The sequence below is a fragment of the Papio anubis genome, unplaced genomic scaffold (assembly GCF_008728515.1).
Source record: "Papio anubis isolate 15944 unplaced genomic scaffold, Panubis1.0 scaffold113, whole genome shotgun sequence".
NCBI classification, from domain to species: domain Eukaryota; kingdom Metazoa; phylum Chordata; class Mammalia; order Primates; family Cercopithecidae; genus Papio; species Papio anubis.
Window position 1 is genome coordinate 39,613 of NW_022160429.1, and position 144,179 is coordinate 183,791.

Below are 144,179 nucleotides of genomic sequence, written 5' to 3' on the forward strand. Positions count from 1 at the left end.
TTCATTTATTAAAAAGTTACACAAGCAAAGATTATTCTGATTGGGCTGAGTTATAGTTTTGTAGACTCTATGCAAAATTTTGCCACCTTATAGTATTTGACAGAGATAAGTTTGAAATTGCTTGATTAATAAATGCAAACAAAAATGTATGCGGGCAACTCTTAAAACATTTCAAATTTTACTGTACCGGTACGTTTTAAAGATTAAAGTCATGTGGACTGAAAGGTCCTACAGCTTTTACTTTTCCCTTGAAAATATTTGATTTAAGCACTTATTTTTCTTAGGGCAGTTAATTAGGGCTTTTCAAATAGACATTGCACACCTAACACATATATAGCCACACAGACAATCAGAAGAAAATCTAGTAGTTATAAGATTTTTTTTCCAGTTTTCCAATTGGATTATTGGTCTTTGGGTGAGGCCCTTTAAGAACAGGGCTAGGAAAATAATTTCCAGGGCCTAATAAACAAGTATAGCTGGGAGACAAAGACAAATTTTGAGAGGTACTTATTTACCTCTAATTCCAAGGATTCCATAAGGAAAACAAAGGTTTTTCCCAAAATGAGATTTGGGGCAACTTTTGTTTTCCCAAGGAATCCCAGGCCACCAGAAGTCATTTTAGGGCCTTTCATACCTGCACCAAGAGTGGCAAGAAAGAATGAAAAGTAATTCAGTTGACTGGGAAGAAACGTTTTCCAGGAAAACAAGATTTATGAAGAGAAAAACATAAAGGCATTTGAATATACTCATAGCTTGGACATCCATTTTAATTAAGCTGAGTGCTCTTTTTCATCAGGGGTGAGGGACAAGGTTAGAATTATATAGATAATATGCCAAGTTAAATTAAAGGATTGGGTTATGTGCAGGAATTCCCTGTGATAATGAGAGGATTTTCAGAGAAAGATCCAAGGTGCTGTTTAATCTATGACAAATCAGACATGGAGAAAGGGACATGAACACAAGCAATACCTTTAACCTCAGCCACTTCCCAGAGTGGGAGAAAGGCAGAGGTGGTTTGACTGGTTGGAGTAGGTTTTGAATGAGTAACAGGTGGAGAAAGAGGAGGAGTGGAGTTTGAGGCTGAGGGTTCAGACAGGCAAGAAGAGGATGCAGAGGAATGAGGATAGAGAGGGCATCCATCTGTAGGGTCAAAAGGGGTTTCAGAGGAAGGGGTTTAGAAGGAAGGAATTTCAGAGGAAGGAGAAACCTGGGGAAGGTTTTTATTAAGAAGAATTTCATGAGGGGTGCAAGCTTGACACAGAGAGGGTCAGGATCTAAGGTAGAAGAAAGCCTGAATATTCAGGCAAGAACCTCTTGCCATTTGCCGTTCCTGGTTATAAAGTTGTCAAGGTCCCTGAGAATTTGAAAATCAAAGGTGCCATTTTCTGGCCGTTAGCTGTCATTGTCTAATTTGTATGGGGCCTGGCCACGTTGCAATAAAAAGCCAAACACTTTGGCTTTATGCTTCCCATAAACCAAGTTTGGCAAGGCTGTGAAGGAGACAGCCCAGTGAAGAGGACATAGGAATGTTGGATTGTTGGGCACTCATGTAGACTGGTAAAAAGAAGCCTAGGGTGTCTGTTTTTGTTCTAGGTGTCCCCAGACAAAAGACAGACCCAGAATCCTCTTTCTAAAGAGGACAATTAAGCTGAGAAGAAACTGGGTGTCCCCAAGATTTCTTCTAGCCTAGTCCCACTGGTCCTCTGAGGATGGGGATGGCATTCCTGACTTTCCTGGGTACCATGAGAAAGCCAGGGGAAGGCAGATCTTACCAGTTGGCTGGATTAGTGTCCAATATTGGATGTTCCAGTTGGAATTGGCAAAGAGCCTCTTGAACTGGAGCCATGTGAGGAAGAGAGAGAGAGAGAGAGAGAAAGAGAGGAAGAGAGGGAGAGAGAGGGAGAGGAAAGGGAGGAGGAGGGAGGAGAAAGGAGGAGGAGGGGACAAGGGCTAGAGAGCAAAAAATACCCATTGTGGATGGTCAGAAGTGGATTCCTGAGACCTGAGAGTTTTAAGAGCCCACTGGAGAGTAGCCCCAGCTCAAGCCTCACAGTTCCCTTCAGGTTAGTTGTCCTGCTCATGTAAATCACTTGAAAAGTGAAGTAAAAGGCAAGACGGGCTGGTTGGCCAGAGACTCTCAGGATCCAGCAGGATGAGCTGCCACTGCCCACTGCTTCCTGGGTTGCAAGAGAGCCTCTACCCACAACACTCGTCCTGGGTTTTGGCACCAAATGTAAGAGTTAAAGAGGAAAGAAACATGATTAGTGGCTTAACAGTCAAAGACAGGGTTATTTTGGAGAATCAACCTGAGAGGGGCTTCGGGTCAATTTCGGTCAGGACGACTCTCTCTTACAGACTAAGAGATTTAACAGTTTTAGGGTGAGAGAGCTTATCACAGACTTGGAATGTTTCTGTATGGAGGAGAAGTTTATTGTGGGGTTGGAATGTCTCTGGTCAGAGGTAAGGTTATCTTGGGGCTGACATCTCTCTGGGTGTAGGGGAGGTTGTCTCAGGCCAGGCATGTCTCTGGTCAGGGAGGTTTTATTTTCATGTTGGAATGTTTCTGGTCGGAGATGTTATTTGTGATTTATGGTCTTGCTGGCATTAGCCATTAGGCTGATGCCCTTTGGGGCAGTTTTTGATTAAGGGGAACTTTAAAATGCCAGTGCTTGTCCAAGATGATGATACTCCTACCCTGTCAACTACTCTCTTGTGATTACCATTTACATGGGATATCTTTTTCATTCCTTCACTTTCAGCCTATGTGTGTTCTTAAATCTAAAGTAAGTACCTTGTACATAGAACATATTTGGGTCTTTTTTTTATCCTTTCACTGAAACACATGGTTTTCACTGGGAGGTTTACTCGATTTGCATTTAAAGTAATTGTTGACAGGGAAAGATTTATTATTGCCATGTTAGTTGTTTTATGTTAGCCTTGTAATAATTTTGTCTGTCTTTTCCTCTCTTGCTGTCCTCCTTTGTGTTTTATTGTTTTTTGCATATCAATATACCTTGATTTTTAAATTTCTGTCTTTTGTGTAACTTTTTGGGGTTACCTTGGAGTCTACACAAAATATCTTGTAGTTATAACAGTCTGTTTTAAGCTGATAAGAACTTCAGTTTAATCACATACAAAAACTTTACCCTTTATCATCTGTCCCTACACACTTTAAGTTATTTTTGTGAAAATTGGTATCTATTTTATGTTTTAAAACATATTTTAGCTTGTTATTTTTAATACTTTTGTCTTTTAACTTTTAACTACAATTAAAAGTGACTTACTCACTAGCATTATAGTAATACAGTATCATGTGTGAATCACCACACTGTCTTCCACAATGGTTGAACTAGTTTACAGTCCCACCAACAGTGTAAAAGTGTTCCTATCTCTCCACATCCTCTCCAGCACCTGTTGTTTCCTGACTTTTTAATAATCACCATTCTAACTGGTGTGAGATGGTATCTCATTGTGGTTTTGATTTGCGTTTATTTCTCTGATGACCAGTGATGATGAGCATTTTTTCATGTGTCTGTTGGCTGCATAAATGTCTTCTTTTGAGAAGTGTGTGTTCATATCTTTTGCCCACTTTTTGATGGGGTTGTTTGTTTTTTTCTTGTAAATTTGTTTGAGTTCTTTGTAGGTTCTGGATATTAGCCCTTTGTCAGATGAGTAGATTGCAAAATTTTTCTCCCATTCTGTAGGTTGCCTGTTCACTCTGATGGTAGTTTCTTTTGCTGTGCAGAAGCTCTTTAGTTTAATGAGATCCCATTTGTCAATTTTGGCTTTTGTTGCCATTGCTTTTGGTGTTTTAGACATGAAGTCCTTTGCCCGTGCCTATGTCCTGAATGGTATTACCTAGGTTTTCTTCTTGGGTTTTTATGGTTTTAGGTCTAACATTTAAGTCTCTAATCCATCTTGAATTAATTTTTGTATAAGGTGTAAGGAAGATATGTACTGGATCATTTTCAGCCACACATGAACATTGTGTAATGGATTATATTATTTCACAATCTTTCTTATAGTTTAAATAAGATGTAAGTTAATTCCACTTACACAAAATAGTCTAGAGGTGATGGGCAGCTCTGAAAATTAGGTAATCTGAGGAAACAATGTGCCCACTTATCATCCTCAATCCATGACTTCTGGTTCTGGGTCCAAAGTGGCTGCTCTGTTTTCAAGACAGAAGCAAGAATAGGATGGGTAGGAAGAGAAGCGGGAGAAGTGGGTATGCAGTTCTGGGCAAGAGGCTTTATCTTTAAAGAGAGGATCTGAAAGTTGAGCATATCTCCTCTGCTAACATCTTGGTGTTATTCTACTCTGTTGGTCAAAACTAATTGTAAGGAAAGTGAGGAAATGAGGTTTGTGGTGATATAGGAGTTAAGAAGAAATTACTTATGTGGATAGTGAGGTTACGGGGGTTCTCAGTAAGGTTTTCTATTTAATGAAAAGCAGTCCCCAAGTCATTTCCTTTTCTAACAAAGAGCGGCCTGTAAAATTGAGCTACAGACATAGACAAGCAAGCTGGAATCTTGGACAGGTGAATGCTGGCAGCTATGCCAATAGGCTACCTGTGACTGGGCATGATCAAAATGGTGGCTTTGTCTTCCATTCTTTTTGCCAGCTACGTGTACAGTAAGGAGGAGACAAAATGGCACTGGCCAAGTAGAAAGGCTATGTGCATAATAAGATTAAGGTGGAGCGACCAGCCTTCCCCACACACTATGTAAGCATCACATCTGGTCGAACCAATCTTTGGGCCCTGTGTAAATCAGACACTGCCTCCTCAAGCCTGCCTATAAAATCTGCTGCTGTCCACCACTCTTCCTTTTTTGGACACCTGTCTCTTGCAACAGAGACAGGCGTCTGTTCTTCTGCCTATTGAACTTTCCCCTTTTTAACACACCCACATGTGTTTGTGTCCTTAATCCTTTTGGTGGGAGAGGACGAACCCGGGTATTTACCGCAGACAATGATGCTGCTTCAGTGGCTTAGTGGTCATGCACTAAAATTCAAAAGGTTCTGATACTGAAAAGAAAAATGGGGTAGAATATATACTGGAGGATAGTTAGCAGTTTCTAGCATCTTGCCTTGATCCATATCTCCCCTGAGCTACAATCCCAATTTTCTGTTCCCTTTTAGAGCAAATCTCTACAAAGGTATTGTCTATACCCACTGTCTCTCATTCTTTGTTTTCTTGGTAAAATAACTAGAAATTAATTGAATAATTCTAAAAGATATTCTGGTATCTAATGGAATAAAGAATAATAAAATATATAAAGACTTGATAAATCTATGGAACTATGATAATGCTTTAATCTGAGTATTCTAATCTATAAGCTTGAAATAAATCATTCAGAGTGTATGTATATAAAACAGAAATTTTCATTCAGCTTTATATAATTAAAAAATAAAATTTAAATCAAATAAGTTTCATTGTGGCTGTTACCACAAATAGAATAATTATATGATATTTTTAAGTTTAATTTTAAAATAGAAAAATGTTAATATATTAAAAAAATATGGAAAAGTATATGATATCTGTGCCTTCCTACACTGACCCAATTTTCACTCCTTCCCTCTACTCCAAACCATCAGTAACTTCTTGCATACTTTAAGAGTTTCTTTCTAGATATAAATTTATACAATATGTATATATATGTGTGTATATATATTTATTTTTATTTTTCAATACAAAGGCCAGCATACAATATACATTATTAGACACGTTTTATTTTTAGTTAACTATATATGGAAGAATTTTTAGCCCATAGTTTTCTCATTCTATTTCTGTTTTCTTTTTTTGCAGTTGCATATTATTTTATTGCTTTGATAAACCATAATTTAGCTAGTCCTTGACCAACTATAACAAACAATCCTAAAATGAACAATTTTGTTCATATGGCATTTCATTTGTATGCAAGAATGTCTATGGAAAAACTTTGCATAAGTGGAATTTCTGAATTAATGAGTATGTGCATTTTTTTGAATTTTGATTGACATAGACATATTACTCTCCATAGAAGCAGTACACATCTACCTTCCTCAGAACTAGCAGTGTATGAATGCTGAGCTTACCAATAGCATTGCCTTCAAGGTGTCACCAGATTTTTGGATTTCTGACAATCAAATATGTGAAAAATAACGTCACAATTTGACCTTAATTAGTGTATCTCTTTTGACAAATAAAGGTGAGCATGGCTTCATAACTTAAGGGCCATTTATATGTTCCCTTCTTTGACTCTTTATGAGCTGCTTGTTCACATCTTTTACTAAATTTCTAGATTCTCTCTCTCTTTTATAGGCATTCCAGTGATGTGATTTGTAAATGCAGGTATTTTGTTTCCAAGTTTGTTGTTCGTTTTTGAAATTGTGTATGGTGGGTTTTTTTGATTGTTTTTTTGTTGTTTTTTTTTTTACTCCACTAAAGATTTTGCTTTAAATATATTGACTATATCAGTCTTTTATTTGCTGCCTTCTGGATTTTGAATTTTGGTTCAAAAGGTCTTTCCCACTCCAAATTTATAAATCTTATATTTTCTACTTTTATAGCTTCCTTTTTAACACTTAAGTATTTAGTAAATTTTGAATCTTCCTGTAGGGCATGAGGAGTGTATCACACTTTATTGTTATATACATGAATACTTATCTGTACCAACATATTCTTTTCTTTTTGCTTTTTTTGAAGGTCCATACCCTACTAATTGTTTTGGGATGTTAATTTTATCATATGCAAAATTATCATATTTATTTACAAATGTTTTTGGCAGGACAACAAATGTGACCTCAGGATAAGATAAAGTCAAAATTTTGATTGCAACATCCTGCATTAAGATTCAGAACTATGTAAGGTATGTTTAGCAGGTTTTCTCAGGTTAAAAAAAAAAATGACTTCTAAGAAATTTAAGGGTGTGTCTTTTAGACCATATTTGCTAGACAACAGAAATCTTAATAATCCTATTCACAACAGCCTCACACATGGCCTAAGCTAGAGAATGGTCTTTGTTGGAGAGATTTGTAGGTATTGCTTTTGTCTTAGGGAATAAATCTCACTGAGGTTCATAGGAAACTCATGAACTTTTAAGAGAATTGTATTAGTAGAAATATTGCCAGATTGGACTTCAAACGATAGAGACAATTCAAAATGAAAAGAGATTTTAGAGCCCTCAAACTTTATAGACAGGCAAAAGGCCGAGAACCCTTCTCAACTAACACATGTCCATTCTTGTGAAAAAGAAAGGATTGATTAGCATGTACAAGAAACCCAGACCAGCAGAGAACTACTCTGAGGAAGCAGGACTGAGCCCTGGTAAGAGAACTGGTGACATGTGCCTGGCTATGTTTCAGAATGGCTACGGACCAGTAACTCATATGTGCCTCCTGTTCTCTACCCTTTTAAGCAGGAATGTCTGTTACAGTTATCCTGTGACGACTCCTAGCTGTGTGGTGGCAGATGACTTGTGTTTTTATTCTACAGGTCTTCAGATTGAGAGAAACTGTGCATTAGAAACTGCACTCAAGGAAGATGAACTCTAGGGACCTCAAATATACTTGGACATAATTTAGATGATAAGATCCTAGATTTCAAGCTTGAGAATGGTGCAGTATTGTAATGAGACATCAAATATTGGAAGGGACTATGCATGAGTGTATTTTGCACACAGGAGAGATGCAAATCACTGGGGCCCCAGAGGAAGATTATGGTATCTAGTTGCTGAAAATTGTTCCCCCACTGAACCGTGCCTCATAGTATTCATGCCCTTGTGTAGTCTCCTCTCCTTAAATTTGGGCTTGCCCTGTGAATTGCACTAGATAAAAGGTATATGATAGAAGTGATAATGCATGACTTTCAAAGTTAGGCTAAGAGGTCTTTTAATTTCTTCCTTGGTCCCCTGCAATGCCTGTATTTCAGACACACCCTCTTGGAGTCCTGTCACCATTTTGTGAGAATCTGAATCACAAGGAGAGGCCACTTGTAGGCACCTTTGTTGACATCCCCAGGTGTTGGCTAGCATTGACTGCATGTTGTATGAGGAGCTGTCTTGGACACTAGTCAAGTCGAATCTGCAAAGGACTGTAGCCCTAGTCAACATCTGACTGCAACCGTGTGAGAGACCCATGGCAAGCACTTCCCTGAATTTTAAGTTTTACTTTAAACAACTTCAGTTTTTTTTTCTTTCTTTCTTTCTTTTTTTTTTTTCCTTTTTAGAGACAGGGTCTTGCTCTGTCACCCAGGCTAAAGGGCAGTGGTGTAATTGTAGCTCACTATAACCTCAAACTCCTGGGCTCAAGCTATCTTCCTGCCTCAGCTTTCTGCATAGCTGGGATTATAGGCATGAGCCACCACCTGTGACCCAATCCAGGTATTTTGACATTTAATGTTTTAATTATTTTTCAGTCTAAATAGTTTTATGACTTTCATTATTATTCACTTTTAATTTTAAAGTTTATATGACAAAGAGTTTCAAACAAAACAAAATTAGACAAGACAGTATTATGAATCCAGACATACAATACTATAATACTAAAATATATCCACAATGCACATCCCCAATATCCATTAACCCATGTACAATTTTACCCTTCCCACATCCCATCCATATTACCATCTACATTCTACCACTATACCTCTCCTACCATCATTTGGAAGCAATATCCTTAAGTATTTGATTATATGTTTCTAGAAGATAAGGATTTTTTTTCAAACAAAAGCATAATATTATTGTTGTATATAAACATTTAGTAAAAATATTTCATATCATAAGTATTCAAATATTTAGCGGCCACAAATTTCTAATTGCTGATTAAATGTCATAATTTTTTTATGTTGTTTGAATCAAGATCTAATTTAGGTTCATACTTTGTGATTGATTAATATGTCTTTTAAATCTCTTTTTAACTTATAAGTTCTTTCTCTTTCTGAAATAATGTATTTGTGGGAGAATTTGCAATGTTTTCCTTCATGTACAAATTTTGCAGATTACATACCCATTATATAATTTAACATGTTCCTTTGAACTCTGTGTTTTCTGAAAATTAATAGATATATCTAGGTTTAAGCAGAATTAGCTTTGATTTTTTTTTTTTTTGGCATTTTTGTAACCTCACAGGTAGTATTTTATTCATTTATCAAGATCCCCTGAGTATCTATTTCACTTTTTGTAATGTTGGAAACTGTTGGTGTGCAAGCCTTAGATCCATTATTTCATTATGAGCTGCAAAATGGTGATCTTGGAGTTCAGCTTCTATGTGGGATATAAAAAGCTGCAATAAAATGTTGCTTTCACTGTAACAAGGAGAAATAAAATGGGATAATATTTCAAAACTATAACCTTTCTTGTACTCATCAGTGATCTGAGGTTGCAAGGTAACCAAGTGGAATGGATTGATTGATTCTGAAAATGTTCTATAGGATTTGACCATAAATAAAAATTGATCAAGCTTTGCCATTAACATTTGTGCATTTTATGGTATATAAATTATATCTTAATAAAAGAGAATTCCATAGCAAATCTTTTTATATGTAACTAGTTTATATAATAAAATATATATACATTTTTAATAAGAATATGAGACCTAGAAATAAACTAAATAAATATATATCCTATATATGTATATGTATCCTATACAGAAAAAACTTTAAAATACTGAAACAGACATAAGGAGAGTTGAAAAATGACAATTAAAAATAAATAAATACAACTTGTTCTTGGATAAGAGAACTCAACCTCGAAAAGCTGACCATGTTCCCTATGTGAATGCACACATTTGATGAGATTCCAACTTTTTTAAAAAAAATAACAAAGTTGATTCTAAATTTCATATGAGAAAATAAAGGTGTAGTTGAGAAAAATAAGAGCAATGATGAACTATCCCTATGAGATATTAAAATATACAATTATGACAATTAAAATAACATGATATATGAATACACAGAGAGAGCAAAGAAACAGACTAGAAATTCATTAAATACCCCACAAAATGTGTGGGAATTTAGTATAGGATAAAGGCATCCTTTCAAATTAGTGTGCTATGGGGGAACTATTTAATAAAAGCTTGTGAGATTAAGTTGTATTTATGTTTCACTCCTGTGTGGAATTTCATGCTTTTTCTTAATTATCTACTGTTGTCCCTGTAAGACAATTATGTATTTCTTCACATTGTCATGTGGCTTGTGTGCCTGCCTGTGAGAAAAGTCACAGCACTCCACCATCAATCTTATAATTAAAGCATTAAAGCCAGGCTTGGTCATGTGACTTGCTTTAGTCAATAGAATGTAAGTGAAATTGACATACAACTCATTTGAGCAGAAGCATTGAGTCATTGCTTGATTCAGTTATTTCTCTTTTCCCTTTTCCAGGAGGATGGCACATTCTCATAAATAATACTTTGAGCTAGAGTTGAAACTGACTCAATAATCCCATAGACTTTTATTTTGGATAAACATAGAAATTGACCTTTCCGGTCTTAAAACTTGAAACTTACATTTGTTTTATCTGACTTCCTTCCTCAGGAAAGGAACTTTAGGCCTCTCAAAAGAAAGTATAAAAGAACTGAAACTCACCAGATCACCACATCCAGACAATGAGACATTGGATACCTCATTCATCATAATTGCTTCCTTGTCCCTCCCTAGTTCCCATTTTCTTACAAGTTGTTACATTTGTTCCCTGCTATATAAACCCCTGGTTTTAGTTGGTCAGGAAGATGGATTTGGTACTGAACTCCCATCTCCTCAGCTGCAGGACCCAATTAAAGCCTTGTTTCTTGGCAATACTTGTCTCAGTGATTGACTTTCTGTGTAGCAAGCAGCAGGACCTAGACCCGGACCCCTGGTATTTCAGTAATAGAATCTGTTGTTATTTTCATTTCTCAATGAGAAAGCTGAGGCAGTGAGGTTAAACAACTGCCCTACAAAGGACATGAACTCAAAAGAAGACATTCATGTGGCCAACAAACATAAGAAAAAAAGTTCAACATCACTAATCATTAGAGAAATGCAAATCAAAATGACAATGAGATACCATCTCATGCCAGTCAAAATGGTGATTATTAAAAAGTCAAGAAACAACACATGCTGGTGAAGTTGCAGAGAAAAAGGATTGCTTGTACTCTGTTGGTGGGAGTGTAAATTAGTTCAACCATTGTGGAATACAATGTGTGGCAGTTTCTCAAAGATCTAGAGGTGGAAATACCATTTGACCCAGCAATCCCAGTACTGGGTATATACACAAAAGGATATAAATCATTCTACTATAAAGACATAAACATACATGCACATGTATGTTCATTGCAGCACTCTTCACAATAGCAAAGACATGGAATCAACCCAAATGCCCATCAATGATAGACTATATAAAGAAAACATGGTACATATACACCATGGGATATTATGCAGCAATAAAAAGGAATGAAATCATGTCCTTTGCAGGGACATGGATGGAATTGGAAGCCATTATCCTCAGCAGACTAACGCAGGAACAGAAAACCAGAAGTCGCATGCTGTCACTTATAAGTGGGAGCTGAACAATGAGAACACAGGGACACATGATGGGGAACAACACACATTGCCGCCTGTAAGGGAGAGTTTGGGGAGGGAGAGCATCAGGAAGAATAGCAAATGGATGTCAGGCTTAATACCTAGGTGATGGGTTGATCTGTGCAGCAAACCATTATGGCACATGTTTACCTATGTAACAAACTTGCACATTCTGCACATGTACCTCGGAATTGAAAATAAAAGTTGAAGAAAAAAAAGAAAGAAAGCCTCACCGGGGGAAGGGATAGTGGAAAATAAATAAATAAATAAATAACTGCCCTAGTGACTTCGTTGGTGAGGCAGGGATGGAATCAAGATTCAAACCTAGGCAGTTTGGCTCTAGTGTCTAAAATTTAACCACTGTACAATACTGCCTCTTTCCAACATATTCTCCATTTACTCCAATCATTTTTGCCTCCGGTCAAATCAATTTTTGATGCTTTTGCTTAGGATATTCTTTCTCAAGAAATATTTATGCCTTCCTAATTATTAATCAGTACTACATACTTTTGCCTGTAGCTTCTAAGTAAAAGCTTCCTAGAACATTTTTTTTCTAATGTCTCTTAGAACTTGATTTAAAATTATCCTTGACTTGACTTTATATCCACATTTGGAATACAAGCAAATATGTTACACAACTGTAATCTTAATAGTATTTGAAATAATATAACTCATCATGTGAACATGCTATTAATGTCTGAAGAATGAATGATGCACCAAATGATAGTTTGACCAGAAATACATATTTATTCAGCAAACCTTTTTAGTGTCTATTTTATAGAGACAAATAGCGCCATTCCTTCTAAGTAAATGTATAGGACAGAGAATCCAGCAAAATATACAGCCTGTATGGTCCTCAAACATTTCCAAGCTCTGTATCTATGGAGAAAAGAAAAACGTAAGAAGGTTGTAGGGTTTCCTGAGGAGCATTCAGTTGAGTGTGGGCAACAGAGTGAGTTTACGCAGGGTCAACAAAGTTTGTGAAAGGCCAGATGGTAATTATTTTAGGTTTATATGTCATGTGGTCTGTCATGACTAATCAGCACACAAAGGCAGCCATAGACAATATTAATAATAAGTGTGGCTATGTGCCAGTAAAGCTTCATTTACAAAATTAAGTGTAAGGCTAGATTTGGTTTGAGGGGTGTGATTAGTTGACCATTGTGTTGAAGGAAGCCCAGTTAGCTGTGAAGTGAAATGTTGCTTTTAGAGATAGCTGTCCTACAAATAAACAAAGCTTATTGACTTTTCTGGGAGTGAATATCTGAAATTGGAAAGTCCACTACAGCATAGGCTTGCTACGCCGCAGTTTCGTCTCGGTGTGAGGACATGCCATGTGGATTGTCTCAGATGTAGGAAAAGCACTGTAGAGAATTTAAAATGTAGGGGCTCTTGGAGAGTGGGTTAATGCCATCTAGTACTGGTCATAAGCTGTGACGTCTTACCTGTGCTGCAGGGGGCGATATACTCAGCAACCACTGACTCATCTGAAAGATACATTGGGTGAAGGAAGAAACAAAAGATCTATGAACTAGGGACCGTGGTAAATCTGTCTAGTCACTTTACTACTGGAGAAAAGCATGCCCTATCAGAATTGTCAAAACTTCACGTAAATAGACCAGAATTAAACAGGATCATTAGCATATTTATATTTTCTTTCCCTGAGACCAGAGATGCAGATTGAAGCCTGTTCAGACGGCATATGTTCAAATTTTAAATTCTTGGGAAGATGATCATAATTGCATTAATCTGTAGTTCTCTCTTCCATGACCTCTCTGCTTCTATTCACTTTGTTCAGCTTGCTCCCTTAATTCCTTTTCTAAGATTATTGTTCCAGCTTGAAACACTCCTCCTACTTTTATAGACCCCCAAAATTGCATTCATCCTCTAGGATCCAAATCAGATCTTTCTTCCTGTTTGTTCTTCCTGAACACCAGCCTTCTGTGCTGTTTTTGCCTCTCAAACTTATTGCTTAGCTCACTAACACTCATTTGTCATGAATAGTCTTTCCTTGTTATATAATCTTTTCATCTGTATTATGTTACCTATGTCTCTAAACTACTTGAAGGCAATGACTATATATTATCATTCTTTTTAAATTCTTCAGTTTCTGACTCAAAAAACACTAATTGATAAATTTGTTCAGTAAATGTTTTTTGTTTTGTTTTGTTTTTTCTTTTTTTTTTTGAGACGGAGTCTCGCACTGTCACCCAGGCTGGAGTGCAATGGCGCGATCTCGGCTCACTGCAACCTCTGTCTCCCGGGCTTACACAATTCTCCTGCCTCAGCCTCCAAAGTAGCTGGGATTACAGGTGCACACCACCACACCAGACTAATTTTTTGTATTTTTAGTAGAGATGGGGTTTCACTATGTTGGCCAGACTGTAGTAAGTCATTTTCATAGTATACATCTTGGAGGAGAGAAACAAAAGATTAATGTTGACTAACTGGGCTAAGAACAGGATCAACTGTCACAACAGGATCCATTTCTTGGCTCTGGTTAAGATTAATTGTTTCATTTTTCTCTCACTCACCTGTCTCATAGTAATCGTAGACTTTAACAATTGCTGGCTTCAAGTCTCTTACTGGGATGTCTTGCAGAACCATGAAGGAAAAACTTAGTGTCTGATTTGTCACCTAAAAGGAAAAGTGGGAGTAATCAATAACCTAGAAAGCCTCCTTTCTCTCATGAGCAAAACATATTCTTATTGTTCTTTGACTCTTTTTTACCAGTGTCTTTAGGTGAGCAGACATTTGTGGATGTCAAGATGGGTTTTACAATGCATCCTGGGGAACTCTATTTACAGTCAACAAATTTTCACAGATTTTCTTCTAAACAATTGAGACAGCCCTATTATTTTGTAGTCCCTTGGTATGAGATTAAATCTTTGGGCCCATGTGAATGTGTTCTAAGCTGGAGAAACATGGTTTCATACAACCTGTAATTAAAACCACAAAGTATTCTTTCTGTTTGGATACATAAAACATTTTCTTTGTTTTATGGTCTTATTTGAAAATATTCATAAAATCCACATTTTATTTTATGGTGACATTTTAGAATGTTAATATTATCACTAGTCAACCACTGGGATCATATTTATTCATTTTGTGGAGGTGGTCTTTAACATAACAGGCATGCATGATAAACCTTTAGTCCTAATGATTTATCACTTCAAATTTAATATTTATTCATATTGTTGGGGAGTGGGGTCTTTAAAACAAAAGGAATACATGGTACGCCTTTTGTTCTATTGATTTTATACTTTAAATTTCATGGAAATATTCATATTCCAATTTTAACATAATTGAAAATAGAACAGAACACTACATGGAGTTCAAAGGAGATTTCCCCTCTTACTCTTCTCGGAATAGAGAAACTTTCTGGAAGGTCATTGCTAATGATTGTTTTCCTTATATTACTGACTATTTACTATTCTAGGAGAGAGACTCACTTAGAAAGATGACCTATATGTAGTCTCAGCCAGGATGTCAGAGCCCTCACCTGTTCCACATAAATGAGGACATGGTTGTTGCTCACTTCTGTCCGGCTCACGGAACTAGATCTTTCAAGCTGGAGAGAATTGGAAAACTCAGAAAGTTAGAGAACAGATGTGAGAATTCTGTGAAATCTAGAGCAGATTGTAATAAGGGACAAATGGTCGTTCTCTGAAGAGAAGAAAGCTAATTGTTTTCAGGTCAAGAGTTCCACTATTCTTCAATATCCAAGTAACACATTAGATCCTCTGGCATCTTTGATAAGTTTAGTTCACGTTGGTTTTTTCCCTTCCCCAACTTTTAGTGCATGTCAGTCAGTTTGGGATTTAAACCGTATCCTATCTTTCTTGGGTGGTTTTATTGTTTTGTGCTCATGTGCTTTAAATTCCTAACTAACCTATGAGTGGCCTAAGGGTGGGGACTCCTTGTGCATTTCTCTGGTATCATATATGTCCCTTAGCTTAGGGCCAAATAAATAGTTCATTTACTTCCTGGGTTTGGGGAAAATATTTTTTTTCGAGGCAGGATGATGTTGACATGGTTTTGATATTGGTGTGGTCTTAGTTTGGAGATACAGAACATACTTTTGTGTGAGGTCTATTAGGATTAAAATACACCTACCATTTTTACTGTTGGTTTCAGGGGAATAAAACCAGATACCATCTTTACATCAACAATCACCATATTGGAAGCAGGACGGTTTCCTGTGTAACTGTAGTGTCAAGGAAAAAAGAAGTTAGGGTTTTATATGTAAAAGAAAGCCAAATTTCTGCTTCCAAGAGTCACCTTAAGCCTGTCTGTCTTCAATACGTTGTCCCAGCACTATTCTACAAAGGTCAGTGTTCCCTGGACATGTGCAACATTGACATTGGACACATGAATATACATCAGATCTGCCACTTGCTAAAATTACAGATGTTTAAGCATCACCCCAAAACTATCAAATCGAAATCTTTGGTAGTGAATCTTGCTAACTGGCATTTTTAACATGTCTATGGTTTTTGCACACCTCATGTATATGGTTCATTCGTGATTTAGTATATATTACTTTTATATTTTTAGTAGAGAAAGGATCACATCATAATGATAAAAGGTTAAATTCATTTATAGATATATCAATTCTAAATTATATTAATCTAATAACATAGCTTCCTAATGCACTATTAATTTCTGGTAATTCCACGTTACTTTGGGGCCAAAGATCAGGTGATGAGGTCAGAATGTCTTACTTGATGGTCAGTGAGATCTGGAAGCTGGTGTGGGCTTTGTGTCCATCACAAGTTTGGGGCACAGTCTGCACTTTTAAAGCAAACGGGGAGTCCTCTTTCTCTGGAAGAATATTGTATTTCATGGATGTCTGTGAAACAGCAAAGACACTATCAGTTTCTCTCTATTTCTGGGACCCTTCACTTCCTCATTATTTAATGTCTCCGGAGGTGCCCTTTACTTTCTCAGGAAGGAAGGAACAGAATTTCCATTTCAATTGGCAAGTTTAAAGTGGACTCTCACCCATATAACCTTGGAGCCTCACCTGAAGATACACACATCTTTCTCCAGTTACTGTTATAACATATTCTCCAGGGAGCTCTGGCAATGAGATCTGCTGCAATAACAGGAGGTTGCTGTTGTCTACTTGGAAATTTGTGGAAAAGGTCCGTGAATCCTGAATGGTGACTCGTGCAGTTTTCTCAGTTCTGGTGAAAGTGGCTGCTCCATACCTGGACAGGGCATGGAGAGCCACCACTGTGTCCTGGAAGAGATGAGAGGACAACCGCCCCAAAGAGTAAATTTTTGGTGTCTGGGATTTTCCTCCAAAGTCTGTGTTAACCTGCCACGAGGGAAGCTGACTTTTTACCCCTAAAGTAGATCTTCACTAACTGCCTTTCCTTTTTCTCTGCCTTTCAGGCATTATCAAAATCATGCTGCAGTTTCTCCAAATGAAATAAAAGGCTAATAGTGTTTATTAATTTCACAATTTGTTTTCATTGATAGTCCTTTTGGATATGTCCTTCAAAGAATAGGTCTAAAACTAAGAAGTTAAGACAAAAATAGTGACCATTTTTAAGTAGATGATTGATGACCAGTTAGATGGAAGAGGGATACTGTACATAAAAATGGTACGAGACAAGTTGCACTTTCTTGAGTTTCTTTTTACCTTCATCTAGTTTGTTTTTATTTCCCCTACCTAATCTCTCTGAAAAACAAAAGTTTCACTATGTAGATCCTAACTGTTGAAGACAGGTAAGAGGGAAAAGCCAGACACTCTGGATGTTTAATACAATCATTTATACTCTCAATAAAATATTTTTAGAATTATGCTAGAAAAATAAATTTTCAAGAGCTTCAGCTTAAAAAAGATCAACTTAAAGAGAAAGTAAGAAGAGCACTCTCAGGTAAAGTAGAAAGGAGTGAAGAGGCTGAGTTCCTTGGAGTCGTTGAAATGGAACTTCTCATTCTGAAAAGATCAAAGTGGATTCTACTTAGTCATTGTGCTTTTAATTACACAATTTTTGGGAGATACATCTTAGAGGATTTCTTGTTAGATTCTGAAGATGTCTGGAACGTTGATTCCCAACTGGAGGCAATTTTTTCTTGTTTCAACTGGAAGTGGGGTGCTACTGGCATCTAATGGGAGAGGCCAGGGATGCTGTTGAACATTTTATAAGGCTTACAATGATGCTGTGGCTCCAAATGTCAATAGTGTTGATGCTGAAAAACTCTGGTCTAGAATGTGTCCAATGACCATAGCACGGCTTCAGAGGGTAAAGAATCTCCTTGTAAGTCTCCACGTTGCTAATATATTAACATAGGGCTTAGTGAAAATTGTTGTGGAGGATGTCCTAAGTCTTTCCTTTAAATTCCCATGGTCCTCAAATATTCCTAGATACTTATTCTATGATTTAATAATTGCCTTCTCTTTTCTATTAACTGCTCTACTTTTAAGCCTCCCAATTGCCAAGTGAACTTGGAGCAGAAGAGTCTTTGGGGACCACTGACCTGGGTGGAGGAGAAACCGCCCTGAGAGTTCTGCTGCTTCATGATCCACTTCACAATGTTAGTTGCAGAGGTCAGGTCCCCTGAGGTGGGGGCTGGCTGGGCCGTGAGATAAGCGAGGAGCACATAGGATGTCATTTCCACCTCAGCGGAGGGAGCCTGGGGTTGGTAAAAATGCCCCACTGGTGCCTTGGGTTTCTGAGGTCTCTCCCAATGGACGAGGTTGTCTTAAGGGTAAGAAAAAGGAGATAATTGCAACTCATAAATAAGTAATTATAACTGGTAAATAAGAGAATGCACATTCATAATACATGGAGCTGAAAATAATACAGGAGAAGCAAGTTCTCTGTCATAAACTCCTAAAACTCACTATCTCACACTTTTATGCTGAACTTCGTCCTGTGGGATGACGGTAGGGTAGGTTGATGGAGGAGGAAGCATAGAGCATACTCACCAATCTCTCAAATGTTATTTTAGTTGGACTGATGGAAGGGAAAAGTGGTAGACAGAGTTCTTTCATTGTTTGTGATATTTCCTGAGAATTGCAGTATAGACTAGAATATGAAACCTAAAATGACTTTTGTGATGCTTTCTCTGGCAAATAGAGATAAAAATACTTTGAAAATGTTATTGAGTTTTCTTTCTTTTTGTTGTATCTCTTTTCTTTCTTTTTTTTTCTCCTCAACCACATCGGTCCCTTTTGGTTCTTTTGGTAACCTCTTCCAGAGTTAACTGCTTCCATTGTAGGTGATGAAATGTATAAGGCCCCACTTCAAATGTTGGCACTGCTATAAGCATGTTCTTTCCCGTTAATTCAACTCAGAATTAAAACTTTTGATTCTTGTTGTTTTTGTACTCCAGCCTCAGATATAGTTTCCACTGTAGAAGTTATCTCATGGCAGCCGTATTCTTTCTAATAGTGGTCTACAACCAGACTCTAGTTTCTCCAAGAACACTACAAGACAGATTGAGTTTAAATATGTACTAAACTATATAACACTCTTTCAAACGAGTTTGAATGCATTTTATTTTTAGACAATCTTTATGACATTTTTTCCTTAAAAACAATGCCTCTGCTTCAAATAAATCATGGTCAAAACAAATGAAAATCTCAAGATGACATCAGTTCCACTTGTCTAAGTCCTGGTGTTGTGTGGATGACAAGCAGAAGCCAGTTATGATGACAGGTGATACATCCAAAGTAACTGCCAAATTTGTTAACATTTTTCCATTTCTAAACCATTGAAAATCATCTATGGAGTCACACCACCCTCACGGTAGTCCAGCAGACGCACCATGCTATATGAGTTACTGTTTTCACTAACAAAGAACTGGTAGATTTTATTGCTTCTTGACCTTTTGGCTAAAATCAAGTGAAGAATTGGTAGTTTTTGAGATTAGCAAGAGTGTGCTTGATTTGTTCTGTAGCTCCTGTCATAAAAGGTTTAACTCCTTCTGGTCTCTGTTCTTTAAGTTTGTCTTTGATTTTATGTCACTTTGATGTTCTTCTTGTCGGCTTCTTTTGTGAAGTTGGTTCCTGCATGTGATTGTTCTTGACAATATCAACACCGGTGATTACTCTGCTTCCAGTACCTTCGCCTTGGGAAACCTCAGTGAAGGCATTTCCACCAATAAGCGAGTCATCAATGTCACCCTCTGTCCTACTGACCATCTTCCCCTCCACCTCCAGGCACAGTCCTTCCTCCATCTCTGGATCTTGTAAATGTCAGAGAACATGTCAGCGTGGCTGATGAGATCCTGGTAGATAATTACGATGGTAGCTGAAAGGAGACTACAGCAGCCCTAGCTTAGCAGGAGCCCGGAGCATGAAGTGAGCGAGCATGGTGCAGCCAGGACGGCGTTGGGTGGGGGGTTTAGGGGGTATGCAAGAGCTGTTGTACTTCTTTTCATTCAAGTAAGTAGGCAGAAATCATGAGAAAATGAATATATTTGTCTATTATATTGGTTTTAGCAAGTAGAAATAAAATTCCACATTTTATCAGCAGCATTACATCTATTATGTTCCGTTCTGTATAACATATGCAATCCCAGAGAAGATAGTTTTATAAGAGGTGCTCTGATCTCACAAGGCATGACTTGGCTAAAGAATTACGGATGAAACTTGTGGATTTCAGCAGGAATATATTTCTCCTCTTTTTGTAGAAGCAGTGTAAATGGAAATGGAAATTTGGTACCATTTGCTGTTTGCTTTCACCTTTTTTTGCACACTTAAAAAAAACTTTTATTATTTATTTATTTATTTATTTTAAAATTTAATTTAATTTAATTTTAAGTTCTGTGGTACATGTGCAGGATGTGCATGTTTGTTACATAGGTGTGCCATGGTGGTTTGCTGCACCTCTCAACCATCACCTAGTTATTAGGTCCTGCATGCATTAGTTATTTATCCTCTCTGTTCTCCCTCTCTGCACCTCCCAGACAGGCCCCAGTGTGTGTTGTCCCCCTCCCTGTGTCTATGTGTTCTCATTGTTCAACTCCCACTTATAAGAGCTCTCACCTTCTTTCACAGCTTCCTTATCAAGTGAGTTCAGTATTTCTCTACTCCGATCTTGGTTTCCCACTAGGGAAAAAGCATAAGCCAGCAATGCCTTGGTGTAGACATGGCTCCCATGGGTCCCCTCCTTTGCTACATTCCAGGCTGACTCCAGGCAGAACAGGGCATTGCGAACAATAGAGTGCTGTAAAGGCAAAAAGGTGGTTGTGTCAAACTAGGGTGAATAGAGGGTCTGCAAGTCGAGAGCTGGATATTGACAGTCAGATGTTATTAATGGATTTCAGACAGATAGGCAGACAGCTAGATATTCATCAAATTTAAATAGAAAAATATTTCGATCTCTTCACTTTATAGTTCAATTCTAAGGAATAAGACTAGAGAACCTGTTTTTAGGATTGGCTTTGATACATAGTCTAAGGGCATTACTGGACAAGTGTAAATCCCTCTGAATGCATCAACCAAAGAGCTTATCCGTCTGAGAAATGCCTCATCATTGAACCAAAAGAGACTTGAGACTCAGCCCTTAGCAGGGTGGCATTCCAGACAGCAGGTCTACAGTTTTCATGGCAGGGAATCAGATTAAGCTGGTACCTACAGTGACTGGGAGAGGAATTTCCAGAAGGGCAATAGTAACATAGGTGGAGAGGGTCACTTCATCTTCTACACCTCCCTGTAAATACAACATTGATTTGATTAATTCCAATGCCAAGTGTTAGTATATTCTCTTCTGTTGGATGGAAACCCTCCTCAGTATCTGTTTCTATCAGGTAAGGTAACACCACCATTCAAAGTATACCATTTTTATCTTTCTCTCTCTCTCTCTCTCTCTCTCGACAGGGTCTTGCTCTGTAGCTCAGGCTGGAGTGCAGTGGCACTATCACACCTCATGGCAGCCTCAAGCTCTTAGGCTCAAGCAATTCTCCTGCCTCAGCTTCTCAAGTAGCTGCAACTACAGGCACAGGCCACCATGCCTGGCTAATTTTGTAAAATGTGTTTTTGTAGATACTGGATCTTGCTGTGTTGCCCAGGCTAGTCTTGAATTCCTGGGCTCAAGTGATCCACCTGCCTTGGCCTGAAAGTGCTGTGATTCTAGGTGTGATCCACTGCATGTGGCCCAGTTTCTTCCTTCTCTGTAGAAGGTTTAATACTCTTTCCCTGATGCCTTCCCACATTATCCAGGACTTCATCTTTGCAATTTCCTCGTGCCTCCTTCCTCCCCTCACCCCTGGGGGATGTTATATTGATGTGTCATAGGGTCAGAAGTTCATGGAACAGTTCACCTTTATGGCATTGTTGAGCAGTGACCCAGAGCTCCTGAAACAGCCATTGTCCTTCTGCATCTGGGAGAGCCACGTGAGAGACTGGGTAATGTGTGCTTCATCAATGAAGATGTAGGATCGAGCCTGGGCAAAAGTCTTCAGTACAAAAGCCGTGAGCCTAGCGGGAGGAAAAATGCAGTGCTGAGGCTGTTTTCATTGAGCGCTTTACTGCTCTGTTTTGTACACATAGGTTCCCCCATCACAGTGCACCCCCAAGAAAGTCAATCAGCTATTACTGAGAGTTTGGAGACTTTTTCTTTTAACTTGGAAATTTCTTTTTTTCTTTTTCTTTTCTTTCTTTCTTTTTTTTTTTTTTTTTGCTGCCACATGTTGTTCAATCCATTACCAACTGGTCCTTGCTTCCTAAAGCATTTCCAGGCCACTTTAGAGATTCAAGCTCCTTCTAGTTTTCTTGGTTGATTAACTAAGTAAGGCATTTGCTTTTACACTGTGGGCTTTATGCATTTATTTCCTTTCATAGATTTCTTAGCTTACTTTCTGTAATTTTAACTCTAACCAACTAACTTCTAATGTTCTGCTTCAGTAACTATTTCCCTCCATCATCCTGCCTCTCCACCTTTTTTTCCTGTGTTTGCCTGTGTGGCAAAACTACAGAGAGAGAGAGAAAGGATATCATCTAGTAGAAGGTAGTAAGGTATGACGGTAGTAAGGTGTGCTCCGTCATACCTTACTACCATGTTGTGGTCTTTCCTAGAATTTTTCTAACACCTCTTAGTGCTGAGCAACAATTTAAGGGGGCAAGTTACAGACTTATAATGTTCTCTTAGCAACATGAGAAGGAAGAGGGTCTGGGTATTTTGGATTAAAAAAGTCAACCTAAAAGTGTTCTCAATTTTGCCACTTATTAGATGTTTGCTCCTGACACATTTGTTTATTCACACTGAATATTAATTTTCTCCTCTGTAAAATGAAGCTAATAACTCTCACTTTGCAGAGTAGCTATAATAATTAAATACGGTAGCATTATGGTTTAGAAATGGTTTCTCCACTAAAAGTCATGTTAAAACTTAATCCCCAATGTGGTAGTATTGAGAGGTGGAGCCTTTAAGAGGTGATTGGATCATGAAGGTTCTGCTGTAATGAATGGAATGAATGCATTCCTAGATTAAAGGGCTATCATGAGAGTTGGACTGGTGGCTTCATAAGAAGAGGAGGAGATGCTAGCCCAGTCTCTACAAAGTAAAACAAAGAAAGTAAAAGAAGAGAAGGAGAGACCTGACTGAGCACATCCAATCCTCTTGTCATATGATGCCTTGCATCACCGTGGGACTCTTCAGAGTCCACACCAGCAAGAAGACTCTCAACTAGACGTGGCCCCTAGACTTCAGACTTATCAGCCTTCACAGCTGTAAGAAATACATTTCTTTTTCTACATAAATTTCCTAATTTCAGGTAGTCTGCTATAAGCAACAGAAAATGGACGAAGACAGGGAATCTATGTGCATGTTTTGAACTCATAGTTGAAACTCAGAATATATTTTCCTTCTTACCAAGTGTTGCCCTGGTTCCTGCCATATTTTTCCCCAAAGGTGCTGTAGGAGCCGTCTTGGTGTTTGTAGTTCAGCTGTCTCTGGTAACCTGAAATGGAAGGCTACAGATGGTTCATGAAGCATTAAAGAAAGGCAGGCCATCCATATGTGCAGGCTGATGCATCCAGGAGCCATGGACATTTTATGACCTCCTGTGATCTGCCATAGTTTTGTGAATGTTATGGATACATCAAAACACAACATCCTGTTAGAGTGTGGGAAGATTGCTGTTTTCATAAAAATGGTCATCGTGGGTTAATATTTGATGATATAACTGAAGCCTCATTGGGAAAAGTTTCATTAGAGTAACAAAGTACATTTTTCTCTGTCTCACGTACCACTGATGAGATAGCCAATGGCCTTGGCCTTGATCTCCTGCGTCAGCTGCTGGGTTTCATTCAGATAGTTCAAGACATAGATGTTAGGAGCAAAGAGAACCATGTTCTGTTCTCCACAGCCATAGGGCATCTGGAGGAGATTTTGTATATTTTGCATAGCAGAACCTAGTATGTCACCTGGGGAATGTGAAAGATTAGATGTCAGAATAATTTCAGTTCTTAAGCAGCCAACATTATTCACAAAAATGGCTTTTAAGTTCAGAGTCTATCATTTAGGTAAGAGATAAGTTATACACACAGAGTGTGATTTCCAGGATCCTAAGAGTCTATCATTTAGGTAAGAGATAAGTTATACACACAGAGTGTGATTTCCAGGATCCTAACAAGAATAGCAGCTATCAAGAACTTGATAATTCAAATACAAATACACAGATAAGATGTACAGTGGCAACTCTTTTGGCCCAGGTTTACTAAATGGAAGGTGACTCACCCAGAACTGAGAAAGAAGCTCTGGCAGATTCTTTGACCACATTTGATGGGAGCTTCAAGGACAGCTGCTCAGACACATCAGCACCTTTAGAAACAGACAGCCCATGTTAAAGGAGGACATCTACGATTATATTACAATTTAGTGATTATAATGTAGTGAGAGCTTCAGAGCCACACTGCCTGGATATGGTACTGGCCCCGCTTTGTGACCTTGGGTAAATTGTGATGATTTGAGGAAAAAATACATGTAAAACATTCAGAACAGGATCTGCAACATATTGAATTTCAATGATGTGAGTAATTATTATTATTGTGGTTATTATTAGAGTGAGTAGTAATGTTGTTATATCTCCTTGAGGAACTCTGGGTTCTAGGAATAAGAATTTGATTTAATGATGAGATTACCTTTAACAGTCTAATTGCTTTTGGCACTGTGTGACTTCCAGAGTCCTTCCTTTCCTCACTTAACTATGTTTTGCATTGCTGTGCTCAGTAGCTTTCTAAAAGAAGTCTAAGACTTCGTGGGGGAGCTATCACTCCTTTCGTTGCAATATTAAGACTTATACTCATAATAATACAAGTTATTTTACTGCCTCCCTTACTCTATATAATATTTGAATGGATTCCCATGTTTATAAATAGATAACATGAATATACTTTAAATTAGCCCTTCTCAAATGACAAATACAGTGTTGTACACACTCTGGACATAGAACTAATAATGTGGCAGTGCTGTATAAAAGCTAGAAGTAGTTCTCAATGATATGATGAAGTTAAATGTAAATTATTTTCTGACACGGAAAACACACATTTGTAGTGAGATGGGTAGAAAATGCTGTATGTTTTGTCAGCAGCTGTTTTAGAGACTATCTCTTGGGATTCAAACGTATCATGACCCTGCTCTGTTTAGTTTTTGTTGTTGTTGTTGTTCGTTTGTTTGTTTGTTTGTTTGTTTGAGACAGAGTTTCACTCCGTCACCCAGGTTGGAGTGCAGTGGTGCGATCTCGGCTCACTACAACCTCTGCCTCCCAGGTTCAAGCTATTCTCGTGCCTTAGCCCCCCCACGTAGCTGGGACTACAGGCGCCCGCCACCAGGCCTGGCTAATTTTTGTACTCTTAGTAGAGACAGGGTTTCACCATGTTGGCCAGGCTGGTCTCAAACCCCTGACCTCAAGTGATCCTCCCGCCTCACCTCCCAAAGTGCTAGGATTGCAGATGTGAGCCACCACGCCCGGCCAACCCTGCTCTCTTTCTACCTCGTCCTGGACACTCTAGGCTTCTGCAGCTGGGCTTGTCAGTGAGCAGCCACTGAGCTATCCAGGTAAAATAACTACGTGTAAACCAAGAAAGCCCAGGTATTAGTCCTGTCTGTACCACCTGAGTCACATTAACTTGCTCTCTTGGGCTCAATGTCTTCGTCTGTAAAACGTACATAAAGAAATATTTAGTATTATGCTGCCTTTAATGGAAGACGCTGAAAACTGGGAGATAATATGTATGAATATGCATTGAGGTTTATACCCCTCTGTGGCTTTGATCCCACTGTGATTATGAGGATGGACTCTTACCTGAGGCACAGGTCATGGAATTGAAAGTCTTTTCTTGCTCAATACCTTCAGCCTTGGATGAAAAGAAAGAAAAGGAGAAAAGAGAGAAACATCCCGGTGACAAGAGAACAACCATAGATTCCTTTTTTTGATGGGTAGGGTTTACATGAATGATGTTTACCATTCTACTCTTTTTTCCCCCAACTTTTATTATTAAGTTCAAGGGGACATGTGCAGGATGTGCAGGTTTGTTACATAAGTAAACGTGTGCCACGGTGGTTTGTTGCACAGATCATCTCCTCACCTAGGTATTAAGCCCAGCATCCACTAGCTATTCTTCCTGATGCTCTCCCTCCTCTCACTCCCACCCTCAGACAGGCCCCATGATGCGTTGCTTCCCTCCATGTGTCCATGTGTTTGGATCATTCAGCTCCCACTTATAAGTGAGAACATAACATCCTACTTGTCGTTAAATTATTACAAATCCATAAAACAGTGAAGAACAAAGGAAGGTGGTAGAAAGAAAATGGGAAGAGATAATAAGGGCAGTGAATCAAAGGTAATGGGCATGAGAGATATGTGAATCTTAGGAAAGAGGTGGAGATCAAGAAATTGCACTCAAATAGTTTGTGAAAAAAGATTTACAATAGCTGGCAATGTCTGCTGCAATGCTTTTAGGATAGGAAATTCCATTAGTCTTACAGGATGTATTATGTGAGCATGATATTAATGGTTCTTTGTTGTCTCAAGAGTGACTGCCCAGTGTTGCATTCTTACAGTTGTTAGGGACTCCCAAAAATATGTTACCTCCACCAACAGGGTTTTGATGACTGTGTCTTTTCTTTTAATCTCAGGGACCTCAGCAACCTCATTTCCACAGAGTTCTAGGGACTGCATTGCCTCTGCACTCACTGAGAAGTTCACATTCCCTAAAACAAGGAATATTGAAAACATGAGTATCCATTTTGATAGTCCAATCACCTTTAAGGACTACACCTTAAACTTACAATTGGCCAGAATAGAAAATAAGGGGGAAAAAAAATTCCACAAGGTTAATGTACACTGAGTAGCCAATGTCCAAGAGTAGTGATTATGGGGACTAGCTTGGGTGAGAAGAGTGGGAGGAGGTCATTGTGGACAGAAATAGGAAAAAATATTAACTTTATAGAATTATATCTATGGCAAATAAACAGAGAATATGATGACAAAAGTGCTCAGACAGCCACCATCCTTGTTGATTGATAGGCCCTTTTGGGTACTGTCACTTACCCAGAGTTTTAGGAGTCACTGTCCAAGACAAGGTTTGCCGCTCATTTCCACAGATACAATAGGATTCTTCTCCCTTTGTGTTTTGGGAAGCTAGGAAGGCTGGAGAGGCTTTCAGCTGCACACTGACCTATCAGTCCATGTGAGGCAGAGACAGAAATGATGAGAATATGGAAAGACGTGAACACGTAGAATTGGGGCCAAGGGTGAGATGCTGCAGTAAATTGGGATTTGTAAGAAAAATGGATGTCATATAGATTCATCCATGCTTTAAGAAGCCTGGAAATGGCAATGATACAAATCAAGGCTGGTTATGTATTAGGAGGATCTGGCATTTGCGTTAGGGTAGATTGCAGACATGCAGACTTGGCAGTAGCAGATGAAAGGGAAAAGCAGTGATTGTATATTGCCCTAGGGAGTACTATCTGCTGCTATGTAGATTTTCTGACTGTTTCTTCCTCCCTCTCTTCTCCTATTTCTTACAACATATATTACATGTCTACTCCATACAAGACATAAAACACGGGGAATGGTATATGAGAGGCTCCCGATCTTGAGGATATTGTGTTACAAGAAAGATGATCTATATACAACCACTATTACATAATTTACAGAGATACGTGCTATAAGATAAATTAAAATTATATATTGTGGAGATTTCAAGATGAGGGGTTGGAGGATGACACTCGTGGAATTGAGAAAGCTGAGTTATGTGTCAGCTTCAAGAATGTTCCTGGCATAAAATCTAACTTGTAGCAAAGAATTCTGCACGCGCTAAGAAATAAAAAAGCAAGGTGTGGCTTAGAGAGCCATGGTTTAAACACCCGTAGCACACATAGCATTGTATTATCTCTCTGATCATGTCCTGCTTTGCATAGCACTAATTATTCACAGTGCTAACACACAATTCCTTGAATTATCCTTAGTCTCAGGAACAGAATCAGGAGCTGACTGATCAAAGGAATCTTTTGTTCTACCCACCTTTCCTGTTCACCCTCATTTTCCTTACCCGGATGCATTTGGGAAGGTAGTTTAGGACCGTGGCCTTGAGTGTGAAGACCTCTCCACGGATCACAGAGTAGGGCATTGTGAGCTCCACAAAGAAGGGCTGGAAGGCTCGGAGAGAGGCAGTGGAAGAGATACCAAGTCCAGCGTCTTCAGACAGGCAGAAGGCTCCTGCCTTCCACTCGGTGATGGTGTCAGGCACTGTTACTCCTACCTCAGCCACACCTGATGAGCTGGAGAGGAGGACAAGTGAAGAATACAAATAATGAATGTGAGCCACCTTTCCTCAAGTGAGAATCGATATGCATAAAGCTAATGTCAGGAACTGAACCAACTTAAGGGTATATGGGTGTGTGCATGCGTGTGAACACTAGATTATGTCCTGGGATCTGAGCTGGGAAAACAAAAGCCACTAAATGGTACCTCTCCCTCTTATCAACAAATGATCACATCCCACATGTCTGTACTTGGAATAAAAATATTTGAATTGTGATTCATTTTGGTCCTTAACTTCCCTTGCTAATGTGTAATCCCATAAATAAGCATTTTTAAGAATCATGACCAATGAGACCACTGGATTAATGTAGCCTGATTTGTTTATGTGCCTGCTCCAGCCCTGATATTTACAGAAGGCTCCCTGAATGACATTAAGCAGTACATATAGAACTGAATATTATAGTTCTCATGTCTACTATTTGACAGTATCAGGAATAATTATTTTAGAATTGCTCAGCACTGAGACGATTATATTAATAAGCCTATACAATTGCAGCATTTTACTTAGGTCTGTCCTAAAAAGAGGTTAAGATAATTATTCAGAACCTTTCAGAAAGATTATCTTAGAATTGAAAATGTTGGAGGAACCACATTCCCTCCCCTTCAGCAAATGGAGGAAAGTAAAGTTACTTACTCCACTGCCACCAACTCCCAGATCCAAGTCTCAGGAAAATAGCTTCGCACCGTTTCAGGGACTGGCCCTGAACTTTGTTCATTATTTAAAGGCATTATATTATAGGCGCTCATTTGAGGAGGATATGGCCTCCCTGCTACTCCTAGACCTACTAAAGTAGAGAAAATTGTCTAGTTAGGGAAAAACATTCATTAATATCATGGTGCACACGTGAGACATCAGAGAACAAATTTTCAGTTTTCCTGCTCAGACTGTCCTAAAAGTCTTACAGAAGTTGTAGAACTTGGGAACTACTTTGTGATCCCTCACTCTCTGAAAAGAGAGGAGTCTTTGTCAAAGATGGAAATTCCATGTATCCTAGACATAGCATAATTTGATGTGAGTGGAAGCTGGAAAAACAAGATCATTTGGAGACAGTTCTATGGGTTTTGTGGGGAAGGAACAGTTTTGAAGTTGAGACAGTATTGCTTCATTCTTAGAGAATCTCAGCAGGAATTGTAAAATGCTCTTTAGGCATTGTCAGTGGTTGCTATACTGAAAATGGAATTACCAGTGGAGTGAACAGAATTTAATGACTTAAATTCTGTGTACTGTATGGAAGTTTGCAAAACTGTTGTTCTCTGGGGAATAAGATTAGAGCATTAGATTTTATTCCACTTATTTTTTGACATCTGAAATAAACAATTTGGATGTCAAAAACAGATATTTCCATTTGGAATGGCTGTGTAGTTGAGACAAAGAAATCATTTACCAATGTGAGAGGGCAGAGAGCTAGACATGTAGGCAATTTTGTCCATGTTGTGCCTGAAATCATGCTTACTAATTGAATTTGAGTTAAGATCTCTCTCCCATGTATCCCATCTGATATTTCAGAAATACCTTGTGAAAGAATACTTATAAGGAAAAATGTATTTCTAGCAATTTCACCCTAATAGTTTTCTACACTGAAAAAAGCATCAGTAGTAATTTCTTTAGTGAATATCATACACCTTCTTGCCCCATGTCCTTCCAAGTGGTAATGATTTCTGACTCTGATTTTTCACTGATGTTCTGTCCTCTCTGTCTTCACTCTTATCTTAAATATTGAAATATCTAAAAGGATGATACATCTAAATGAACTATTTTCCATTTCCTGTTGGATATGTCAAGGGCCCTCAAACTCCTCCAGTTATTGCAGTTAACAAACCATGGCATTATGTGTTATTTCAACTCCATTCAGAGGACGATGGCTATATCCTTCCTACTCTTACTGTCAACTTGACTTTCCATGTATCCTGTCTTAGTCTCTGTATCAAAGTTTTATTCTTCTGCATGCCACAACTAATAATCTCTACAGTAAATGCCTTTGAATCAGTTTCCCAGGACAAAAATCTTATTTTTTTTTCTTGCTTCTTTTCCCCATTTGACTTTATGAAAATTTGTTGAACTCTGGACTAAGCCACTCATACTCTGTTTTGTTGCTGATCTCAAAATACTTTCAATGAAATTTTCTGTTCATGGCTTAAAAAGGGCTGCTCAACCCAGCTTTGTAATACTTTTTGACTTTTAATACCTTCAAGCAAACAACAACAAAAATAAAAAAAAACCCTGAACATTTTCTTTTAATTTAGAATCTAGTGTGATTGAGACACATGTTAGATCATGTCACCCCTCTTCTGAAAAGCTTCTTATTTCACTCATAGTATAAAAGTCAAGTCCTTACTATGACCTACGAGGCCCACACAATGTGGCCTCAAGTATTGCTCTGATCTCTCTCTCCAACTGCTCACACTTTATTCATTCTGTTCCAACCACACTGGTTTCCTTTCTCTGCTTAGAGCATTTCAGGCATACTCTCACCTTAAAGCCTTTGAGAGATAGACTAGTGAGGAGGTTATGAACATGAGGTCTGGAATCAAACTCCCTGACTTGAATCTACCACATGCTACATTTTATTGGCTATGAGATCTTAGTGGCTGAGTTATTTAACCTTTCTGGGCCTCAGTTTTTCCGTGTGAAAAATGGTGTTAAAAATACCTACCTTATAAGGCTACTGCAGGAATTAAGGAAATCTATCTAAACTCATCTATCTATAACTATCCATTGATCTATCGAATCTACCAATCTATCAATCATCTATCTCCCTATTAGCTATCTCCCGGAGCATAGAAAGCACTGCATAAGTATTTTCTATTGATATTTTTTCCTAGGACTATGACACTCATCTTCCAGAGAGTCACATGGCTTGTTGTCTTCCTTGAAGTTTTTGCTCAAATTTCACTTTCTTGGTAAGATCTTTACTGACCACCCCCCTATTTAAATCTTCAACTTCCTTCAGTCTCAACATCCCTTCCCTACTTGAATTTTTCCATATAGTATTTATGAACTTATAGTGAGCCATATAATTTACTTGCTTATTTTGTTTATATTCTCTCTGAGCCCATTAGAACACAACCTTCATATAGTTGAATAGTTTTGTTCTTAATGTTTATTATATAACCACAAACTATGTCAGTAACTATTGAACACACGAGTTAAAATTTGTAACTTCTTAATTTTTGTAGTTTCAGGTACTAGCCATGTCTGTCATTGTCTAGCATAATTTTAGTTCCTTGTTTAGTTTAATTATTATGTTTCACTCTTCCTCTCTTTTAGGTCCTACCAACGCTATTGAATTGATCGTCTTCATATGTACTGTTCTATAGCATTAAACAGTTTCAGGGCACATGATGACTTCCCAAATTGTCATGGAAATGGCTTCATGTTGTTGAACTTATTATCCAGAAATTTCACAAGATATTTCAGTTTTCTTAGTTCTTTTATTTCCTCATATACCTGACTCATTTATAGCTACTAATTTCAATCCCTGTTGTGTATTCACCACACATTTTAGAAGCTCTTTTTTATCCTGAGTGTTATTATATACCCCCAATTCCAGTTTTAATAAATTCAAGAACATTTCCTTCCCCCTAAACCTCCATAGTTTAAACTTGAAGTTTGTTCTATGTAAATATCATGGCTATTTTCTTTTCCCTTATTCTCTATTCTCATTGTTTATGTAACATCTTAGTTACATGACAAAATCGTATTTACCATTTTTGAGAAATTGTTTGAAATTTGTGCTATCATTGAAGGTATACTTAGAGATAAACAGTCCACGGCCCTTGAAAAGGTGCCATTTTCTTAATAATAAAGCTCATTTAAATATGGATATTAATCTTAAATGCCAAGCAACATGGAAAATGCTATTTAAACAATTGAAGTTCTTAATTTGTGTTGGTACATTATATTTAGTTATCTTATTGGGAATTTTGCAAGGTCTTAAAGAACCATTAGTCAAATTCCTTCAATTTATTAACGAAGGATTTGAGGCTTAAAGAGGAGATGTGACACACCCACTTCACATATAGGACTTCTAATTTCCAATCCGAGCATATAAATATTTGTTAGCAGATGGACGTCAGGAATATTTTGGAGAAAAGGGGAGTTGGATTCATGAGAGAGGGATGAGAAATGGCTGGATAGTGTTCAAGTGTAAGTAGATCTGGTGATGAGACAGATGTTTTAATAAGTTGAAGGGTCTTGAAAAAGGCTGCTCTATTTGAGTAGTGGGTTTGGCCATGGATTATGAGATATTTCTGTGATGTTCACGTTGTTTCTTGTCACCAGTGAAGCCCTTTGTCCTTCTTTATGCTTTTCAAAATACAGCATCCCTATGAATGTCTTTCCTGTTTCCATAATCAGAATTATTCTCTCCTTCCGTTGTCAGCATTTTCCCTCTCTTATGGTACATCAGAATCTTGTATTTTATCTGATTTTTTGCCCTGAAGTATCTGATGTATCTAAAAAATAATCCCTGATCAATTCTGGCTATCACCAGCTAAGTCACCTCAGCAAGAAACAATTAATTTGAATCTTGGTTTCTTTGTGTGTATAAAATGGAAATAGGGCTACATTATTTCATTTTAGCATTTTTGGCATAGTAATATTGTTGGACATGAAATAAAATTAAAAGCAAATTTTACCTCCATAGTATCCTTGACCTATTACTCCTGCAGACATGGGGGGGATGACTGAACACGACTTTGGTTTTCGGATTTTTGAGTTAGTGAACACCTTCAATCCCATCCCCTGGAAAAAAATAATAATTCAATCAACTTGTAAGCTTGATTAGAATATATAAAACATACTATCCTTAGAGACTGCCCTACGTAATTCCAGTAACCTTATATTAATTCTATGGCAAAACACTTGACAGTAAATATAGAGTAGTTAAATTACAAAACTTACGGGTTATTAAGATTTTATTCTTTATTTATTATTTTTTAGTTTGCAAGAAAACCCTAAATATAACTAAAAAGTATCTGGATGAATAGGCAGAGGTTAGATCTAGCCCTGACTCACAAACTGAGCTTCTATGTGATCCTGACAGAGACTTTAACCTTTTTATTGGCTTCATTTTTCTCTGCTGAAAAATGGAGAGGCAAGTCTACATAATTACTAAGATTATGAATAGATACAGAGTTTTATTAACATTCAAAAAATCACAAGCCAGCATGTTAATAAGTAGTGAGAATTTTACCTTGAGAAAGCTGTAAATATCTGCTTCATCATTACTTGATAAGGGAACATAGAAGGCTCCATTACGAATGAAGAAAGGATGGGGACAGTGTCCTTGTTCTTCCTCCTGATGGTCCACATTGTCAGGAAAATTGGTGAGATCCTTCACAGTTAGCAGATTATATACCTGTAGCAGTGGAGAGATCAAAGGCAGAACTGTTACTTACTTTTCTTTTGAAATAGAATGAACTGAGAGAAATAAAATAATTATCACCAATCTTTTCTTGAGTGTGTTCATGTAGTTGGTACCTTAGAGATAAGTTGAAGATTTTCCTTATATTTAACAGTGTTGTTTTGTTATAAAGAAATAAAACCTACTTGGGAAAATGCTTCCAAAGATTAATAAAACCTTAAGTTATGAAGGATTAATTAAAACTTCATTGTAGAGTCTACAGGTAAAAATAGACTAAATATAGGAAGAAGACCTAACTTGCATCTGTGTTTAATTAATACTTAATGCCCTGAGGAATTTAGCTACAAATTATTATTGCCACCTGTTAAACATTTACGTCTACTCGGGCTTATTCTCAGATAGAAAATCATATAGATGGCCAATTAGAAGCAGCTGTGGTCTGCAGCACTTACGGAGTGGAATGAAAAAGGGATATTAAATTCAGCACCTTCAACTGAAATACCCAGGTTCTCACATTGAGACCGACTAGGCAAGCAACTTGAGCCACAGAGAACAATGAAAAGCAGCAGGGGTGAAGGTGGGGGAGGGCAACGGAAGGAGTGATTGTGCAACCTCGCCTGGGAAATCACACTTCTCCCATGGATCTTTGCAACCCGTGGATCAGGAGATACCCTTGTGAACCCATGCCATCAGGGCCTTGGGTCTGATACACAAATCTATGTGGAGTCTTGGCAGAGCAGCCACTTAGGCACACAGAGACCCAGGAGTTTTAAGTACTCCGGCCCTGGGATCCCTGGAAAGGCAGGAAATCTGTTTGTACATGTCCCTAGGAAGGGGGCTGAATTCAGAAAGCCAAAGAGCATCATCCTGTGGACCCCACTTCCACAGCACCTCACAGGTTAAGACTCACTGTCTTGGAATCCCAGCCAGCCAATGGCAGTGGGTTGGAGTCCACCTGAGATGGACCTGAGTTCCTGGGGGAGAGGTGGCTGCCATCTCTGTGGTTCTGAGGACTCAGCCACTCCAGCCTGCAGGCTTGGGGAATACAGATGGTCTGGATGAGGAAGGGTCCCCCACGATGCAGCACAGCTACCTTGCCAGATTGTGATCAGACTGCTTCTTTAAGTAGGACCCTGATCCATTCCTCCTCACCGAGTGGGACCTTTCTGTGGGGGCTTCAGGTACTCCAGGCAGGGTTCTAAAGACAGAGCTTTGATCTCTCCCGGGGACCGAGCTCCTGGGGGGCAGGGGTGTCTGCCATCTCTGCAGTTCGGTTGACTCTGCCACTTCAACCTGCTGGCTTTGGAGAATACAGGTGATCCAGACAAGGAAGGATCCCACCCAATGCAGCCCACCTGCTCTACCAAAAAGCAGCCAGTCTGCTTCTTTGAGCAGGTCCCTGATCCCATTCCTCTTGACTGGGTGAGACCTCCCAATAAGGGTCTCCAGTCACCCCCAACAGTTGCATGTGGGCTGGCAACAGGTTAGTACCCCCCAGGATGGAGCTTCTAGAGGAAGGCACAGGCTGCCATCTTTGCTGTTTTGTGGCCTTCGCTGGTGATACCTCCAGGTATGGGAGAAACCAAAGCAACTGGGGTCTGGAGTGGACCCCCAGCAAACCTCAGCAGCCCCATGATAGAGTGGCTTGACTGTTAAAAGAAAAACAAGCAGAAAACAACAGCATCAACAAAAAAGACCCAACAAAAATCTAATTCAAAAGGCAGCAACCTCAAGGATTAAAGGTAGATAAGCTCACAAAAATGAGAAAGGATTAATTCAAAAACAATGAAAACTCCAAATGCCAGAGTACCTCTTCTCTTCCAAATGACTGTGACACCTCACCAGCAAGGGCACAGAACTGGGCTGAGGCTAAGATGGTTGAATTGACAGAAGTAGGCCTCAGAAAGTGGATAATAATAAACTTTGCTGAGCTGTAACCCAATGAAAAGAAGCTAAGAATCCTGATAAAACAATACAGGAGCTGGTAGCCAGAACAGCCAGTTTAGAGAGGAACATAACCTACTGATGGAGCTGAAAACCACATCACAAGGCAACTTCAGAATGCAAGTGCAAGTATCCTTAGCAGGATAGACCAAGAGGAGGAAAGAATATCAGAGCCTGAAGATTATCTATCTGAAATAAGACAGGCAGACTAGAGTAGAGAAGAAAGAATGAAAAGAAATGAACGAAACCTCTGAGAAATATGGGATTATGTAAAAAGACCAAAGCCTACGACTAATTGGGATCCTTGAAAGAGACAGGAGAATGGAACCAAGTTGGAAAACATAATTCAGGATATCATCCAGGAGAACCTTTCCCAACCTCGCAAGATAGGCCAACATTCAAATTCAGGAAATGTAGAGAAGGCCAGTAAGATACTCCACAAGAAGATCAACCCAAAGACACAAAATCATCAGATTCTCCAATGTCAAAATGAAAGAAAACATGTTAAGGGCAGCTAGAGAGAAAGGCCAGGTCACCTACAAAAGGAAACATATACTAACAGTGGACCTCTCCACCAAAACCATGCAAGCCAGAAGAAATTGGGGGCCAGTATTCAGCATTCTAAAAGAAAATAATTTCCAACCCAGAATTTTATACCTGGCCAAACTAAGCTTCATAAGCAAAGGAGAAATAAGATTCTTTTCAAACAAGTGAATGGTTAGGAAATTTATCACCACAATGCCTGCCTTGCAAGAGCTCCTGAAGAAAGCACTACATTGGGAAAAGAAAGACCATTACCAGCCACTACAAAAACACACTGAAGTACACAGGCCAGAACACGGTGAAGCAACCACATAAACAAGTCTGGAAAAAAGCATCATGTTGACAGGATCTAATTCACACATAAAAATACTAACCTCAAATGTAAGTGGGCTAATGCCCCAGTTAAAAGACACAGAATGGCAAGCTGAATAAAGAGCCAAGACCCATCATCAGTATGCTGTCTTCAAGAGATTCATCTCACATGCAAGGAGAGACACAAGCTCAAAATAAAGGGATGGAGGAAAATTTACCAAGCAAATGGAAAACAGAAAAAAGCAATCCTAGTTTCTGACAAAACAGACTTTAAACCAACAAAGATCAAACAAACAAACAAACAAAGAAGGGTATTATATAATGGTAAAGGGTTCAATTCAACAAGAAGACCTAACTATCCTAAATATATATGCACCCAATATAGAAGCACCCAGATTCATAAAGTTCTTATACACCTACAAAGAGACTTAGACTCCCACACAATGATAGCGAGAGACTTTAACACACCACTGACAATATTAGATGGATGATTAAGACAGAAAATTAACAAAGATATTTAGGACCTGAACTCAGCTCTGGATCAAGTGGACCTGATAGAGATCTACAGAACTCTCCACCAAAATTCAACAGCATATAAATTCTTCTCATTGCCACATGGCATTTACTCTAAAATTGATCACATAATTGGAAGTAAAACACTCCTCAGCAAATGCACAAGAACTGAAATCATAACAGTCTTTCAGACAACAGTGCAATCAAATTAGAACTCAAGATTGAGAAATTCACTCAAAACCACACAACTACATGGAAATTGAATAAACTGCTCCTGAATGACTCTTGGGTAAACGATGAAATTAAGGCAGAAATCAAGAAGTTATTTGAAACTAATGAGAACAAAGAGACAATGTACTGCAATCCCTGGGATGCAGCTAAAACAATGTTAAGTGGGAAATTTATAGCAGTAAATGTCTGCATCCAAAAGCTAGAAAGATCTCGAGTCAACAACCTAACATCTCAACTAAAAGGACTGTAGAACCAAGAGCATACAAACCCCAAAGCTAGCAGAAGACAAGAAATAGCAAAGATCAGAGCTGAGCTAAAGGAGATAGAGACATGAAAAACCCTCTTAAAAAAACAATGAATCCAGGAGCTGGTTTTTTGAAAAAAAGTTAATAAAATAGACTGACAGCTAGACTAACAGAGAAGAAAAAAAGAGAAGAATCAAGTAGACACAATCAGAAATGATAAGGGGATATCACTGCTGACCTCACAGAAATGCAAACGACCATTAGCGAATACTATAAACACCTCTGTGTACATAAACTAGAAAATCTAGAAGAAATGGATAAATTACTGGACACATACACCCTCTGGAGACTGAACCAGGAAGAAATTAAATATTTGAATAGACCAATAATGAGTTCTGAAATTGAGGCAGTAATAAACAATCTAACAACCAAAAAAAGCCCAGGACCAGATGGATTCACAGCTGAATTCTACCACAGGCACAAAGAAGAGCTGGTACAATTTCTACTAAAACTATTCCTAAAATTGAAAAGGAAGGACTCCTCCCTAACTCATTCTATGAGGCCACCATCATTTTGATACCAAAACCTGGCAGAGTTACAACAGAAAAATAAAGCTTCAGGCCAATATCTCTGATGAACTTCGATGCAAAAATCCTCAACAAAATACTTGCAGACCAAATCCAGCAGCACATCAAAAAGCTTATTCACCACAACCAAGTAGGCGTCATCCCTGGGATGCAAGCTTGGCTCAACATACACAAATCAATAAATGCGATTCATTACATAAACAGAACTAAAGACAAAAACCACCTGATTATCTCAATAGATGCAGAAAGGACCTTTGATAAAATCAACATCCCTTTATGTTAAAAACTCTCAATAAACTAGGTATTGAAGGAACATACTTCATAAGAGACATACATGACAAACACACACCCAATATCATACTGAATGGGCAAAATCTGGGAGCATTCCCCTTGAAAACTGGCACAAGACAGGGATGCCCTCTGTCACCACTCCCATTCAACATAATGTTGGAATTTCTGGCCAGGGCAATCAGGCAAGAGAAATAAATAAAGTGTATTTGAATAGCAAGAGAGAAAGTCAAGTTATCTTTATTTGCAGATGACGTGATTTTATATCTAGAAAACCCCATTATCTCAGCCCAAAAGATTCTTAAGCTGATAAGCAACTTCAGCAAAGTCTCAAGATACAAAATCCATGTGCAAAAATCACAAGCATTTCTATACACCAACAACAGGCAAGCAGAGATCCAAATCATGAATGAACTCCCATTCACAATTGCTACAGAAAGAATAAAATACCTAGGAATACAGCTAACAAGGGAAGTGAAGGACCTCTTCAAGAGCTACAAGCCACTGCTCAGGGATATCAGAGAGGACACAGAAAATGGAGAAACATTCCATCTTCATGCATAGGAAGAATCAATGTAATGACAATGGCTCTACTGCCCAAAGTATCTTATAGATTCAATGTTATTCCCATTAAACTACCATTGACATTCTTCACAGAATTAGAAAAATCTATTTTAAAATTCATATGGAAGCAAAAAAGAGCCTGAATTGCCAAGACAATTCTAAGCAAGAAGAGCAAAACTGGAGGCATCATGTTACCTGACTTCAAACTTTACTACAAGGTTACAGTAACCAAAACAGCATGGTACTGGTATAAGAACAGACACATAGACCAATGGCACAGAATAGAGAACTCCGAAATAAAACCGCAAACCTACAACCATCTGATCTTTGACAAACTTGACAAAAACAAGCAATGGGGAAAGTCCTCCCTATTTAATAAATGGTGCTGGGAATGCTGGCTAGTTATATGCAGAAAATTGAAACTGGACCCCTTCCTTACACCATATACAAAAATTAACTCAAGATGAATTAAATACTTAAATGTGAAACCCAAAACTATAAAGACCCTTGAAGAAAATCTAGGCAATACCATTCAGGAGATAGGCACAGACAAAGATTTCACTATGAAAATGCCAAAAGCAACTTCAACAAAAGCAAAAACTGACAAATGGGATATAATTAAATTAAAGAGCTTCTGCACAGCAAAAGGAACTATCATTAGAGTGAACACACAACTTAAAGAATGGGAGAAAATTTTCCCAATCTACCCACCTGAGAAAGGCCTAATATCCAGAGTCTACAAGTAACTTAAACAAACTTACAAGAAATAAAAACCCATTAAAAAGTGGGCAAAGGACATGAACAGACAGTTCTCAAAAGAAAACACACATGCAGCCAACAAACATATGAAAAAAGCTCAACACCTCTAATCATTAGAGAAATGCAAATCAAAACCACAATGAGATACCATCTCACACCAGTCAGAATGGCTGCTATTTAACAAGTCAAAAACAACAGTGAGGTTGCAGAGAAAAAGGAATGCTTTTTTACTGTCGGTGGGAGTGTGAATTAGTTCAACCATTGTGGAAGAAAGTGTGGTGATTTCTCAAAGACCCAGAGGCAAAAATACCATTTGACTCAGCAATCCCATTACTGGGTGTATACCCAAAGGAATATAAATTATTCTGTTATAAAGATAAACGCATGCATATGTTCACTGCAGCACTATTCACAATAGCAAAGACATGGAATCAGTCTAAATGCCCATCAATGATAGACTGGACAAAGAAAATGTGGTACATACACACAATGGAATACTATGCAGCCATAAAAAGGATGAGTTCATGTCCTTTGCAGGGACATGGATAGACCTGAAAACCATTATCCTCAGCAAGCTAACACAGGAACAGAAAACTAAACACTACATGTTCTCACTTATCAGTGGGAGCTGAATGATGAGAACACATGGGGGAGAACAACACTCACTGGGGCCTATTAGAGGGTAGGGTGTGGGGAGGGAGAGTATCAAGAAGAATAGCTAATAGATGCTGGGCTTAATATCTAGGTGATGGGTTGATCTGTGCAGCAAATCACCATGGCACATGTTTACCTATGTGACAACCCTTCACATCCTGCACTTGTACCTCTGAAGTTAAAATAAAAGTTGAAGAAATAAATAAATAAAACACAGTGCATATTCAAAATAAAAATAGAAGAACCACATAGGCACATGAGTGAACTTGTATCATTATATTGGATAGACCAATGTCTATGCAGGGTACTTTTTATGGAAAATGGATGACTCAACAGAATCAAGAACCCACAGGGCAGGGCCAGAGGCCTGAATATTTATCCCTGGACTGATGTAAGATTGAATCTTAATCAGAGAACTTCCATTTGCCTGGCTTAATCTGGAGTAATTATGGACCAGTAACCCCTGAGTGCCTCTTGTTTCCTCCTTTTTGAACAGGAGTGTCAATAGTGACTATTCTATGCCAGTTCCTCCATTGTATGTTGAGTGTGTGGGGCCAAATAACTTGAGTACACTTTGGTTCAATGTCTTTGTATCTAGAGGTATTGGACCTGAGGAATCACACCTGAGAGGCATTATCTGTACTTGGACCTGATTTAAATGATATTTAGCCTTTGAGCTGTTCCTATTTTACGATGAGAATTTTAGGGACCTCAGAGAGAGGATCGAGTATATTTTACATGTGAGAGCGCATGTATTTCTGGGGATCAGAGGTCAGGCTGTGGAGATAGCTTCCAGAATTGCCCACAACAGTCTCTGCCTCCTGGTATTCACGCCCTAACATTGTTTGTCCCACAATGAACAGGGTTGACCTCTATAGCCAATGGGATATTGTGGAAATGAGGGGACATGACTTTCAGGCCTAGGTCATAAAAGATATTGCAACTTTAGCACTCTTTGGAACACATTAGCTCTCTTGGATCACATGCTCTGGAGAACTGTTGCCACATTATGGGGACACCAGCAGCCCTAGGACCTCTGTGTGGTGAGGAACCGAGGCCTCCTGCTGATAGCGTTCGAGAAACCTGTCTTGGAAGCAGATCTTCCAACCTCTGTCAGGCTGTCAGGTGACTGCAGCTTTGGCCACCATGTTAATCACAATCACGACAGGTCACAAGCTAGACCCACCTGGCTAAGCTGCTCTGAATTCCTGACTCACAGAAACCACATGTGATAATAAATGTTTATTGTTTTAAGCCACTAGGTTTTGAAGAAAATTGTTATGCAGCAGTAGGTAGCTAACACAAACACCCTTTCTACTTCTTTATGTATTTAACTTTGTTTTTGAGTAGAATTAAGTAGGTACATAAATGAACATGTATTATTTATATTAGGTGAACTAATGATTTCTATTATTATTCAAAGCAACTGAGCTTAAAGGTTTCTATAATTTATCATCTGAAATCTTCAGTTACGTTCATAATTCCTTCTCACTTCCACAACACTCCAAGTTTACCAAATCTTACTGAAGTGACTGTTAAATGTATATGACTAAACAGAATAAGACAGACATAAACTTTTCAGAGGTAGACTAAATTCCTGTACTACCTGCTGAAATTAATAGCTTAGAATAGACTGCCATAAATACAGAGTGTAAAAATAATAGGCATATTTCCAAAGAAAGCACTCAGAGAGATAGTTTTCTTGTATCAGGTTAACTTCTTGATGTTGTTTCCTCTAACTAAAATACAGAAATATAGTCATTGTCTCTTGCATAATAATTATTATGCTATGAGGAGATATATCAAATATATATCAAATACAAATCAAGATCAAGAAAAATTTTGATTACAGCAATCTCCCCGATCTGCGGTTTTGGTTTCCAAGATTTCCATTATCTGTGGTCAACTGTGATCCAAAAATGTTAAACGGAAAATTCAGAAATAAACGATTCATAAGTTTTAAATTGCTGCCATTCTGAGCAACATGATGAACTCTCACACTTTCCTGCTTCATCCTGCTCGGGACATGAATCCTCCGTTTTTCCAGTGGATCCATACTGTAGCCACTCCCTGCCCCTTAGTCACCTAGAATCCTGTTACAAGGTTGTCACAGTATCACAGTGCTTGTGTTCAAGTCACCCTTATTTTACTTTATCATGGCCCCAATGCACCAGAGTACCGAGGCTGGCAATTCGGAGGTGAAAGAGAAGCCATTAAGGTGCTTCCTTTAGGCGAAAAGGTGAACGGTTCTTCCACTTGATAAGGAAATAAAAAATGATGTATGCTGAGGTTGCTAAGATCTACGGTAAGAATGAATCTTCTATCCATGAAACTGTGAAGAAGGAAAAAGAAAATCATGCTTGTTTTGCTGTGACATCTCAAACTACAAAAATTATGGCTACAGTACGTGGTAAGTGCTTCCTTAAGATGGAAAAGGCATTAAATTTGTGGGTGGAAGACAGGAACATAAACGTATTCCGACTGATGGCCATTGGGTTCAGTGCTATCCACAGTTTCAGACATCCACTGGAGGTCTTGAGACACACCCCTGCAGATCGGGGGGCACTAGTGGATATGCTCCAACCTGAAGAATGTTCATTTTGATAATTAAAAGTAGGACAAGGGTCTTGGATATAGTTATCTCAGAGTTTAACATTTTAATAGACATGAAGTAGAAACTAGAACAAACAAAAGAAACTTTCGTATTACTAATTTACCAAGCAACATTGAAAGGTAATAATACCTCCCAAATACATAAGTCAATTGACCCTTTTAAATGGTGATTCATGAGGCAGTTAAAGCTATCAAATTTCTCATAACTTTTTATCAATGATCAAATCATAATATTATTTTTTCTTGCGTTATGTTAAAAATTCCAAATATGAGTAATCTAGTTTTAAATAGGTTAGACAAGTAGTTTCTGAACTTTTCCCTTCCTTCTGATAATTGTTCTTCAAAAACCCCATACTAGACAGTATTTTCTCCAAATGGCAATAATTAACAAATGTTCACCTTTTATTTTGCTGAGCCACCTATAGCCTTTTTTAATCGCCTCTCTCTAAGGACAAGGACTGTGATACGTTTCCTTCTGTTTTCCCAGCTTCTACAACAGATCTAGCATGTAGTAAGCTTGAAATAATAATAATAATAATAATAATAATAATAATAATAATAATAAATTATCACAACATGCCAAATGTTACCCCCATGAATTAATACAACTATAGTAAAGAGCAGAGAATTAAAATTTTAGTCTGTGAATCAACATTGCTAACAAAGGTGTAGTATGTCATTTTCTAAAAGTAGACAATAATTTGTAAATCACTGATTACCACTTTCACAGATGCCAACAACTCTACAGACATAAATAGTTAGATCTGTTAAAAGGTACATGACTTCCCTTATGTTTGCAGGCATTAATTTTATAACAAGCTTACCTACTTCAGTGACCAAAAGTGATTCTATTTACACAGGATCCAAATTATCTATTACTTGGGCAACACTCTTTTAAACACGACTATCACATAAGTGGGGAATCTTAAAATATAGCTTTCATGAAGATCACTGTAAGACATTAATAACTGAGGTTAAGACTTGATTCTTTACAGAAATAGAAGCTGTGTCATAGAAGGAATTATACTTGCAGGCAGATTCAGAATTTCAGAATCACATCTCAGCTTATGCCACTTATCTTGAACAAATCTCTCAACTATTCTGAATCCTCTTTTCTCATCTTAAAATGGGACTATTACTCTCCGGAATGTTGGGCAGATTAAGCGAGAAAACCTATATGAGACAGCTTGAGAAACTGTCAAGTACTCGGCAAGTGGGAGGTATTTTTACTGTTACATTTTACTCTCAACAGAGGCTTCCTGCTCTGAGCCTCTGGAACGGCCCTTCCGGGTCCCCAAGGCTGCTGGAAACTCACTGAGGACGCGGAGAGCTCAGCCTCAGGCTTCATGAGCAGCATGCTTTGGTCCACAGCACGAAGGGCACAGAGGGACTGCGGAGCAGCTCCTACTCGCAGGTGGGCGTGTGAGGCTGGGGGACTTTGTGCTGGGCTGAAGCTCAAATCCACCTGTGGGAAATGAAGGGAATGTCAATTAGCGTTTTCCCTACTTCTGTGATCTTGCAGTCACCTGCATCTCCTAAGTCACCCTTATATTCAATTCATATGACTATGTTGGTGATGTCAGTCAGAAACCTATTTTTATATGTTTCCTTCACTTTAAAAATAGAAAATAATTCGTAAATCACTTATTACCCCAATCACAGATCCCAACAACTCTAGAGACATAAATAGTTAGATCTGTTAAAAGGTACATGACTTCCCTTATGTTTGTAAGTATTAATTTTATAACAAGCTTACCTACTCCAGTGACCAAAAGTGATGCTATTTAGACAGGATCCAAATTATCTAATACTTTGGCAACACATTAATTTATTCACTCTTTTAAACATGACTAGCACATAGGTGGGGACTCTTAACAAAATATAGCTTCTCAGTAGCTTAGTCTTGTCCTAAGGAGACAACTGAGGCAGGATAAGGATAGATATCTTGTTTGATTTTTAGATGGCCATCTTTATCTCTGACACATGATAAGGTAATCCTAGGTGTTTGCACTTATTCTTCAGGCTTTGGGAACTTTTGAGTCTTAGCATTTTACATACTCACACAATTGAATCAGCAGAGAAGAGCATCATGAACACAAAACTGATCGTATTTTATTTGGTAGCAGCTTTGTGTAATTGAAAAAGTACTGTATTAGATGCCTAGAAATTCAGGTCTGCCATAAACTTGTTGGGAACTGTTGGGCAACTCGTTTTACTTTTCTGGACTCAGCTTTCTCTGGGGTAAAATAGATGGCTCCTACAGTATCATTTATTTGTGTTCTTTTAATTTTCTGTTAAATCACTCACCTTGTTGGCTAGACAGTTTTCAATCTCAAACTTTTCAGAGTCTCCAATAACTTCTCCATCTGGTAAAATGGCGAAGATGAACATTCGTGCAATGGGGGCAATGTCTGACTCCACAGGGAAGGATAAGGCAAAACTGCCTTTCACTGGAACATGGAGAGAGTGAGACAAAATGGTCATAAGTCCGGACACTATTGCTTGGTCTTATTCAGTTTAGAACTGTGTCTATTCATTCAATGGCTTAATCTGTCTACGTGCCATTAGTTATTTGGTGAAATTAGTAGGTCAATGTCTCCCTTCAGAACTTTAATTATAGCGGAAGTTAACAAAGTTCCATTCACTCACATCTTTTTTATTTGATATGCCACTTACCTGTTGCCTAAATCAATTAAATACCAATAGCTCCAGATTTTCTGCGTATATATGTGACAACTAGTTTGTTTACATTTCAGACTAGAGGTGATTCTCAATTTAAATATAGAGCTATAACTTGTAAGATATAATGAGTTTATTTTGTAATATATGACTTTTAAAAAGTTCTGTATGTAAAAAAAAGTTCCTACTAATTGAGTTTCCTAAAAGAATATTTCATGCTTGGACTTTTCATTGCAGCATTAAACTCTTATAAGTACATTAGCATATTTCTACTGGAAGTATTAAATGGTGCCAGATAACACTTCAGAAAATACATTACATTTTAAAGCAGGGTAAAGGGCCACCAGGTAGTTACAAAAAGGCAACAACAAAGGTTCCATTTTCTGAATGGTCCACTGGTGACTTGAGTAGATGGCCCACATTTAGTTGAATAACAGTAATTATAAAACCATGAGAGACTTAATGACAGCAAAGTTTCTGAGACCTCGGTACATAAAGAAAGGACAGATACCATCTGGCATTGTTTCCACATCTTCCTTTTCTCTACATCCTCCTGTTCCAGATTCCCAGCTATATGGCTTTAAATTCTGGTGCTTCCAAGTTCTTTTCCAGTAACATATTCTTGGTGCAGTTAGGCAATACGTAGGATAACAGAGTCTCTAGACATTGTTGAAACTCCAAATAATGTAGGACTAGGACAATTATAATTGCAGAAGAACTATAATTGATTTTATTTTTTTCTTAACCATATGTGTTAAAAATTAAGTCTAATATCCTTAGGAATATTTTATGATGTATAATATCAGGATGAACAAGGCTAGCTATCTAATACACAACATGAAGACTGTAGTTAATAAAATGGCACTATATTTTAGATTTTTGCCAAATGAGTACATTTTAGCTGTTCTTGCCACACACACACACACACACACACACAAATGAGTAAGTAAGTGAGATAATGGCCATGTTACTTTGTATCACTATAGTTGTCATTTTATTATCTATATGTGTCCCATAACATTATGCTGTACATCTTAAATAAATGTAATTTTTTTTGAGACAGGATCTTGCTCTGTTGCCCAGGCTGGAATGCAGTGGTGCAATCATAGCTCACTGCAGCCTCAAATTTCTGGGCTCAAGTGATTGTACTGCCTCAGCCTCCCCAGTAGCTGGGACTATAGGTGCACAACACCATGTTTGGCTAATTTTTCATATATTTTTGTAGAGCTAGGGTCTTGCTCTGTAGCCCAGACTGGTCCCAAACTCCTGGGTTCAAGCAATCCTCCCAAAATGCTGCAATTACAGGCAGCAGCCACTGTGCCTGGCCAAAATTTACTTTTTAAAAATGATTGTATTAAAGCCCTGAGATAGGTGGTGCTCAATTAAAAACTGTTTTAACTCTATGCAGAACATGGAAATTTTCCAACTTTATGCAAATTTTACTTTAGCGTAACAGTACTTATTATTTTATATCACTATGTGTTTATACTGCAAAGTTCTTAAGTTTGGGAAGAAAGGAAGTTTAAAATATCCTTAAGGCAGCGTCATGCCATTCGTATTTCTCTTCAGTTGGACAGATCAAGTTTTAGCTCAGACCTCAGAAAGGAAATAAGTTCCCCTTCTAAAAGGAAGGAAGCCCTTCTATCACTGTGTCTTGAGTTCAACAAGGAAGGTGGGGTAGATAGAAATGTCATAAAAACAGAAAAAAAAAATTATAGTGACTTTATAGCAAAGAATAGTGGCAGGAAATTAAAGCTTTTAATAATAAAATTTGCCAGCACCTGTGTGTGCGTGCACCCTGCCTTGCCACTGCTGGCAGCATGAGTGTACTCCATCCCCCCTACCCCTACCACACCACCACTGACATCAGAGCATTGGCAGACACTAAGCTCACCAACCCCAGCCCTACCAGCACCCTGCCCGTGCACTGGAGCTGCCAGTGCAAAACTAGGCACAAAACACACAAACCGACCCCTAGCCATGTGCAGACACTGCCACCAGCATGAATGCACACAAAAGGTTCATATAGTCCTGCACCCACTAGTGTCCCATCCCCATGCTAACACCACCATCACTGCAAATGCATGCGCAGTTGCTGGTGGGGATCCCCCAATCCCCTGAGTCATACTGCTGTGACCACTGCTATGAATGCCTGCACAAAGGCCAGGAACCTGGCACCTGCTAGCACCCTGCCACAGCTGATGAGCGTGTACCCCACCACCCTGCCACTGCCGTGCTGCTGGTACATGTGAATGAGGAGGGATCCCACTGCTACCGTCCTGCAAAGTGCTTTGGCTGACATCACCCATGGGAGTGTTGTGACCAGGGGTCTGGGAGCACTTTGGTCCCTTCAGTGCAGCATGTTCCCAACCTCGAGGAGCCAGAGAACAAAGCTGGAGCCAGATACCCGTCCCCCGGAGTTACAGCAGGCAATCCAGGAGTCCTGAGCTGAGCCTTGCCCCTTCCTGCCTCCACTGCCCCTGAATCTTCTGGTAACAAAGTCAGTTGACTGAACCCACTTTATATCACAATCAAACTCCCAAGGTCATCGAATAGGATAAAAGGAAAAAATCAAAACAACAGCAATTTTTAAGACTGAAGGAACATCAGCCCACAAAGATGAGAAAGAACCAGCACAAGGACTCTGATAACTCGAAAAGCCAGAGCATCTTCTTTCTTCCAAATGATCACACCAGTTCTCCAGCAAGGGTTGTTAACTGGGCTGAAATGGCTGAAATGACAGAAATAGAATTCAGAATATAGATAGGAATGAAGATCATTGAGATTCAGAAGAATGTTGAAATCCAATCTAAGGAAGCTAAGAATCACAATAAAATGATGCAGGACTGACAAACAAAATAGCCAGTAAAGAAAAGAACATAACCAACCTGATAGAGCTGAACAACAGTCTACAAGAATTTCATAATGCAATCACAAGTATTAACAGCACAACAGACCAAGCTGAGGAAAGAATCTCAGAGCTACAAGATTAACTTTCTGAAATACAATAGTCAGACAAGAATAAAGACAAAAGAATGAAAAAGAATGAACAAAGCCTCTTAGAAATATGGGATTATGTATGTAAAAAGACTGAATCTACAATTCACTGGTGTCCCTGAAAGAGATGAGCATAATGAAAGCAACTTGGAAAACATATTTTAGGATATCATCCACATGAACTTCCCTTCCTAGCTAGAGAGGCCAAATTCAAATTCAGGAAATGTAGAGAACCTCAAAATATACTTCACAAGAAGGTCATCCCCAAGACATAATCATCAGATTCACCAAGGTTGAAATGAAAGAAAAAAAAATGTTAAGGCAACTAGAGAGAAAGGACAAGTCATCTACAAAGGGAAGCCCATCAGACTAACAGTGGGTCTCTTAGCAGACACCCTACAAGCCATAAGATACTGGGGGCCTATATTCAACATTAATATTTTTTTATTTATTTACTTATTTATTTTTAGATGGAGTCTCACTCTGTCACCAGACTGGAGTGCAGTAGTGCAATCTCAGCTCACTGCAACATCCACCTCCCAGGTTCAAGAAATTCTGCTGCCTCAGCCTCCTGAGTAGCTGGGACTACAGACATGCACCACCACACCCAGCTAATTTTTGTATTTTTAGTAGAGATGGGATTTCACCATGTTGGCCAGGATGGTCTTGATCTCCTGACCTTGTGATCCACCCACCTCGGCCTCCCAAAGTGCTGGGGTTACAGGCATAAACCACTGTGCCCAGCCAACATTCTTAAAGAAAAGAAATTCCAACCAAGAATTTCATATTGGGCCAAACTAAATGTCATAAATGAAGGAGAAATAAGATCCTTCTCAGACAAGGAAATGCTGAAGGAGTTTGTTACCACCAGACCCATCTAACAAGAGCTCCAGAAAAAAGCACTAAATATAAAAAGGAAAGACTATTACCAGCCAGTACAAAAACACACTGAAGTACACAGACCAGTGACACTATAAAGCAATTACACAAACAAGTTGACAAACAGCTAACAACATGATGACAGATTCAAATTCACACATCTCAATATTAACCTCGAATGTAAACAGACTTAATGCCCCAATTAAGAGGCACAGAGTGGCAAGCCGGATGAGGAAGCAAGACCTAGTGGTACGCTGTCTTTAAGAGACCCATCTCACATGCAATGACACCCATAGGCTGAAGACAAAGGGAAGGAGAAAAAACTGCCAAGCAAATGGAAAATACAAAAAAGCAGGGGTTGCCAAATGCCCATCAATGATAGACTGTATAAAGAAAATGTGGCACATAAACACCATGGAATACTATGCAGCCATAAAAAAGGAAGAGTTCATGTCCTTTGCAGGGACATGGATGAAGCTGGAAACCATCATTCTCAGCAAAGTAACAGAAGAACAGAAAACCAAACACCACATCTCACTCATAAGTGGGAGTTGAACAATGAGAATACATGGACACAGGGAGGGGAACGTCACACACTGGGGCCTGCTGGAGGGTGGGGGACTGGGGGAGGGATAGCATTAGGAGAAATACCTAATGTAGATGATGGGCTGATGGGTGCAGCAAACCACCATGGCACATATACCTATGTAACAAACCTGCACATTCTGCACATGTACCCCAGAACTTAAAGTATAATAAAAAGAAAAAAGCAGAGGTTGCAATACTAATTTCAGACAAAACAGACTTTAAACTAAGAAAGGTTTAAAAAAAAAAAAAAGACAAAGAAGGGAATTACATAATGGTAAAGGGTTTAATTCAACAAGAAGACCTAACTAAACAAAATCTATATGTACCCAACACAGGAGCACACAGATTCATAAAACAAGTTTCTAGAGACCTTCAAAGAGACTTAGACTCCTACACAACAATATTGAGAAAAGTCAACACTCCACTGACAGTATTAGACAGATCATCAAGGCAGAAAATTAACAAAGACATTTGGGATCTGAACTCAGCACTGGACCAAAATGGATCTGATAGACATCTACAAAACTATCCACCTCAAAACAATAACATATACATTCTTCTCAACTGCACATGGCACTACTCTAAAATCGATCACACAATCAGACATAAAACAATTCTCAGCAAATTAAAAAAACAAAACCTTACACTCCACACTCTCGGACTACCATGTGATTAAAATAGAGTTCAATAAGAAGAAAATCACTCAAAACCATACAATTACATAGAAATTAAACAACCTGCTCCTGCATGACTTTTGGGCAAATAATGAAGTTTAGGCAGAAATCAGGAAGTTCTTTGAAACTAATGAGAACAAAGATAAAACATACCAGAATTTGTGGGACACAGCTAAGGCAGTGTTAAGAGGGAAACTTATAGCACTAAATATCCACATCAAAAAGTTAGAAAGATCTCGACAATGTGACATCACAACTAAAAGAACTAGTGGGTCAGCTGTGCTGTGCAGGGGATCCATGCTACATCCTAATCACTACTTGCCCTTCAGAACCTGAAAGTTACAGCAATGGAAGCTTCAAGACAGAAAAAATGGCAGCCAGCCTCTCCCTCTGTGAGCTCTGTCCCAGGGAAATGTAGAGTTGCTACCAGCCTGAAAACCCTGATGGGGGTGAGGGGGTAGTGGCTGCAGTCCCAGGTTGTGGGGTTGCCCCCAATGAGGAGAGGTGGGACTCACATAAAAAATAGTCTGACCAAACATCCTTGGTGAACATTGATGCAAAAATCCTCAACAAAATATTTGCAAACCAATATTCTTGATGAACATCGATGTGAAAGTCCTCAATAAAATACTGGCAAACTGAATCCAGCAGCACATCAAAAAGCTTAGACACCTTGATCAAGTAGACTTCATCCCTGTGGTGCAAGGTTGGTTCAACATGTGCATATCAATAGATGTAATTCATCATATAAGCAGAACTAATGACAAAAATAAGATTATCTCATCAGATGTGGAAAATGATTTTAGTAGAATTCAACACCTCTTTGTGTTAAAAACTCCCAATAAACTAGATATTAAAAGAACACACCTCAAAATAATCATAACCATCTATGACAAACCCACAGCCAACATCATACTGACTGGGAAAAAGCTGGAAGCATTCTCCTTAAAAACTGGCGCAAGACAAGGATGCTCTCTCTCACCACTCCTATTCAACACAGTATTAGAAGTCCTAGCCAGAACAGCCGGGCAAGACAAAGAAATAAAGGGCATCCAAATAGGAAGAGAGGAAGTCAAACTATTCCTGTTTGCAGACGACATGATTCTATATCTAGAAAACCCCATAGTCTTGGCCCAAAAGCTCCTTAAGCTGAAAAATGATGTTAGCAAAATTTCAGGATACAAAATCAATGTACAAAAATGACTAGCATTCCTATACACCAACAACAGCCAAGCCAAAAGGCAAATCAGGAATGCAATCCCATTCACAATTGTCACAAAAAGAATAAAATATCGAGAAATACAGCTAACCAGGGAGGTGAAAGATCTCTGCAATGAGAATTATAAAACACTGCTCAAAGAAATCAGAGATGACACAAGCAAATGGAAAAATATTCCATGCTCATAGATAGGAAGAATCAATATCGTGAAAATGGTCATATTGCCCAAAGCAATTTGTAGATTTAATGCTTTTCCTATAAAACTACCAATGACATCCTTCACAGACCTAGATAAAACTATTTTAAAATTTATATGGAACTAAAAAAAGAGCCCCAAATAGCCAAGCCAACCCTAAGCAAAAAGAACAAAGGAGGAGGCATCACACTACCCAACTTCAAACTATACTACAGTGCTACAGTTACCAGAACAGCATAGTACTGGTACAAAAACAGACACACAAATCAATGGAGCAGAATACAGAGACCAGAAATAATGCTGCACACCCACAACCATCTGATCTTCAACAAAGCTGGCAAACACAAGGAGAGAACTCCCTATTCAATAAATGGTGCTGAGATAACTGGCTAGCCATGGGCAGAAGATTGAAACTGGATCTCCTGCTTACACAATATACAAAAATCAACTCAAGATGAGTTAAAGACTTAAATGTAAAACCAAAAAGTATACAAACTCTGGAAGACAACCTAGGCAATACCATTCTGGACACAGGAATTGCAAAGGTTTCATGAAGAAGACACTAAAAACAATCTCAACAAATGCAAACATTGACAAATGGGATCTAATTAACCTAAAGAGCTTCTGCACAGCAAAAGAAACTATCAATAGAGTAAACAGACAGCTTAGAGAATGAGAGAAAACTTTTGCAAACTGTGCATCCGATAAAGGTCTAATATCCAGCATCTATATAGAATTTAAACAAATTTACAAGGAGAAAACAAACCACCACATTAAAAAGTGAGCAAAGGACACAAACACTTTTCAAAAGAAGATACACACGTGGCCAACAAGCGAATGAAAAAAAGCTCAATACCACTGAATATCAGAGAAATGCAAATCAAAACCACAATGAGATTATCATCTCACATCAGTCAGAATGGCTATTATTAAAAGTCAAAAAATAACAGATGTTGGCAAAGTTGTGGAGAAAACAGAATGCTTATACACTGTTGGTGGGAATGTAAATTAGTTCAGCCATTGTGGAAAGCAGTGTGGTGATTCCTCAAAGAGCTAAAAACAGAACTATCATTTGACCCAAGAATCCCAGTACTGGGTATATATCCAAAGGAATATAAATCATTCTGTCATAAAGACACATGCACACGTATGTTCATTGCAACCCTATTCACAATAGCGAAGACATGGAATCAACCTAAATGCCCATCAGTGGAAGACTAGATAAAGAAAATGTGGTACATATACACCATGAAACTATGCAGCCCTAAAAAGGAATGCTATCACGTCCTTTGCAGGAGCATAGATGGAGCTAGAGGCTATTATTCTTAGCAAAATAATGCAGGAACAGAAAACCAAATATTGCATGTTCTCGGTTATAAGTGAGAGCTAAATCATGAGAACATAATGGATACAAAGAGGAGGACAACACACAGTGGGGCCTATCTGAGGTCGGAGGGTAGGAGGAGGGAGAGCAGAAGACATTGAGGCCTATTGGAGGGTGGAGGGTGGGTGGAGAAAGAGGATCAGAAAAAATGACTATTGGGTAGTAGGCTTAGAACCTGGGTAATGAAATAATCTGTACAACAAATTCCTGTGACACGAGTTTACCTATATTACAAACCTGCACATGAACCCTTCAAACCTAAAATAAAAGTTAAAAAATAAAAATAATAAATAATAAAATTTGAGAAGGCTTCATTATTTAAAATCTGAAATCTGAAAATTAAATAGGCAAATAGTTTAGGAAATAATAATTTGGACAGTATGAAGAATAGTGTGAAAAGAGAACAGGCTGAGGAAGCTCAACTTCGACAATTTGAAAAGTTTTAAAAAGTTGAATTTAGACAAATGGTGAATAAAATGTGTTCTTTTACCACAGAGGTATAAGGGCTTTCAATAATTCTTTGGTGAAGAGTAAATCGGTAATTAATAACTATTAAAATATGTGGTTAAAATCGTTTTATGATGAAACAATTGTGATTTAATTAGCTACATTGAGAAATTTTTTCCAATTGTTGACTCAGCTACTTTCAATAAAATTTTGTGGCAACTTCACAAAGTGAATGATTAAATAACTATTCCTCATTTTACTACATAGAGATTTTTATACAGACTCTTCCTGCTATGAATAAAATTCAAATTGAAATATTATAAAAGAAAAAATCAAATAAATGTTTTAAAACCTTCAATTATTTCTGCGAATGTGATACATAGACCAGTATTAGAAGAAAATTATTCAACAAAAATTGAAGAGGAACAATGTACACAGTGGGATCCACTCTGTATATCTATCTCTACACTAGTATTGGGGAAAAAACTGATATTCAAAACTGGCAGCAGTTTTTAATGTTTAATTAAAATAATTATTATTAGAGTACTGATTAATAACTTGTAAATTTTAACTTTCTCAAAATTGTTTCAATTTTCAAAACTGAAAAATGTTAAAAATTGATATTTTATGTTTCCAACTTAGCAGGAAGAGAAACCACAAAAACAGAAAACTTTAGGCATGGAACAAATCCTAATGGTTATTAAGTTTAGCTCACGGATGTGGTGGAAACTGGTACAATGTTTGCCTTAGTTTAGGTTAATTTCAAAAATGTTCATAGGTTCTCTTTTCAGTGGTTTAACCTCTACATTATTTGACTTAGAATAGAAAACAATCTTGGTTCCCTAGGCCTCAATTTATTTTTGAAGTGAATCCAACTTCACATATAAAGTACTCATGGCCTGGCACAAGAAAAAAAAAAAAAAAAATCTATCACCTTTCTTCCTTCCCATTTCCCATGATAATTACTCTTTTCTTCTCTGCAATATTAACATAATCAATGTACACTTTATTGGGGGTGGAGATGAATAGAAGGAAGCTTTTTAATTTTAGTGTGAGAAGAAACAAACGAAAGTGAAAAACTTAGCAGAGTGACTGATACAGAGTAGACAATCAAATTTATCTGTTGACTGTTGAATTTAAAAATGCCAGAGAGTCATAAGACGAGTATGTTCCTGCATGTCCTCCTTACTGTGAAGGGGTGATGGAAATGATTTCCCATTTGTGAACTGTCACTGAGGGAAGGGTAAGGATGTGTTAGCGGAGCAAGGAGAGATGAATCTGAGGATACTCACTGTCTCCTGACTCCACAGGCAGAGTGTGCGTTCCAGATCTGACGATGCCTCCCTTAGCCATGATCTGAAATGAAGAAACAGTAAAGGAACTTTTCTTGAGCTGGACACAGTTCTCAGCATTCTGTTCCCCACGTGACCCACTTTCAGTTGTCAAATCTCTGCTGGAGAGAATCAACCTCAAGAAAACTCACGGAATGAAGGACGCACAACAAGAACACAAAGCGGTTGTGTGCAAGTAGTTTATTCTGACATTCCTGAGCCTACTGACCACTTTTGTCCTACTGATAAGCTGCAATTGTATTCCATGGCCTCATTCTTACCAGGTAATGGAAACTGAGCTCCGATAGCTCTCCCACAGCCTGAATATTCAGTATGTAGTGTGCCCTGATACTCTGTGTGTGGCCACAGGGCAGGGTACCAGCCACAGGCTCCAGGTGAATGTAACTCCCACTTAAGGAGAAAACATGATTTGCAGTGTGCTGAGCGCCCTGGTGGTCTTCTGTTACCCATGAATAGTGAAAACACAAGTTGGGATGCACAGTGTAAACCTGAGTAAACAGAAAAACAAAGAAAGGATATCATCTTGAAATTCTTCACCTTAGCTTCTCACCAAAATGAATAGTTACAGCTGTGTCTTCTGCTCTAAAATACACTATGGCCTTCCCTCATAGTGGCTGACAGCCAAATGAATGAATTTTTCAGCCTCCCAACATTCAAATATTAAAAGGAAATCATCCACAAATTTATCTCTGTTGCCCCGATTCTGCTAACTCGTTACTACTTTGACATTTTCCTCCTGCCCCTCAAAACTAGAGGAAAAATGACATCCCAATGAGAATGATAAATAAACAAGTGGAAAAGGGATTTTTCAGAATTAGAATTACCTCATAAATTGGCTTAATTGAAATTAGGTTTTGTATTAATATAACATTCTATTACCTTACGAGCTTCAAAATTGAGTATAGTAATCCTAGTAAATTAGCATTTATGCCTCTTATCATTATTGTGACTTTCAACCTTTAAGACTTATGTGATTTCTGAAACTTTAAGCCTGGCAGATATTATTTAGAGCACAATTCGATTTCCCTTGTGGTAACTGCTCCTTAGCTTTCTTCAGAGTGCACTTATTTTTTTCTAAATTTATTAGGCATATTTTATGGACTCTTCTATTTGTTCTAATAAAGTTCCTACTTAAAAAAACCTTTTGCGCCTAAACACATCATACTAATAATGTACAGATCTGTCAACTCTATGAAAATAGGAACTTTTAAAGTGTAGGGACACGATTTAGTCACCTTTTAAATCCTAGGGACAGCAAGTGTCTATCACATAGAAAACATTAAAATCATTACATATTTTTGAGCTGAATTAACATGTGAACACTGAGAAGCAGAAATAATTTATATACTATTTACACTGAAATCCATAAACTAGTCTTTTATCACTTATTTGAGATAACAAGCATGAAAACTTTTTAGCTATAGAAATCTCTTGATCATCATCATTAGACAATTTATATTAAGTGTGTGTGTGTGTGTCTGTGTGTGTGTGTGATCACTTTACAAAATTTCTAAGTAGACATGGGAACAGTAACATAAAACCAATTACATGAATTACTGAAGCAGCTGATCTTGTCCAAGACCCAAATCAAATAAGATTTTTTTCATAATATATAAAATGTTACAGATAATGATGTTACTGACAAAATTATCAGGCACTTCTGTAGTGCCTTTTCTAATGCCTGTATATTTTTTTCATGAAATTCTATTATCCTCAAATTTATAACCTCAAAGTTAGATATCTTCTTATTTCTCACTCTTAAATGCAATCTGTATGTTTCTTCCGAATATATCTCTGTTCCTAACGTTTCTTCTTGTCCTCAGAGGTTTGTCTTTCTGTACTTACCTGGACAAAAAGTTTATTAGCCAAGATATGGGTAGTATTGATTGAAAACTGTGCAAGACCCTGTTCATTGGTGGTTGCATTGGAGAAATAATTGGCTTCACTCGCAGAGATGAAGATGAGTTTATTGGGGATGGGCACACCTTTCCCATCCACCAGAAGCACCTAAAAAAGAAAAGTACTTGATAGCTGATGTGAATAACACCCAGAGAGGCCTGAACTCATGTGAACAATGCTTTTGCTGCTGTAACTAAAACAACCCTCTGCCCCTCAAAAAAACCCCACCAAACCTTTATATTTATGACAAAATGTTTCCTTCCATTTGGATCCTCATGTCCTACATAGCTTATCTATGAAACTTTGCAGTATTTCCATTAAAGTCAGGGAGATTTTTAATAACTACAACATGCCACTTAATATGCACTTGGAATAGGAATAACAGAAATGAATTTAAACTGGCTGTTTTTCCCTTTTCACATAGATGGAGGCTAGAATGATTGGCTGTGTACTGAACTCTACTAGCTTAAAAAAGTTACTTAACTTCTCTGTGCTTCAGTTTTCCACCTTCATTAAAAGGGGAATAATAGTCGTGCCTCCTTCATTTGGTAGTGTTGAAGATTAAATAATTATTTAAAAATACATTAGAGGAGTAGGGCGGTTATAGTTTTTCAATAATCCATTGTGATTTAAAAACAGCCAGAAGAGAATAACTTGAATTTTTAGCAGAAAAAGGACAAATACTTAAGGTGATGAATATCTTAATTATGCTGATTGAATCTTCACAAATTATTTGAATGTATTACATAATCACATGTACTCTCCAAAATTGATACTATGATGTATCAATTTTTAAAAAAATTAAAGTAATAAAAATACATCAGAAGATATTTGGTGTATGATAATTATTCCACAAATGTTAGTTAATAACATTATTATCTCCTGCAACAAACCACCTAAGAAAATCCACATGAGAATGTTTTCTTCCCTTCCCCTCCCCTCCCTTCCCCATTCCCCTCCCCTCCCCACCTCTCCCTTCCCCTTCCCTTCCCTTCCCTTTTTTCCTTCTTTTCCTTTTCCTTCCCCTTTCCTTCTTTTGTTTTCTTTCATAACAGGTCTTGCTCTGTTGCCCAGGCTGGAGTACAGTGGTGCCATTATAACTTACAACAACATCGAAGCTCTGGGCTCAAGAGATCCTCCCACCTCAGCTTCCCAAGTAGCTGGGACTGCAGGTGCATGCCACCAGCCCACTGCTAATTTTTTTTTTTTTTTGTAGAGGCAGAGTCTTATTATGTTGCCAGGGCTGATTTAGAACTCTCAGCCTCAGAAGATTCTCCCCCATTGGCCTCTCAAAGTGCTGGTATTATAAGCATGAGCCACTATGCCTGGCCAAATGTCTCAATTTACTAATTATAAAGCTGGTAAAATTAATTATTAATATGAATAAAATTAATATTTTATTTATTGTTGTTAAAATATATAAGTTAACCATATAAATGATAATAATAATAATAACCATGAAATGCACACTAGTTTAATACCTATGCCTAAAATTAAAGACTTATTTGTTTATGTCAAAAGAGAACAACAGATAGAAAAAGGACACTGACAGCCATAAATGTTACAAACTCTGAAAATTCTGATGCTGCCTGGGTCATGACAGAGATATCATTTATTCTAAACTGGATGAAAGAAGAGGTTTGATATAATAACTAAGTCACATTACATTAAGTATCTTTATTAGCTACGTATTAAAATAGTATCTCTGATTCTCATAATCATTTAGTATGTGTCTGTTCGTTTCATCAGTGATATTTAGAAAGGAAAATATTTCCCCTTGGTTTCATAGGTTTGGTCATATTCATTAACTGATAACACTAATCAAGTGTGGGCTACATCACTGTGTCCTGTGCTTAAGTGTAACTGGGCACTTTGCTTACCTGTGCATTACGATATATCCTACCTGTCCAAAAAAGGGGATTCCTTGTCTAAAGTGTGAATCTACTTTCACAAATGTGAGTTTGGATGCAATGTTTGTGATTTCACTGATCCCGTTTGCAGTGACTACCAGATCTGAAAAATAGAAAGAGTCAGTACTTTTAGAAGTTACTTTAGTCATAAAATTTCTTTCTTACAAATGACCCTTATTTTGTTATGGAAAGTAAACTAATGTTTATTGTTTTATTCCCTACGTTCATTCATTACTCACACCTGTTCCCTCTTCTCTGATCCTGGCTTCCACTCTAAGCTTCATTTCAAAGCCCATATTTTTAATCTGGAGCATTTTGGTGTGTACTTGTTGGGTGACGCAGCCATTGCTGTTGAGCTGAGAAAAATGCCGAAAACAATAAATGTCAAACTGATTAAGATCAACAGTCACTCAATCTATTCTTCTCTCTCTAATGACAAGAAAACCTTTTTTTGCATTAAGCATGTTAATTGACCTTCAGGAACTTAATACTCATATCTGCCTTGTAACCTCCAAAGTTAGTCATCCAAATGAGAATCTTGCTGACTAAGAACAGAAATTTCTTTTTTGGCAGGGGATATTTTGGGACAGGCTTGTCCTGATGCCCTCTTTCTAGTTAGTAAAATGGAGTCTCACTGGTTGTAAACAGCGATAGCACTGAGGGAGAATACCGCCTACTAACCTGTTGACTGAATTCCTCACAGACCTCGTGCTTATCACAGTTAGGAACATGAAATAATTTTCTACACAGGCTCACAGTTGCAAGTCCTGGGACAGGTTTCCCATAGGTGTATCTGGCACATGAGAAATAAATCAGGAATTGAGAATGGCTATTTGCATTTTCCACCACCACTCCTCCAAAGAACTGCTCCTCTTTAGAGTTCCCCACACATCTTTATCATCTGGCTGCCCACCGAGTAGAAACCTGTCTGGAAAATGTCTCCCTCAGGAAATGTTATGCATTAAAACCTTTGCAACTTGACTGCACTGTAGCACCACATTCTCTTTGGGATTAAATATATGTAATATATTTATATCTACATATTTGTATGGATATCTGTATGTTTATATAAATATCTATATATTTAGATATATAGATTTATATATTTATATAAGTATATATTTATATAAATTTATATATTTATATAAGTATATATTTATATAAATATATACTTATATAAATATATAAATTTATATAAATATATACTTATATAAATATATAAATCTATATATCTAAATATATAGATATTTATATAAACATACAGATATCCATACAAATATGTAGATATAAATATATTACATATATTTAATCCCAAAGAGAATGTGGTGCTACAGTGCAGTCAAGTTGCAAAGGTTTTAATGCATAACATTTCCTGAGGGAGACATTTTCCAGACAGGTTTCTACTCGGTGGGCAGCCAGATGATAAAGATGTGTGGGGAACTCTAAAGAGGAGCAGTTCTTTGGAGGAGTGGTGGTGGAAAATGCAAATAGCCATTCTCAATTCCTGATTTATTTCTCATGTGCCAGATACACCTATGGGAAACCTGTCCCAGGACTTGCAACTGTGAGCCTGTGTAGAAAATTATTTCATGTTCCTAACTGTGATAAGCACGAGGTCTGTGAGGAATTCAGTCAACAGGTTAGTAGGCGGTATTCTCCCTCAGTGCTATCGCTGTTTACAACCAGTGAGACTCCATTTTACTAACTAGAAAGAGGGCATCAGGACAAGCCTGTCCCAAAATATCCCCCGCCAAAAAAGAAATTTCTGTTCTTAGTCAGCAAGATTCTCATTTGGATGACTAACTTTGGAGGTTACAAGGCAGATATGAGTATTAAGTTCCTGAAGGTCAATTAACATGCTTAATGCAAAAAAAGGTTTTCTTGTCATTAGAGAGAGAAGAATAGATTGAGTGACTGTTGATCTTAATCAGTTTGACATTTATTGTTTTCGGCATTTTTCTCAGCTCAACAGCAATGGCTGCGTCACCCAACAAGTACACACCAAAATGCTCCAGATTAAAAATATGGGCTTTGAAATGAAGCTTAGAGTGGAAGCCAGGATCAGAGAAGAGGGAACAGGTGTGAGTAATGAATGAACGTAGGGAATAAAACAATAAACATTAGTTTACTTTCCATAACAAAATAAGGGTCATTTGTAAGAAAGAAATTTTATGACTAAAGTAACTTCTAAAAGTACTGACTCTTTCTATTTTTCAGATCTGGTAGTCACTGCAAACGGGATCAGTGAAATCACAAACATTGCATCCAAACTCACATTTGTGAAAGTAGATTCACACTTTAGACAAGGAATCCCCTTTTTTGGACAGGTAGGATATATCGTAATGCACAGGTAAGCAAAGTGCCCAGTTACACTTAAGCACAGGACACAGTGATGTAGCCCACACTTGATTAGTGTTATCAGTTAATGAATATGACCAAACCTATGAAACCAAGGGGAAATATTTTCCTTTCTAAATATCACTGATGAAACGAACAGACACATACTAAATGATTATGAGAATCAGAGATACTATTTTAATACGTAGCTAATAAAGATACTTAATGTAATGTGACTTAGTTATTATATCAAACCTCTTCTTTCATCCAGTTTAGAATAAATGATATCTCTGTCATGACCCAGGCAGCATCAGAATTTTCAGAGTTTGTAACATTTATGGCTGTCAGTGTCCTTTTTCTATCTGTTGTTCTCTTTTGACATAAACAAATAAGTCTTTAATTTTAGGCATAGGTATTAAACTAGTGTGCATTTCATGGTTATTATTATTATTATCATTTATATGGTTAACTTATATATTTTAACAACAATAAATAAAATATTAATTTTATTCATATTAATAATTAATTTTACCAGCTTTATAATTAGTAAATTGAGACATTTGGCCAGGCATAGTGGCTCATGCTTATAATACCAGCACTTTGAGAGGCCAATGGGGGAGAATCTTCTGAGGCTGAGAGTTCTAAATCAGCCCTGGCAACATAATAAGACTCTGCCTCTACAAAAAAAAAAAAAAAAATTAGCAGTGGGCTGGTGGCATGCACCTGCAGTCCCAGCTACTTGGGAAGCTGAGGTGGGAGGATCTCTTGAGCCCAGAGCTTCGATGTTGTTGTAAGTTATAATGGCACCACTGTACTCCAGCCTGGGCAACAGAGCAAGACCTGTTATGAAAGAAAACAAAAGAAGGAAAGGGGAAGGAAAAGGAAAAGAAGGAAAAAAGGGAAGGGAAGGGAAGGGGAAGGGAGAGGTGGGGAGGGGAGGGGAATGGGGAAGGGAGGGGAGGGGAAGGGAAGAAAACATTCTCATGTGGATTTTCTTAGGTGGTTTGTTGCAGGAGATAATAATGTTATTAACTAACATTTGTGGAATAATTATCATACACCAAATATCTTCTGATGTATTTTTATTACTTTAATTTTTTTAAAAATTGATACATCATAGTATCAATTTTGGAGAGTACATGTGATTATGTAATACATTCAAATAATTTGTGAAGATTCAATCAGCATAATTAAGATATTCATCACCTTAAGTATTTGTCCTTTTTCTGCTAAAAATTCAAGTTATTCTCTTCTGGCTGTTTTTAAATCACAATGGATTATTGAAAAACTATAACCGCCCTACTCCTCTAATGTATTTTTAAATAATTATTTAATCTTCAACACTACCAAATGAAGGAGGCACGACTATTATTCCCCTTTTAATGAAGGTGGAAAACTGAAGCACAGAGAAGTTAAGTAACTTTTTTAAGCTAGTAGAGTTCAGTACACAGCCAATCATTCTAGCCTCCATCTATGTGAAAAGGGAAAAACAGCCAGTTTAAATTCATTTCTGTTATTCCTATTCCAAGTGCATATTAAGTGGCATGTTGTAGTTATTAAAAATCTCCCTGACTTTAATGGAAATACTGCAAAGTTTCATAGATAAGCTATGTAGGACATGAGGATCCAAATGGAAGGAAACATTTTGTCATAAATATAAAGGTTTGGTGGGGTTTTTTTGAGGGGCAGAGGGTTGTTTTAGTTACAGCAGCAAAAGCATTGTTCACATGAGTTCAGGCCTCTCTGGGTGTTATTCACATCAGCTATCAAGTACTTTTCTTTTTTAGGTGCTTCTGGTGGATGGGAAAGGTGTGCCCATCCCCAATAAACTCATCTTCATCTCTGCGAGTGAAGCCAATTATTTCTCCAATGCAACCACCAATGAACAGGGTCTTGCACAGTTTTCAATCAATACTACCCATATCTTGGCTAATAAACTTTTTGTCCAGGTAAGTACAGAAAGACAAACCTCTGAGGACAAGAAGAAACGTTAGGAACAGAGATATATTCGGAAGAAACATACAGATTGCATTTAAGAGTGAGAAATAAGAAGATATCTAACTTTGAGGTTATAAATTTGAGGATAATAGAATTTCATGAAAAAAATATACAGGCATTAGAAAAGGCACTACAGAAGTGCCTGATAATTTTGTCAGTAACATCATTATCTGTAACATTTTATATATTATGAAAAAAATCTTATTTGATTTGGGTCTTGGACAAGATCAGCTGCTTCAGTAATTCATGTAATTGGTTTTATGTTACTGTTCCCATGTCTACTTAGAAATTTTGTAAAGTGATCACACACACACACAGACACACACACACACACTTAATATAAATTGTCTAATGATGATGATCAAGAGATTTCTATAGCTAAAAAGTTTTCATGCTTGTTATCTCAAATAAGTGATAAAAGACTAGTTTATGGATTTCAGTGTAAATAGTATATAAATTATTTCTGCTTCTCAGTGTTCACATGTTAATTCAGCTCAAAAATATGTAATGATTTTAATGTTTTCTATGTGATAGACACTTGCTGTCCCTAGGATTTAAAAGGTGACTAAATCGTGTCCCTACACTTTAAAAGTTCCTATTTTCATAGAGTTGACAGATCTGTACATTATTAGTATGATGTGTTTAGGCGCAAAAGGTTTTTTTAAGTAGGAACTTTATTAGAACAAATAGAAGAGTCCATAAAATATGCCTAATAAATTTAGAAAAAAATAAGTGCACTCTGAAGAAAGCTAAGGAGCAGTTACCACAAGGGAAATCGAATTGTGCTCTAAATAATATCTGCCAGGCTTAAAGTTTCAGAAATCACATAAGTCTTAAAGGTTGAAAGTCACAATAATGATAAGAGGCATAAATGCTAATTTACTAGGATTACTATACTCAATTTTGAAGCTCGTAAGGTAATAGAATGTTATATTAATACAAAACCTAATTTCAATTAAGCCAATTTATGAGGTAATTCTAATTCTGAAAAATCCCTTTTCCACTTGTTTATTTATCATTCTCATTGGGATGTCATTTTTCCTCTAGTTTTGAGGGGCAGGAGGAAAATGTCAAAGTAGTAACGAGTTAGCAGAATCGGGGCAACAGAGATAAATTTGTGGATGATTTCCTTTTAATATTTGAATGTTGGGAGGCTGAAAAATTCATTCATTTGGCTGTCAGCCACTATGAGGGAAGGCCATAGTGTATTTTAGAGCAGAAGACACAGCTGTAACTATTCATTTTGGTGAGAAGCTAAGGTGAAGAATTTCAAGATGATATCCTTTCTTTGTTTTTCTGTTTACTCAGGTTTACACTGTGCATCCCAACTTGTGTTTTCACTATTCATGGGTAACAGAAGACCACCAGGGCGCTCAGCACACTGCAAATCATGTTTTCTCCTTAAGTGGGAGTTACATTCACCTGGAGCCTGTGGCTGGTACCCTGCCCTGTGGCCACACACAGAGTATCAGGGCACACTACATACTGAATATTCAGGCTGTGGGAGAGCTATCGGAGCTCAGTTTCCATTACCTGGTAAGAATGAGGCCATGGAATACAATTGCAGCTTATCAGTAGGACAAAAGTGGTCAGTAGGCTCAGGAATGTCAGAATAAACTACTTGCACACAACCGCTTTGTGTTCTTGTTGTGCGTCCTTCATTCCGTGAGTTTTCTTGAGGTTGATTCTCTCCAGCAGAGATTTGACAACTGAAAGTGGGTCACGTGGGGAACAGAATGCTGAGAACTGTGTCCAGCTCAAGAAAAGTTCCTTTACTGTTTCTTCATTTCAGATCATGGCTAAGGGAGGCATCGTCAGATCTGGAACGCACACTCTGCCTGTGGAGTCAGGAGACAGTGAGTATCCTCAGATTCATCTCTCCTTGCTCCGCTAACACATCCTTACCCTTCCCTCAGTGACAGTTCACAAATGGGAAATCATTTCCATCACCCCTTCACAGTAAGGAGGACATGCAGGAACATACTCGTCTTATGACTCTCTGGCATTTTTAAATTCAACAGTCAACAGATAAATTTGATTGTCTACTCTGTATCAGTCACTCTGCTAAGTTTTTCACTTTCGTTTGTTTCTTCTCACACTAAAATTAAAAAGCTTCCTTCTATTCATCTCCACCCCCAATAAAGTGTACATTGATTATGTTAATATTGCAGAGAAGAAAAGAGTAATTATCATGGGAAATGGGAAGGAAGAAAGGTGATAGATTTTTTTTTTTTTTTTTCTTGTGCCAGGCCATGAGTACTTTATATGTGAAGTTGGATTCACTTCAAAAATAAATTGAGGCCTAGGGAACCAAGATTGTTTTCTATTCTAAGTCAAATAATGTAGAGGTTAAACCACTGAAAAGAGAACCTATGAACATTTTTGAAATTAACCTAAACTAAGGCAAACATTGTACCAGTTTCCACCACATCCGTGAGCTAAACTTAATAACCATTAGGATTTGTTCCATGCCTAAAGTTTTCTGTTTTTGTGGTTTCTCTTCCTGCTAAGTTGGAAACATAAAATATCAATTTTTAACATTTATTTTTCAGTTTTGAAAATTGAAACAATTTTGAGAAAGTTAAAATTTACAAGTTATTAATCAGTACTCTAATAATAATTATTTTAATTAAACATTAAAAACTGCTGCCAGTTTTGAATATCAGTTTTTTCCCCAATACTAGTGTAGAGATAGATATACAGAGTGGATCCCACTGTGTACATTGTTCCTCTTCAATTTTTGTTGAATAATTTTCTTCTAATACTGGTCTATGTATCACATTCGCAGAAATAATTGAAGGTTTTAAAACATTTATTTGATTTTTTCTTTTATAATATTTCAATTTGAATTTTATTCATAGCAGGAAGAGTCTGTATAAAAATCTCTATGTAGTAAAATGAGGAATAGTTATTTAATCATTCACTTTGTGAAGTTGCCACAAAATTTTATTGAAAGTAGCTGAGTCAACAATTGGAAAAAATTTCTCAATGTAGCTAATTAAATCACAATTGTTTCATCATAAAACGATTTTAACCACATATTTTAATAGTTATTAATTACCGATTTACTCTTCACCAAAGAATTATTGAAAGCCCTTATACCTCTGTGGTAAAAGAACACATTTTATTCACCATTTGTCTAAATTCAACTTTTTAAAACTTTTCAAATTGTCGAAGTTGAGCTTCCTCAGCCTGTTCTCTTTTCACACTATTCTTCATACTGTCCAAATTATTATTTCCTAAACTATTTGCCTATTTAATTTTCAGATTTCAGATTTTAAATAATGAAGCCTTCTCAAATTTTATTATTTATTATTTTTATTTTTTAACTTTTATTTTAGGTTTGAAGGGTTCATGTGCAGGTTTGTAATATAGGTAAACTCGTGTCACAGGAATTTGTTGTACAGATTATTTCATTACCCAGGTTCTAAGCCTACTACCCAATAGTCATTTTTTCTGATCCTCTTTCTCCACCCACCCTCCACCCTCCAATAGGCCTCAATGTCTTCTGCTCTCCCTCCTCCTACCCTCCGACCTCAGATAGGCCCCACTGTGTGTTGTCCTCCTCTTTGTATCCATTATGTTCTCATGATTTAGCTCTCACTTATAACCGAGAACATGCAATATTTGGTTTTCTGTTCCTGCATTATTTTGCTAAGAATAATAGCCTCTAGCTCCATCTATGCTCCTGCAAAGGACGTGATAGCATTCCTTTTTAGGGCTGCATAGTTTCATGGTGTATATGTACCACATTTTCTTTATCTAGTCTTCCACTGATGGGCATTTAGGTTGATTCCATGTCTTCGCTATTGTGAATAGGGTTGCAATGAACATACGTGTGCATGTGTCTTTATGACAGAATGATTTATATTCCTTTGGATATATACCCAGTACTGGGATTCTTGGGTCAAATGATAGTTCTGTTTTTAGCTCTTTGAGGAATCACCACACTGCTTTCCACAATGGCTGAACTAATTTACATTCCCACCAACAGTGTATAAGCATTCTGTTTTCTCCACAACTTTGCCAACATCTGTTATTTTTTGACTTTTAATAATAGCCATTCTGACTGATGTGAGATGATAATCTCATTGTGGTTTTGATTTGCATTTCTCTGATATTCAGTGGTATTGAGCTTTTTTTCATTCGCTTGTTGGCCACGTGTGTATCTTCTTTTGAAAAGTGTTTGTGTCCTTTGCTCACTTTTTAATGTGGTGGTTTGTTTTCTCCTTGTAAATTTGTTTAAATTCTATATAGATGCTGGATATTAGACCTTTATCGGATGCACAGTTTGCAAAAGTTTTCTCTCATTCTCTAAGCTGTCTGTTTACTCTATTGATAGTTTCTTTTGCTGTGCAGAAGCTCTTTAGGTTAATTAGATCCCATTTGTCAATGTTTGCATTTGTTGAGATTGTTTTTAGTGTCTTCTTCATGAAACCTTTGCAATTCCTGTGTCCAGAATGGTATTGCCTAGGTTGTCTTCCAGAGTTTGTATACTTTTTGGTTTTACATTTAAGTCTTTAACTCATCTTGAGTTGATTTTTGTATATTGTGTAAGCAGGAGATCCAGTTTCAATCTTCTGCCCATGGCTAGCCAGTTATCTCAGCACCATTTATTGAATAGGGAGTTCTCTCCTTGTGTTTGCCAGCTTTGTTGAAGATCAGATGGTTGTGGGTGTGCAGCATTATTTCTGGTCTCTGTATTCTGCTCCATTGATTTGTGTGTCTGTTTTTGTACCAGTACTATGCTGTTCTGGTAACTGTAGCACTGTAGTATAGTTTGAAGTTGGGTAGTGTGATGCCTCCTCCTTTGTTCTTTTTGCTTAGGGTTGGCTTGGCTATTTGGGGCTCTTTTTTTAGTTCCATATAAATTTTAAAATAGTTTTATCTAGGTCTGTGAAGGATGTCATTGGTAGTTTTATAGGAAAAGCATTAAATCTACAAATTGCTTTGGGCAATATGACCATTTTCACGATATTGATTCTTCCTATCTATGAGCATGGAATATTTTTCCATTTGCTTGTGTCATCTCTGATTTCTTTGAGCAGTGTTTTATAATTCTCATTGCAGAGATCTTTCACCTCCCTGGTTAGCTGTATTTCTCGATATTTTATTCTTTTTGTGACAATTGTGAATGGGATTGCATTCCTGATTTGCCTTTTGGCTTGGCTGTTGTTGGTGTATAGGAATGCTAGTCATTTTTGTACATTGATTTTGTATCCTGAAATTTTGCTAACATCATTTTTCAGCTTAAGGAGCTTTTGGGCCAAGACTATGGGGTTTTCTAGATATAGAATCATGTCGTCTGCAAACAGGAATAGTTTGACTTCCTCTCTTCCTATTTGGATGCCCTTTATTTCTTTGTCTTGCCCGGCTGTTCTGGCTAGGACTTCTAATACTGTGTTGAATAGGAGTGGTGAGAGAGAGCATCCTTGTCTTGCGCCAGTTTTTAAGGAGAATGCTTCCAGCTTTTTCCCAGTCAGTATGATGTTGGCTGTGGGTTTGTCATAGATGGTTATGATTATTTTGAGGTGTGTTCTTTTAATATCTAGTTTATTGGGAGTTTTTAACACAAAGAGGTGTTGAATTCTACTAAAATCATTTTCCACATCTGATGAGATAATCTTATTTTTGTCATTAGTTCTGCTTATATGATGAATTACATCTATTGATATGCACATGTTGAACCAACCTTGCACCACAGGGATGAAGTCTACTTGATCAAGGTGTCTAAGCTTTTTGATGTGCTGCTGGATTCAGTTTGCCAGTATTTTATTGAGGACTTTCACATCGATGTTCATCAAGAATATTGGTTTGCAAATATTTTGTTGAGGATTTTTGCATCAATGTTCACCAAGGATGTTTGGTCAGACTATTTTTTATGTGAGTCCCACCTCTCCTCATTGGGGGCAACCCCACAACCTGGGACTGCAGCCACTACCCCCTCACCCCCATCAGGGTTTTCAGGCTGGTAGCAACTCTACATTTCCCTGGGACAGAGCTCACAGAGGGAGAGGCTGGCTGCCATTTTTTCTGTCTTGAAGCTTCCATTGCTGTAACTTTCAGGTTCTGAAGGGCAAGTAGTGATTAGGATGTAGCATGGATCCCCTGCACAGCACAGCTGACCCACTAGTTCTTTTAGTTGTGATGTCACATTGTCGAGATCTTTCTAACTTTTTGATGTGGATATTTAGTGCTATAAGTTTCCCTCTTAACACTGCCTTAGCTGTGTCCCACAAATTCTGGTATGTTTTATCTTTGTTCTCATTAGTTTCAAAGAACTTCCTGATTTCTGCCTAAACTTCATTATTTGCCCAAAAGTCATGCAGGAGCAGGTTGTTTAATTTCTATGTAATTGTATGGTTTTGAGTGATTTTCTTCTTATTGAACTCTATTTTAATCACATGGTAGTCCGAGAGTGTGGAGTGTAAGGTTTTGTTTTTTTAATTTGCTGAGAATTGTTTTATGTCTGATTGTGTGATCGATTTTAGAGTAGTGCCATGTGCAGTTGAGAAGAATGTATATGTTATTGTTTTGAGGTGGATAGTTTTGTAGATGTCTATCAGATCCATTTTGGTCCAGTGCTGAGTTCAGATCCCAAATGTCTTTGTTAATTTTCTGCCTTGATGATCTGTCTAATACTGTCAGTGGAGTGTTGACTTTTCTCAATATTGTTGTGTAGGAGTCTAAGTCTCTTTGAAGGTCTCTAGAAACTTGTTTTATGAATCTGTGTGCTCCTGTGTTGGGTACATATAGATTTTGTTTAGTTAGGTCTTCTTGTTGAATTAAACCCTTTACCATTATGTAATTCCCTTCTTTGTCTTTTTTTTTTTTTTAAACCTTTCTTAGTTTAAAGTCTGTTTTGTCTGAAATTAGTATTGCAACCTCTGCTTTTTTCTTTTTATTATACTTTAAGTTCTGGGGTACATGTGCAGAATGTGCAGGTTTGTTACATAGGTATATGTGCCATGGTGGTTTGCTGCACCCATCAGCCCATCATCTACATTAGGTATTTCTCCTAATGCTATCCCTCCCCCAGTCCCCCACCCTCCAGCAGGCCCCAGTGTGTGACGTTCCCCTCCCTGTGTCCATGTATTCTCATTGTTCAACTCCCACTTATGAGTGAGATGTGGTGTTTGGTTTTCTGTTCTTCTGTTACTTTGCTGAGAATGATGGTTTCCAGCTTCATCCATGTCCCTGCAAAGGACATGAACTCTTCCTTTTTTATGGCTGCATAGTATTCCATGGTGTTTATGTGCCACATTTTCTTTATACAGTCTATCATTGATGGGCATTTGGCAACCCCTGCTTTTTTGTATTTTCCATTTGCTTGGCAGTTTTTTCTCCTTCCCTTTGTCTTCAGCCTATGGGTGTCATTGCATGTGAGATGGGTCTCTTAAAGACAGCGTACCACTAGGTCTTGCTTCCTCATCCGGCTTGCCACTCTGTGCCTCTTAATTGGGGCATTAAGTCTGTTTACATTCGAGGTTAATATTGAGATGTGTGAATTTGAATCTGTCATCATGTTGTTAGCTGTTTGTCAACTTGTTTGTGTAATTGCTTTATAGTGTCACTGGTCTGTGTACTTCAGTGTGTTTTTGTACTGGCTGGTAATAGTCTTTCCTTTTTATATTTAGTGCTTTTTTCTGGAGCTCTTGTTAGATGGGTCTGGTGGTAACAAACTCCTTCAGCATTTCCTTGTCTGAGAAGGATCTTATTTCTCCTTCATTTATGACATTTAGTTTGGCCCAATATGAAATTCTTGGTTGGAATTTCTTTTCTTTAAGAATGTTGGCTGGGCACAGTGGTTTATGCCTGTAACCCCAGCACTTTGGGAGGCCGAGGTGGGTGGATCACAAGGTCAGGAGATCAAGACCATCCTGGCCAACATGGTGAAATCCCATCTCTACTAAAAATACAAAAATTAGCTGGGTGTGGTGGTGCATGTCTGTAGTCCCAGCTACTCAGGAGGCTGAGGCAGCAGAATTTCTTGAACCTGGGAGGTGGATGTTGCAGTGAGCTGAGATTGCACTACTGCACTCCAGTCTGGTGACAGAGTGAGACTCCATCTAAAAATAAATAAGTAAATAAATAAAAAAATATTAATGTTGAATATAGGCCCCCAGTATCTTATGGCTTGTAGGGTGTCTGCTAAGAGACCCACTGTTAGTCTGATGGGCTTCCCTTTGTAGATGACTTGTCCTTTCTCTCTAGTTGCCTTAACATTTTTTTTTCTTTCATTTCAACCTTGGTGAATCTGATGATTATGTCTTGGGGATGACCTTCTTGTGAAGTATATTTTGAGGTTCTCTACATTTCCTGAATTTGAATTTGGCCTCTCTAGCTAGGAAGGGAAGTTCATGTGGATGATATCCTAAAATATGTTTTCCAAGTTGCTTTCATTATGCTCATCTCTTTCAGGGACACCAGTGAATTGTAGATTCAGTCTTTTTACATACATAATCCCATATTTCTAAGAGGCTTTGTTCATTCTTTTTCATTCTTTTGTCTTTATTCTTGTCTGACTATTGTATTTCAGAAAGTTAATCTTGTAGCTCTGAGATTCTTTCCTCAGCTTGGTCTGTTGTGCTGTTAATACTTGTGATTGCATTATGAAATTCTTGTAGACTGTTGTTCAGCTCTATCAGGTTGGTTATGTTCTTTTCTTTACTGGCTATTTTGTTTGTCAGTCCTGCATCATTTTATTGTGATTCTTAGCTTCCTTAGATTGGATTTCAACATTCTTCTGAATCTCAATGATCTTCATTCCTATCTATATTCTGAATTCTATTTCTGTCATTTCAGCCATTTCAGCCCAGTTAACAACCCTTGCTGGAGAACTGGTGTGATCATTTGGAAGAAAGAAGATGCTCTGGCTTTTCGAGTTATCAGAGTCCTTGTGCTGGTTCTTTCTCATCTTTGTGGGCTGATGTTCCTTCAGTCTTAAAAATTGCTGTTGTTTTGATTTTTTCCTTTTATCCTATTCGATGACCTTGGGAGTTTGATTGTGATATAAAGTGGGTTCAGTCAACTGACTTTGTTACCAGAAGATTCAGGGGCAGTGGAGGCAGGAAGGGGCAAGGCTCAGCTCAGGACTCCTGGATTGCCTGCTGTAACTCCGGGGGACGGGTATCTGGCTCCAGCTTTGTTCTCTGGCTCCTCGAGGTTGGGAACATGCTGCACTGAAGGGACCAAAGTGCTCCCAGACCCCTGGTCACAACACTCCCATGGGTGATGTCAGCCAAAGCACTTTGCAGGACGGTAGCAGTGGGATCCCTCCTCATTCACATGTACCAGCAGCACGGCAGTGGCAGGGTGGTGGGGTACACGCTCATCAGCTGTGGCAGGGTGCTAGCAGGTGCCAGGTTCCTGGCCTTTGTGCAGGCATTCATAGCAGTGGTCACAGCAGTATGACTCAGGGGATTGGGGGATCCCCACCAGCAACTGCGCATGCATTTGCAGTGATGGTGGTGTTAGCATGGGGATGGGACACTAGTGGGTGCAGGACTATATGAACCTTTTGTGTGCATTCATGCTGGTGGCAGTGTCTGCACATGGCTAGGGGTCGGTTTGTGTGTTTTGTGCCTAGTTTTGCACTGGCAGCTCCAGTGCACGGGCAGGGTGCTGGTAGGGCTGGGGTTGGTGAGCTTAGTGTCTGCCAATGCTCTGATGTCAGTGGTGGTGTGGTAGGGGTAGGGGGGATGGAGTACACTCATGCTGCCAGCAGTGGCAAGGCAGGGTGCACGCACACACAGGTGCTGGCAAATTTTATTATTAAAAGCTTTAATTTCCTGCCACTATTCTTTGCTATAAAGTCACTATAATTTTTTTTTTCTGTTTTTATGACATTTCTATCTACCCCACCTTCCTTGTTGAACTCAAGACACAGTGATAGAAGGGCTTCCTTCCTTTTAGAAGGGGAACTTATTTCCTTTCTGAGGTCTGAGCTAAAACTTGATCTGTCCAACTGAAGAGAAATACGAATGGCATGACGCTGCCTTAAGGATATTTTAAACTTCCTTTCTTCCCAAACTTAAGAACTTTGCAGTATAAACACATAGTGATATAAAATAATAAGTACTGTTACGCTAAAGTAAAATTTGCATAAAGTTGGAAAATTTCCATGTTCTGCATAGAGTTAAAACAGTTTTTAATTGAGCACCACCTATCTCAGGGCTTTAATACAATCATTTTTAAAAAGTAAATTTTGGCCAGGCACAGTGGCTGCTGCCTGTAATTGCAGCATTTTGGGAGGATTGCTTGAACCCAGGAGTTTGGGACCAGTCTGGGCTACAGAGCAAGACCCTAGCTCTACAAAAATATATGAAAAATTAGCCAAACATGGTGTTGTGCACCTATAGTCCCAGCTACTGGGGAGGCTGAGGCAGTACAATCACTTGAGCCCAGAAATTTGAGGCTGCAGTGAGCTATGATTGCACCACTGCATTCCAGCCTGGGCAACAGAGCAAGATCCTGTCTCAAAAAAAATTACATTTATTTAAGATGTACAGCATAATGTTATGGGACACATATAGATAATAAAATGACAACTATAGTGATACAAAGTAACATGGCCATTATCTCACTTACTTACTCATTTGTGTGTGTGTGTGTGTGTGTGTGTGGCAAGAACAGCTAAAATGTACTCATTTGGCAAAAATCTAAAATATAGTGCCATTTTATTAACTACAGTCTTCATGTTGTGTATTAGATAGCTAGCCTTGTTCATCCTGATATTATACATCATAAAATATTCCTAAGGATATTAGACTTAATTTTTAACACATATGGTTAAGAAAAAAATAAAATCAATTATAGTTCTTCTGCAATTATAATTGTCCTAGTCCTACATTATTTGGAGTTTCAACAATGTCTAGAGACTCTGTTATCCTACGTATTGCCTAACTGCACCAAGAATATGTTACTGGAAAAGAACTTGGAAGCACCAGAATTTAAAGCCATATAGCTGGGAATCTGGAACAGGAGGATGTAGAGAAAAGGAAGATGTGGAAACAATGCCAGATGGTATCTGTCCTTTCTTTATGTACCGAGGTCTCAGAAACTTTGCTGTCATTAAGTCTCTCATGGTTTTATAATTACTGTTATTCAACTAAATGTGGGCCATCTACTCAAGTCACCAGTGGACCATTCAGAAAATGGAACCTTTGTTGTTGCCTTTTTGTAACTACCTGGTGGCCCTTTACCCTGCTTTAAAATGTAATGTATTTTCTGAAGTGTTATCTGGCACCATTTAATACTTCCAGTAGAAATATGCTAATGTACTTATAAGAGTTTAATGCTGCAATGAAAAGTCCAAGCATGAAATATTCTTTTAGGAAACTCAATTAGTAGGAACTTTTTTTTACATACAGAACTTTTTAAAAGTCATATATTACAAAATAAACTCATTATATCTTACAAGTTATAGCTCTATATTTAAATTGAGAATCACCTCTAGTCTGAAATGTAAACAAACTAGTTGTCACATATATACGCAGAAAATCTGGAGCTATTGGTATTTAATTGATTTAGGCAACAGGTAAGTGGCATATCAAATAAAAAAGATGTGAGTGAATGGAACTTTGTTAACTTCCGCTATAATTAAAGTTCTGAAGGGAGACATTGACCTACTAATTTCACCAAATAACTAATGGCACGTAGACAGATTAAGCCATTGAATGAATAGACACAGTTCTAAACTGAATAAGACCAAGCAATAGTGTCCGGACTTATGACCATTTTGTCTCACTCTCTCCATGTTCCAGTGAAAGGCAGTTTTGCCTTATCCTTCCCTGTGGAGTCAGACATTGCCCCCATTGCACGAATGTTCATCTTCGCCATTTTACCAGATGGAGAAGTTATTGGAGACTCTGAAAAGTTTGAGATTGAAAACTGTCTAGCCAACAAGGTGAGTGATTTAACAGAAAATTAAAAGAACACAAATAAATGATACTGTAGGAGCCATCTATTTTACCCCAGAGAAAGCTGAGTCCAGAAAAGTAAAACGAGTTGCCCAACAGTTCCCAACAAGTTTATGGCAGACCTGAATTTCTAGGCATCTAATACAGTACTTTTTCAATTACACAAAGCTGCTACCAAATAAAATACGATCAGTTTTGTGTTCATGATGCTCTTCTCTGCTGATTCAATTGTGTGAGTATGTAAAATGCTAAGACTCAAAAGTTCCCAAAGCCTGAAGAATAAGTGCAAACACCTAGGATTACCTTATCATGTGTCAGAGATAAAGATGGCCATCTAAAAATCAAACAAGATATCTATCCTTATCCTGCCTCAGTTGTCTCCTTAGGACAAGACTAAGCTACTGAGAAGCTATATTTTGTTAAGAGTCCCCACCTATGTGCTAGTCATGTTTAAAAGAGTGAATAAATTAATGTGTTGCCAAAGTATTAGATAATTTGGATCCTGTCTAAATAGCATCACTTTTGGTCACTGGAGTAGGTAAGCTTGTTATAAAATTAATACTTACAAACATAAGGGAAGTCATGTACCTTTTAACAGATCTAACTATTTATGTCTCTAGAGTTGTTGGGATCTGTGATTGGGGTAATAAGTGATTTACGAATTATTTTCTATTTTTAAAGTGAAGGAAACATATAAAAATAGGTTTCTGACTGACATCACCAACATAGTCATATGAATTGAATATAAGGGTGACTTAGGAGATGCAGGTGACTGCAAGATCACAGAAGTAGGGAAAACGCTAATTGACATTCCCTTCATTTCCCACAGGTGGATTTGAGCTTCAGCCCAGCACAAAGTCCCCCAGCCTCACACGCCCACCTGCGAGTAGGAGCTGCTCCGCAGTCCCTCTGTGCCCTTCGTGCTGTGGACCAAAGCATGCTGCTCATGAAGCCTGAGGCTGAGCTCTCCGCGTCCTCAGTGAGTTTCCAGCAGCCTTGGGGACCCGGAAGGGCCGTTCCAGAGGCTCAGAGCAGGAAGCCTCTGTTGAGAGTAAAATGTAACAGTAAAAATACCTCCCACTTGCCGAGTACTTGACAGTTTCTCAAGCTGTCTCATATAGGTTTTCTCGCTTAATCTGCCCAACATTCCGGAGAGTAATAGTCCCATTTTAAGATGAGAAAAGAGGATTCAGAATAGTTGAGAGATTTGTTCAAGATAAGTGGCATAAGCTGAGATGTGATTCTGAAATTCTGAATCTGCCTGCAAGTATAATTCCTTCTATGACACAGCTTCTATTTCTGTAAAGAATCAAGTCTTAACCTCAGTTATTAATGTCTTACAGTGATCTTCATGAAAGCTATATTTTAAGATTCCCCACTTATGTGATAGTCGTGTTTAAAAGAGTGTTGCCCAAGTAATAGATAATTTGGATCCTGTGTAAATAGAATCACTTTTGGTCACTGAAGTAGGTAAGCTTGTTATAAAATTAATGCCTGCAAACATAAGGGAAGTCATGTACCTTTTAACAGATCTAACTATTTATGTCTGTAGAGTTGTTGGCATCTGTGAAAGTGGTAATCAGTGATTTACAAATTATTGTCTACTTTTAGAAAATGACATACTACACCTTTGTTAGCAATGTTGATTCACAGACTAAAATTTTAATTCTCTGCTCTTTACTATAGTTGTATTAATTCATGGGGGTAACATTTGGCATGTTGTGATAATTTATTATTATTATTATTATTATTATTATTATTATTATTATTATTTCAAGCTTACTACATGCTAGATCTGTTGTAGAAGCTGGGAAAACAGAAGGAAACGTATCACAGTCCTTGTCCTTAGAGAGAGGCGATTAAAAAAGGCTATAGGTGGCTCAGCAAAATAAAAGGTGAACATTTGTTAATTATTGCCATTTGGAGAAAATACTGTCTAGTATGGGGTTTTTGAAGAACAATTATCAGAAGGAAGGGAAAAGTTCAGAAACTACTTGTCTAACCTATTTAAAACTAGATTACTCATATTTGGAATTTTTAACATAACGCAAGAAAAAATAATATTATGATTTGATCATTGATAAAAAGTTATGAGAAATTTGATAGCTTTAACTGCCTCATGAATCACCATTTAAAAGGGTCAATTGACTTATGTATTTGGGAGGTATTATTACCTTTCAATGTTGCTTGGTAAATTAGTAATACGAAAGTTTCTTTTGTTTGTTCTAGTTTCTACTTCATGTCTATTAAAATGTTAAACTCTGAGATAACTATATCCAAGACCCTTGTCCTACTTTTAATTATCAAAATGAACATTCTTCAGGTTGGAGCATATCCACTAGTGCCCCCCGATCTGCAGGGGTGTGTCTCAAGACCTCCAGTGGATGTCTGAAACTGTGGATAGCACTGAACCCAATGGCCATCAGTCGGAATACGTTTATGTTCCTGTCTTCCACCCACAAATTTAATGCCTTTTCCATCTTAAGGAAGCACTTACCACGTACTGTAGCCATAATTTTTGTAGTTTGAGATGTCACAGCAAAACAAGCATGATTTTCTTTTTCCTTCTTCACAGTTTCATGGATAGAAGATTCATTCTTACCGTAGATCTTAGCAACCTCAGCATACATCATTTTTTATTTCCTTATCAAGTGGAAGAACCGTTCACCTTTTCGCCTAAAGGAAGCACCTTAATGGCTTCTCTTTCACCTCCGAATTGCCAGCCTCGGTACTCTGGTGCATTGGGGCCATGATAAAGTAAAATAAGGGTGACTTGAACACAAGCACTGTGATACTGTGACAACCTTGTAACAGGATTCTAGGTGACTAAGGGGCAGGGAGTGGCTACAGTATGGATCCACTGGAAAAACGGAGGATTCATGTCCCGAGCAGGATGAAGCAGGAAAGTGTGAGAGTTCATCATGTTGCTCAGAATGGCAGCAATTTAAAACTTATGAATCGTTTATTTCTGAATTTTCCGTTTAACATTTTTGGATCACAGTTGACCACAGATAATGGAAATCTTGGAAACCAAAACCGCAGATCGGGGAGATTGCTGTAATCAAAATTTTTCTTGATCTTGATTTGTATTTGATATATATTTGATATATCTCCTCATAGCATAATAATTATTATGCAAGAGACAATGACTATATTTCTGTATTTTAGTTAGAGGAAACAACATCAAGAAGTTAACCTGATACAAGAAAACTATCTCTCTGAGTGCTTTCTTTGGAAATATGCCTATTATTTTTACACTCTGTATTTATGGCAGTCTATTCTAAGCTATTAATTTCAGCAGGTAGTACAGGAATTTAGTCTACCTCTGAAAAGTTTATGTCTGTCTTATTCTGTTTAGTCATATACATTTAACAGTCACTTCAGTAAGATTTGGTAAACTTGGAGTGTTGTGGAAGTGAGAAGGAATTATGAACGTAACTGAAGATTTCAGATGATAAATTATAGAAACCTTTAAGCTCAGTTGCTTTGAATAATAATAGAAATCATTAGTTCACCTAATATAAATAATACATGTTCATTTATGTACCTACTTAATTCTACTCAAAAACAAAGGTAAATACATAAAGAAGTAGAAAGGGTGTTTGTGTTAGCTACCTACTGCTGCATAACAATTTTCTTCAAAACCTAGTGGCTTAAAACAATAAACATTTATTATCACATGTGGTTTCTGTGAGTCAGGAATTCAGAGCAGCTTAGCCAGGTGGGTCTAGCTTGTGACCTGTCGTGATTGTGATTAACATGGTGGCCAAAGCTGCAGTCACCTGACAGCCTGACAGAGGTTGGAAGATCTGCTTCCAAGACAGGTTTCTCGAACGCTATCAGCAGGAGGCCTCGGTTCCTCACCACACAGAGGTCCTAGGGCTGCTGGTGTCCCCATAATGTGGCAACAGTTCTCCAGAGCATGTGATCCAAGAGAGCTAATGTGTTCCAAAGAGTGCTAAAGTTGCAATATCTTTTATGACCTAGGCCTGAAAGTCATGTCCCCTCATTTCCACAATATCCCATTGGCTATAGAGGTCAACCCTGTTCATTGTGGGACAAACAATGTTAGGGCGTGAATACCAGGAGGCAGAGACTGTTGTGGGCAATTCTGGAAGCTATCTCCACAGCCTGACCTCTGATCCCCAGAAATACATGCGCTCTCACATGTAAAATATACTCGATCCTCTCTCTGAGGTCCCTAAAATTCTCATCGTAAAATAGGAACAGCTCAAAGGCTAAATATCATTTAAATCAGGTCCAAGTACAGATAATGCCTCTCAGGTGTGATTCCTCAGGTCCAATACCTCTAGATACAAAGACATTGAACCAAAGTGTACTCAAGTTATTTGGCCCCACACACTCAACATACAATGGAGGAACTGGCATAGAATAGTCACTATTGACACTCCTGTTCAAAAAGGAGGAAACAAGAGGCACTCAGGGGTTACTGGTCCATAATTACTCCAGATTAAGCCAGGCAAATGGAAGTTCTCTGATTAAGATTCAATCTTACATCAGTCCAGGGATAAATATTCAGGCCTCTGGCCCTGCCCTGTGGGTTCTTGATTCTGTTGAGTCATCCATTTTCCATAAAAAGTACCCTGCATAGACATTGGTCTATCCAATATAATGATACAAGTTCACTCATGTGCCTATGTGGTTCTTCTATTTTTATTTTGAATATGCACTGTGTTTTATTTATTTATTTCTTCAACTTTTATTTTAACTTCAGAGGTACAAGTGCAGGATGTGAAGGGTTGTCACATAGGTAAACATGTGCCATGGTGATTTGCTGCACAGATCAACCCATCACCTAGATATTAAGCCCAGCATCTATTAGCTATTCTTCTTGATACTCTCCCTCCCCACACCCTACCCTCTAATAGGCCCCAGTGAGTGTTGTTCTCCCCCATGTGTTCTCATCATTCAGCTCCCACTGATAAGTGAGAACATGTAGTGTTTAGTTTTCTGTTCCTGTGTTAGCTTGCTGAGGATAATGGTTTTCAGGTCTATCCATGTCCCTGCAAAGGACATGAACTCATCCTTTTTATGGCTGCATAGTATTCCATTGTGTGTATGTACCACATTTTCTTTGTCCAGTCTATCATTGATGGGCATTTAGACTGATTCCATGTCTTTGCTATTGTGAATAGTGCTGCAGTGAACATATGCATGCGTTTATCTTTATAACAGAATAATTTATATTCCTTTGGGTATACACCCAGTAATGGGATTGCTGAGTCAAATGGTATTTTTGCCTCTGGGTCTTTGAGAAATCACCACACTTTCTTCCACAATGGTTGAACTAATTCACACTCCCACCGACAGTAAAAAAGCATTCCTTTTTCTCTGCAACCTCACTGTTGTTTTTGACTTGTTAAATAGCAGCCATTCTGACTGGTGTGAGATGGTATCTCATTGTGGTTTTGATTTGCATTTCTCTAATGATTAGAGGTGTTGAGCTTTTTTCATATGTTTGTTGGCTGCATGTGTGTTTTCTTTTGAGAACTGTCTGTTCATGTCCTTTGCCCACTTTTTAATGGGTTTTTATTTCTTGTAAGTTTGTTTAAGTTACTTGTAGACTCTGGATATTAGGCCTTTCTCAGGTGGGTAGATTGGGAAAATTTTCTCCCATTCTTTAAGTTGTGTGTTCACTCTAATGATAGTTCCTTTTGCTGTGCAGAAGCTCTTTAATTTAATTATATCCCATTTGTCAGTTTTTGCTTTTGTTGAAGTTGCTTTTGGCATTTTCATAGTGAAATCTTTGTCTGTGCCTATCTCCTGAATGGTATTGCCTAGATTTTCTTCAAGGGTCTTTATAGTTTTGGGTTTCACATTTAAGTATTTAATTCATCTTGAGTTAATTTTTGTATATGGTGTAAGGAAGGGGTCCAGTTTCAATTTTCTGCATATAACTAGCCAGCATTCCCAGCACCATTTATTAAATAGGGAGGACTTTCCCCATTGCTTGTTTTTGTCAAGTTTGTCAAAGATCAGATGGTTGTAGGTTTGCGGTTTTATTTCGGAGTTCTCTATTCTGTGCCATTGGTCTATGTGTCTGTTCTTATACCAGTACCATGCTGTTTTGGTTACTGTAACCTTGTAGTAAAGTTTGAAGTCAGGTAACATGATGCCTCCAGTTTTGCTCTTCTTGCTTAGAATTGTCTTGGCAATTCAGGCTCTTTTTTGCTTCCATATGAATTTTAAAATAGATTTTTCTAATTCTGTGAAGAATGTCAATGGTAGTTTAATGGGAATAACATTGAATCTATAAGATACTTTGGGCAGTAGAGCCATTGTCATTACATTGATTCTTCCTATGCATGAAGATGGAATGTTTCTCCATTTTCTGTGTCCTCTCTGATATCCCTGAGCAGTGGCTTGTAGCTCTTGAAGAGGTCCTTCACTTCCCTTGTTAGCTGTATTCCTAGGTATTTTATTCTTTCTGTAGCAATTGTGAATGGGAGTTCATTCATGATTTGGATCTCTGCTTGCCTGTTGTTGGTGTATAGAAATGCTTGTGATTTTTGCACATGGATTTTGTATCTTGAGACTTTGCTGAAGTTGCTTATCAGCTTAAGAATCTTTTGGGCTGAGATAATGGGGTTTTCTAGATATAAAATCACGTCATCTGCAAATAAAGATAACTTGACTTTCTCTCTTGCTATTCAAATACACTTTATTTATTTCTCTTGCCTGATTGCCCTGGCCAGAAATTCCAACATTATGTTGAATGGGAGTGGTGACAGAGGGCATCCCTGTCTTGTGCCAGTTTTCAAGGGGAATGCTCCCAGATTTTGCCCATTCAGTATGATATTGGGTGTGTGTTTGTCATGTATGTCTCTTATGAAGTATGTTCCTTCAATACCTAGTTTATTGAGAGTTTTTAACATAAAGGGATGTTGATTTTATCAAAGGTCCTTTCTGCATCTATTGAGATAATCAGGTGGTTTTTGTCTTTAGTTCTGTTTATGTAATGAATCGCATTTATTGATTTGTGTATGTTGAGCCAAGCTTGCATCCCAGGGATGACGCCTACTTGGTTGTGGTGAATAAGCTTTTTGATGTGCTGCTGGATTTGGTCTGCAAGTATTTTGTTGAGGATTTTTGCATCGAAGTTCATCAGAGATATTGGCCTGAAGCTTTATTTTTCTGTTGTAACTCTGCCAGGTTTTGGTATCAAAATGATGGTGGCCTCATAGAATGAGTTAGGGAGGAGTCCTTCCTTTTCAATTTTAGGAATAGTTTTAGTAGAAATTGTACCAGCTCTTCTTTGTGCCTGTGGTAGAATTCAGCTGTGAATCCATCTGGTCCTGGGCTTTTTTTGGTTGTTAGATTGTTTATTACTGCCTCAATTTCAGAACTCATTATTGGTCTATTCAAATATTTAATTTCTTCCTGGTTCAGTCTCCAGAGGGTGTATGTGTCCAGTAATTTATCCATTTCTTCTAGATTTTCTAGTTTATGTACACAGAGGTGTTTATAGTATTCGCTAATGGTCGTTTGCATTTCTGTGAGGTCAGCAGTGATATCCCCTTATCATTTCTGATTGTGTCTACTTGATTCTTCTCTTTTTTTCTTCTCTGTTAGTCTAGCTGTCAGTCTATTTTATTAACTTTTTTTCAAAAAACCAGCTCCTGGATTCATTGTTTTTTTAAGAGGGTTTTTCATGTCTCTATCTCCTTTAGCTCAGCTCTGATCTTTGCTATTTCTTGTCTTCTGCTAGCTTTGGGGTTTGTATGCTCTTGGTTCTACAGTCCTTTTAGTTGAGATGTTAGGTTGTTGACTCGAGATCTTTCTAGCTTTTGGATGCAGACATTTACTGCTATAAATTTCCCACTTAACATTGTTTTAGCTGCATCCCAGGGATTGCAGTACATTGTCTCTTTGTTCTCATTAGTTTCAAATAACTTCTTGATTTCTGCCTTAATTTCATCGTTTACCCAAGAGTCATTCAGGAGCAGTTTATTCAATTTCCATGTAGTTGTGTGGTTTTGAGTGAATTTCTCAATCTTGAGTTCTAATTTGATTGCACTGTTGTCTGAAAGACTGTTATGATTTCAGTTCTTGTGCATTTGCTGAGGAGTGTTTTACTTCCAATTATGTGATCAATTTTAGAGTAAATGCCATGTGGCAATGAGAAGAATTTATATGCTGTTGAATTTTGGTGGAGAGTTCTGTAGATCTCTATCAGGTCCACTTGATCCAGAGCTGAGTTCAGGTCCTAAATATCTTTGTTAATTTTCTGTCTTAATCATCCATCTAATATTGTCAGTGGTGTGTTAAAGTCTCTCGCTATCATTGTGTGGGAGTCTAAGTCTCTTTGTAGGTGTATAAGAACTTTATGAATCTGGGTGCTTCTATATTGGGTGCATATATATTTAGGATAGTTAGGTCTTCTTGTTGAATTGAACCCTTTACCATTATATAATACCCTTCTTTGTTTGTTTGTTTGTTTGATCTTTGTTGGTTTAAAGTCTGTTTTGTCAGAAACTAGGATTGCTTTTTTCTGTTTTCCATTTGCTTGGTAAATTTTCCTCCATCCCTTTATTTTGAGCTTGTGTCTCTCCTTGCATGTGAGATGAATCTCTTGAAGACAGCATACTGATGATGGGTCTTGGCTCTTTATTCAGCTTGCCATTCTGTGTCTTTTAACTGGGGCATTAGCCCACTTACATTTGAGGTTAGTATTTTTATGTGTGAATTAGATCCTGTCAACATGATGCTTTTTTCCAGACTTGTTTATGTGGTTGCTTCACCGTGTTCTGGCCTGTGTACTTCAGTGTGTTTTTGTAGTGGCTGGTAATGGTCTTTCTTTTCCCAATGTAGTGCTTTCTTCAGGAGCTCTTGCAAGGCAGGCATTGTGGTGATAAATTTCCTAACCATTCACTTGTTTGAAAAGAATCTTATTTCTCCTTTGCTTATGAAGCTTAGTTTGGCCAGGTATAAAATTCTGGGTTGGAAATTATTTTCTTTTAGAATGCTGAATACTGGCCCCCAATTTCTTCTGGCTTGCATGGTTTTGGTGGAGAGGTCCACTGTTAGTATATGTTTCCTTTTGTAGGTGACCTGGCCTTTCTCTCTAGCTGCCCTTAACATGTTTTCTTTCATTTTGACATTGGAGAATCTGATGATTTTGTGTCTTTGGGTTGATCTTCTTGTGGAGTATCTTACTGGCCTTCTCTACATTTCCTGAATTTGAATGTTGGCCTATCTTGCGAGGTTGGGAAAGGTTCTCCTGGATGATATCCTGAATTATGTTTTCCAACTTGGTTCCATTCTCCTGTCTCTTTCAAGGATCCCAATTAGTCGTAGGCTTTGGTCTTTTTACATAATCCCATATTTCTCAGAGGTTTCGTTCATTTCTTTTCATTCTTTCTTCTCTACTCTAGTCTGCCTGTCTTATTTCAGATAGATAATCTTCAGGCTCTGATATTCTTTCCTCCTCTTGGTCTATCCTGCTAAGGATACTTGCACTTGCATTCTGAAGTTGCCTTGTGATGTGGTTTTCAGCTCCATCAGTAGGTTATGTTCCTCTCTAAACTGGCTGTTCTGGCTACCAGCTCCTGTATTGTTTTATCAGGATTCTTAGCTTCTTTTCATTGGGTTACAGCTCAGCAAAGTTTATTATTATCCACTTTCTGAGGCCTACTTCTGTCAATTCAACCATCTTAGCCTCAGCCCAGTTCTGTGCCCTTGCTGGTGAGGTGTCACAGTCATTTGGAAGAGAAGAGGTACTCTGGCATTTGGAGTTTTCATTGTTTTTGAATTAATCCTTTCTCATTTTTGTGAGCTTATCTACCTTTAATCCTTGAGGTTGCTGCCTTTTGAATTAGATTTTTGTTGGGTCTTTTTTGTTGATGCTGTTGTTTTCTGCTTGTTTTTCTTTTAACAGTCAAGCCACTCTATCATGGGGCTGCTGAGGTTTGCTGGGGGTCCACTCCAGACCCCAGTTGCTTTGGTTTCTCCCATACCTGGAGGTATCACCAGCGAAGGCCACAAAACAGCAAAGATGGCAGCCTGTGCCTTCCTCTAGAAGCTCCATCCTGGGGGGTACTAACCTGTTGCCAGCCCACATGCAACTGTTGGGGGTGACTGGAGACCCTTATTGGGAGGTCTCACCCAGTCAAGAGGAATGGGATCAGGGACCTGCTCAAAGAAGCAGACTGGCTGCTTTTTGGTAGAGCAGGTGGGCTGCATTGGGTGGGATCCTTCCTTGTCTGGATCACCTGTATTCTCCAAAGCCAGCAGGTTGAAGTGGCAGAGTCAACCGAACTGCAGAGATGGCAGACACCCCTGCCCCCCAGGAGCTCGGTCCCCGGGAGAGATCAAAGCTCTGTCTTTAGAACCCTGCCTGGAGTACCTGAAGCCCCCACAGAAAGGTCCCACTCGGTGAGGAGGAATGGATCAGGGTCCTACTTAAAGAAGCAGTCTGATCACAATCTGGCAAGGTAGCTGTGCTGCATCGTGGGGGACCCTTCCTCATCCAGACCATCTGTATTCCCCAAGCCTGCAGGCTGGAGTGGCTGAGTCCTCAGAACCACAGAGATGGCAGCCACCTCTCCCCCAGGAACTCAGGTCCATCTCAGGTGGACTCCAACCCACTGCCATTGGCTGGCTGGGATTCCAAGACAGTGAGTCTTAACCTGTGAGGTGCTGTGGAAGTGGGGTCCACAGGATGATGCTCTTTGGCTTTCTGAATTCAGCCCCCTTCCTAGGGACATGTACAAACAGATTTCCTGCCTTTCCAGGGATCCCAGGGCCGGAGTACTTAAAACTCCTGGGTCTCTGTGTGCCTAAGTGGCTGCTCTGCCAAGACTCCACATAGATTTGTGTATCAGACCCAAGGCCCTGATGGCATGGGTTCACAAGGGTATCTCCTGATCCACGGGTTGCAAAGATCCATGGGAGAAGTGTGATTTCCCAGGCGAGGTTGCACAATCACTCCTTCCGTTGCCCTCCCCCACCTTCACCCCTGCTGCTTTTCATTGTTCTCTGTGGCTCAAGTTGCTTGCCTAGTCGGTCTCAATGTGAGAACCTGGGTATTTCAGTTGAAGGTGCTGAATTTAATATCCCTTTTTCATTCCACTCCGTAAGTGCTGCAGACCACAGCTGCTTCTAATTGGCCATCTATATGATTTTCTATCTGAGAATAAGCCCGAGTAGACGTAAATGTTTAACAGGTGGCAATAATAATTTGTAGCTAAATTCCTCAGGGCATTAAGTATTAATTAAACACAGATGCAAGTTAGGTCTTCTTCCTATATTTAGTCTATTTTTACCTGTAGACTCTACAATGAAGTTTTAATTAATCCTTCATAACTTAAGGTTTTATTAATCTTTGGAAGCATTTTCCCAAGTAGGTTTTATTTCTTTATAACAAAACAACACTGTTAAATATAAGGAAAATCTTCAACTTATCTCTAAGGTACCAACTACATGAACACACTCAAGAAAAGATTGGTGATAATTATTTTATTTCTCTCAGTTCATTCTATTTCAAAAGAAAAGTAAGTAACAGTTCTGCCTTTGATCTCTCCACTGCTACAGGTATATAATCTGCTAACTGTGAAGGATCTCACCAATTTTCCTGACAATGTGGACCATCAGGAGGAAGAACAAGGACACTGTCCCCATCCTTTCTTCATTCGTAATGGAGCCTTCTATGTTCCCTTATCAAGTAATGATGAAGCAGATATTTACAGCTTTCTCAAGGTAAAATTCTCACTACTTATTAACATGCTGGCTTGTGATTTTTTGAATGTTAATAAAACTCTGTATCTATTCATAATCTTAGTAATTATGTAGACTTGCCTCTCCATTTTTCAGCAGAGAAAAATGAAGCCAATAAAAAGGTTAAAGTCTCTGTCAGGATCACATAGAAGCTCAGTTTGTGAGTCAGGGCTAGATCTAACCTCTGCCTATTCATCCAGATACTTTTTAGTTATATTTAGGGTTTTCTTGCAAACTAAAAAATAATAAATAAAGAATAAAATCTTAATAACCCGTAAGTTTTGTAATTTAACTACTCTATATTTACTGTCAAGTGTTTTGCCATAGAATTAATATAAGGTTACTGGAATTACGTAGGGCAGTCTCTAAGGATAGTATGTTTTATATATTCTAATCAAGCTTACAAGTTGATTGAATTATTATTTTTTTCCAGGGGATGGGATTGAAGGTGTTCACTAACTCAAAAATCCGAAAACCAAAGTCGTGTTCAGTCATCCCCCCCATGTCTGCAGGAGTAATAGGTCAAGGATACTATGGAGGTAAAATTTGCTTTTAATTTTATTTCATGTCCAACAATATTACTATGCCAAAAATGCTAAAATGAAATAATGTAGCCCTATTTCCATTTTATACACACAAAGAAACCAAGATTCAAATTAATTGTTTCTTGCTGAGGTGACTTAGCTGGTGATAGCCAGAATTGATCAGGGATTATTTTTTAGATACATCAGATACTTCAGGGCAAAAAATCAGATAAAATACAAGATTCTGATGTACCATAAGAGAGGGAAAATGCTGACAACGGAAGGAGAGAATAATTCTGATTATGGAAACAGGAAAGACATTCATAGGGATGCTGTATTTTGAAAAGCATAAAGAAGGACAAAGGGCTTCACTGGTGACAAGAAACAACGTGAACATCACAGAAATATCTCATAATCCATGGCCAAACCCACTACTCAAATAGAGCAGCCTTTTTCAAGACCCTTCAACTTATTAAAACATCTGTCTCATCACCAGATCTACTTACACTTGAACACTATCCAGCCATTTCTCATCCCTCTCTCATGAATCCAACTCCCCTTTTCTCCAAAATATTCCTGACGTCCATCTGCTAACAAATATTTATATGCTCGGATTGGAAATTAGAAGTCCTATATGTGAAGTGGGTGTGTCACATCTCCTCTTTAAGCCTCAAATCCTTCGTTAATAAATTGAAGGAATTTGACTAATGGTTCTTTAAGACCTTGCAAAATTCCCAATAAGATAACTAAATATAATGTACCAACACAAATTAAGAACTTCAATTGTTTAAATAGCATTTTCCATGTTGCTTGGCATTTAAGATTAATATCCATATTTAAATGAGCTTTATTATTAAGAAAATGGCACCTTTTCAAGGGCCGTGGACTGTTTATCTCTAAGTATACCTTCAATGATAGCACAAATTTCAAACAATTTCTCAAAAATGGTAAATACGATTTTGTCATGTAACTAAGATGTTACATAAACAATGAGAATAGAGAATAAGGGAAAAGAAAATAGCCATGATATTTACATAGAACAAACTTCAAGTTTAAACTATGGAGGTTTAGGGGGAAGGAAATGTTCTTGAATTTATTAAAACTGGAATTGGGGGTATATAATAACACTCAGGATAAAAAAGAGCTTCTAAAATGTGTGGTGAATACACAACAGGGATTGAAATTAGTAGCTATAAATGAGTCAGGTATATGAGGAAATAAAAGAACTAAGAAAACTGAAATATCTTGTGAAATTTCTGGATAATAAGTTCAACAACATGAAGCCATTTCCATGACAATTTGGGAAGTCATCATGTGCCCTGAAACTGTTTAATGCTATAGAACAGTACATATGAAGACGATCAATTCAATAGCGTTGGTAGGACCTAAAAGAGAGGAAGAGTGAAACATAATAATTAAACTAAACAAGGAACTAAAATTATGCTAGACAATGACAGACATGGCTAGTACCTGAAACTACAAAAATTAAGAAGTTACAAATTTTAACTCGTGTGTTCAATAGTTACTGACATAGTTTGTGGTTATATAATAAACATTAAGAACAAAACTATTCAACTATATGAAGGTTGTGTTCTAATGGGCTCAGAGAGAATATAAACAAAATAAGCAAGTAAATTATATGGCTCACTATAAGTTCATAAATACTATATGGAAAAATTCAAGTAGGGAAGGGATGTTGAGACTGAAGGAAGTTGAAGATTTAAATAGGGGGGTGGTCAGTAAAGATCTTACCAAGAAAGTGAAATTTGAGCAAAAACTTCAAGGAAGACAACAAGCCATGTGACTCTCTGGAAGATGAGTGTCATAGTCCTAGGAAAAAATATCAATAGAAAATACTTATGCAGTGCTTTCTATGCTCCGGGAGATAGCTAATAGGGAGATAGATGATTGATAGATTGGTAGATTCGATAGATCAATGGATAGTTATAGATAGATGAGTTTAGATAGATTTCCTTAATTCCTGCAGTAGCCTTATAAGGTAGGTATTTTTAACACCATTTTTCACACGGAAAAACTGAGGCCCAGAAAGGTTAAATAACTCAGCCACTAAGATCTCATAGCCAATAAAATGTAGCATGTGGTAGATTCAAGTCAGGGAGTTTGATTCCAGACCTCATGTTCATAACCTCCTCACTAGTCTATCTCTCAAAGGCTTTAAGGTGAGAGTATGCCTGAAATGCTCTAAGCAGAGAAAGGAAACCAGTGTGGTTGGAACAGAATGAATAAAGTGTGAGCAGCTGGAGAGAGAGATCAGAGCAATACTTGAGGCCACATTGTGTGGGCCTCGTAGGTCATAGTAAGGACTTGACTTTTATACTATGAGTGAAATAAGAAGCTTTTCAGAAGAGGGGTGACATGATCTAACATGTGTCTCAATCACACTAGATTCTAAATTAAAAGAAAATGTTCAGGGTTTTTTTTTATTTTTGTTGTTGTTTGCTTGAAGGTATTAAAAGTCAAAAAGTATTACAAAGCTGGGTTGAGCAGCCCTTTTTAAGCCATGAACAGAAAATTTCATTGAAAGTATTTTGAGATCAGCAACAAAACAGAGTATGAGTGGCTTAGTCCAGAGTTCAACAAATTTTCATAAAGTCAAATGGGGAAAAGAAGCAAGAAAAAAAAATAAGATTTTTGTCCTGGGAAACTGATTCAAAGGCATTTACTGTAGAGATTATTAGTTGTGGCATGCAGAAGAATAAAACTTTGATACAGAGACTAAGACAGGATACATGGAAAGTCAAGTTGACAGTAAGAGTAGGAAGGATATAGCCATCGTCCTCTGAATGGAGTTGAAATAACACATAATGCCATGGTTTGTTAACTGCAATAACTGGAGGAGTTTGAGGGCCCTTGACATATCCAACAGGAAATGGAAAATAGTTCATTTAGATGTATCATCCTTTTAGATATTTCAATATTTAAGATAAGAGTGAAGACAGAGAGGACAGAACATCAGTGAAAAATCAGAGTCAGAAATCATTACCACTTGGAAGGACATGGGGCAAGAAGGTGTATGATATTCACTAAAGAAATTACTACTGATGCTTTTTTCAGTGTAGAAAACTATTAGGGTGAAATTGCTAGAAATACATTTTTCCTTATAAGTATTCTTTCACAAGGTATTTCTGAAATATCAGATGGGATACATGGGAGAGAGATCTTAACTCAAATTCAATTAGTAAGCATGATTTCAGGCACAACATGGACAAAATTGCCTACATGTCTAGCTCTCTGCCCTCTCACATTGGTAAATGATTTCTTTGTCTCAACTACACAGCCATTCCAAATGGAAATATCTGTTTTTGACATCCAAATTGTTTATTTCAGATGTCAAAAAATAAGTGGAATAAAATCTAATGCTCTAATCTTATTCCCCAGAGAACAACAGTTTTGCAAACTTCCATACAGTACACAGAATTTAAGTCATTAAATTCTGTTCACTCCACTGGTAATTCCATTTTCAGTATAGCAACCACTGACAATGCCTAAAGAGCATTTTACAATTCCTGCTGAGATTCTCTAAGAATGAAGCAATACTGTCTCAACTTCAAAACTGTTCCTTCCCCACAAAACCCATAGAACTGTCTCCAAATGATCTTGTTTTTCCAGCTTCCACTCACATCAAATTATGCTATGTCTAGGATACATGGAATTTCCATCTTTGACAAAGACTCCTCTCTTTTCAGAGAGTGAGGGATCACAAAGTAGTTCCCAAGTTCTACAACTTCTGTAAGACTTTTAGGACAGTCTGAGCAGGAAAACTGAAAATTTGTTCTCTGATGTCTCACGTGTGCACCATGAAATTAATGAATGTTTTTCCCTAACTAGACAATTTTCTCTACTTTAGTAGGTCTAGGAGTAGCAGGGAGGCCATATCCTCCTCAAATGAGCGCCTATAATATAATGCCTTTAAATAATGAACAAAGTTCAGGGCCAGTCCCTGAAACGGTGCGAAGCTATTTTCCTGAGACTTGGATCTGGGAGTTGGTGGCAGTGGAGTAAGTAACTTTACTTTCCTCCATTTGCTGAAGGGGAGGGAATGTGGTTCCTCCAACATTTTCAATTCTAAGATAATCTTTCTGAAAGGTTCTGAATAATTATCTTAACCTCTTTTTAGGACAGACCTAAGTAAAATGCTGCAATTGTATAGGCTTATTAATATAATCGTCTCAGTGCTGAGCAATTCTAAAATAATTATTCCTGATACTGTCAAATAGTAGACATGAGAACTATAATATTCAGTTCTATATGTACTGCTTAATGTCATTCAGGGAGCCTTCTGTAAATATCAGGGCTGGAGCAGGCACATAAACAAATCAGGCTACATTAATCCAGTGGTCTCATTGGTCATGATTCTTAAAAATGCTTATTTATGGGATTACACATTAGCAAGGGAAGTTAAGGACCAAAATGAATCACAATTCAAATATTTTTATTCCAAGTACAGACATGTGGGATGTGATCATTTGTTGATAAGAGGGAGAGGTACCATTTAGTGGCTTTTGTTTTCCCAGCTCAGATCCCAGGACATAATCTAGTGTTCACACGCATGCACACACCCATATACCCTTAAGTTGGTTCAGTTCCTGACATTAGCTTTATGCATATCGATTCTCACTTGAGGAAAGGTGGCTCACATTCATTATTTGTATTCTTCACTTGTCCTCCTCTCCAGCTCATCAGGTGTGGCTGAGGTAGGAGTAACAGTGCCTGACACCATCACCGAGTGGAAGGCAGGAGCCTTCTGCCTGTCTGAAGACGCTGGACTTGGTATCTCTTCCACTGCCTCTCTCCGAGCCTTCCAGCCCTTCTTTGTGGAGCTCACAATGCCCTACTCTGTGATCCGTGGAGAGGTCTTCACACTCAAGGCCACGGTCCTAAACTACCTTCCCAAATGCATCCGGGTAAGGAAAATGAGGGTGAACAGGAAAGGTGGGTAGAACAAAAGATTCCTTTGATCAGTCAGCTCCTGATTCTGTTCCTGAGACTAAGGATAATTCAAGGAATTGTGTGTTAGCACTGTGAATAATTAGTGCTATGCAAAGCAGGACATGATCAGAGAGATAATACAATGCTATGTGTGCTACGGGTGTTTAAACCATGGCTCTCTAAGCCACACCTTGCTTTTTTATTTCTTAGCGCGTGCAGAATTCTTTGCTACAAGTTAGATTTTATGCCAGGAACATTCTTGAAGCTGACACATAACTCAGCTTTCTCAATTCCACGAGTGTCATCCTCCAACCCCTCATCTTGAAATCTCCACAATATATAATTTTAATTTATCTTATAGCACGTATCTCTGTAAATTATGTAATAGTGGTTGTATATAGATCATCTTTCTTGTAACACAATATCCTCAAGATCGGGAGCCTCTCATATACCATTCCCCGTGTTTTATGTCTTGTATGGAGTAGACATGTAATATATGTTGTAAGAAATAGGAGAAGAGAGGGAGGAAGAAACAGTCAGAAAATCTACATAGCAGCAGATAGTACTCCCTAGGGCAATATACAATCACTGCTTTTCCCTTTCATCTGCTACTGCCAAGTCTGCATGTCTGCAATCTACCCTAACGCAAATGCCAGATCCTCCTAATACATAACCAGCCTTGATTTGTATCATTGCCATTTCCAGGCTTCTTAAAGCATGGATGAATCTATATGACATCCATTTTTCTTACAAATCCCAATTTACTGCAGCATCTCACCCTTGGCCCCAATTCTACGTGTTCACGTCTTTCCATATTCTCATCATTTCTGTCTCTGCCTCACATGGACTGATAGGTCAGTGTGCAGCTGAAAGCCTCTCCAGCCTTCCTAGCTTCCCAAAACACAAAGGGAGAAGAATCCTATTGTATCTGTGGAAATGAGCGGCAAACCTTGTCTTGGACAGTGACTCCTAAAACTCTGGGTAAGTGACAGTACCCAAAAGGGCCTATCAATCAACAAGGATGGTGGCTGTCTGAGCACTTTTGTCATCATATTCTCTGTTTATTTGCCATAGATATAATTCTATAAAGTTAATATTTTTTCCTATTTCTGTCCACAATGACCTCCTCCCACTCTTCTCACCCAAGCTAGTCCCCATAATCACTACTCTTGGACATTGGCTACTCAGTGTACATTAACCTTGTGGAATTTTTTTTCCCCCTTATTTTCTATTCTGGCCAATTGTAAGTTTAAGGTGTAGTCCTTAAAGGTGATTGGACTATCAAAATGGATACTCATGTTTTCAATATTCCTTGTTTTAGGGAATGTGAACTTCTCAGTGAGTGCAGAGGCAATGCAGTCCCTAGAACTCTGTGGAAATGAGGTTGCTGAGGTCCCTGAGATTAAAAGAAAAGACACAGTCATCAAAACCCTGTTGGTGGAGGTAACATATTTTTGGGAGTCCCTAACAACTGTAAGAATGCAACACTGGGCAGTCACTCTTGAGACAACAAAGAACCATTAATATCATGCTCACATAATACATCCTGTAAGACTAATGGAATTTCCTATCCTAAAAGCATTGCAGCAGACATTGCCAGCTATTGTAAATCTTTTTTCACAAACTATTTGAGTGCAATTTCTTGATCTCCACCTCTTTCCTAAGATTCACATATCTCTCATGCCCATTACCTTTGATTCACTGCCCTTATTATCTCTTCCCATTTTCTTTCTACCACCTTCCTTTGTTCTTCACTGTTTTATGGATTTGTAATAATTTAACGACAAGTAGGATGTTATGTTCTCACTTATAAGTGGTAGCTGAATGATCCAAACACATGGACACATGGAGGGAAGCAACGCATCATGGGGCCTGTCTGAGGGTGGGAGTGAGAGGAGGGAGAGCATCAGGAAGAATAGCTAGTGGATGCTGGGCTTAATACCTAGGTGAGGAGATGATCTGTGCAACAAACCACCGTGGCACACGTTTACTTATGTAACAAACCTGCACATCCTGCACATGTCCCCTTGAACTTAATAATAAAAGTTGGGGGAAAAAAGAGTAGAATGGTAAACATCATTCATGTAAACCCTACCCATCAAAAAAAGGAATCTATGGTTGTTCTCTTGTCACCGGGATGTTTCTCTCTTTTCTCCTTTTCTTTCTTTTCATCCAAGGCTGAAGGTATTGAGCAAGAAAAGACTTTCAATTCCATGACCTGTGCCTCAGGTAAGAGTCCATCCTCATAATCACAGTGGGATCAAAGCCACAGAGGGGTATAAACCTCAATGCATATTCATACATATTATCTCCCAGTTTTCAGCGTCTTCCATTAAAGGCAGCATAATACTAAATATTTCTTTATGTACGTTTTACAGACGAAGACATTGAGCCCAAGAGAGCAAGTTAATGTGACTCAGGTGGTACAGACAGGACTAATACCTGGGCTTTCTTGGTTTACACGTAGTTATTTTACCTGGATAGCTCAGTGGCTGCTCACTGACAAGCCCAGCTGCAGAAGCCTAGAGTGTCCAGGACGAGGTAGAAAGAGAGCAGGGTTGGCCGGGCGTGGTGGCTCACATCTGCAATCCTAGCACTTTGGGAGGTGAGGCGGGAGGATCACTTGAGGTCAGGGGTTTGAGAGCAGCCTGGCCAACATGGTGAAACCCTGTCTCTACTAAGAGTACAAAAATTAGCCAGGCCTGGTGGCGGGCGCCTGTAGTCCCAGCTACGTGGGGGGCTAAGGCACGAGAATAGCTTGAACCTGGGAGGCAGAGGTTGTAGTGAGCCGAGATCGCACCACTGCACTCCAACCTGGGTGACAGAGTGAAACTCTGTCTCAAACAAACAAACAAACAAACAAACGAACAACAACAACAACAAAAACTAAACAGAGCAGGGTCATGATACGTTTGAATCCCAAGAGATAGTCTCTAAAACAGCTGCTGACAAAACATACAGCATTTTCTACCCATCTCACTACAAATGTGTGTTTTCCGTGTCAGAAAATAATTTACATTTAACTTCATCATATCATTGAGAACTACTTCTAGCTTTTATACAGCACTGCCACATTATTAGTTCTATGTCCAGAGTGTGTACAACACTGTATTTGTCATTTGAGAAGGGCTAATTTAAAGTATATTCATGTTATCTATTTATAAACATGGGAATCCATTCAAATATTATATAGAGTAAGGGAGGCAGTAAAATAACTTGTATTATTATGAGTATAAGTCTTAATATTGCAACGAAAGGAGTGATAGCTCCCCCACGAAGTCTTAGACTTCTTTTAGAAAGCTACTGAGCACAGCAATGCAAAACATAGTTAAGTGAGGAAAGGAAGGACTCTGGAAGTCACACAGTGCCAAAAGCAATTAGACTGTTAAAGGTAATCTCATCATTAAATCAAATTCTTATTCCTAGAACCCAGAGTTCCTCAAGGAGATATAACAACATTACTACTCACTCTAATAATAACCACAATAATAATAATTACTCACATCATTGAAATTCAATATGTTGCAGATCCTGTTCTGAATGTTTTACATGTATTTTTTCCTCAAATCATCACAATTTACCCAAGGTCACAAAGCGGGGCCAGTACCATATCCAGGCAGTGTGGCTCTGAAGCTCTCACTACATTATAATCACTAAATTGTAATATAATCGTAGATGTCCTCCTTTAACATGGGCTGTCTGTTTCTAAAGGTGCTGATGTGTCTGAGCAGCTGTCCTTGAAGCTCCCATCAAATGTGGTCAAAGAATCTGCCAGAGCTTCTTTCTCAGTTCTGGGTGAGTCACCTTCCATTTAGTAAACCTGGGCCAAAAGAGTTGCCACTGTACATCTTATCTGTGTATTTGTATTTGAATTATCAAGTTCTTGATAGCTGCTATTCTTGTTAGGATCCTGGAAATCACACTCTGTGTGTATAACTTATCTCTTACCTAAATGATAGACTCTTAGGATCCTGGAAATCACACTCTGTGTGTATAACTTATCTCTTACCTAAATGATAGACTCTGAACTTAAAAGCCATTTTTGTGAATAATGTTGGCTGCTTAAGAACTGAAATTATTCTGACATCTAATCTTTCACATTCCCCAGGTGACATACTAGGTTCTGCTATGCAAAATATACAAAATCTCCTCCAGATGCCCTATGGCTGTGGAGAACAGAACATGGTTCTCTTTGCTCCTAACATCTATGTCTTGAACTATCTGAATGAAACCCAGCAGCTGACGCAGGAGATCAAGGCCAAGGCCATTGGCTATCTCATCAGTGGTACGTGAGACAGAGAAAAATGTACTTTGTTACTCTAATGAAACTTTTCCCAATGAGGCTTCAGTTATATCATCAAATATTAACCCACGATGACCATTTTTATGAAAACAGCAATCTTCCCACACTCTAACAGGATGTTGTGTTTTGATGTATCCATAACATTCACAAAACTATGGCAGATCACAGGAGGTCATAAAATGTCCATGGCTCCTGGATGCATCAGCCTGCACATATGGATGGCCTGCCTTTCTTTAATGCTTCATGAACCATCTGTAGCCTTCCATTTCAGGTTACCAGAGACAGCTGAACTACAAACACCAAGACGGCTCCTACAGCACCTTTGGGGAAAAATATGGCAGGAACCAGGGCAACACTTGGTAAGAAGGAAAATATATTCTGAGTTTCAACTATGAGTTCAAAACATGCACATAGATTCCCTGTCTTCGTCCATTTTCTGTTGCTTATAGCAGACTACCTGAAATTAGGAAATTTATGTAGAAAAAGAAATGTATTTCTTACAGCTGTGAAGGCTGATAAGTCTGAAGTCTAGGGGCCACGTCTAGTTGAGAGTCTTCTTGCTGGTGTGGACTCTGAAGAGTCCCACGGTGATGCAAGGCATCATATGACAAGAGGATTGGATGTGCTCAGTCAGGTCTCTCCTTCTCTTCTTTTACTTTCTTTGTTTTACTTTGTAGAGACTGGGCTAGCATCTCCTCCTCTTCTTATGAAGCCACCAGTCCAACTCTCATGATAGCCCTTTAATCTAGGAATGCATTCATTCCATTCATTACAGCAGAACCTTCATGATCCAATCACCTCTTAAAGGCTCCACCTCTCAATACTACCACATTGGGGATTAAGTTTTAACATGACTTTTAGTGGAGAAACCATTTCTAAACCATAATGCTACCGTATTTAATTATTATAGCTACTCTGCAAAGTGAGAGTTATTAGCTTCATTTTACAGAGGAGAAAATTAATATTCAGTGTGAATAAACAAATGTGTCAGGAGCAAACATCTAATAAGTGGCAAAATTGAGAACACTTTTAGGTTGACTTTTTTAATCCAAAATACCCAGACCCTCTTCCTTCTCATGTTGCTAAGAGAACATTATAAGTCTGTAACTTGCCCCCTTAAATTGTTGCTCAGCACTAAGAGGTGTTAGAAAAATTCTAGGAAAGACCACAACATGGTAGTAAGGTATGACGGAGCACACCTTACTACCGTCATACCTTACTACCTTCTACTAGATGATATCCTTTCTCTCTCTCTCTGTAGTTTTGCCACACAGGCAAACACAGGAAAAAAAGGTGGAGAGGCAGGATGATGGAGGGAAATAGTTACTGAAGCAGAACATTAGAAGTTAGTTGGTTAGAGTTAAAATTACAGAAAGTAAGCTAAGAAATCTATGAAAGGAAATAAATGCATAAAGCCCACAGTGTAAAAGCAAATGCCTTACTTAGTTAATCAACCAAGAAAACTAGAAGGAGCTTGAATCTCTAAAGTGGCCTGGAAATGCTTTAGGAAGCAAGGACAAGTTGGTAATGGATTGAACAACATGTGGCAGCAAAAAAAAAAAAAAAAGAAAGAAAGAAAAGAAAAAGAAAAAAAGAAATTTCCAAGTTAAAAGAAAAAGTCTCCAAACTCTCAGTAATAGCTGATTGACTTTCTTGGGGGTGCACTGTGATGGGGGAACCTATGTGTACAAAACAGAGCAGTAAAGCGCTCAATGAAAACAGCCTCAGCACTGCATTTTTCCTCCCGCTAGGCTCACGGCTTTTGTACTGAAGACTTTTGCCCAGGCTCGATCCTACATCTTCATTGATGAAGCACACATTACCCAGTCTCTCACGTGGCTCTCCCAGATGCAGAAGGACAATGGCTGTTTCAGGAGCTCTGGGTCACTGCTCAACAATGCCATAAAGGTGAACTGTTCCATGAACTTCTGACCCTATGACACATCAATATAACATCCCCCAGGGGTGAGGGGAGGAAGGAGGCACGAGGAAATTGCAAAGATGAAGTCCTGGATAATGTGGGAAGGCATCAGGGAAAGAGTATTAAACCTTCTACAGAGAAGGAAGAAACTGGGCCACATGCAGTGGATCACACCTAGAATCACAGCACTTTCAGGCCAAGGCAGGTGGATCACTTGAGCCCAGGAATTCAAGACTAGCCTGGGCAACACAGCAAGATCCAGTATCTACAAAAACACATTTTACAAAATTAGCCAGGCATGGTGGCCTGTGCCTGTAGTTGCAGCTACTTGAGAAGCTGAGGCAGGAGAATTGCTTGAGCCTAAGAGCTTGAGGCTGCCATGAGGTGTGATAGTGCCACTGCACTCCAGCCTGAGCTACAGAGCAAGACCCTGTCGAGAGAGAGAGAGAGAGAGAGAGAAAGATAAAAATGGTATACTTTGAATGGTGGTGTTACCTTACCTGATAGAAACAGATACTGAGGAGGGTTTCCATCCAACAGAAGAGAATATACTAACACTTGGCATTGGAATTAATCAAATCAATGTTGTATTTACAGGGAGGTGTAGAAGATGAAGTGACCCTCTCCACCTATGTTACTATTGCCCTTCTGGAAATTCCTCTCCCAGTCACTGTAGGTACCAGCTTAATCTGATTCCCTGCCATGAAAACTGTAGACCTGCTGTCTGGAATGCCACCCTGCTAAGGGCTGAGTCTCAAGTCTCTTTTGGTTCAATGATGAGGCATTTCTCAGACGGATAAGCTCTTTGGTTGATGCATTCAGAGGGATTTACACTTGTCCAGTAATGCCCTTAGACTATGTATCAAAGCCAATCCTAAAAACAGGTTCTCTAGTCTTATTCCTTAGAATTGAACTATAAAGTGAAGAGATCGAAATATTTTTCTATTTAAATTTGATGAATATCTAGCTGTCTGCCTATCTGTCTGAAATCCATTAATAACATCTGACTGTCAATATCCAGCTCTCGACTTGCAGACCCTCTATTCACCCTAGTTTGACACAACCACCTTTTTGCCTTTACAGCACTCTATTGTTCGCAATGCCCTGTTCTGCCTGGAGTCAGCCTGGAATGTAGCAAAGGAGGGGACCCATGGGAGCCATGTCTACACCAAGGCATTGCTGGCTTATGCTTTTTCCCTAGTGGGAAACCAAGATCGGAGTAGAGAAATACTGAACTCACTTGATAAGGAAGCTGTGAAAGAAGGTGAGAGCTCTTATAAGTGGGAGTTGAACAATGAGAACACATAGACACAGGGAGGGGGACAACACACACTGGGGCCTGTCTGGGAGGTGCAGAGAGGGAGAACAGAGAGGATAAATAACTAATGCATGCAGGACCTAATAACTAGGTGATGGTTGAGAGGTGCAGCAAACCACCATGGCACACCTATGTAACAAACATGCACATCCTGCACATGTACCACAGAACTTAAAATTAAATTAAATTAAATTTTAAAATAAATAAATAAATAAATAATAAAAGTTTTTTTTAAGTGTGCAAAAAAAGGTGAAAGCAAACAGCAAATGGTACCAAATTTCCATTTCCATTTACACTGCTTCTACAAAAAGAGGAGAAATATATTCCTGCTGAAATCCACAAGTTTCATCCGTAATTCTTTAGCCAAGTCATGCCTTGTGAGATCAGAGCACCTCTTATAAAACTATCTTCTCTGGGATTGCATATGTTATACAGAACGGAACATAATAGATGTAATGCTGCTGATAAAATGTGGAATTTTATTTCTACTTGCTAAAACCAATATAATAGACAAATATATTCATTTTCTCATGATTTCTGCCTACTTACTTGAATGAAAAGAAGTACAACAGCTCTTGCATACCCCCTAAACCCCCCACCCAACGCCGTCCTGGCTGCACCATGCTCGCTCACTTCATGCTCCGGGCTCCTGCTAAGCTAGGGCTGCTGTAGTCTCCTTTCAGCTACCATCGTAATTATCTACCAGGATCTCATCAGCCACGCTGACATGTTCTCTGACATTTACAAGATCCAGAGATGGAGGAAGGACTGTGCCTGGAGGTGGAGGGGAAGATGGTCAGTAGGACAGAGGGTGACATTGATGACTCGCTTATTGGTGGAAATGCCTTCACTGAGGTTTCCCAAGGCGAAGGTACTGGAAGCAGAGTAATCACCGGTGTTGATATTGTCAAGAACAATCACATGCAGGAACCAACTTCACAAAAGAAGCCGACAAGAAGAACATCAAAGTGACATAAAATCAAAGACAAACTTAAAGAACAGAGACCAGAAGGAGTTAAACCTTTTATGACAGGAGCTACAGAACAAATCAAGCACACTCTTGCTAATCTCAAAAACTACCAATTCTTCACTTGATTTTAGCCAAAAGGTCAAGAAGCAATAAAATCTACCAGTTCTTTGTTAGTGAAAACAGTAACTCATATAGCATGGTGCGTCTGCTGGACTACCGTGAGGGTGGTGTGACTCCATAGATGATTTTCAATGGTTTAGAAATGGAAAAATGTTAACAAATTTGGCAGTTACTTTGGATGTATCACCTGTCATCATAACTGGCTTCTGCTTGTCATCCACACAACACCAGGACTTAGACAAGTGGAACTGATGTCATCTTGAGATTTTCATTTGTTTTGACCATGATTTATTTGAAGCAGAGGCATTGTTTTTAAGGAAAAAATGTCATAAAGATTGTCTAAAAATAAAATGCATTCAAACTCGTTTGAAAGAGTGTTATATAGTTTAGTACATATTTAAACTCAATCTGTCTTGTAGTGTTCTTGGAGAAACTAGAGTCTGGTTGTAGACCACTATTAGAAAGAATACGGCTGCCATGAGATAACTTCTACAGTGGAAACTATATCTGAGGCTGGAGTACAAAAACAACAAGAATCAAAAGTTTTAATTCTGAGTTGAATTAACGGGAAAGAACATGCTTATAGCAGTGCCAACATTTGAAGTGGGGCCTTATACATTTCATCACCTACAATGGAAGCAGTTAACTCTGGAAGAGGTTACCAAAAGAACCAAAAGGGACCGATGTGGTTGAGGAGAAAAAAAAAGAAAGAAAAGAGATACAACAAAAAGAAAGAAAACTCAATAACATTTTCAAAGTATTTTTATCTCTATTTGCCAGAGAGAGCATCACAAAAGTCATTTTAGGTTTCATATTCTAGTCTATACTGCAATTCTCAGGAAATATCACAAACAATGAAAGAACTCTGTCTACCACTTTTCCCTTCCATCAGTCCAACTAAAATAACATTTGAGAGATTGGTGAGTATGCTCTATGCTTCCTCCTCCATCAACCTACCCTACCGTCATCCCACAGGACGAAGTTCAGCATAAAAGTGTGAGATAGTGAGTTTTAGGAGTTTATGACAGAGAACTTGCTTCTCCTGTATTATTTTCAGCTCCATGTATTATGAATGTGCATTCTCTTATTTACCAGTTATAATTACTTATTTATGAGTTGCAATTATCTCCTTTTTCTTACCCTTAAGACAACCTCGTCCATTGGGAGAGACCTCAGAAACCCAAGGCACCAGTGGGGCATTTTTACCAACCCCAGGCTCCCTCCGCTGAGGTGGAAATGACATCCTATGTGCTCCTCGCTTATCTCACGGCCCAGCCAGCCCCCACCTCAGGGGACCTGACCTCTGCAACTAACATTGTGAAGTGGATCATGAAGCAGCAGAACTCTCAGGGCGGTTTCTCCTCCACCCAGGTCAGTGGTCCCCAAAGACTCTTCTGCTCCAAGTTCACTTGGCAATTGGGAGGCTTAAAAGTAGAGCAGTTAATAGAAAAGAGAAGGCAATTATTAAATCATAGAATAAGTATCTAGGAATATTTGAGGACCATGGGAATTTAAAGGAAAGACTTAGGACATCCTCCACAACAATTTTCACTAAGCCCTATGTTAATATATTAGCAACGTGGAGACTTACAAGGAGATTCTTTACCCTCTGAAGCCGTGCTATGGTCATTGGACACATTCTAGACCAGAGTTTTTCAGCATCAACACTATTGACATTTGGAGCCACAGCATCATTGTAAGCCTTATAAAATGTTCAACAGCATCCCTGGCCTCTCCCATTAGATGCCAGTAGCACCCCACTTCCAGTTGAAACAAGAAAAAATTGCCTCCAGTTGGGAATCAACGTTCCAGACATCTTCAGAATCTAACAAGAAATCCTCTAAGATGTATCTCCCAAAAATTGTGTAATTAAAAGCACAATGACTAAGTAGAATCCACTTTGATCTTTTCAGAATGAGAAGTTCCATTTCAACGACTCCAAGGAACTCAGCCTCTTCACTCCTTTCTACTTTACCTGAGAGTGCTCTTCTTACTTTCTCTTTAAGTTGATCTTTTTTAAGCTGAAGCTCTTGAAAATTTATTTTTCTAGCATAATTCTAAAAATATTTTATTGAGAGTATAAATGATTGTATTAAACATCCAGAGTGTCTGGCTTTTCCCTCTTACCTGTCTTCAACAGTTAGGATCTACATAGTGAAACTTTTGTTTTTCAGAGAGATTAGGTAGGGGAAATAAAAACAAACTAGATGAAGGTAAAAAGAAACTCAAGAAAGTGCAACTTGTCTCGTACCATTTTTATGTACAGTATCCCTCTTCCATCTAACTGGTCATCAATCATCTACTTAAAAATGGTCACTATTTTTGTCTTAACTTCTTAGTTTTAGACCTATTCTTTGAAGGACATATCCAAAAGGACTATCAATGAAAACAAATTGTGAAATTAATAAACACTATTAGCCTTTTATTTCATTTGGAGAAACTGCAGCATGATTTTGATAATGCCTGAAAGGCAGAGAAAAAGGAAAGGCAGTTAGTGAAGATCTACTTTAGGGGTAAAAAGTCAGCTTCCCTCGTGGCAGGTTAACACAGACTTTGGAGGAAAATCCCAGACACCAAAAATTTACTCTTTGGGGCGGTTGTCCTCTCATCTCTTCCAGGACACAGTGGTGGCTCTCCATGCCCTGTCCAGGTATGGAGCAGCCACTTTCACCAGAACTGAGAAAACTGCACGAGTCACCATTCAGGATTCACGGACCTTTTCCACAAATTTCCAAGTAGACAACAGCAACCTCCTGTTATTGCAGCAGATCTCATTGCCAGAGCTCCCTGGAGAATATGTTATAACAGTAACTGGAGAAAGATGTGTGTATCTTCAGGTGAGGCTCCAAGGTTATATGGGTGAGAGTCCACTTTAAACTTGCCAATTGAAATGGAAATTCTGTTCCTTCCTTCCTGAGAAAGTAAAGGGCACCTCCGGAGACATTAAATAATGAGGAAGTGAAGGGTCCCAGAAATAGAGAGAAACTGATAGTGTCTTTGCTGTTTCACAGACATCCATGAAATACAATATTCTTCCAGAGAAAGAGGACTCCCCGTTTGCTTTAAAAGTGCAGACTGTGCCCCAAACTTGTGATGGACACAAAGCCCACACCAGCTTCCAGATCTCACTGACCATCAAGTAAGACATTCTGACCTCATCACCTGATCTTTGGCCCCAAAGTAACGTGGAATTACCAGAAATTAATAGTGCATTAGGAAGCTATGTTATTAGATTAATATAATTTAGAATTGATATATCTATAAATGAATTTAACCTTTTATCATTATGATGTGATCCTTTCTCTACTAAAAATATAAAAGTAATATATACTAAATCACGAATGAACCATATACATGAGGTGTGCAAAAACCATAGACATGTTAAAAATGCCAGTTAGCAAGATTCACTACCAAAGATTTCGATTTGATAGTTTTGGGGTGATGCTTAAACATCTGTAATTTTAGCAAGTGGCAGATCTGATGTATATTCATGTGTCCAATGTCAATGTTGCACATGTCCAGGGAACACTGACCTTTGTAGAATAGTGCTGGGACAACGTATTGAAGACAGACAGGCTTAAGGTGACTCTTGGAAGCAGAAATTTGGCTTTCTTTTACATATAAAACCCTAACTTCTTTTTTCCTTGACACTACAGTTACACAGGAAACCGTCCTGCTTCCAATATGGTGATTGTTGATGTAAAGATGGTATCTGGTTTTATTCCCCTGAAACCAACAGTAAAAATGGTAGGTGTATTTTAATCCTAATAGACCTCACACAAAAGTATGTTCTGTATCTCCAAACTAAGACCACACCAATATCAAAACCATGTCAACATCATCCTGCCTCGAAAAAAAATATTTTCCCCAAACCCAGGAAGTAAATGAACTATTTATTTGGCCCTAAGCTAAGGGACATATATGATACCAGAGAAATGCACAAGGAGTCCCCACCCTTAGGCCACTCATAGGTTAGTTAGGAATTTAAAGCACATGAGCACAAAACAATAAAACCACCCAAGAAAGATAGGATACGGTTTAAATCCCAAACTGACTGACATGCACTAAAAGTTGGGGAAGGGAAAAAACCAACGTGAACTAAACTTATCAAAGATGCCAGAGGATCTAATGTGTTACTTGGATATTGAAGAATAGTGGAACTCTTGACCTGAAAACAATTAGCTTTCTTCTCTTCAGAGAACGACCATTTGTCCCTTATTACAATCTGCTCTAGATTTCACAGAATTCTCACATCTGTTCTCTAACTTTCTGAGTTTTCCAATTCTCTCCAGCTTGAAAGATCTAGTTCCGTGAGCCGGACAGAAGTGAGCAACAACCATGTCCTCATTTATGTGGAACAGGTGAGGGCTCTGACATCCTGGCTGAGACTACATATAGGTCATCTTTCTAAGTGAGTCTCTCTCCTAGAATAGTAAATAGTCAGTAATATAAGGAAAACAATCATTAGCAATGACCTTCCAGAAAGTTTCTCTATTCCGAGAAGAGTAAGAGGGGAAATCTCCTTTGAACTCCATGTAGTGTTCTGTTCTATTTTCAATTATGTTAAAATTGGAATATGAATATTTCCATGAAATTTAAAGTATAAAATCAATAGAACAAAAGGCGTACCATGTATTCCTTTTGTTTTAAAGACCCCACTCCCCAACAATATGAATAAATATTAAATTTGAAGTGATAAATCATTAGGACTAAAGGTTTATCATGCATGCCTGTTATGTTAAAGACCACCTCCACAAAATGAATAAATATGATCCCAGTGGTTGACTAGTGATAATATTAACATTCTAAAATGTCACCATAAAATAAAATGTGGATTTTATGAATATTTTCAAATAAGACCATAAAACAAAGAAAATGTTTTATGTATCCAAACAGAAAGAATACTTTGTGGTTTTAATTACAGGTTGTATGAAACCATGTTTCTCCAGCTTAGAACACATTCACATGGGCCCAAAGATTTAATCTCATACCAAGGGACTACAAAATAATAGGGCTGTCTCAATTGTTTAGAAGAAAATCTGTGAAAATTTGTTGACTGTAAATAGAGTTCCCCAGGATGCATTGTAAAACCCATCTTGACATCCACAAATGTCTGCTCACCTAAAGACACTGGTAAAAAAGAGTCAAAGAACAATAAGAATATGTTTTGCTCATGAGAGAAAGGAGGCTTTCTAGGTTATTGATTACTCCCACTTTTCCTTTTAGGTGACAAATCAGACACTAAGTTTTTCCTTCATGGTTCTGCAAGACATCCCAGTAAGAGACTTGAAGCCAGCAATTGTTAAAGTCTACGATTACTATGAGACAGGTGAGTGAGAGAAAAATGAAACAATTAATCTTAACCAGAGCCAAGAAATGGATCCTGTTGTGACAGTTGATCCTGTTCTTAGCCCAGTTAGTCAACATTAATCTTTTGTTTCTCTCCTCCAAGATGTATACTATGAAAATGACTTACTACAGTCTGGCCAACATAGTGAAACCCCATCTCTACTAAAAATACAAAAAATTAGTCTGGTGTGGTGGTGTGCACCTGTAATCCCAGCTACTTTGGAGGCTGAGGCAGGAGAATTGTGTAAGCCCGGGAGACAGAGGTTGCAGTGAGCCGAGATCGCGCCATTGCACTCCAGCCTGGGTGACAGTGCGAGACTCCGTCTCAAAAAAAAAAAGAAAAAACAAAACAAAACAAAAAACATTTACTGAACAAATTTATCAATTAGTGTTTTTTGAGTCAGAAACTGAAGAATTTAAAAAGAATGATAATATATAGTCATTGCCTTCAAGTAGTTTAGAGACATAGGTAACATAATACAGATGAAAAGATTATATAACAAGGAAAGACTATTCATGACAAATGAGTGTTAGTGAGCTAAGCAATAAGTTTGAGAGGCAAAAACAGCACAGAAGGCTGGTGTTCAGGAAGAACAAACAGGAAGAAAGATCTGATTTGGATCCTAGAGGATGAATGCAATTTTGGGGGTCTATAAAAGTAGGAGGAGTGTTTCAAGCTGGAACAATAATCTTAGAAAAGGAATTAAGGGAGCAAGCTGAACAAAGTGAATAGAAGCAGAGAGGTCATGGAAGAGAGAACTACAGATTAATGCAATTATGATCATCTTCCCAAGAATTTAAAATTTGAACATATGCCGTCTGAACAGGCTTCAATCTGCATCTCTGGTCTCAGGGAAAGAAAATATAAATATGCTAATGATCCTGTTTAATTCTGGTCTATTTACGTGAAGTTTTGACAATTCTGATAGGGCATGCTTTTCTCCAGTAGTAAAGTGACTAGACAGATTTACCACGGTCCCTAGTTCATAGATCTTTTGTTTCTTCCTTCACCCAATGTATCTTTCAGATGAGTCAGTGGTTGCTGAGTATATCGCCCCCTGCAGCACAGGTAAGACGTCACAGCTTATGACCAGTACTAGATGGCATTAACCCACTCTCCAAGAGCCCCTACATTTTAAATTCTCTACAGTGCTTTTCCTACATCTGAGACAATCCACATGGCATGTCCTCACACCGAGACGAAACTGCGGCGTAGCAAGCCTATGCTGTAGTGGACTTTCCAATTTCAGATATTCACTCCCAGAAAAGTCAATAAGCTTTGTTTATTTGTAGGACAGCTATCTCTAAAAGCAACATTTCACTTCACAGCTAACTGGGCTTCCTTCAACACAATGGTCAACTAATCACACCCCTCAAACCAAATCTAGCCTTACACTTAATTTTGTAAATGAAGCTTTACTGGCACATAGCCACACTTATTATTAATATTGTCTATGGCTGCCTTTGTGTGCTGATTAGTCATGACAGACCACATGACATATAAACCTAAAATAATTACCATCTGGCCTTTCACAAACTTTGTTGACCCTGCGTAAACTCACTCTGTTGCCCACACTCAACTGAATGCTCCTCAGGAAACCCTACAACCTTCTTACGTTTTTCTTTTCTCCATAGATACAGAGCTTGGAAATGTTTGAGGACCATACAGGCTGTATATTTTGCTGGATTCTCTGTCCTATACATTTACTTAGAAGGAATGGCGCTATTTGTCTCTATAAAATAGACACTAAAAAGGTTTGCTGAATAAATATGTATTTCTGGTCAAACTATCATTTGGTGCATCATTCATTCTTCAGACATTAATAGCATGTTCACATGATGAGTTATATTATTTCAAATACTATTAAGATTACAGTTGTGTAACATATTTGCTTGTATTCCAAATGTGGATATAAAGTCAAGTCAAGGATAATTTTAAATCAAGTTCTAAGAGACATTAGAAAAAAAATGTTCTAGGAAGCTTTTACTTAGAAGCTACAGGCAAAAGTATGTAGTACTGATTAATAATTAGGAAGGCATAAATATTTCTTGAGAAAGAATATCCTAAGCAAAAGCATCAAAAATTGATTTGACCGGAGGCAAAAATGATTGGAGTAAATGGAGAATATGTTGGAAAGAGGCAGTATTGTACAGTGGTTAAATTTTAGACACTAGAGCCAAACTGCCTAGGTTTGAATCTTGATTCCATCCCTGCCTCACCAACGAAGTCACTAGGGCAGTTATTTATTTATTTATTTATTTTCCACTATCCCTTCCCCCGGTGAGGCTTTCTTTCTTTTTTTTCTTCAACTTTTATTTTCAATTCCGAGGTACATGTGCAGAATGTGCAAGTTTGTTACATAGGTAAACATGTGCCATAATGGTTTGCTGCACAGATCAACCCATCACCTAGGTATTAAGCCTGACATCCATTTGCTATTCTTCCTGATGCTCTCCCTCCCCAAACTCTCCCTTACAGGCGGCAATGTGTGTTGTTCCCCATCATGTGTCCCTGTGTTCTCATTGTTCAGCTCCCACTTATAAGTGACAGCATGCGACTTCTGGTTTTCTGTTCCTGCGTTAGTCTGCTGAGGATAATGGCTTCCAATTCCATCCATGTCCCTGCAAAGGACATGATTTCATTCCTTTTTATTGCTGCATAATATCCCATGGTGTATATGTACCATGTTTTCTTTATATAGTCTATCATTGATGGGCATTTGGGTTGATTCCATGTCTTTGCTATTGTGAAGAGTGCTGCAATGAACATACATGTGCATGTATGTTTATGTCTTTATAGTAGAATGATTTATATCCTTTTGTGTATATACCCAGTACTGGGATTGCTGGGTCAAATGGTATTTCCACCTCTAGATCTTTGAGAAACTGCCACACATTGTATTCCACAATGGTTGAACTAATTTACACTCCCACCAACAGAGTACAAGCAATCCTTTTTCTCTGCAACTTCACCAGCATGTGTTGTTTCTTGACTTTTTAATAATCACCATTTTGACTGGCATGAGATGGTATCTCATTGTCATTTTGATTTGCATTTCTCTAATGATTAGTGATGTTGAACTTTTTTTCTTATGTTTGTTGGCCACATGAATGTCTTCTTTTGAGTTCATGTCCTTTGTAGGGCAGTTGTTTAACCTCACTGCCTCAGCTTTCTCATTGAGAAATGAAAATAACAACAGATTCTATTACTGAAATACCAGGGGTCCGGGTCTAGGTCCTGCTGCTTGCTACACAGAAAGTCAATCACTGAGACAAGTATTGCCAAGAAACAAGGCTTTAATTGGGTCCTGCAGCTGAGGAGATGGGAGTTCAGTACCAAATCCATCTTCCTGACCAACTAAAACCAGGGGTTTATATAGCAGGGAACAAATGTAACAACTTGTAAGAAAATGGGAACTAGGGAGGGACAAGGAAGCAATTATGATGAATGAGGTATCCAATGTCTCATTGTCTGGATGTGGTGATCTGGTGAGTTTCAGTTCTTTTATACTTTCTTTTGAGAGGCCTAAAGTTCCTTTCCTGAGGAAGGAAGTCAGATAAAACAAATGTAAGTTTCAAGTTTTAAGACCGGAAAGGTCAATTTCTATGTTTATCCAAAATAAAAGTCTATGGGATTATTGAGTCAGTTTCAACTCTAGCTCAAAGTATTATTTATGAGAATGTGCCATCCTCCTGGAAAAGGGAAAAGAGAAATAACTGAATCAAGCAATGACTCAATGCTTCTGCTCAAATGAGTTGTATGTCAATTTCACTTACATTCTATTGACTAAAGCAAGTCACATGACCAAGCCTGGCTTTAATGCTTTAATTATAAGATTGATGGTGGAGTGCTGTGACTTTTCTCACAGGCAGGCACACAAGCCACATGACAATGTGAAGAAATACATAATTGTCTTACAGGGACAACAGTAGATAATTAAGAAAAAGCATGAAATTCCACACAGGAGTGAAACATAAATACAACTTAATCTCACAAGCTTTTATTAAATAGTTCCCCCATAGCACACTAATTTGAAAGGATGCCTTTATCCTATACTAAATTCCCACACATTTTGTGGGGTATTTAATGAATTTCTAGTCTGTTTCTTTGCTCTCTCTGTGTATTCATATATCATGTTATTTTAATTGTCATAATTGTATATTTTAATATCTCATAGGGATAGTTCATCATTGCTCTTATTTTTCTCAACTACACCTTTATTTTCTCATATGAAATTTAGAATCAACTTTGTTATTTTTTTTAAAAAAGTTGGAATCTCATCAAATGTGTGCATTCACATAGGGAACATGGTCAGCTTTTCGAGGTTGAGTTCTCTTATCCAAGAACAGGTTGTATTTATTTATTTTTAATTGTCATTTTTCAACTCTCCTTATGTCTGTTTCAGTATTTTAAAGTTTTTTCTGTATAGGATACATATACATATATAGGATATATATTTATTTAGTTTATTTCTAGGTCTCATATTCTTATTAAAAATGTATATATATTTTATTATATAAACTAGTTACATATAAAAAGATTTGCTATGGAATTCTCTTTTATTAAGATATAATTTATATACCATAAAATGCACAAATGTTAATGGCAAAGCTTGATCAATTTTTATTTATGGTCAAATCCTATAGAACATTTTCAGAATCAATCAATCCATTCCACTTGGTTACCTTGCAACCTCAGATCACTGATGAGTACAAGAAAGGTTATAGTTTTGAAATATTATCCCATTTTATTTCTCCTTGTTACAGTGAAAGCAACATTTTATTGCAGCTTTTTATATCCCACATAGAAGCTGAACTCCAAGATCACCATTTTGCAGCTCATAATGAAATAATGGATCTAAGGCTTGCACACCAACAGTTTCCAACATTACAAAAAGTGAAATAGATACTCAGGGGATCTTGATAAATGAATAAAATACTACCTGTGAGGTTACAAAAATGCCAAAAAAAAAAAAAATCAAAGCTAATTCTGCTTAAACCTAGATATATCTATTAATTTTCAGAAAACACAGAGTTCAAAGGAACATGTTAAATTATATAATGGGTATGTAATCTGCAAAATTTGTACATGAAGGAAAACATTGCAAATTCTCCCACAAATACATTATTTCAGAAAGAGAAAGAACTTATAAGTTAAAAAGAGATTTAAAAGACATATTAATCAATCACAAAGTATGAACCTAAATTAGATCTTGATTCAAACAACATAAAAAAATTATGACATTTAATCAGCAATTAGAAATTTGTGGCCGCTAAATATTTGAATACTTATGATATGAAATATTTTTACTAAATGTTTATATACAACAATAATATTATGCTTTTGTTTGAAAAAAAATCCTTATCTTCTAGAAACATATAATCAAATACTTAAGGATATTGCTTCCAAATGATGGTAGGAGAGGTATAGTGGTAGAATGTAGATGGTAATATGGATGGGATGTGGGAAGGGTAAAATTGTACATGGGTTAATGGATATTGGGGATGTGCATTGTGGATATATTTTAGTATTATAGTATTGTATGTCTGGATTCATAATACTGTCTTGTCTAATTTTGTTTTGTTTGAAACTCTTTGTCATATAAACTTTAAAATTAAAAGTGAATAATAATGAAAGTCATAAAACTATTTAGACTGAAAAATAATTAAAACATTAAATGTCAAAATACCTGGATTGGGTCACAGGTGGTGGCTCATGCCTATAATCCCAGCTATGCAGAAAGCTGAGGCAGGAAGATAGCTTGAGCCCAGGAGTTTGAGGTTATAGTGAGCTACAATTACACCACTGCCCTTTAGCCTGGGTGACAGAGCAAGACCCTGTCTCTAAAAAGGAAAAAAAAAAAAGAAAGAAAGAAAGAAAAAAAAACTGAAGTTGTTTAAAGTAAAACTTAAAATTCAGGGAAGTGCTTGCCATGGGTCTCTCACACGGTTGCAGTCAGATGTTGACTAGGGCTACAGTCCTTTGCAGATTCGACTTGACTAGTGTCCAAGACAGCTCCTCATACAACATGCAGTCAATGCTAGCCAACACCTGGGGATGTCAACAAAGGTGCCTACAAGTGGCCTCTCCTTGTGATTCAGATTCTCACAAAATGGTGACAGGACTCCAAGAGGGTGTGTCTGAAATACAGGCATTGCAGGGGACCAAGGAAGAAATTAAAAGACCTCTTAGCCTAACTTTGAAAGTCATGCATTATCACTTCTATCATATACCTTTTATCTAGTGCAATTCACAGGGCAAGCCCAAATTTAAGGAGAGGAGACTACACAAGGGCATGAATACTATGAGGCACGGTTCAGTGGGGGAACAATTTTCAGCAACTAGATACCATAATCTTCCTCTGGGGCCCCAGTGATTTGCATCTCTCCTGTGTGCAAAATACACTCATGCATAGTCCCTTCCAATATTTGATGTCTCATTACAATACTGCACCATTCTCAAGCTTGAAATCTAGGATCTTATCATCTAAATTATGTCCAAGTATATTTGAGGTCCCTAGAGTTCATCTTCCTTGAGTGCAGTTTCTAATGCACAGTTTCTCTCAATCTGAAGACCTGTAGAATAAAAACACAAGTCATCTGCCACCACACAGCTAGGAGGAGTCACAGGATAACTGTAACAGACATTCCTGCTTAAAAGGGTAGAGAACAGGAGGCACATATGAGTTACTGGTCCGTAGCCATTCTGAAACATAGCCAGGCACATGTCACCAGTTCTCTTACCAGGGCTCAGTCCTGCTTCCTCAGAGTAGTTCTCTGCTGGTCTGGGTTTCTTGTACATGCTAATCAATCCTTTCTTTTTCACAAGAATGGACATGTGTTAGTTGAGAAGGGTTCTCGGCCTTTTGCCTGTCTATAAAGTTTGAGGGCTCTAAAATCTCTTTTCATTTTGAATTGTCTCTATCGTTTGAAGTCCAATCTGGCAATATTTCTACTAATACAATTCTCTTAAAAGTTCATGAGTTTCCTATGAACCTCAGTGAGATTTATTCCCTAAGACAAAAGCAATACCTACAAATCTCTCCAACAAAGACCATTCTCTAGCTTAGGCCATGTGTGAGGCTGTTGTGAATAGGATTATTAAGATTTCTGTTGTCTAGCAAATATGGTCTAAAAGACACACCCTTAAATTTCTTAGAAGTCATTTTTTTTTTTAACCTGAGAAAACCTGCTAAACATACCTTACATAGTTCTGAATCTTAATGCAGGATGTTGCAATCAAAATTTTGACTTTATCTTATCCTGAGGTCACATTTGTTGTCCTGCCAAAAACATTTGTAAATAAATATGATAATTTTGCATATGATAAAATTAACATCCCAAAACAATTAGTAGGGTATGGACCTTCAAAAAAAGCAAAAAGAAAAGAATATGTTGGTACAGATAAGTATTCATGTATATAACAATAAAGTGTGATACACTCCTCATGCCCTACAGGAAGATTCAAAATTTACTAAATACTTAAGTGTTAAAAAGGAAGCTATAAAAGTAGAAAATATAAGATTTATAAATTTGGAGTGGGAAAGACCTTTTGAACCAAAATTCAAAATCCAGAAGGCAGCAAATAAAAGACTGATATAGTCAATATATTTAAAGCAAAATCTTTAGTGGAGTAAAAAAAAAAACAACAAAAAAACAATCAAAAAAACCCACCATACACAATTTCAAAAACGAACAACAAACTTGGAAACAAAATACCTGCATTTACAAATCACATCACTGGAATGCCTATAAAAGAGAGAGAGAATCTAGAAATTTAGTAAAAGATGTGAACAAGCAGCTCATAAAGAGTCAAAGAAGGGAACATATAAATGGCCCTTAAGTTATGAAGCCATGCTCACCTTTATTTGTCAAAAGAGATACACTAATTAAGGTCAAATTGTGACGTTATTTTTCACATATTTGATTGTCAGAAATCCAAAAATCTGGTGACACCTTGAAGGCAATGCTATTGGTAAGCTCAGCATTCATACACTGCTAGTTCTGAGGAAGGTAGATGTGTACTGCTTCTATGGAGAGTAATATGTCTATGTCAATCAAAATTCAAAAAAATGCACATACTCATTAATTCAGAAATTCCACTTATGCAAAGTTTTTCCATAGACATTCTTGCATACAAATGAAATGCCATATGAACAAAATTGTTCATTTTAGGATTGTTTGTTATAGTTGGTCAAGGACTAGCTAAATTATGGTTTATCAAAGCAATAAAATAATATGCAACTGCAAAAAAAGAAAACAGAAATAGAATGAGAAAACTATGGGCTAAAAATTCTTCCATATATAGTTAACTAAAAATAAAACGTGTCTAATAATGTATATTGTATGCTGGCCTTTGTATTGAAAAATAAAAATAAATATATATACACACATATATATACATATTGTATAAATTTATATCTAGAAAGAAACTCTTAAAGTATGCAAGAAGTTACTGATGGTTTGGAGTAGAGGGAAGGAGTGAAAATTGGGTCAGTGTAGGAAGGCACAGATATCATATACTTTTCCATATTTTTTTAATATATTAACATTTTTCTATTTTAAAATTAAACTTAAAAATATCATATAATTATTCTATTTGTGGTAACAGCCACAATGAAACTTATTTGATTTAAATTTTATTTTTTAATTATATAAAGCTGAATGAAAATTTCTGTTTTATATACATACACTCTGAATGATTTATTTCAAGCTTATAGATTAGAATACTCAGATTAAAGCATTATCATAGTTCCATAGATTTATCAAGTCTTTATATATTTTATTATTCTTTATTCCATTAGATACCAGAATATCTTTTAGAATTATTCAATTAATTTCTAGTTATTTTACCAAGAAAACAAAGAATGAGAGACAGTGGGTATAGACAATACCTTTGTAGAGATTTGCTCTAAAAGGGAACAGAAAATTGGGATTGTAGCTCAGGGGAGATATGGATCAAGGCAAGATGCTAGAAACTGCTAACTATCCTCCAGTATATATTCTACCCCATTTTTCTTTTCAGTATCAGAACCTTTTGAATTTTAGTGCATGACCACTAAGCCACTGAAGCAGCATCATTGTCTGCGGTAAATACCCGGGTTCGTCCTCTCCCACCAAAAGGATTAAGGACACAAACACATGTGGGTGTGTTAAAAAGGGGAAAGTTCAATAGGCAGAAGAACAGACGCCTGTCTCTGTTGCAAGAGACAGGTGTCCAAAAAAGGAAGAGTGGTGGACAGCAGCAGATTTTATAGGCAGGCTTGAGGAGGCAGTGTCTGATTTACACAGGGCCCAAAGATTGGTTCGACCAGATGTGATGCTTACATAGTGTGTGGGGAAGGCTGGTCGCTCCACCTTAATCTTATTATGCACATAGCCTTTCTACTTGGCCAGTGCCATTTTGTCTCCTCCTTACTGTACACGTAGCTGGCAAAAAGAATGGAAGACAAAGCCACCATTTTGATCATGCCCAGTCACAGGTAGCCTATTGGCATAGCTGCCAGCATTCACCTGTCCAAGATTCCAGCTTGCTTGTCTATGTCTGTAGCTCAATTTTACAGGCCGCTCTTTGTTAGAAAAGGAAATGACTTGGGGACTGCTTTTCATTAAATAGAAAACCTTACTGAGAACCCCCGTAACCTCACTATCCACATAAGTAATTTCTTCTTAACTCCTATATCACCACAAACCTCATTTCCTCACTTTCCTTACAATTAGTTTTGACCAACAGAGTAGAATAACACCAAGATGTTAGCAGAGGAGATATGCTCAACTTTCAGATCCTCTCTTTAAAGATAAAGCCTCTTGCCCAGAACTGCATACCCACTTCTCCCGCTTCTCTTCCTACCCATCCTATTCTTGCTTCTGTCTTGAAAACAGAGCAGCCACTTTGGACCCAGAACCAGAAGTCATGGATTGAGGATGATAAGTGGGCACATTGTTTCCTCAGATTACCTAATTTTCAGAGCTGCCCATCACCTCTAGACTATTTTGTGTAAGTGGAATTAACTTACATCTTATTTAAACTATAAGAAAGATTGTGAAATAATATAATCCATTACACAATGTTCATGTGTGGCTGAAAATGATCCAGTACATATCTTCCTTACACCTTATACAAAAATTAATTCAAGATGGATTAGAGACTTAAATGTTAGACCTAAAACCATAAAAACCCAAGAAGAAAACCTAGGTAATACCATTCAGGACATAGGCACGGGCAAAGGACTTCATGTCTAAAACACCAAAAGCAATGGCAACAAAAGCCAAAATTGACAAATGGGATCTCATTAAACTAAAGAGCTTCTGCACAGCAAAAGAAACTACCATCAGAGTGAACAGGCAACCTACAGAATGGGAGAAAAATTTTGCAATCTACTCATCTGACAAAGGGCTAATATCCAGAACCTACAAAGAACTCAAACAAATTTACAAGAAAAAAACAAACAACCCCATCAAAAAGTGGGCAAAAGATATGAACACACACTTCTCAAAAGAAGACATTTATGCAGCCAACAGACACATGAAAAAATGCTCATCATCACTGGTCATCAGAGAAATAAACGCAAATCAAAACCACAATGAGATACCATCTCACACCAGTTAGAATGGTGATTATTAAAAAGTCAGGAAACAACAGGTGCTGGAGAGGATGTGGAGAGATAGGAACACTTTTACACTGTTGGTGGGACTGTAAACTAGTTCAACCATTGTGGAAGACAGTGTGGTGATTCACACATGATACTGTATTACTATAATGCTAGTGAGTAAGTCACTTTTAATTGTAGTTAAAAGTTAAAAGACAAAAGTATTAAAAATAACAAGCTAAAATATGTTTTAAAACATAAAATAGATACCAATTTTCACAAAAATAACTTAAAGTGTGTAGGGACAGATGATAAAGGGTAAAGTTTTTGTATGTGATTAAACTGAAGTTCTTATCAGCTTAAAACAGACTGTTATAACTACAAGATATTTTGTGTAGACTCCAAGGTAACCCCAAAAAGTTACACAAAAGACAGAAATTTAAAAATCAAGGTATATTGATATGCAAAAAACAATAAAACACAAAGGAGGACAGCAAGAGAGGAAAAGACAGACAAAATTATTACAAGGCTAACATAAAACAACTAACATGGCAATAATAAATCTTTCCCTGTCAACAATTACTTTAAATGCAAATCGAGTAAACCTCCCAGTGAAAACCATGTGTTTCAGTGAAAGGATAAAAAAAAGACCCAAATATGTTCTATGTACAAGGTACTTACTTTAGATTTAAGAACACACATAGGCTGAAAGTGAAGGAATGAAAAAGATATCCCATGTAAATGGTAATCACAAGAGAGTAGTTGACAGGGTAGGAGTATCATCATCTTGGACAAGCACTGGCATTTTAAAGTTCCCCTTAATCAAAAACTGCCCCAAAGGGCATCAGCCTAATGGCTAATGCCAGCAAGACCATAAATCACAAATAACATCTCCGACCAGAAACATTCCAACATGAAAATAAAACCTCCCTGACCAGAGACATGCCTGGCCTGAGACAACCTCCCCTACACCCAGAGAGATGTCAGCCCCAAGATAACCTTACCTCTGACCAGAGACATTCCAACCCCACAATAAACTTCTCCTCCATACAGAAACATTCCAAGTCTGTGATAAGCTCTCTCACCCTAAAACTGTTAAATCTCTTAGTCTGTAAGAGAGAGTCGTCCTGACCGAAATTGACCCGAAGCCCCTCTCAGGTTGATTCTCCAAAATAACCCTGTCTTTGACTGTTAAGCCACTAATCATGTTTCTTTCCTCTTTAACTCTTACATTTGGTGCCAAAACCCAGGACGAGTGTTGTGGGTAGAGGCTCTCTTGCAACCCAGGAAGCAGTGGGCAGTGGCAGCTCATCCTGCTGGATCCTGAGAGTCTCTGGCCAACCAGCCCGTCTTGCCTTTTACTTCACTTTTCAAGTGATTTACATGAGCAGGACAACTAACCTGAAGGGAACTGTGAGGCTTGAGCTGGGGCTACTCTCCAGTGGGCTCTTAAAACTCTCAGGTCTCAGGAATCCACTTCTGACCATCCACAATGGGTATTTTTTGCTCTCTAGCCCTTGTCCCCTCCTCCTCCTTTCTCCTCCCTCCTCCTCCCTTTCCTCTCCCTCTCTCTCCCTCTCTTCCTCTCTTTCTCTCTCTCTCTCTCTCTCTTCCTCACATGGCTCCAGTTCAAGAGGCTCTTTGCCAATTCCAACTGGAACATCCAATATTGGACACTAATCCAGCCAACTGGTAAGATCTGCCTTCCCCTGGCTTTCTCATGGTACCCAGGAAAGTCAGGAATGCCATCCCCATCCTCAGAGGACCAGTGGGACTAGGCTAGAAGAAATCTTGGGGACACCCAGTTTCTTCTCAGCTTAATTGTCCTCTTTAGAAAGAGGATTCTGGGTCTGTCTTTTGTCTGGGGACACCTAGAACAAAAACAGACACCCTAGGCTTCTTTTTACCAGTCTACATGAGTGCCCAACAATCCAACATTCCTATGTCCTCTTCACTGGGCTGTCTCCTTCACAGCCTTGCCAAACTTGGTTTATGGGAAGCATAAAGCCAAAGTGTTTGGCTTTTTATTGCAACGTGGCCAGGCCCCATACAAATTAGACAATGACAGCTAACGGCCAGAAAATGGCACCTTTGATTTTCAAATTCTCAGGGACCTTGACAACTTTATAACCAGGAACGGCAAATGGCAAGAGGTTCTTGCCTGAATATTCAGGCTTTCTTCTACCTTAGATCCTGACCCTCTCTGTGTCAAGCTTGCACCCCTCATGAAATTCTTCTTAATAAAAACCTTCCCCAGGTTTCTCCTTCCTCTGAAATTCCTTCCTTCTAAACCCCTTCCTCTGAAACCCCTTTTGACCCTACAGATGGATGCCCTCTCTATCCTCATTCCTCTGCATCCTCTTCTTGCCTGTCTGAACCCTCAGCCTCAAACTCCACTCCTCCTCTTTCTCCACCTGTTACTCATTCAAAACCTACTCCAACCAGTCAAACCACCTCTGCCTTTCTCCCACTCTGGGAAGTGGCTGAGGTTAAAGGTATTGCTTGTGTTCATGTCCCTTTCTCCATGTCTGATTTGTCATAGATTAAACAGCACCTTGGATCTTTCTCTGAAAATCCTCTCATTATCACAGGGAATTCCTGCACATAACCCAATCCTTTAATTTAACTTGGCATATTATCTATATAATTCTAACCTTGTCCCTCACCCCTGATGAAAAAGAGCACTCAGCTTAATTAAAATGGATGTCCAAGCTATGAGTATATTCAAATGCCTTTATGTTTTTCTCTTCATAAATCTTGTTTTCCTGGAAAACGTTTCTTCCCAGTCAACTGAATTACTTTTCATTCTTTCTTGCCACTCTTGGTGCAGGTATGAAAGGCCCTAAAATGACTTCTGGTGGCCTGGGATTCCTTGGGAAAACAAAAGTTGCCCCAAATCTCATTTTGGGAAAAACCTTTGTTTTCCTTATGGAATCCTTGGAATTAGAGGTAAATAAGTACCTCTCAAAATTTGTCTTTGTCTCCCAGCTATACTTGTTTATTAGGCCCTGGAAATTATTTTCCTAGCCCTGTTCTTAAAGGGCCTCACCCAAAGACCAATAATCCAATTGGAAAACTGGAAAAAAAATCTTATAACTACTAGATTTTCTTCTGATTGTCTGTGTGGCTATATATGTGTTAGGTGTGCAATGTCTATTTGAAAAGCCCTAATTAACTGCCCTAAGAAAAATAAGTGCTTAAATCAAATATTTTCAAGGGAAAAGTAAAAGCTGTAGGACCTTTCAGTCCACATGACTTTAATCTTTAAAACGTACCGGTACAGTAAAATTTGAAATGTTTTAAGAGTTGCCCGCATACATTTTTGTTTGCATTTATTAATCAAGCAATTTCAAACTTATCTCTGTCAAATACTATAAGGTGGCAAAATTTTGCATAGAGTCTACAAAACTATAACTCAGCCCAATCAGAATAATCTTTGCTTGTGTAACTTTTTAATAAATGAAACATTAATATTGGTTTAATAAAGATAGCTTCATCTTGAACTATTTAGTGAAATACCCTAACTTCTAATCTTGTGGCCTTAGACAATCTAGTCCACAGACATGAAGGAAGTTTGTTTTGCGAACGGACTGTTATCATCTTTGATATTAAAGAAAAGAGAATTTATATTAAAAGGAATCATATATGGTAAATTCTTGTCCTAAAGTAAATTAACTGGTTGTTTAAAGAGAGAGATGTTTACATCAAAGTTGAGGCACGTCAGAGATTTTCCATGTAAGTCATAAAAAAATTTATAAAAGGGAATTTATGCAAGAAATGTTGTACAATTTAAAAGTGATTAGGCCTCCTGAATGCTTTATAAAATGCCATATAACTCTTAGCTGTACAACTTGCCTGCTTTGCAGCTAGGTAAGACCTAGGACACATGGAGTTAAATGCTGGAATAAGTCAGACCTTATCTGAACTTCTGTCTGGGTCCTAAGCTTTCCACCTAGTACATAATTAAAATCCCAAACTTACCAACAAAAGTAAAGGTTGCTAAAAGTTAACAGTGTAACATGTATTTAAAACTATTGAAAAAACAGTTTACATATACTTTTGGTAAAAAGATTATAAGGAGGCATGAGAATGTGGATTTTTACCTAGATTAAAAGGTTAAAGAATTGTTTTAAGTTGAATAAAATAAAAATGAAGGTTTAAGCAAGTTTTTGAAGGTTAATTGTAAAGGAAATTCTGTGTGTAATATGCTGGCTAAAGTTGAAGGGGTATCGTCTACTTTTTCTGTAAACTGACATTAAAATAAAAGCACAATGGGTTTCTCTTAAAGCACTAACCTGCTCTTTAACAAAAATTATAAAGGGTTAAAAAGGGTCTATAGAAATCTTACCTTATGGTCAAACATTAAAATTGGGTAAATGTGTCTACAAGGTTCTATTAAAAATTGAGTTTAACATTAATAGCACACTAATATAAAGGTAAAATTTGGCTTATTTGGTATAAAATCATACAGGAAGCATTGTCAAATATAAAATGTTGTTTGACTTTCTTTGGGCTATATTTGTATAAATATGTTATTGGTATGTGTTCCAAAGTTATAAGAGACTCCTATATTTCTGATATATCTTAGGGTATGTTATCAGTATTAATTCTAATTGTTATATTAAAATTATTGCATGCCACAAAGGTAACAGATATTCTTGTCAATTGTGACTTTAACTGTGGCTACCATAAAACTTTTTGTCATCCATAAACAATTGTTGTCTTGTTTTTGGTCTCTAGAGACTAAAGTAATCTTTTTGACTTTTTGAGGATTTTTAAGTTATGGCAATATAGTTACTTGCATAAGTACAGTAAGAATCTGTTTTATTTTGTAACAGAACACAATTTGAAAAACTGGTTATTTTACCAAGGCTTTGACTGGAATGGTGTGCTCTCCTTTAAGGAATCAAACTTGACTTATGGGGCCAATAAAGCTCTCACTGGCCTCATATTTTATGTGCACAGTCCCTGTACAGGGTTTCTGACCTGTGGTAAGTAAAGAATATTACTTTCTGACAGGCCAGGACCACCAAATTATCTTGGAACCTCAAGAGGAGAGGAATTCACCCAACTCATAGGTATTTAATAGTATAATTCCATGACTGGGCTCAGCTTTAAAAGGCCTTATCTCAGATTCCTTCTGTGGAACAAAATTCTATCAATGCCAGTTTAAAAAGCCTATGTAACAAATAATTATTCTTGCTGCACTGTATGCAAATAATTAAACCAAGTATAATAAAGCAAACCATTCCTACCATGATTTATTTTTTAATAATGGTTACTAGCAGAAAATAACACATGGCCCTTTCCAAACATGTGCCTCTGCCTCTTATTAGGTAAGGAATGTTGCTTCTATCTCAACCAATCGGGCCTAGTTAGAAACGCTGCTAAATAACTTAAAGAATCGGCCAAAAAAGCTAAGGGAATTCCAAAACAACCAAATGGATTCTTGGTTTGGAAACAAAACCATAGCATGGGTCATCCCATTCCTGGGCCCTCCCCTACTAATATGCCTAGGACTAATGTTCTCACCCTGCCTAATTAATCTTTTTGAAAGATTTTTAACTGACAGGGTCATGGACATTTCACTTACAACTACCCAAAAAGCGCCCCAAAGGGCATTGGCCTAATGGCTAATGTCAACATGACCATAAACCACAAATGACATCTCTGACCAGAAATATTCTAACATGAAGATAAACTCCTCCCCAACCAGAGACATGCCTGCCCCAAGATAACCTCCTCTCCGGCCAGAGAGATGTCAGCCCCAAGATAACCTCCCCTCTAACCAGAGACATTCCAACCCTGCAATAAACTTCTCCTCCACACAGAAACATTCCAAGCCTGTGATAAAGTCTCTTGCCCTAAAACCCTTAAATACTCTTAGTCTGTAAGAGAAAGTGGGCCTGACCAAAATCGGCCAGAATCCTCTCTCAGGTTTATTCTCCAAAATAAACCTGTCTGTGACTGTTGAGCCACTTTTCATGTTTCTTTCCTCTTTCTTTAACTCTTACAGTAGGAGTGGCTATGCTTATATCAGATAAAATAGACTTTGACTTAAAAACTGTTACAAGAGACAAAAAGGGAAATAATGATAAAAGGGTCAATTCAACAGGAATATATAACAATTACAATTATATACGCATCCAACAGTAGAACACCTAAATATGCAAAGCAAACACTGGAAAAACAGAAAAGAGAAATAGGCAGCAATAAAATAATAGTAGGAGACTTCAATACTATTTTCAATAATGGATACATCATTCTGACAGAAATCCATATCCAAAAGAAAACAGCAGACTTGAATAATGCAATAGACCAAATGGACCAGACATATGCAGAATATTCCACCAAACAGCAGCTGAATACATACTCTTCTCATGTGCACGCAGATCTTTCTCCAGGATAGGTCACATATTAAGTCACAAAATAAGTTATAGCAAATTTAGGAAGACTGAAATCATACCAAGTGTCTTTTCTGGCCACAATGAAATTAAACTATAAATCAAAAACAGAAGGAAGACTGGAAAAATAAAAAATACATAGATATTAAACAACAGACTCTTGAACAGTCATTGAGTGAAAGAAGGAATCAAAAAGGAATTTAAAGTGCCTCAATATAAATGAAAACAAAAATAAAAAACACTAAAATTATGGTCTTCAGCAAAAGCACTATTAAGAAGGAAGTTTACTGTGATAAATACATACATTAACAAAGAACAAAGATCTTAAATAATCAACCCAAATTTATACTTCATAAAAGAACAAACTAAGCTCAAAATTAGCAGAGAGAAATAACATAAGTTAGAGAAGAAATAAATAAAACAAGAAAAGAAAAAAATCAAAGAGGCTGAGTGGATTTTTTGAAAAAAATAATTGACAAATTCTTATCTAGACTAAAAAAAAGAAATGAAGAGACATTATAACTGCTCTTTTAGAAATAAAAATGATCATAAGTGAACAAATATGTCAACTGATTTAATAACCCAGAAGAAATGTGTAATTCTTAAACACATAAAATATGCCAAAAGTAACAATAAAGACAGTCTGAAAAGATCTACTATTAGCATGGAGATTCAATGAATAATAAAAATCCTTCTAACAAATAAAAACCCAGGATCAGATAGCTTCACAGGTAGATTCTACTACCTTTTTTTTTAAAAAAGTGCCAATCTGTCTCAAATGCTTCCAAAAAGTGAGGGAACCCTTCTAAACTCACTTTATAAGGCCAGTAGCACTCTACTACCAAAGTCAGACAAGGACACTACAAGAAAAAAAAAATCACAGGCCAATATCCCTGATTAATATAGATGCAAAAATTCTTCAAAAAATATTAGGAAATAGAATCCAACAGCGCATTAAAGGGATCATACATCATGACCAAGTGGTATTTATTTTCAGGATGCAAGGATGGTTCAATATGTATAAATTTGTACCATGTTAACAGAATAAAGGGAAAAACATCACATGATTATATAAATGCATGCAGAAAAAGCATTTGACAAAATTCAACATTCTTTCACGTTAAAAACTCTCAAGAAACTAGAAATAGAAGGAGAGTACCTCAACATAATACAGGCTATATATGAAAGGCCCATAGAAAATGTCAGACTCAACGGTGAAAAGTTGAAAGCTTTTCCTTTAAGAACAGGAGCAAGGCAATCATGCCCACTCTTGCTGCTTTTATTCAATATAGTACCAAAGCCCTAGCCAGAACAGTTAGGTAAGAAAAATAAATTAAAGGCTATCAAATCAGAAAGGAAGAGATAAACTTTTTCCTGTTTGCTGATGCCATTGTACTATGTATTAAAAATCCCAAAGGCTCCATTTTAAAAAACTGTTAAAACTAATACACAAATTCAGTAAGATTGCAAGCTACAAAATCAATATACAAAAATCAGCTGCATTTCTATACATCAGCAATAAACTCTGAAAAGGAAATTAAGACAACAATCCCATTTACAATAGCACAAAAAAGAATTAAACACTTAAGGAAAAACTTTTCCAAGGAAGTGAAAGACTTGTATCTGGAAACAAAACATTGATGAAAGAAATTAAGACACAATCAAATAAAAATATATACCGTGTTCACTGATTGGAAGACTTACTATTGTTAAAATAACCATAATATCAAAAGCAATCTACAGATTCAATGCAACCCCTATCAAAATCACATTGGTATTGTTTACAAAAATAGAAAAGGAAATCCTAAAATTTATAGGGAATGACAAAACACCACAAATAACAAAATCAATCTTGAGAAAGAAGAAAGCTGGAGGACTCACACTTCCTAATTTCAAAATTTAGTACAAAACCACAGTAATCAAAACAGCATGGTGTTGGCATAAAGACAGACAAACATCAATGACAGAATAGAGATCTCAGGAATAAATGCACGCATAAAAGCTCAACTGGTCTTTGACAAGGGTACCAAGAATACACTAGGGGAAAAGGATAGTCTCCTTGTTGAAGAGACTTTGTAGAGACTATCCTGGTGTTGAGAAAGCAGTATATCCATAAGCAAAACAATAAAATTGGATATCTATCTTACACCATACACAAGAATTAACTCAAAGTGGATTAAAGACATAAAAGTAAGGTCTGAAACTAAAACTGATAAAAGAAAAAATAAAAGAAATGCTTTATGACCTTGGTCTTGGCAATGATTTCTTGGATATGACAACAAAATCACAGACAACAAAAACAAAAATATATAAGTTGAACTATATCACTGGAAAGCTCTTGCAAAGCAAAGGAATAATAATCAACAGAGTAAAAAGACAACATACAGAATGGTAGAATATATTTGCAAACCATGTATCTGACAAGGGGTTGCTATCCAAAACATATAAGCAACTCCTACAACTCAACAGCAAAAAAAAAAACTAATAACATAACTTTTAAATGGGCAAGGATCTGAGTAGACATCTTTCAAAAGAAAACATACAAATGACCAATAGGTATATGAAAAAAATGCTCAATGCCAATAATCAGGGAAATGCAAATCAAAACCACAATGAGATATCACTTCACACATGTCAGGATGCCTATTATCAAATAAAAGACAACAAGTGTTGGCAAAGATGTAGAGAAACTGGAATCTTTGCATACCGTTGGTGTTAATGCAAAATGGTGCCACTGCTGTGGAAACATGGTATATATATTCCTGTATATTTGTATATATGTATATGCATGTTATATACACATGCATATATATGCACATATATATGCACACATACATGCACAGTGGAATATTGTCTTTTTTAAATGCCAAGATAAGACACAATTTATTGGAGAGAGAAATTTCTCATCCAAAATATAGAAATCTGTACAACTTTGCCACAATCAATATACATGAACTCTACAAATTTATATCCATTCATAATTTACCAAATAAAAGATGATTAACAAAGTTCACAAAATAGATGAAAATACTTTTACCCAGGAAAGTTACAAACCAGACCTCCACTTTCTAAAATAGAAGTCTACTCTGCCTTAGAAAACTACAAGCTAGCAAATACACATAGAGCTGGCTGGTGCCAACACCACAGTTGAGACAGTATTTTTAAGGGTCTTTTTAAAAACCCGTTGCCATGGCAGATTCTGGTCACTCGCTACTTTCAAGGTCAAAAACACAATACAAAGTCTGACCATTTTCCCAGGTCATGTTTACTAGCTTGTCTTTATGTACCTTTAGAAATATTTGCTAGGTAAAAGTCTTGTCGTAAAATTTCCAGTACTACCATGTTTAAAACGTTGAACTATTGAGGTGCCAAAAAGGTTAACAATAATTTTCAAGCATGATAGTGCAAATTCCTCTGCAAGATCTACTGCAGAGAAAGGTTCTTTGACATACAGATTTTCTTTAAAGAAATTGATGTAAAAATTTAAGTATGTCTGGGAGAAGCAGAAACCACTCTAGGACTTCACTCCCTAGCAAATAAAGTGATCATTTACTTGGACTCACAGGCTATTAAATTATTGAAAGGTACTGTACAAAATATGGCACTGTCAACTTTTAAAAAAATGTTTACCGTTCTATCTTGCGCCAGATCTTCACAGCTGTGACATGGTTTAAAGTCCATAATCCATCCCCGATAGGAGCCCATCCAAAGCAAAAATCAAATTTATCCATGCACTATAAGATGATCCATCTTAACCTGATACAGTCATCATACTGTAGTTTTTGGAAGGGCTTGTTCTGCCCAAGAGGAATTCGTCCTTACAGCTTATTCAGCTGTCTACCATTTGCATGTCGGTGTTGTTTTGAGTGCTACCTCCTCCTGCTGGTGGGGCTTTCATACAGCACACAGACGGAGCCATCCTCTCCAAGTCTGTAGGACAGACACCTCATCGTTTCAGGTGAGCGTGAGTCCAACCCAGAGTGTGAGTTCACTTGGGAGAAGCTTGAACAGCTCCTGACTGCTCGGTCCAATCCGCTGTGCTGCCTGTCCAGAGGCTCCATTTTACGGTTGATGCGAATACAAAGATAACCTGATCTTTTGCATGGCTTTTCTGGGAATCAGTGATGTTTATAATGTTCTGTCAGCAGTTTCTGCAGGCTGTGGCTGAAGGTCTGCAGCTGTTGCTCGTTCGTGAGCCCTTTGGTGTGGAGAAACTTGGAGACGAAGGACATGGCGGCGGACATCTCGCTTACCCTGGTGGTGGCTCTGGGGTAGAAGAGATGCAAGGAGGCAGAGGTGGGGCGGCCCGGGAATGCCGGGGCTTGGCTGCGCTGCCCCAGCTGCTGAGCAGCCCCCAGGGCTTCCTCACAGAGCAGATGGCAGAGAGAAAGAGAGGGCGTGAGGGGCGGACGGCTACTTTTTTCTTTCTTTAGAGTAAAAAAGTTATTTTCTGTACAGGAAGAGGCCGACGAGAGGAAGAGAGGAGCGATGGCGGTGTGGTTACATGGCTAGGACCTCCCCAGCTGCCTCCGCCCCTAGCTGCGCAGCCTCTGAAGATCCCAACAGTTGCATTTTCAGCACCGAAGGGCGAACTTCTTTAAAAAGAAGAGCTACTCAGGAGGCTGAGGCAGAAGAATGGCGGGAACCCAGGAGGCGGAGCTTGCAGTGAGCCGAGATCGCGCCACTGCACTCCAGCCTGGGCGACAGAGCAAGACTCCGTCTCAAAAAAAAAAAGAAGAGAATTCTGCTGTATACGACAAAACTAACGAATCTTGAGGACATTATGCTCTGTGAAATAAGTCGCAGAAAGACAAATACTGCGTTTCCACTTACATGATTTACCTAAAACAGACAAATTCATAGAACCAAAGAGTAAAATACTGGTTGTCAGGGGCTAAATGGAAGAGGGAATGGGGAGTTTGCAATCAACGGACATAAAATTTCAGTGAAGCAAGGTAAATAAGCTCTGGAGATCTGCTCTACAACGCTGTGCTTACAGTCAACAATAATGTATTGTACACTTACAATTTGTTAAAAGGGACATCTCATGTTAAAAAGTACCACAATAAAATAAAATTTTTGAAAGAAAGACACCTGGGGGTCTTTTTCTTGTAGCAACTGAAGTAAATAAAGATGTATGCGTGTGTGGGCATTAGTTTATTTTCTCTTAAGGAGAGGTCTGGATTATAGCCTCCATCTTGAGACTGGAGTCAAGCATTTGAGGTGGGGACTGACGGAGAGATTGGAAATGGCATTCTTCTCCAAAACACCATGGATTCTGTAGTCCCTTGTGCAATTCTGCTATGATAGTTATGGAGACCAAGACAGGCAAAGTCTAACCAGGGAAGGAAGCGTTCCCTAGACTTCCTTCCAGTTCTACCAAGGTTGATATTGAGAGCAGGGTTCTTGCCAGCAGCATTCAACCCAACAATCTATACATTCTGAACAATCTCTACCTTTGATTTCTGCAAAATAACACTTTTTTATTTTTCTTCTGAGGCCCCTCCTTCACAGACCCGTTTCTGGATATCTTCTTCTTTATGAGACCTCTAAATGTTGAGATTCCTCTAGATTTAGATCTATGCTCCTTGTTCTTTGCACTCTACATTTTCTTCATTCATTTCTACAACTTCTAATAGCATGTATAGGTAGCTCCCAGATTGCTATTTTCACCGTGATTCTCTTGCCTCATACTATTCCCCTCTTCGGTGATGATGTGTCAGCACATTGGCCCTCTCTCTAATCTTGAATACTTTATTTCTGTCTGGGGAGTTTAGCACATGCTTCCCTCTCCCTATAATGTTGTATAACTTGCCCTGTCCCTTTTTGCAAGGATCAGTCCCAGCTTAAATGCCATATCATAAGTGAGGTCTTCCCTGAATGCACAATCTATGTTGGATCTCCCTAGATAATCAGGGAAGAAAAGAAACATTTTTTTCTTTCACAGCATTTATCACCATATGGAATTACCTTATTTAATCTATTTGTTTATATACTTTGATCTGTATTCTTCCACAGGAATGTAAAATCCCTAATGACAGGAACATGTGGTTTTTCTTCACCACAGAAGAGTATCTGATGCAAAATAGGCATTAAAATTCTTGTGAACTGACTAAATAATATCCATCTTCTGTACTTGATTGCTTTACTTGCCACACATCCCCAGTACCTAATTCAAGAGTCTGGTTCATTGTCAGCCCTTAAATATTGACTGAACCCAATTAATCAATTTTTCTTCAACTTCTGAACTCTGCGCCCAGCTCCTTACTGAATAGCTTCACTGGATATCTCAAAAGAACCTCAAATTCAATATGTCTACTTTCCCTATCTGTTATTAGCAACACAAACCAGCACTTGTCCTAGTAGGCAATCTACAATCATCCTTTACTTATCTCTAAAACAAAAAAAAAAAATCCACACCTTTTTCATAAAGTTTTGAGTGCACTAAGTGAAATAAGCAAAGTGCCTATCACAATGCTTGGCATACAGTATCTATAAATAGTAGTTTAGCTATACTAGTTTTCATTGATTCAAAGAGGCACGTCTTTTCACATCTCTGAAATCAAGATATGTTTTGTGATCAGTAGTGTTTCGTAACTGGATACACATCCAATGATTAATCAGGTGGAATTTTTTTCTTTAAATACTTTGTTAGAAAATTGTGTCCTTTACTTCAATGGTGCTTCAGATGTGATAATTTGCAGTAACACAACTTCTCTCTCCAATGTGCCCATACATATTAAAGTAGTAATTAGGTCACATCACATACATTTTAAATCCATATTTTTCTCACTCTTGCCACTGTTGTAATCTTACATTGAACCCTCATTTTCTTTCAACTGAACATTGAGTTAGCCCCATGAATGGTCTCCCTGCCAACTATATTGCCCTTCTCCAATGTGTGTGTCATATTCATGCCAGAGAAATCATGATTCTCTCGTGCCTAACTCACTTCATTATCTACACAACTGCCTGCAGAATGGAATCCAGATTCTTTCATATGGCTCACAGGGCTCTGACTCTCTCTCTCTCTTTAGCCTAATCCCTAAGCAAGCCACAGTCAAGCTGACCTTCTTTCTGTACTTGCAGATTACTTAACACCCTATGTTGTTTCACAACTCATGTCCTTTATCACACTGACTTATCTTGAAAATATTTTGTATCAGCTGGAATCCCTCTGGCAATAAATAACAGAAAAGCAACTTGCAGTTGCTTAAACAAATAGGAAAGTCCATAGGCTGATATTCCAAGGTTGATAGAATTGCCCAATAATGCTGATGAGGACCAAGGCCCATTTTATCTTTCAGACTTCCTTAACAAGCAGACTTTCATCCCCCTGCTTGTTACTTTGCTGTCTCAAGATGGTCATTGAAATATTAAATATCACATCTATTTTCCATTAAGTAAGAACAAGGAAGGACATTCAGGAGTATGCCCACTACAACTCTTCTTTTTAAGAAAGAAAATGCTTCCCATAAGCCCTACCCAGCAGTTTTCTACTTACATTTCATTGCCCAAACAGCACCTTAGTCACTCTGGTTTGAAGATGCTTAGAGAGAGGGATGTTGTGGGTAGTTTAGCCAATAAGCAGCGTCTGCCACAGTCTGCTTGGAAAATATCTTCTCATTTTTTGTGAGATTCAACTCAAGAGTTATATCTTAGAAATTTAGAAATGTATATATGTATATAAATTATATTGTATATAAATTATATATGTATATAAATTATATTGGTATTTATATAAGCATACATAAAAGAAAATTTATAAATATATATATTATGTACTCTTTCATCATTAACTGAATATTTATCAAACACGAGTACACAGGGCATAGTATGTACTATTCTAGGCACTGGGAATACAGCAATGAACAATTTCCTTTCATTTGTGGAATTTACATCCTAGTGTTTACCCTTTGATCTAACTTTTTCACCTCTAGTAACTTACCTTACAGACTACACCTCAAAAACAAGGATGCTCACTGAGGTGATAACTAAAATAACAAAAATCTGATTGAATATCACTATGGGATTGATTATAATATACATAAAATTATAAAATGTAATTATTCAAAAGAGTATATTCCTCTTAATAGAAACATACTAACATGGAAAGTTGTCTCCAATGTATTTTTTAATTTAAAAAATTGAAAAGAAAAATGTATAGTAAACTCTCACTTTTAAAAGGAAAATCCATTCCCAAATTCATATGGAATCTCAAGGAATCTGAAATAGCCAAAACAACTTTGGAAGAAGAACAAAGGTATTAGACTCATACTTCCTGACTTAAAAGCATATTACAAAGATACATTAATCAAAACAGTGTGGCACTGGCATAAAGACAGACAAACCATTGGAATAGAATGAACAGCCTAGAAATAAGCCTGTTTGTATGTGGTCAATGATCTTCAACAAGGGTGCCAAGACCACTCATTGGGAAAATGATAGTCTCTTCGACAAATGGTGTTGGGAACACTGGAAACGAAAGTTAAACCTTTATTTTACACTATTTACAAAATGTAACTTATAATATATTAAAGACATAAGCATAAGACCTAAAACTATAAAATTTCTAGAAGAAAACAGACCAGATGATCTCATGACATTGGATTTGTCAATGACTTCTTAAATGTGACACCAAAAGCACAGGTAACAAAAGAAAAAATAAATGGGACTGAATCAAAATTGAAAACATTTGTGCATCAAAGGACACAATCAAAAGAGTGAAGGGCAACATACAAAAGGGGAAAAGTATTTACAAAGAATATATTTAGAAGTTACTATCCACAATATATAAAGAACTCCCACAACTCAACAATGAAAAAATCAAATAACTAGATTTTAAAGTGTGAAAAATGTTTGAATAGATATTTCTCTAAAGAATATATACAAATGGCTAATAAACATTGAAAAGGTGCCCAACATTACTAATCACCAGAGAAATGTAAATCAAAATCACAATGACATATTACTTCACACCTGTGAGGATGGCTACTATCAAAAAAAAAAAAAAAAAAACAGAAAGTAACAAGTGTTGGCAAGGATGGGGAGAAATTGAAACCCTTGTGCATAGTTGGTGGGATTGTAAAATGGTTTAACTGCTATGGAAAACACTGTGAAGTTTCCTCAAAAAATTAAAATAGAACTACTATATGATCCAGGAATTTTACTTCTGGGCATATATCCAAAAGAACTGAAAACATGATCTTGAAGAGATATTTACATACCACAGTCATAGCACTATTCCCAATAACCAAGAAGTAAAAGTGAGTCAAATGTCCATCAATGGAAGAATGAATGCATACAATCAAACACTATTCAGCCTTAAAAAGAAATGAAATTCTGATACATGCTGCAACATGGATGAACTTTGAAGAAATTTTGCTAAGTAAAATAAACTAGTCACAAAATGACAAATACCATATTATTTCACTTATATGAAGTATCCAAGCCAAATTCATAAAAACAGAAAGAAGAATGCTGGTTACCAGGGACAGAGAAGAGGAGAAAGGGGAGGTATTTAATACGTTGTTTAATAGGTATAAAGTTTCAGATTTGCAAGATATAAAAACTCTGGAGATCAGATCAACCATGTGAATATACCTAACACTACTAAACTGTACATTTAGAAATGGTTGGCTGGGCTCAGTGGCTCACACCTGTAATCCCAGCACTTTGAGAGGCTGAGATGGGTGGATCACGAGGTCAGGAGATCAAGACCATCCTGGCTAACACGGTGAAACCTGTCTCTATTAAAAATACAAAAAATTAACCGGCGCCATGGTGGACACCTGTAGTCCCAGCTATTCGGGAAGCTAAAGCAGGAGAATGGCGTGAACCCGGGAGGCAGAGCTTGCAGTGAGTGGAGATCATGCCACTGCACTTTAGCCTGGGCGACAGAGCAAAACTCTGTCTCAGAAAAATGGTTAAGATGGGAAAAAGGAAACCCATTCCTGCATCTTCATGTATATTATTATATATAATACTTTCAGTTTATGAATTTGGTGGGTAGCTCACACATTACTTTATATTTTCTTCATAGTTATATATTTTATAAGTATACATTACTTTTTATAGTCAGAAATATTTGAAAAAATTTTAAAATTACAAGGTACTTTCTTCTCTATCTCTCTTCTCAAATAGTAATGACCATTTATTTGTACTTATGTAGTCACCAACAGAATGTATATTTATTGAATGAAGTAATAAATGTATCATCAACTAGTGATAATGAATGATGCCTTTAATAAAAAGTTATATTTAGCACCAAATTAAGAAATTAGTTTAATACAGTTCTTCATTTAATGAATACCGATTGTTATTAAGTGCCTAGGATATGCCCGATGTGCCTGTGTAGGTTTTGAGTAAAAACATGGTTATTTCTTGAAACTGTCTTTTGATGAAGAAAGAGCAAAAGAGAAACAGAGAAAGAAAGAGGTTATGGCTAGCTGGTAACATTCAAAAGCAAGCCACCTCCTGAAACCCCATTACAAGTCAAGATAGTATCGTCCAGGTGTGTGGTACTCTGGTGGTCTGGTTTTATCATAGTTAGAGCCTAAATACATAGCAAAGAGAATAGATTTCACATACTTCAAAAACGTGTAACTGCAAGTATGAAATACCTGCAGACCCAGTCACCCCACTCCAGCTTCTGCCAGAGAAAACCGGTGTAAGAACAACTGGTTTGGAAATTAATTGCATTCTTCCCCCGCCCCCTTGGGCCATAAAGTATTATTGGCAGGTAAGGGGAAGAGCCAGCGGTAAGGGTCCCTCGCTTCTCATCCCCTACCCAGGATCCTCCCTCTGAAGGAGAGCGGAAGCCAGGAGCCTGCCACTCAGCGGACCTTGCAGGTGGGCAGGTTGCTGTAGGGATCTTTCTGGAGCTTGAGCAGGATGTGGTGGGCAGTGATCTCCTGCTCAGGCCTCCTCTGGTGGTCAGCACACACATCGCCCAGCTGGACTTCGGCACCGCTGCTCAGGGCCTGGATCCGCACCAGCTGGGCCTCAACGCAGGCCTCCGTTCCTGCAGTGTGGCCTTCCAATGCGGCTTTCATGCTGAGCTGCCACTGCAGCTCAATCTCAAGACCCCGGAGAGTACGCCACCGGTCCGTGACTCGGACTTGCTCATCTGGAACTGCTCCGTGTGGCCAGCGACCTCCCAGCTCAGCTCCTCAGTCTGGCTGGTGACCAGGCTTCAGTATCTTCCGTGTCTGCTCAGCCATGACCGCATACTGGCTTCACGTGTTGTCTAGGATCTTGGCAAGACCAACGCCTGGAGCAGAATCCACCTCCACACTGACCTGGCCACCCACGGCACTGATTTCCTCGTTGTGGTTCTTCTCCAGGTGATCTAACTCCTCCTGCAGGCCTTGCATGTGCGTCTCCAGGTCAGCCCTGGCCGGGGTCAGTTCATCGGGCGCCCTGCGCAGGCCCTGATGTCTGCCTCCAAGCTCCTTCACAGAGCCTGCTCCATCTCAGACTTGGATCGGAAGTGATCTGCAGGCAGGCGGGCGGGCGTTGTCAATCTGCAAGACAATCCTGGAGTTCTCAATGGTGACTCCAAGACTCTTGTCCCGCAGGTCTTCCATGGTCTTGAAGTAGTGGCTGTAATTGCCGGGGGCCCGGGCCGCTGCTTGTGGCCCCGGTCGTGAATCTTCACCTTCAGCTCACCACTGGCCTCCTCCAGAGCCCGCACCTTGTCCAGGTAGGAACCAGGTGGTCGTGGATGTTCTGCGTGGTGATCTTGGTGCCCGTCAGCAGCCTATCGGACCTGCCCAGGACGCTGGCATCGCCGCTGCCATAGCCCCGGAGGAGGATGAGGGCACAAAGCGGGTGGAGGGCACAGACAGGCCATGGCCTCGGATGCTGGGCGCTAGGAAGGCGCCCCCGACCCCAAAGTGCACGGAGCAGCTGCCCAGCCCCCAAAGGACTAAGGGGCCAATGATTGGCGAGAGCTGCAGGAAATTAGGGTGAGGGGGAGGAGAACGGCCCAAGGAGCTGCAATCGGCAGAAGGAATCGGAAATTTTAATTGCATTATTACCAGTTACAAGAATTTTTGTGCTATGAGTGGGCTCAAAAAAACGGCCGGGAAAACACCAAAACCACTCTTGAGGAGAACTTAAGAGGGAACCAGGCTTCAAGCTCCCAAACTCACCATGGACTGCCATAGAATTTAAAGCACAGTCCTCATTCCCCAGAAAGCTAACCAAGCCCACCGCAGGGTGTCCTACCAAAGGCAGTTCCCTGGCATTATTCTAGATAGAACAACCCAGACAGGAAAAGTGTACTCCTGGGGAGAGATGAATCAATTCCTAGGAGGACTGGACAGACATTCTCAAAAGTTTGTTGGAAAGATAGCAGAGAAGAGAAGAATGAAGTGCTTTTATAAAGGGATAGGAAGAAGGTGAGAACAAGGAACTGAGATTAGGAGCTGAGTGTGTCCATGACAGACCGCCTAGAAAGAATGTAATATCTAGAGCTTTTACTCATAGACTGCGGGACAAGGTATATTTACCATGTAGCTCTGTATTTTCCCTCTTGTGTTATAATGTTTTCTGTAATTAATTACTCTAACCCTTTTAGCAAAGTCTAATACACTTCAGCATTGTCTAGTGATGATATACAGACTAAATGGACAGGTGAGTAAAAGAAAAAATTAAGGCCTTTCTGTTTAGAAATAAAATATAAAAGAACAGCTTTTATATTTTATTTTCACGTTGAAAATCAGTCAGATTTGCTTCAGCCTCAAGGAATGTGTTTACTAAAATTAAATGAATGCTGGCAGGGAGCTCTGCACTTTTTTTTCTAAACAGGAAATGGGTTAAGGGCGGCAGCTGAGTGCTTTTGACATAACCCTAGTAGTCTTTGGCAGCATCCTTTCTGTTTGGTAGGATAAGATATTCTAGGCTCATCTTGCATTTTCTGGAAAAAAAAAAAAAGCCACTGAATTAGGCATAGAGGAAATTACTATAAAGTTTAAGGGATAATGTAAAAGATCTAGGAAAATACTCTAATTGCTTCACAAACAAGGAAGAAACTGAAACTAGAAATGTAGTCAATTAGTATTGCTGATGTGCTTTACGCAAGAAAGATCGTATATTAGTTCTCTCTTACCGCAGCTTCACTTTCTGTTGTTTCAGTTACCCTTGGTCATCCAGGGTTCAAAAATATTGAGTGGAAAATTCCAGAAATAAATTATTCATACATTTTCAATTGTGTGCCATTCGAAGTGGTATGATGAAATCTTGACACCCGGGACATGAATCATTCCTTTCTCCAGCGTATCCATGCTGTATATGCTGCTGGTATTCCCCCAGCCCCCAGCCCAGTCACTTAGTAGCTATCTCAATACTGCAGTGCTTATGTTCAAGTCATCCTTATTTTACTTAATAACAGCCCCAAAGCTCAAGAGTAGTGATGTTGGCATATTGTTATAATTGTTCTTTTATTATCAGTTCTGTTCATCTCTTACTAAGCCTAATGTATAAATTAAACTTCATCCTAAGTATGTATGTATAGGAAAAAACATAGTGTATCTATATAGGGTTGGGTACTATCTGTGGTTTCAGGCGTCCACTGGGGATCTTGGAACATATGCCCCTCGGATAAGGGGAACTACTATATACAAGATTAAATAAAGTCACTTAAAATTCATTTATAAAATTATGTCCTAAAATATTTGTTCCAATAACAAGATATATTCAAATTATTTTACCAAATAAAAACATGTTTTACTTTCTAATAAAAGTTAAAATGTGTTAGCAGTCTATACCATTTTCTTTAATTACATGGAAAAAGTTACATTATGATGTCTAATTAATAGTTATTTATAATTACTGCCAAAAGTCAAAAACGAGTTTGATGCATACGTTTTAAATACCATGCCTTTTTATACCCTTTTCTTTATACATAACTTGTAATTTTACCTTCAAATTATACTGCATTACTTTAAATTAAATAATGAGAGTACATATGTATAACTTGCTTTGAAAATACATGAATCATGAAAACTACACTATTTAAAACTTAAGAGCTTTCAATAATATCTTATACAATATATTCCATAATTACTTTTTTATAAATTGTTATGATATTACTGTAAATTGTGGGTTTAGGGACCCACAGTTCAACTAATGGTAAAATAATCTTTTAGCATAACAAAAATTAGAACACCTAAATCTCTTAGAACTTGTCTTAGCCCATTTATATAGTAAGTGCTACATAATTGCTAGCTGTCATTACTTGTTACTGTTGTAGCTATTGTTGTTAGCATCATTATCATCAGCATCATCCGAGTAATTAAGTAAAGTTGGCAAACAACTTTATCTTTCCTGCTTTTAACATTTAACCCCAATGTTTGCTCCCAAACTAAATAGAGCTCTCTAAAATGAAAGTTCTGACACTGGAAAGTTCCACAGTGAACATGAGAGCCACAGTGAACAAAGGGGACTCCTATGGTTAAGAGTCATGAATCAACCCTGTGCACACAAACGCACGAACATACACACATTTATTTTCTGTTCATCAAAGGAAAAGTAATCCTGTAATTCCCCCACTTTGCTTCGTATTCCAAAATAAACTGCAGATAAAGAATAAAATCTAAACACAAATACTTAATGTAGGAAAAAATGTAGGATAATATTTTTACAATTTCAGTATGCATATGCAGAAGTACTTCTTAATCAGAAAATAAATAAAGATAAAGTATTAAAAAAAGAAAGTTAAACAAAGATAAATTATAAGCAACAGAGTTCCTATAAGTGGCGATGGTGTTGAACATCACTAGTAACTGTGAGCTTAAAAAAGAAAAGGCAAAATAGATCATGCTCCCCTCCCCATCAGATTGGTAAAATTTTAAAAGTGATGGGAAAATACACACATGTAAGCATTGCTAGTAAGAAGGTAAGTTGGTAGTCATTTTAGAAAGTTGATGAGATAGTATCTGTAAGTTTAAAATGTATATACTCTTTGACATAGCAAATTCACAGTGGGGACAGATTCATTACACAAAAATATTTCTACATACCCAAAAGTATAAATATGTTAGGACAGCCATTGAATTCTATTGTTTGTAGTAAATTGTTTTAGTCCAGACACTAATTCCTCTGTAGCAAAACATAGGATCTAGTAAAATGGATTATGCGTGGAAATCAGTCCTCTTTAGAAATCTAAAAGAGCAAGTGTATCCTGATTAAAAAGATAAAACGCTTTTTTTTTCTTTTTTTTTTTTTGAGACGGAGTCTCGCTCTGTCCCCCAGGCTGGAGTGCAGTGGCCGGATCTCAGCTCACTGCAAGTTCCGCCTCCCAGGTTCACGCCATTCTCCTGACTCAGCCTCCCGAGTAGCTGGGGCTATAGGCACCCGCCACCTCGCCCGGCTAGTTTTTTGTATTTTTTAGTAGAGACGGGGTTTCACCGTGTTAGCCAGGATAGTCTCGATCTCCTGACCCAGTGATCCGCCAGTCTCGGCCTCCCAAAGTGCTGGGATTACAGGCTTGAGCCACCACGCCCGGCCAACGCTTTTTTTTTTCTTTTTGTGTTTGTTTGTTTGTTTTGAGACAGAGGCTCACTCTGTTACCAGGCTGGAGTGCAGTGGCACAATCTCAGCTCACTGCAACCTCTGCCTCCCGGGTTCAAGCAATTCTCCTGCATCAGCCTCCCATGTAGCTGAGATTACAGGCATGCACCACCACGCCCAGCTAATTTTTGTGTTTTTAGTAGAGATGGGTTTTCACCATGTTGGCCAGGATGGTCTTGATCTCTTGACTTCGTGATCCACCCACCTCAGCCTCCCAAAGTGCTTTTTGATAATTTTGAAAAACGATGGAAGCATATTAGAATGAAAACAAACTGAGGATGTGCTTTTGTCTTTGTATATTCAAATATTTTTTCTCATTAAAAATCAGAAAGGCCGGGTATGATGGCTCATGCCTGTAATCCCAACACTTTGGGGGGCCGAGGTGGGAAGATCACTTGAGGCCAGGACTTCGAGGCTAGCCTGAGCAGCATAGTACGACCCTGTCTCTACAAAAAGCTTAAGAAAAAAATTAGCTGGGCGTGGTGGAGTGCACCTGTAGTCTTAGCTATTTGGGAGGCTGAGATGGGAGGATCACTTGAGCCTAGGACTTCAAGGCTGAGTTGAGCTATGATCTAACCACTGTACTCCAGCCTGGGCGACAGAGCAAGACCCTGTCTCAGAAAAAAAAAAAAAATATTTATACACACACACACACACACACACACACACACACACATGTTAATGAGATAGCACAAATGAGAAAAACTCTGCTCTTTGATCTCTGAGTACATCTCTGTAGATACATATTTCCTTCACTCCAGGTTTTGCCCAAGATACTTGGGCAAAGAAAAAGCCGGTAAACCCTCTAATAGGGTGAATATGGTTATGCCACCTACTGGGCTTTCTAATTTTGGTGGCAGTTAATATGTAACCAGCTGAACTTTTCATTATCGTCACTGTCAGGACTACGGGAAGCTTAAGTGTTCTCTTTTCCAGAACAATGTGCATGAAGTGTACCACTGGTACAATTGAATGCGTTATATTCAGTTCCTGGGAAGCACTACAGCAATACAAGGGGAAATTTTTATTCTATTTATTTTCGTTAAGGCCCATCTACCTCCTAATCCTAATTTCTCTCATTTCCCAAACATTCCTTGCTTGTTCTTAATGTTATGTGTTTTCCTGTATTTTGCTCCTCTACTTTCTTTCCCATGAACTCTCTTTTTCCCTTCCTTTTTTTTTCTCTCTTTACCCCTTCACCTCAGCTTTCTAGCAGTATTTGCTAAATATTTCAAAACTGTATAGAACTTGTTCAAATTGTGTGTTTCCTTTTCTGTCAAGAACTTGCTATTCAGGTAACCCAATTGGTGATTTTTCCTGGAAATGCTGATGGATGCTGTTCCTATAGCAAAACCCAGAACAGAGATGAAATAGATGTCATCCTCAGCCATTAGGATTCAAACGATAAAATTAATTTACATTGGTATCATAAGGATCAGAATGTTAAAGCTGTGTTACACCTAGCGTCTTACATGAAACTACCTCATGAAGGTGAGATCACAGATGTTATTGCCCCACTATTGGCATGAAAGCTGAGGCTCAGAGCAGTTAACTGAGTTACCCAGAACCACACAGCTAAGTTAGAAGTAGGGCTCAGGTGTCCTGGCAACTAACTGGTCCAGTTATTTTTTCCCTCAAGCTCATTTTCCCTCTCCTAAAGAATATGAGGCTGTGTCATGGTGAAAGGGGATTTTAATGATACTTTCCTCTTTATCTGTGATTATAATGAATGTGGCATCTCTGCCATTAAGGATCATTCCTCCACCACATTCTGAATACATCTGCTGCATGCATCCTTCAGAGACCTTCCTCAGGGATCATCCCTTCTCACTCGAAAAAGCTCAACCTCTCCCCTGTCATTTGCATCCGCCACTCAGCATTTTTAGAAGCAATATTTCATTCAAACTTGTTCAAGTTTATCTCCACCTAAAGAAATGTTCCTTTCACCCTGGCATCTCCATCAGGTGCTGCCCCGTTGTTTTTCTCTCCCTCAGACAAACTGCCAAACTGGCTCTAGTTCCTCACATTCCCCACCCCCCTCAGCAAGCTTCTGCCCCACACTGGCACTGAAACAACTGAATCCCAATGTCCTTGTCCCTAAACCCAGCAGAAAAAAAAAATCAATCTAATCAATCTATTATTTGATTTCACAACAGCACTTGACATGGGTAGCCAGGAATTTGTCCATAACAACCTTTATAGATCATCATCTTTGCAACTTATGATGAGGCATCAAATGAATGTTATTAACATTAATCCCTCCTATTTTCAGTCACTAATCCGAGCAAATGATCACTTATTTCTGGCACCTTATAAATCATCTAAATTATGTTACATTTTGAATCAATACATTATAAAATCATACAATCATCTGTAATAATTTTTTAAAATGTTGTGTGCCATTAACGTTGATGCCTTGTATGAAGTCATGACCACTCTGGTCTAGTAGTAATCTTCTATTGACCATTCTCTTCCTAAAGTGTTCCCTTCCTTGGGACTCAGAGACCTCACACTCTCCTGCCTGTGTTTCTTCCTCTCTAACTGGCCCTTCTTCCTCCATTTGGGTGCTCCTGCCCATTGCGTAGACAAGATCTTTCCCTCTAACTCTGTCTTGGGCTCTTTTTCTCTTTTCATCAACATCTTCTACCTGGGTATTATCATCCATTTCCATGGCATCAGCTTTCCCAATAAACTGATATATCCGTAGTCTCTATAAGTAGAGCAGATCTCATCAAGCTAGTGGCATTCAGACTGCTTTAGCTTTAACCAAAAATAAGGGATTTTGTACATGTTCAATAAGCAGTTCCCAACGTAACACTGTAATCACATTTTCACAATTGTGACCTAGGACACTTATAGTAAAGGATACAGACGATTGAGGCAGAAATAGTGACAAAGAAAAATAAGGTTAGGATATAGGTTTTAATGCTGTAACAAACAGACCTCAAAATGCAATGGCTTAACTAATAGGTTTTAATGCTGTAACAAACAGACCTCAAAATGCAATGGCTTAACTAAGAGAATGCATTTCTCTGTCACATGAAGGTCCCAACTAGAGTAGCCTTTTGATGACTCAAGGGCTCAGGCTGCGCCTTGTTTGTGGTTCTGCCTTCCTTAACACATGGCTTCCATCTGATGAGCTACAGCAGTACCTATCACTACAGTCAGCATGTCCACATTGCAGCCTGGGCAAGGAAGAAAGGGGAAGCACAGAACTGTACCTTCCTTTTTAAGTCATGAACTGAAAGTTGCATGTATCACTTCCACTTGCCCTCTAATCACCAGAACTTAGTCATACGCCATACCCAGCTTCAAGGGAGTGGGTTAAGAAATAGAAGTCAACCAGGCAGTCTGCACCCAGCAAAGGATCAGGAGGTCTATTATTAAAGCAGAATTGGAGAAGTGGTAACAGGAACAACCACCAGCCTCTGCTGCATGTATATGAAACAGATGTTTCCCAAATCACTATTCTCACTTATTCTGTCTGGTACATTGTATTTTTCATTATACTCTATTTCATTTTTTTAAATCCTGGTCATGACTCTCAGGTCATGATGTTATAACCCACTTAGATGGTGACACCATAATCTGAAAATTGTTACCTATATTATGTCTAATATTGGTCACTTGAAGTATGGCTAGCCTAAATTGATCTATGTTGTAAGTATAAAATTCACACCAGCTTGTGAAAACAAATTATGAAAAAAAAAGTCTTTAAGGTATCATTAACAATTTTGTATTGGCTAAATGTTGAAATAATCATATTTTGGATATACTGGATTAAATAAAATAGACTATTAAAATTAATTTAGTGTTTCTCTTTATGTAGTTACTAGAAAATTTAAAATTACACAGGGGGTTCACATTATATCTCTAGTAGACCACACTGCTCTAAGCTCAGCATTCAAATGTCAAACTCCCGTGAATATTAATATGTAAATATCCTACAGACACTTACTTCATCTTCCCAACCCTCAGCCCTTTTGTCCTCCTTCTGCTCCCACCAATCTGTGTTTCTTCTGTTTCACCCACTCAGCTAAAGGCAACACAATTCACTCAGTGACAAGCCAGGAAAATGGAAAGACACATTTTCCTTTATTCCTCCATTCATGTATTCACTAAGCACTATAATTACCTCTTAAATATGATATAAATCTGAAAGCTCTTTTCAATACCACCACAATACCATAGTTGAAAATGCCATCAGCTTTCACCTATATTATTACAACAACTCCCATCTGGTCTTCCTGCATCCTGGATCACCTCTTTCCAGCGGCCCTTTCAAATTTCAATAAGAGCAAGTTTTCCAGGAAACAAATCTGAAGTCAATCCACTGATTACTCCTCTGAATACCTTAATATTGTCGACAAGTTCCTTTCTGATTTGAAGCATCAGAAAGGAGTATTTCCTCCATACCAAATAGTTTTCATTTCATGCATGTGCCGTGATTCTTCTCCCTGCCAGACCTTTGCGTCTGTCATTCTTTATACTTAGAAAGCTCTTTTCATCTCCTTGTTCTTCTAGACAACCACTACTCATATTTCAGATCTTAATTTACATTTTGCTTTCCCTCCAAATTTTTTTAAAAGGTTCCAAGTCTGGGTTATGTGCCCTTTCTATGTGCTCCCAGAGCATCCTGAACTTCTCCACTAATATGTTTGGCTACTGTATTTTATACAGTAGTTTTATATTGTATTTTATACTGTATTTTATACAGTAGTTGTTTTTCTGTTTTTCTGCTTTTGCCTCCACAAGAACGTAAAAACCTTTAAGTGCCTGTTTTCATACTTATTTGACCACTCTATCTCTAGAATCTTGCCTGATGTCTAGTCCTAGTAGGATCAAAAAACACTTACAAAGCAGCTGACTAGCTACATGAATAGATGGATGAATAAATGCACGGATGGATGGATGGACTAATGAAACTGTTTAGATGACTTAAAGTTTGCAGAGGAGTATCATATTTGGAAGGCAGTAAGGAAGTTTG

The 144,179-nt window shown here is 38.0% G+C and overlaps 2 protein-coding genes and 4 pseudogenes across 4 annotated transcripts; 2 read left to right on the forward strand and 4 right to left on the reverse strand.

The window, feature by feature from the left end:
- Positions 1–12,263: 12,263 nt before the first annotated feature.
- Positions 12,264–59,955, reverse strand: LOC116272482 (pregnancy zone protein). Of its 2 annotated transcripts, XM_031661235.1 has the most exons (29): positions 59,858–59,955; positions 59,418–59,532; positions 59,170–59,279; positions 57,213–57,374; positions 55,628–55,855; positions 55,308–55,371; positions 45,260–45,402; positions 44,268–44,417; positions 33,529–33,693; positions 32,972–33,077; positions 28,968–29,115; positions 28,062–28,290; positions 27,056–27,182; positions 26,594–26,715; positions 25,808–25,859; positions 24,241–24,324; positions 23,751–23,927; positions 23,374–23,461; positions 21,824–21,980; positions 21,139–21,213; positions 20,547–20,727; positions 18,032–18,255; positions 16,566–16,784; positions 16,264–16,391; positions 15,656–15,746; positions 15,042–15,110; positions 14,074–14,176; positions 12,985–13,026; positions 12,264–12,418 (listed from the first exon to the last, which is right to left on the reverse strand). In XM_031661235.1, exons 2-29 carry the CDS (start codon positions 59,488–59,490, stop codon positions 12,396–12,398), a joined length of 3,540 nt encoding a protein of 1,179 aa, XP_031517095.1. In that variant the 5' UTR covers positions 59,491–59,532; positions 59,858–59,955; the 3' UTR covers positions 12,264–12,395. The 2 variants fall into 2 exon arrangements, with proteins under 2 accessions (XP_031517095.1, XP_031517096.1); XM_031661236.1 differs by lacking the exons at positions 12,264–12,418; positions 12,985–13,026; positions 14,074–14,176 and having other exon boundaries at positions 14,973–15,110; positions 28,968–29,118.
- On the reverse strand, positions 19,166–20,122 carry LOC116272484 (annotated as a pseudogene).
- A 762-nt stretch (positions 59,956–60,717) lies between the features above and the next one.
- Positions 60,718–108,413, forward strand: LOC100998199 (pregnancy zone protein). 2 transcript variants are annotated; one of them, XM_031661233.1, is made up of 29 exons: positions 60,718–60,815; positions 61,141–61,255; positions 61,394–61,503; positions 63,301–63,462; positions 64,820–65,047; positions 65,304–65,367; positions 75,277–75,419; positions 76,262–76,411; positions 86,986–87,150; positions 87,602–87,707; positions 91,564–91,711; positions 92,389–92,617; positions 93,497–93,623; positions 93,964–94,085; positions 94,820–94,871; positions 96,354–96,437; positions 96,751–96,927; positions 97,217–97,304; positions 98,697–98,853; positions 99,464–99,538; positions 99,950–100,130; positions 102,422–102,645; positions 103,893–104,111; positions 104,286–104,413; positions 104,931–105,021; positions 105,567–105,635; positions 106,501–106,603; positions 107,651–107,692; positions 108,259–108,413. In XM_031661233.1, exons 2-29 carry the CDS (start codon positions 61,183–61,185, stop codon positions 108,279–108,281), a joined length of 3,540 nt encoding a protein of 1,179 aa, XP_031517093.1. In that variant the 5' UTR covers positions 60,718–60,815; positions 61,141–61,182; the 3' UTR covers positions 108,282–108,413. The 2 variants fall into 2 exon arrangements, with proteins under 2 accessions (XP_031517093.1, XP_031517094.1); XM_031661234.1 differs by lacking the exons at positions 106,501–106,603; positions 107,651–107,692; positions 108,259–108,413 and having other exon boundaries at positions 91,561–91,711; positions 105,567–105,704.
- Positions 100,555–101,511, forward strand: LOC108581182 (annotated as a pseudogene).
- Positions 108,414–127,239: 18,826 nt separating the features above from the next.
- On the reverse strand, positions 127,240–128,060 carry LOC116272478 (annotated as a pseudogene).
- A 5,726-nt stretch (positions 128,061–133,786) lies between these two features.
- LOC116272480 lies at positions 133,787–135,651 on the reverse strand (annotated as a pseudogene).
- Positions 135,652–144,179: the final 8,528 nt, after the last annotated feature.

Coding starts and splice junctions, on each gene's coding strand:
- LOC116272482 (XM_031661235.1), bottom strand. CDS start 59,490: ATGCTCCAGATTAAAAATATGGGCTTTGAAATGAAGCTTAGAGTGGAA. Junction 23,928..24,240: donor AGCTTCTTTCTCAGTTCTGG/GTGAGTCACCTT, acceptor CACATTCCCCAG/GTGACATACTAGGTTCTGCT. Junction 18,256..20,546: donor TAAGGAAGCTGTGAAAGAAG/GTGAGAGCTCTT, acceptor CTTACCCTTAAG/ACAACCTCGTCCATTGGGAG.
- LOC100998199 (XM_031661233.1), top strand. CDS start 61,183: ATGCTCCAGATTAAAAATATGGGCTTTGAAATGAAGCTTAGAGTGGAA. Junction 65,368..75,276: donor GCCTGTGGAGTCAGGAGACA/GTGAGTATCCTC, acceptor TCCATGTTCCAG/TGAAAGGCAGTTTTGCCTTA. Junction 75,420..76,261: donor AAAACTGTCTAGCCAACAAG/GTGAGTGATTTA, acceptor CATTTCCCACAG/GTGGATTTGAGCTTCAGCCC.